The sequence below is a fragment of the Metopolophium dirhodum genome, unplaced genomic scaffold (assembly GCF_019925205.1).
Source record: "Metopolophium dirhodum isolate CAU unplaced genomic scaffold, ASM1992520v1 scaffold1, whole genome shotgun sequence".
In the NCBI taxonomy this organism is placed as follows: Eukaryota; Metazoa; Arthropoda; class Insecta; order Hemiptera; family Aphididae; genus Metopolophium; species Metopolophium dirhodum.
Genome location: NW_026869896.1, coordinates 60,285 through 182,675, shown reverse-complemented (window position 1 = coordinate 182,675; position 122,391 = coordinate 60,285). Strand labels below are relative to the sequence as shown.

At 31.6% G+C, this 122,391-nt stretch overlaps 9 protein-coding genes, 1 long non-coding RNA gene and 2 pseudogenes across 10 annotated transcripts; 7 read left to right on the top strand and 5 right to left on the bottom strand.

The window, feature by feature from the left end:
- The first annotated feature begins 9,951 nt into the window (after positions 1-9,951).
- Positions 9,952-11,020, top strand: LOC132953225 (uncharacterized). Its single transcript, XM_061025747.1, has 2 exons — positions 9,952-10,192; positions 10,260-11,020. The coding sequence occupies exons 1-2, from the start codon at positions 9,952-9,954 to the stop codon at positions 11,018-11,020; spliced, it is 1,002 nt and encodes a 333-aa protein (XP_060881730.1).
- A 10,077-nt stretch (positions 11,021-21,097) lies between these two features.
- On the top strand, positions 21,098-23,209 carry LOC132953224 (uncharacterized; annotated as a pseudogene).
- A 9,505-nt stretch (positions 23,210-32,714) lies between these two features.
- LOC132953280 (putative nuclease HARBI1) lies at positions 32,715-39,641 on the top strand. Its single transcript, XM_061025800.1, has 5 exons — positions 32,715-33,283; positions 37,497-37,783; positions 37,861-38,170; positions 38,303-38,584; positions 39,446-39,641. The coding sequence occupies exons 1-4, from the start codon at positions 33,078-33,080 to the stop codon at positions 38,565-38,567; spliced, it is 1,068 nt and encodes a 355-aa protein (XP_060881783.1). The 5' UTR covers positions 32,715-33,077; the 3' UTR covers positions 38,568-38,584; positions 39,446-39,641.
- Positions 39,642-39,845: 204 nt separating this feature from the next.
- On the bottom strand, positions 39,846-41,036 carry LOC132953223 (uncharacterized). Its single transcript, XM_061025746.1, has one exon. It carries the CDS (start codon positions 41,034-41,036, stop codon positions 39,846-39,848), a length of 1,191 nt encoding a protein of 396 aa, XP_060881729.1.
- An 8,397-nt stretch (positions 41,037-49,433) lies between these two features.
- Positions 49,434-50,041, bottom strand: LOC132953180 (uncharacterized). Its single transcript, XM_061025709.1, has 2 exons — positions 49,969-50,041; positions 49,434-49,912 (listed from the first exon to the last, which is right to left on the bottom strand). Exons 1-2 carry the CDS (start codon positions 50,039-50,041, stop codon positions 49,434-49,436), a joined length of 552 nt encoding a protein of 183 aa, XP_060881692.1.
- Positions 50,042-59,890: 9,849 nt separating this feature from the next.
- On the bottom strand, positions 59,891-60,902 carry LOC132953189 (uncharacterized). The gene is made up of 5 exons (XM_061025716.1): positions 60,784-60,902; positions 60,587-60,664; positions 60,292-60,450; positions 60,056-60,192; positions 59,891-59,974 (listed from the first exon to the last, which is right to left on the bottom strand). The coding sequence occupies exons 1-4, from the start codon at positions 60,878-60,880 to the stop codon at positions 60,182-60,184; spliced, it is 345 nt and encodes a 114-aa protein (XP_060881699.1). The 5' UTR covers positions 60,881-60,902; the 3' UTR covers positions 59,891-59,974; positions 60,056-60,181.
- A 16,267-nt stretch (positions 60,903-77,169) lies between these two features.
- On the top strand, positions 77,170-79,276 carry LOC132953222 (52 kDa repressor of the inhibitor of the protein kinase-like). Its single transcript, XM_061025745.1, has 8 exons — positions 77,170-77,277; positions 77,509-77,586; positions 77,666-77,911; positions 77,961-78,176; positions 78,261-78,419; positions 78,496-78,709; positions 78,774-79,099; positions 79,163-79,276. The coding sequence occupies exons 1-8, from the start codon at positions 77,170-77,172 to the stop codon at positions 79,274-79,276; spliced, it is 1,461 nt and encodes a 486-aa protein (XP_060881728.1).
- A 4,033-nt stretch (positions 79,277-83,309) lies between these two features.
- Positions 83,310-85,052, top strand: LOC132953221 (uncharacterized). The gene has a single exon (XM_061025744.1). It carries the CDS (start codon positions 83,310-83,312, stop codon positions 85,050-85,052), a length of 1,743 nt encoding a protein of 580 aa, XP_060881727.1.
- Positions 85,053-85,170: 118 nt separating this feature from the next.
- On the top strand, positions 85,171-86,277 carry LOC132953220 (ATP-dependent DNA helicase pif1-like). The gene has a single exon (XM_061025743.1). The coding sequence runs from the start codon at positions 85,171-85,173 to the stop codon at positions 86,275-86,277; it is 1,107 nt and encodes a 368-aa protein (XP_060881726.1).
- Positions 86,278-105,515: 19,238 nt separating this feature from the next.
- LOC132953290 (uncharacterized) lies at positions 105,516-105,862 on the bottom strand (annotated as a pseudogene).
- Positions 105,863-117,295: 11,433 nt separating this feature from the next.
- Positions 117,296-118,066, top strand: LOC132953277 (uncharacterized). The gene is made up of 3 exons (XR_009665563.1): positions 117,296-117,452; positions 117,536-117,649; positions 117,711-118,066. It is a non-coding gene; the product is annotated as an uncharacterized LOC132953277 (long non-coding RNA).
- A 779-nt stretch (positions 118,067-118,845) lies between these two features.
- LOC132953219 (uncharacterized) lies at positions 118,846-121,258 on the bottom strand. Its single transcript, XM_061025742.1, has 6 exons — positions 120,965-121,258; positions 120,620-120,820; positions 120,345-120,541; positions 120,036-120,175; positions 119,007-119,614; positions 118,846-118,854 (listed from the first exon to the last, which is right to left on the bottom strand). The coding sequence occupies exons 1-6, from the start codon at positions 121,256-121,258 to the stop codon at positions 118,846-118,848; spliced, it is 1,449 nt and encodes a 482-aa protein (XP_060881725.1).
- Between the last annotated feature and the right edge of the window lie 1,133 nt (positions 121,259-122,391).

The following is a 122,391-nucleotide window of genomic DNA, read 5'->3' as shown; positions in this document are numbered from 1 at the left end:
AAACGGATTGTCTAAGATTAAAGAGAGACGTTCCACTGTGATGAACGACATTTTCACAGAACAGATGAACTACAACTGTAAAAATTGGGCAAATGTATATTTGTTGTTGAATGAAAAACAGCATGCCGCTGAAAAATAACGCTCCTCAATGTATACACATAGCCGCTCACCGCTCGCCGAGCGTCGTCACCGCTGACGCTGCCGCTCGACGCTCGACGCTCGCCGCTCCCCAATGTACACGCAGCCTAAGCCGTTTCGCCGTCCCGGCATTATTGTCTATTCTTGATTTCATATAATACTCATAATTAAACCTACCTATATAAGTTGTTTCAAATAGTATATAGTCATATAATCATACAATTTAATTTCCAGACTTTAATTAAATACATACATTTTTATATTCTTTATTAATATTGTATTATTTAAAATCTGTATCATCATTTGTATGCTACAACAAAGTTGACTCACCTAAAATCTGTAATGAATGAAGTGGGTACTACATAGTATACATTTAGTTTAGTTATTATTAGATAATAAAAACATTAGCTGTGTATATTTGTTATATTTTATTAATTTGATTTTAGGCTAATGATTGAACCTATCAAACGATGCTTAATAAATGTAGCTAATTATTTATCAAATAGTTTAATTGATCACTTAATACTCATAACTAAACCTACCTACATAAGTAATATCAAATAGTATAGCCATATCTTTATACAATTTAACTGCCACAATTTAATTATTAAATACATGTAGATCTATTAGTTTATAATAATTATTGTATTATATAGTATCTGCAGCAGCTTTGTACCATACATACAATTTATAATTAGCAAATTATATTACCTCAAACAATCAACTGCCCTAAAAACTGTAATATATTTAGTACTACCTACATAGTATACATGTAGGTAAATTATATTACTATTGTCTAATTCAAGTATAAAAGAACCGTCCCATATATTCCATAAGTTCTATTTTGTTATTATATTAATATTATTTAGAATCTGTTGCAGTATATTTTGTATGCTAAACTAAATTTATGATTACCAAATCTGACTCACCTAAAAACTGTAATATATTATGTACCCACTACATAGTATAGGTATATAATATTTAATATTTAACCACATAATCGAGCCCAATAAATATTACTCAATAAATTTAGACAATAAAAGCAATAGCTGTAGCTGTGTAAATCAATTTGTTATTTACCTTTAAATTAACTGTTTATTAATTTGATTTTATGCTATTTACTATGTAGTAGGTACATAATATATTGCAGTTTTTAGGTGAGTCAGAACTGGTAATCATTAATTTAAAGTTAAATTGTATAATGATATGGCTATACTATTTGATATTACTTATGTAGGTAGGTATTGTGTATTTAATCATGAGCAAAAAATCAAATTAATAAATAGATAATTAAAAGGTAAATAATAAATTACAGTTTTTAGGTGAGTCAAATTTGGTAAACAAAAATTTAGTGTGGCATACAAAATATACCTACCCGTAGTATAGTCATATCGACCAATCGATTAATAATAATATATGTATTTTAATACACTCTGCGTTGAAGTATTCGAACGTTTCCGTCACAATATCCATCGTCGACTCGAGCTAGGAAATTATTATATAATTCAACTAACCCAACCACCGTATCAACTCTTAACACTTAGGCGTTTATTTATTAAGTATGCATGTACCTACAGTACCTTCTGTGGCTATATCGTGTATCAAATATATAAATACCGATATGAGTAGCTCACGGCGTCACCGAGACCGAGTAGGCAAAAATCTGTAAAATATAAAATCGAACGCTTCGACGCATATATATATGCCTGTATATAATAATAACGACGCCGTCCTATCTCGCTGATCACGAACGAAGTACAGCCGCAGGCGGTCAATAAATTTAGCGGGGAACGCGATTAAGTCATCAAGGGGGAGGTCCGACGTCTTCGAAAGGGGTAAAACTCGAATTTTGAAAAAAGAAGGTAAAATTTTCGTTCAATACGAATAATATGATAAGGTAAAAGTGATAGCGAAAGGAAAATGACAAAAAAAAAAAACACGGAAAAAAATATTCCGAATTAACACGACCGCCGCAAATTACCTTTAATCCCGGCGGCCGGCATCGAAACCACGACCTCGGGTTATCCGCACTAACGCCTTGCCTACCTACCTACCTACTGAGTTAAAAACTGATGTCGAATCTATGACTCTTCAGCCGTTTCGCCGTCCCGGCGAATTACGAACGCGGTTTCGACGTCCTTCAAAGGGCGTCGTAAAGGAGGACGCGATCGCGTCGGGAAGCGGACGACGTGCTCCGCCGTCTTCGGACGTCGAAACAGCGAGATTCGCGAAAAAAATCGAATCTTCCGACGCACTTATTTATGCTAGTATATAGTAATACCCCAGATAGCAAAAATATATTTTATTGAAATTTATAAAATATTATTTTTATAATGAAATGATTTTATAAACGTTTTTTTCCCCATATTTTTGATTTTAATTATATTAAAAAAATATCTATAAAATGTCAGTTGGCCACTGGATTATCATTAATATGTTATTTTAAAAATAATATTATGAATAAAATAATATTTTTATACTATCATTATATTATTTTTCTTTTATTATCATTGTTTAGACGACGACGTCGTCACACACTGTAATCACGGTTTGATAGGGCTTCCGAGTTCCGATAGTCGCCGTAACACATACTCTCTCTCGCAAGTCGCAACTTTGCTGTACCGCGTAGTGTGTGTGCCGTGAACAATGGACGCGACCAAGTCCGCGATCGAATACCGAATGTACCGAATACCGACCTAATAGTAGATCCATTTTTGACCGTGGCACCGATACCAGATTTTTGTGTAGTGCGTCAAAATCATTTGAAAATATAAGGTAGCAGATATTTTATAGAACAATAAATTGTACATAGAAATTAAAACTATGTAAACTAATTTTATTTTATTTTTATTGCTTGCTTACTGGTTCAAATTATTTTTGTTTTATTAGAAATTGTTTATGAATCTTGATCTATTTTCACATACTTTATTATTTATATAAACACATGGAAAAATTTATTTTTATATAGGTACTAAACTAAATTGTATACAATAGAGAATAGTGCACAGTACACAACTGTCACAAAATTAACTGCAGTTTGAAATCATTGATAAATATTAGAGTAACGATCGGTTGTTTTTAGAAGTAGTATTCATTTTATATTTTTGGAAATAAAGCTATATGGGATTATGATTTTTAATTATTTTTATTGTTGTATATACAACAATTGAACAATTTTATATATCCTTTAATTATTTTCCTTCATAAACACACACACACCACTTCCATGCACGTCCCCGCATGCGTTTAAATATAAATATATTCCAACTATTAATATATTATTAATTACAAAATTTATCATTGTGACAATAATTTCTTAGTTCTCAAAAAATAGGCATGTTTTTGCACTAATAAAATATAATAATCATTAAATGGATACAACCGGACACCGGCCCATCGGGCCGCTATTAAAAGTAGACAGGGGCAAATGCCCACCTTGCTTCCACCCTGCCCTCAAATGACGCCACTGAATTAATTACTTAACTGTAAATTGCATACTATACATACCTAATGCTAAGTTGTCAGTTGTTGAGTAATATTAACGCATTACTGTCAAAATGAATTAAAATCATTTTTTTTTTTAATCTCATTTATAGGATAGCAGTAGAGTTCATGACTTAATGTATTAACATTATAAATATCTAATTCTTAAGATTTGATCGGCTTATCAAATAAAATGTCTTTGTTTTGAAATTTTTTACAAATTAAAAATATTGCATCATCTTTATCTTTAACTATATTGAAGACTTTTATTGTGTCACCATTACATGTTAAAATACAACTATCAGCCTCTGTATTTAATTTGATACTAAATGTTTTCATTTTAAAGGTAGCATACTGGAATCCTTCTATATTTTGAATCAATGGTCCATGTTTATGAAATCCAGAAAAAGTAAACATGGGTATTTCTTTTTGAGAATTTAATTTCAATAAACTTATTTCATTACTTCTTTTAACAACTTGTATAAGTGGCTTGTCTGGCTTCCGTATCATGTTCTTTAGAGTACTCATGTAGTTCTCGAATGGAAATGTAGAACAATTGTCCAATGGACCGAATTTAATATAGTCATCACAGATATGGGTTAATCCATGAACGTTATTCATACAGTGACCAAGATCAAACTCCTTGAACACCAGTTGGGGCTTATGTATAAACGGAAAACTAAACAGTAATGCGTTCTCAAGTCTGGCATTCCCTTTAAAAACAGACATGCCTCGTCGAACGAGAAAATTCTCTCGAATATGAAATTATCCATATTTACAAAAAAATGGGCTTGACTTGACGCAGACCGATCCGATCGGTCTATAGACCGATTCCCTAGTGGCCTCCTGGATCGGTCACGGTCGCCATTAAATCCCCTGACAAGTCCTCCTCATAAGTCGCCTGTTGCCGGACCGTCCTGGTGGTCGCCTTCTGGGCCGAGGTCACCATTGGTGAAAACGGTTGTTTTAGACGACGCCGCCCGCCGTCTTTCACCTCCAATAACTACGGCCTCCCCACTCAGGCTGGACAATGAATGGGTGGACATCGACGACAGCGACGACTTCCAAAAGTCAAAGCGTAGGACTGCGACGGAAAAACAACAAATGGCTGAGGACACTCCCGTGAGTCTATTACTCATATAATTATTATATCTTATCCTCGCTTATAATTTGCTTTTGTCCATTAGATGGTTAAATATTGCCCGCTGTGCAAACATTACACTTCGGGGAACAAAATAACCCGGCACATTGAGAATAAGCACAGAGGGTTGGTCAGGAGGCCCACTGCGAGCCACCTGAAGGCTATTGGCAAGTTGATTACCAGCGAGTCCCGGAAATCATATACCCTGGTTCCAATGTCCGTGGTCCAGAAAAAAACTGGGCGCTTATTGGGACGACCGATGCTTCCGGGGCATTGCACACGAGTAAATACCGATTAAATTCAAATATTCAAATTCCATTGTTAATTTGGCGTATTCGTTTCAGACTTACGGTCATGGGAAGGTTAAAAGTTTATGGTGGTTCTTGAAACCTGCCGGTAGTTGAAGACTTGCCAAACCCTTTTTCCGCGCATCTGTTGGAAGCTCCTGTAACGGTTACGGGCTTCGAACCGCTCGTAACGCCCGAATCTAGAACCGCACCCGTGGTCGAAATACCAGTGGTAAAAAGACCGGTGGAAAATACAGAGACGCAACAACGAGAAGTGCCGCCGCATACGATTGTGGCGGAAAGTTCGTCCAGGTATACTAGTACTTCCCTACTAGCCTAACTAGCCTATTAACCTAACCTAACCCTATTAGTATATTAAGTACGTCTAGGTATATTCGTGTGGGTATTATCTTGGGAGGCGTTCTTATTCATTACTCGGTCTACAATTAATCGTGTTTTACATTTATTTTCGTCATTAGGAGCGTCAGAAAGTCAACCCAGCACCTTGGGCTAAACGAACAATTGCCCAAAACCCACTCGCTGATTAAAATGTTTGCTGCTACGCTGAAATCAGTTCACGGTGATGAATCATCAGCAGCTAGTAACTACATAGCGAATGTGTCGCGGGTGCTGCATTTCGTACACATCCACTTGGTGGAAACTAACAACCCTCCCAAACATTGGGTGGACCTGGTTTCCACCGATGTGGATGTGTACGAAAGGTACATGACACTGTAAGTACCAGTGGTGCCAGTGGTATGGTTAAGTATTAAGTATAATCAAACAATGTTTATATTGTTGTTTAGACGAGAAAGTACTGGCCAAACGAAATCAACGACCACCAATTATATGAAGAACCTCAGGACGCTATTCGAATACATACTGAAGGCATACATATACTCGGATCCAACATTCCCCAAGGGGTATGATCTTTGTCCTTGTGTTCATACAGTGACCAAGATCAAACTCCTTGAACACCAGTTGGGGCTTATGTATAAACGGAAAACTAAACAGCTGCCTGGCGAGCTTTTTTCAAGGAAGACAAAAGAGGCCGAGGTGCTCTCACAACACACTGAAGTTGAGGCCAGCGTTAAGAAAATAGAATCCAATCTGCCGGAAAGCCTCACCGAACTAGAGGCCTTGTTCAGAAATGACGGAACAGTTTGCGTCCGAAGCGAGAAGAACGGGACCGCGGAGGAGAAAAAGGTTTGTGTGTATATATTTGCGCATAACGCTTGCATGATCGAAACTTATTAATTTATATTTTTTAGTTATCTAGTCTATGGCGCAAGATCACGTCAGCTTTCATGATCTCTATACTTTTGGACCTCCAAACAGAGGAGTGGCGTCGTGGTGAACATGACGCTGGGTGAGTGGGAGTCCGAAGACACCACTTGACCAGCGCCGTTATCACAATTAGCGACCACAAAACTGGGGATAAAGAGCCGGCCTCGTTGATCATTGACGAGGAGATGGAGTTATTGATGAAGAGGTAATCATTTGATTAAGACTTTCCTTGACCTATGCAAATTTCCTACCAACATTTTCTGTTCTCAGGTACTACCATTTGCGAATTCGGACAGGGTACAAGCGAATTAACTTCTTTGTAACCAACCGGGGCGAAAAAGTTACAAAGCTGTACGACGACTTAAATAAGATTTACGGGTCCAACCTATCGGCCAGAATATTCCGAATTATGACGGAAACCAGCGGCCGTAGCCATGATGCTGCAACGTCTTCGATGGTTGCGAAGGCGTTGCAGCATTCTGAGAACACGGTACTGAAGTTTTATAGGTTGCCCGACACCGAAGAGGCAATGAGAAGACAGCGAAGTCTAGACGCCGTTACCCATACGGCACTGGTGAAATCGTTTGTCGACAAACAGTAAGTTACTTTATCTCCTTACGCAATCACATAAGACTAAACTGCTCTGACTGTTATCATTTGTTTTCAGTTTCGAAGACTTCTACCCGCTGGTACCTTATTCGAAGTTTCCTTCACCCAATGAAGCGATCGAGAAAATAACAACGCATGAGATAGTAGAAACATACCCCGAAGCCGTCATCGACGTGCATTATGTTCTCGGGCTGCGGGACAGATTTGACTGCCATTTACAGGACCAGCGGGCACAAATCCTCTATAACGAGGTAATTGCTGCTGGTTACACGAAAACCAACATCAGTGACCACGCCATAACGGACGTTGCAAAAAACAAAAAAATACACCACTTCCTGACGAACCCAAAATACCACAAAAAAATTATTAAGAAAGTGATTGCCAAGTTTATGTAATTGTTAGAGCATTTTTTTTTATTTAAATATTTTTAAATACTTGTATAACCATTATGTGTACAATTATACCATATATGTATATATTGTATTACTTTAAAACATCAGAAATGTTGTTTGTAAAAATAACGAAAAGAGTGAATTTGTTTGCATAATTATGAATTATCGTCGTTAAATAAAATTATTTTATTTTATGAAAGAACTGTTTTTCTTTATAAAAATAATTTAAAAAATACTACCCAACGTCCGACCCATCTCCCCGAGAACAGATTTTTGAAGTTGCCTGCATAGTTTTCGGACGATTTTCGTAAGGTAATGACCAGCTGTGTTCAAGCCCGAAGACGGGTAAGGTAAAAACGTGGCAAGGTAGGCACAACCAGACGCGCCACTATGTTTACAAAATCTCGAGTTTCACAAAAGCGACTAGGGTATGCACGCGTAGTGGTTAGGTTAGGTTACCCGGCGGCGACCGCGTAAAAAAAATTTGTGCGATGACGAAAATGTAATTTGGCACCGGATATACACAAAATAACGATTTTTTTTTCAATTTTATTTATTTTTATCGCGGATTCCGTTACCAGTCGACGAGTGGAATTCGAAATCACGCGTGTCGTGTATTCGCTTTTTAAACTTTGTTTGACACATTCCCCACGGGCAGGCGGATGAAAAGTCAAGCCCGAAGACGGGGAGTGGATAAAATCATTTTTTCCCCATCAAGCCTGCAATTCCCTAAAAAAAAGACCGATCCAATAGGTCTGTTGTAAGAGTCATTCTGCAGTTCTCTTGAAAAAGATCTAGTCTAATGGACCACCAGAAAAAATTAGAACAAGTATTCAATAGGCTGCACGTACACAAACTTAAATTACAACCTAATAAATGTTCTTTCTTACGGAAAGAAGTATTGTATTTAGGGCACGTAATAAACGAAACCGGAGTTTCCCCGGACCCGAACAAATTGAAATGCATTCGGGAATATCCTAAACCGAAAAATGCATAGGATATTAAGTCATTTTTAGGACTATTAAATTACTATAGGCGTTTCGTCGATAATTTTGCAAGAATAGCAAAGCCATTAACTTATTTACTTAAAAAAGACGTACCATTCGTTTGGACCGATAATTGCGAACATAGTTCTATAAATTCTAACGCTTATATTTTTGAGTTGTGACGACGTTGCTGTATGTGGTAGGATTTGTATTGACAGAGGTTCAAGTCACAGGTTTCAACAATTAGTTATAATAGTTTATTTAATAAGATAAAGTAATTTGTTACAATAAATGTTATAAAAATTTGTGGACAGCACGTTAAGTTACTGCCCGAGAACTAGTTGAATCTACATAAGATTACTGGGAATGCACTTAGTCTGGCGGCGGTGTAGAGTGCGCGGACTCTACGACCAGGTAAGTACTACATGTAGAGGTATAGGACTAATTCTAATTCTGCTATGGATGGAGACTCCTATATATACCAAGTCTCCCTTAACGATTAGGTACACGGTATCGACTTAGGAGGTGGATCGGAAGAGCACCGGTGAAGGAGTAACGAGTACCGACGCAGGTGTGAATGTTGTTGCCAAATCCTTGAGTTGGATAGGTACCGGATTATTTGTGATTCTCAGAATCTGGAGACTTGCAACAACAACCAGGCGTGGTACGAGGTTTAATTTATAGTGAAGTGACAAATAGTTGAATAATAAAAATAATAGTAAACTGTCGTCGGTTTACTACACCACCTTCAGTTTGAAATCCGTCAGTAGTTGAGTGACGTGAACCAAATTGTCCGCACTCAACTTCTCTATCTCCATAGCTGCCCGAATTTGCAACAGTGGAATGTTCGTGAACGCTGTTGACGTCGTCTTTGCCTTCTTCATCGGTGTAACAGGTTTCTCCGCCTTCCTCCTCTTGCATGTAGAATCCATTGATGCTACCGAACATTCCGTCTTGTCTCCGTCCAACATACTTACAGTCTGCCTGGGTAGGTCTGTATATTGTGTTGAAGTTAGACTGACCGTGCATTGTACACAACGCTCTTTTATATGCGTTTGTACTGTTCATGCCGGATGCGATAAACTATTATCAAGCACGTTACTTATAAAGAAATAAGATAAAATGCATAATATCCTCCTCTCTGTGCCATTACTTTTGCCGCGTATGTACAGCGGCCGCCCCTATGGGGGCCATCAGGCCGATGCTTAGTACGTTAATGCGGCAAAAGTAATGGCACAGAGAGGAGGGGACCCGCGTATGTCGTCATCGTTGTCGTCGTGGTCGAAATTATAGAATAATTTGAGCAAGCACCCAGTTCTTTTTCTCGCGGGATGACGTCATAAACGGGCGGCCATGTAAAGTGATATAAAAATAATAAACATGTGATACAAAGCATCAGTCTGTGGTTCGCAATGGCATCGGCTGGTCTAACTATGTGTACCGGTCTGTTGGGTCAGGCACCCGTGGTTGGAAGCAAAAATGCAGAAACCTATGAAAAAATTCATAATCAAGAGGCAGCGTGTGATAATGGTGGTATCACGTGGTTTGGAAGTTCGTATACAGGACCGAGTAATAAGTTGTACGATGTGAACAATAAGTTTATCGGGTGTTCGTTACCGAAAACTGAAATGGACAAGGTCACGTTCCAACACGATGTCGATTATAACAATATGACCAACCCGACAAAAGATCAAGTATGGGAAGCAGATAAAAAATCAATGTTGGCAGCAATGAATACTACCGATAAATACTATGGTAACATTGCCACAATTGTTGGCCTTGGGCTCAAAAACATAGCAGAACGTACACACGAAGCGATTACCGGCAGTAACAGCGCAATATACCCACAGTGCGGTAGTGAACAACCTGGTGAGTCTGCGTTATATTTCAAATATACATGTTTAATATAATTTAACACTGTGACGTTTATTCGTAGATCAACAGAACAAGGACAAAGACGCAAAAGGAGCAGAGTCCAAGGGTAATGCAGAACCACCTGATACCACAACAAAATCAACAAATAACACTGACTCGAGCCGACAATTGCGTACTGATCACCAGCACGTCGATAACGTCGATAATAATTTTTCAACTAGCGGTAATAATATGGAGACACCTACATCGTCGTCCAAGAGGACTACTGATTCCCCAGCGGAATATTCTTTTAATAAGAAATCCAATATGGTTTTACCTGATACTGCTAACGCCACTGCTTTTGACAGTGATACGGGAAATCCCAGTGCTGAAAATGCTGTATTACCTAGACCCACACACATTACAACAGGTTATACTATGGTATTCAAAAAATGTCATTCATTTATATCATACGGATTGGCTTGGAAAATGTTGGACTTATCTTCTACAGTAAAAGGATTGCACGTGGTAACAACGTCGTTGAATCACATACCGGTTGAATATCCATTTTTGTATTTATCGCCCAGCGAATACAAGCTAGTGAGTACTACACCGGGTTCGTTGTGTAAACACGTAAAAGTGAATGTCGTCATGCGTAATCCGCGAACGGTCTTCGAGACAAATGCAACTACGTCTAGTTTGGCTACACTGAATCAAAATAAATTTGCCGTGGTCGCACATAATTTAACTAACATTACTCGGGGTGTGAACTACAAATACGGTTTTGGAACAACCGATGCGATGAATCCGACTTCGTGTTCCGATGACAATAGTAAATATTAAGAGGAAACCATACAAGCAATGTACGGGTGTAAGTACGACGGAAAACCGATTTTTACCGGTGAATTCGACGGTATACCGAATTCTTTTTTTCACTTACCGTTTCACAACAATCATTATTACACAATGGTCGCGGACAAAGGACACAGCACAAAACTCGGTTGGCCATTGTTAAACGAACTCCAAAATTGATGCTAGTTTCACAACCGGGAAAACTATTGCCGAGTATTCGTACAGCCCTAAATTGGGATTGTTGGGAAAACCTATAGAAGGAGTTTTTAACGGAATTTCCGGAAAATCATGCGTTTTTTTTGTACAAGTGAAGTGCGACTAATTGTACATTTCTGGTAGTGTAACCGGGAGCAAATTTTTAGTGCTTTACAAGTTAAAATAACAGTTATAAGAGTATTGGGTACAGTAGAAACCCAGAACGCAATTGTGTGCGTGTATACCGATTAACTAACAAATACGCGTTCGATTTTTGTCTTACCGACAAGACAACGTTTGTGCTGCGTGAGTACAATTTTGCTAACCGTGCGTCTACACATATACGCCAAGATGAACGACACCAAAAGACTCACACAGAAAATAAAAATAAAAAAACTACAAAAAGCAATAAGAAAGACAAAAGGAAACATAAGAAAAATTGAAAACGGGGAGAATCCCAAAAACAGACACCAACAACGTAGACAGAATAAGGAAAATTCCTTAAACATTGATAAAAAAATCCAGGAAGGTTTCGAAAATCTTATAAATTTTATCAAGTCCCTTGAATAATTTTTCTGAATATTACTTTAAACAAAAACACACGATTTAATATAACTGTACAAATTTAACTTCCTCAAGATTTTGTAACATGTAATACCTTTTACCTACCACTCAACAAGCCACCGTCGGAGACCAACAGACCGCTCCGGCCGCCAACGTTCTTTCATTCGATTTCTACGGATTCATCATCAACCATCATTCTCCATTAAGTTCCGGACCTGCAAATTGCAACACTGTCCACGACGAAAAGGACACCGCCATGGGCCACCGAATGCCGAAAGACCAATCCACGGTACACACTACCATAAAGTGGTAGTCAACTTCTCAAGCCGGCTGTCGCCCACGTTATCGTTATATAATATATTGTATATATATATATGCATTATATAATGATTTTAAATCAATGAACAAATTTAATTTAACTACCTTAAATATTTAATATTTCTACCTTTAATATTTCTCCCGAATTTTATAATATGTAATACCCTTTTAGGAACAAATATATAATTTAGCACCAGATTAGTAAAATCAATAGCAAGACATTTGAAGACACAATTGTAGAGAAGAATTTTTTTAACAATCGTAAGAAGCCCAATTTTCGATATTTTTATTAATTAGTTGAATAACTAATCGATAAAAAGTTAAAAACCTTGTTAATTTACCATGTGATATTGGACGATAGAAATACGATATCAAAAATCGGATTTCTTACGATTGTTAAAATAGTTCTCCTCTATAATATTTATAAAAGGTATTTTTACTGTAAACCGATTCAATAAACCGTATTACTTGAAGAACAAAAGTATAGTTTTTATTAGTAGGTATGAAATTCGGATACGAATACAAAATATAAAACTGAACAAAATTAAATAATATTTGTCATGAAATATAATATAATAATCATTTTCTTATCTGGGTTATTTATAAACTATGTACGGGCGCACGGCTGCGATAGAAAACCCGTTTTAACCTATTGTTCCAATCGTCCAATATCGCATGGTAAATTAAAATTAACACGTTTTTTTAAACTTTTTATCAATTAATTATTTTACTAATTAATAAGAATATCGAAAATCGGGCTTCTTACGTTTCTAGAAAAAATTCTCCTCTACAATTTTTGTAATAGGTATTTATACTGTAAAACGCTTCAATAAGCCGTATTCCTGGAATTACGAAACAATGTTTTTATGCTATATTTTGTCTACTAGTGCGCCCTCTTAAGGGAGGGCTTTCAAAAATGTGAAACCATGTGAAATTATTATTGAAAAGTTATAGCTAGGGCCCGAATTTCAATGCAAAAAGCCTCTTTTTTTGGGTAATCTTAGACAATGCTTTTCAAGTACATCATTTGTTTCATATAACAGAGACTTTTAGCATTTTCTTTGTTTTAATTCATAATAATATGTACAATATACGAGTATATTAAAAAAATTGTTTAGATTTACATAATACGATACGATACCACCCAAAAGTTAAAAATTTTAAATTTTAATAATTTTTTTTTTAATAAAAAAAATTATAAATTACCGAAAATAATAAATTATTAATATTAATAATTTTTTAGTATTTATTAGACTGATAAATCAATAAATTATAGAAAAAATTGTATTCGTATTTTTGAAGGACATTTTCACAGTAAATTGCTTTTTTTAATGGTATTTTTGGCAGTTTTTTAGAGGATTTTTGATGACTTTTAGTGCATATAAAGCCGGGACCTAGTCATAACACACCCTTGATTCTTGAACAATACACGTATGAAATTCATTATTTTCAAATTACCTTTTATTATATTAAAAAGACAACTTCCTCTTGATTTTTTGGCATTAGATTTTCTTTTAGAAGGAAATCCTTTTTTATTCGCCATAATAATTTATTACAGTAATAATAATAACACTTATAGAATAAATTAATAAACACGTTTAAATTAAACAAACTGTACACAGTGCACTCTGTGTAGAACAGCAACAATTGCAAACTAATCAAATTATTGTTGTCTAATATTGTATCATATTATAATATAATATTTTATTTTTCGTCCCGCATTCATAATAATATTATCATAGTAATAATTATTAATATTTAGCTTATAAATAAACATCGATATGCGTGTCAACAACCAATATAGACGCATGCCGTAAATAGTTCAGTTGCTTGTGCTGGAGTGGTGGTAAAAACACAAACGCTGCCACTATTACAACGGAAGCAGCACAGGTCGATTACGGAATTATATTTTTCACCATCAACCAAACTAATATATTACTTCGGCATTTCTCTATTTTCTCGAGTTGATAAAGTCATAAAGCGGTGAAATAAAAAACAAATAAAAAACAAATTGTTAATGACAAAATTATCTAGCGCCCTATGGTGCCATTTTGGAATATATACATTTAAATACGTTTTGTAAATGGTTAAAATATCAATTTTTTTTAGTTTTTTATTCATTATAACTAATAAAAAAATTAAAATATAAAATATCGGCACTGTAGGGTGCTAGATAATATTGTTGTTATTCAATAGGTTTTTGTTTCGTATTTTTAATATATATGTGAGCTGAGAAAATTAAGAAATGCTAAAGTATGTTTTTTATCATAAAATAGTTGCGTTGACCATCCTCTTAACTGTATTGCCTTCAAAATGAACATTTATCACGAAAATCATGATTATTCCAACATGAGGCAAGTTTTGAACATCTCAACTCTTACCTCTCGTCGTGCAAAAGCAGACTTAGACTTTCTAAATTTAATTCTAAGTGGTTCTTTGGACGTCCCTGATCTCCTTGCAGCCATACCATTCAGAGTTCCTTCTCATTCTTCCAGAAACCAATCACAATTTTATGTTCCAACCCACAAGACCTCGTATGGGCACAACCACACTCTACACCGCATGCTCAGAGCTGCGAGCAACCAATAATCCTTAGGCCACTAATTATACTTCTACCTTTATAATTATACTATTTATCCATATTATAACATGTATACTCTGAAATATTTATACTTTTATCTAAATTATTTATGTACCTAATTAATTATTTATATATTCTACCTTACTGTACTTATACCTACTTGTAATAATATGTAAAATTGCCGTTTCGGCGTTTAATAAACAATAATAATAATTATTATTTTTTTTAATGTATCAAGTAGGTCACTTCATTATTAACGATAAAAGTACAATATTACATTATTAATAATAAGTACAAAATAAAATGTTTATTTATATCGAGAGACGAGAGTCTCTGAGTGTTACTGCTGGGTGACTTCTCTCTTCACGTTTCCATGTCTTCTGTATAAATATTTTTTCGCACATATGCTTATTGTAAATACCATTACAGATCCAATAAATGTTAAAAAAAAAATGTATATTGATAGTCAAAATAATTAGGTACCTAGGAATATAACGTTATGTTATTGTACCAAAAACTGGAATATTACTATTTTAGTATAAACATTATAGGTACAAATGGTTAGTTTCTATTATGTCTTATGAGTTATGACTTAATAAATATAAAAGTTACCATAATTTTATTTAACACAACTTAAATTTCATCATAATTATTTAGTTGACAATATAAAAACTGCGGTGTTATTAGGTAATTATTAATCAGATTAAATGACATAAGGTAAAATAAAATACCTAGGTTAAATTACAAGACATAAATATCACCCCCGTTTATTTTGCAGAGTGCTAATTTACAAATCGATGTGTCAAACCACATTTTTGTATTTCGCCGATTTGGACGAGAAAAACAAGCAACAAGAAAACGGAAAACCTCAATTCGTATGAGAATTTAGCCGCAAATATCATTCAATTGTTTATTATTACATTTAAGATAATATTCTTAAGCTAATTAGCATTATCGCAACTAGGTGAAAAAAAAAATATATCCCTTATTGATCTAGATATAAGCCTCCTATTATATGTTATTTTTAATAAATAGTTTTTTTAGCCCCCCCAGAATTTTAACTCTAGTTGCGTCTATGCTAATTAGATAAAATACAAATTTTGAAGATCGAAAATTTTTTTAACAAAATCATAATTTTACCCCGGTGAAGAGTACGCTTATAATGTTTATATACTAATGAGTAATGACCTCATTCATTTTAGAAACACTGATACGATATCATTTTAAAAAAAAAACACATAAAAATACGTTTTATAATATTAACAATTTACTGTAATATTATTGCTACTATGAGCATATAAATATTAAAATATATAATTTTGTTTAAACATATTTTGTAATTTGTATTTAAATACAATTTTAAAAGTATTTTATCCATCCCTAAGTACTGCATTTATAAGATAAATATTTTTAAAACTGTTGCCAGTTAGGATTCATTGTTTTCTCTTCTTTAGATCATACGAATGAATTTTAACAAATTTGGACTTAAACTTACCAAAATGGCATAATGTAAACAATTAGTAATTTACAAGTATTAAACAGTGAATTACGTTTCATCGAGCAATAAATTAATTTTCATATTGCCAATTATAATAGAGCTCCTTGCCTTAAATTCAACAATATACTTATATTAAAATTATATAAACTTGTGTTCGGGGAGGTGTGCAAAATTGTACAGAATAAAGTAGGTAGGTACCTACATAATACTGAATCATTGAAAATTGTATTTGTTCAACATTTGGCAAAGGCTGTGCCGGAGTAACGTTACCACAGCCCGGATATGAGGAAATCGCGTTTTCTCGTGTTTGACGAGGTGTACAAAATTGTGTTTTGGTTGTACAAAATAAAGTACATTAAGGCCATACTGAATAAATTTTAAATACATTTTTAAACATGGCGTGCTGGGGTAGCGGACCTTATACGGGTACCTAATTTGTGGTAGGCACCTATACGATTTTATAAAACATAGAATAATTACAATCCACAAAAAAAATAATTAATAAATGTATAAATTTGTAAATTTTTGCTTTTGTTGGCTTTACGTTAATACGTTTGATATTTACGAAATATAATTTTATTTCATTTTTATTAATTATTTTAATAGGTAACAAAAATTATTATTATTTTCATACGATGTTGATCATTCATTGATTTATAACTTTTAAGTTATAAACCATCACTAGCTTCAGAATTTAAATAATTTATACAAATTGAGAAGCTGCAATATGGTGATTTCATTGATTATACTTATAAAGGAAAGCGTATTTACACTTAAACGTAAATGGGTATACGAGTAATGGCCAACAATAACCGATGTTTGATTACGAGATATATTTATTATGATACATATTTGTTTAGGTGGTGTGAATGGATTTAAATAAAATACACAACAATATCTATCATATAATTTTCATAATTATGTTAATTTTAAAACCGTTAACACTTAAAGTCGCAATCGTTTAAATGTCCTAGTAACCATCTTAGGCCGGGGCTATACATGGCGTATTCCGCCGCGTTTAAAATGCAGCGGAATACGCCGGTATAGCCCCGGCCTTACTTCACGACGTAGAGTTCCGTGAAGCCTAAATATACAATTTACGGGTATCCAGGTAATTACTAATAATTATATCAAATTAACATTATAGTATATTATATAATATATATAGAGTATAGACCTAAGTGTAGACCTAGTCTAGACGTCTGTTATTATTTAAAACCAATAGAGATATTTTCGTCAAAATGTGGGGGGTCTTGCCATTCTCAACAAATTATATCCCGCTAATCGTTATTGACTTTTGAAACTTCCTCGTTCTACGACGGATGCACCTTCAATTTTTCGATCCTGAACGTTGTTAATATTTTATTGTACTGTGGTTACTTTGGATATTTTCTAAACAAATTTGACTTGTGTTTTAATTCATTAAAAAAAAAAATGTATTTCCAAGGATTCACATACAGGAATAATAGCGTCAAGAACGGAATCACGTAAGTAATCTGTTATTTAATTTAATAATATTAATAAATACCTAACTATATAGGTACTTGTGCCGGATTTAAACAACATAATATGCTGCTGTAAACACTAAAAAAATATCCTTTTTTTATATGAGTTTTTTTAGATTCTGAGCGGAGCGATGAATATATTGATTTTACACATCAGTGTATTTTGTTTTTTTTGATGTCTTTCATCAACTTTTAGGACAGTAAAAATGATTATATTTTCTTCACAAGCATCTTTTCTGATAAGTGAATCTAGCTGGTATTTTAAGGGGTCAAAAGTAAACATTTCCCAGTAGTTTTCAATAGCGCCGGGAAAAACAAAAAAAAAAAAATAAAGGAAAAATGGGAATTTCTTCACAAAATCGGTCTTAGTTTTTGGTGTAACTCTGGAACAAATAACCGTAGATACATGACATTTTTACTGAATGTTTAAATAATTAGCATTTTATATACACCATAACATTTTTAAAATATTTTTACTAGTTTTGAGTTGTTTACGTCCATTTTCAATTTATAATTATTTTAGTTTTTTTTTCTATAAACGTCAGTAATATTTTATTCGTTAAAATTTAATAAAGATTCCTCATAAGTATTTCATATGCCAAATAAAAAATATTGAAAATACAGCCACACATTTTTTTTATGCTTAGTGCTTTAAGGTCTTGCTCGACAAGAATAAATAAATATACAATATCGTAATTCGTAAAAATTATAAATTCAAAAGGCAATAAAGAAATATTGTTACTTAACACTAAACTTAATTGTTTTGTTATAAGTAGAATATTTTGTTAGTTAACCTAACCTTTTATCAAAATGTCTTATCTTAGCTATGAGAAGAAAAACTGTTTATGAATTTCTAACTGAAAAATAGTTTACAAAATTTGAAAAAATTATCATGGCTTTAAATAGCTCTAACAGCGTCAATATAGTTTGAAAATTTTACCATGTATGGAAAATACTAGAGATGTAAGCTCGGTAAATTTTTACCTCGTAAATTTACCAATTATTTTTTACTGGTAAATATTTTTTTACCGAAAAAAGTAGCATGTGACACCTTAAATTAAACGTCTTCATGGTGCCAATATTCATCAGGCATAACATATTAATATAAAAGAATAGTTTATATTATAAAATGTAAAACGTCCACAACCACTGATAGTGTAGTAGGTATACCTACTACATAACATTAAACATACGAATACACCATAAGAATATCTGATACGATCAATTATTATCGAAATTTATATAAATTTTCTCGCGTTCGCTTACCTAGTCAACTTTTTTTTTAATCTGTACCTATAAAATATAAAAATTACTTTTTATTTTTTGTTATTAAATTAATAATTATAATTTTAACAAATATATATAGAGAAATAACTAACACAAAGATTGTGAACTGTAATAAATAAAACTAAAAGACTAGAGTTGACTTTATTTTGTTTTTTGTTGTTGATGCTATAGGTACCTAACCAAAATATTTAAATTCCAACAAAAGCACTGACGGAATAATTATATTACACCCATGTAAAATAAAATATTTACTGGAATTGATTAAAAATGTAGAAACAATTATAAATTGTCTATTAAATTAAAATTTATTTTATCTTTAAAATATTAGTAGGTAATGTTAAACTTTTGAAGGCTTTGGGGCACCGGTTAAACTTCTCTGATTATTTTTAAATGTTCTATACGACTATACATAATTTTTAGTATTTTTTACACATATTAAAACTAGAACCCCAGTCACAAAATTTAAAAAATTTAAAAATAACGACCACTCTGGTCAAATTAACACCCCCTACTATCCAGTAAATAAAAAAAATAAATGTTACCATAATTTATTATAAGTTCATGAAAATGCGTCAGCCAGGAGTTTCTGGGAGTGTTCCTATAATAACATACCAAAATTATCAAAATTTACCAAATTTACGTAAATTTTTCTAGGTAAATTACCAAAAAAAAAAATTACGTAAATTTTACATCACTAGAAAATACTGATATAAATCTTTCTACGGTTATTTGTTTTGGAAATACTACAAAATATCAAAAATCGATCAATAATTTACCGCTGAATATCAAATACTGAAAAATTATAAGTACAAAACCTCTGTCAAAAAGTAATGTCCAGTTTAAATACATTTTTTTTTGTTTGATACAGGTAGGAAAACTTATGTAAAATCTTCTATTAAAATGTTTAATCTTAGGTATGAAAAGAAAAACTTTTATGAATTTTTAACTAAATAATAATTTAAACATTTAAAAAATTTCTCATGGCTATTAATGGCTGAAAAAGATTCAAATTTTTTAAAAATATTATTATGCATGGAAAATAGTCATTTTAACATTTGGTAAAAATTTCAAGTATCTAGGATTATTGGTTTTTGATTAACAACAAAAAATCAAATATTTCTTGATGAAAAATTACTTGGAATTTTCCACTTTGACCTCCCAAAGTACCAACTAGGTTCACCTTTTTATCAGAAAAGATGCTGACCTCAAAAATCGAAGCATGCATACTATCAAAAATTTTGCTGAAAGACAGAAAAAAAAACTCACATCATTGTAAATTCAATACATTATTTCACTCCGCTCAGAATCTAAGAAATAAGTGTAGGCAGTTAGAATTTTGACAAATAACGAAAATTAGCAAATAATTCAGAAACAATTTCTTTTAATATCTATAAGCACACATAATGAACTTAACACAATTAAATATAATATATATTTATTATTTGAAAATATTTAACACCATTTTTTAAAAAAGTTTACTAAGATTACAAATAGATATAAGTACAGTAAAGTTAGCTTATTTTTTTCAGATATTATAAATGCAGTAAAGCTAGTACTTATTTTTGTCCGGGATCAATCAAGAAGTTGAGAAACGGAACTGTAGTGATAATAAAATCACATGAGGGCCATGTTAGTGAGGAAAATAACTCTCAGCAACTTATTCATAGTTTTTGTGAAATTTTAAAATCAAGGGCCTCTACTGAGAATATCTCGTTAAAGAATTTATATGATGAGGAATCTAGAAGGTAAGGAGTTTTATAACCTAAAGAATATCTTTTAGAGCCCTATCAAAAATTGATAACTGAATTCAATATTTTATTAGACATGTGGTAGCAGCAGGGTTGTACCCATGGTCAACAGCCGAATCTCTTATGCGACACGCCCGAAGAAGATCATTGCCTAGATTGCCTAACTCACTGTTAGATTTGGCAACTCTATTTGACAATGGCCAGCTAAATCGGTTTTCTTGTTGCGACTCTCCTTTTTTTAGAGGAAGTGTTACAGATGTGGATGGAAGAAGTAGCATCATTTTTGGATGTATGAATTTAATTGTTAATGTTCTGCAAAATGGTGTGACAGAGTTACATGCGGATGCCACATTCAAGGTTGTACCTAGAAACATGGGATACCAATTACTAACCATACATTGTATGATCGAAAACCATGTAAGATATTAATAATATTTTATATTATTTTATTTAATATTCAAATTCAAATTTAAATTACTTGTGGAAATAGGCACCAGTTTAAATAGTTGTAACATACAATAAGATTTATTTATTTTTAAATTCTCATTTAAATATTTGCAGTCCATACCTATTGTCTATATTCTTATGGAAAGTAAGTCGCGGAATTCATACAACTGTGTTATGCGTTTTGTAAAAGATAATCTTTTACCAAACTTAACGGTTGAAGTCATTATAACTGACTATGAGGTGGCTCTGAGGGATGTTTTGATTTCATCATTTCCAGAAGCTCGTTATGCTGGTTGCTGGTTTCATCATAACCAAGTAAAAATAAATAATCAAACAAATACAATTAATGATATTATACAGCATTCTTATTAATGGTTTTGTATAATTTTGTAGGCTGTATGGAGAAAAATGAACAGTTTAGGATACTTACATCATCTAAATAGTAACGATAATGCCCGTAAGGTATAGAAACTCCTTATGTCCCTTCCATTATTGCCAGCTAGAGATATGGAGAATGGATTTTTCTTAATTAGAGCATTTGCACGAAATCATGATGTCCACTTGGAGAGATTACTAAGTTATTATGAAAGGTATTTTACTAATTAACATAAAACCTAGAACATTTTAAATAACTGTTAAAAAATACTGTTGGTTATTGATAGTATTAAAATAAAAATTATATTGTATTTTAGCTATCAGGTATTAGAAATTTAAATATTAAACATGTACCCCAATAACATAATTGATATTTCTTTTAAGATATTGGTTAAGAAATATTGGTCCACAAGTTGTGTCGGTTCATGGACTGCCTCGTCAGACAAATAATAACATTGAGAGCTTCCATAACACGTTAAGATTAAAGTTCTCTGTTGCGCATCCAAGCTTATGGGTATTTCTAGGTAAGAAATGTATGCGTAAGTACAATATAGCAAAATTACATCAAGTTGTGTTAGAACTTAGAGGTATAAATAGATAGTAGACTCAAGGTTTTGGAACTATGGATCAAATTAATACATTAAAATTAAAATTAAAATTACTACATTAACATGAATATATTTTTATGAGAGGTTGTATTTATTTATAATTATAAACTCAAATTTAATCTTCTTAAATGAAAAAAAAAAAATGTTTTCACAGTTACTTAAGTAAACTCACTGTAAAACCTAATATAATGAGTCTCAAATTATAATCATAAAGATACTTACCTAATTAGTTAATAATTAATACCAAAAAGGTAATGCCCATTTTATTTTGTTATTTTTAAATAGGCACTTTAACTACTTTGAGTACCAGTTACCATTTGGTTAATCAACAAATTTTGAACCACTTGCGTCCCACTAGGCATGTGAGGACCAAGTTTTTGGCTAACTCTCACAGGATAAAATATGCTACAGAGCAATACCAATTAGGACAAATATCAATATGGCAATTTCTTCTGCGTTGTTCGTATACCAGCGCAGCATATGAATTAAGGCTGCGAACCTGGGCTTTGAGAATGAACGATGCTGATGTTGATGGTGAATCAGACCACAATGTTCCAGCAGATGCAGTTCCAGTACCAAATCACATTCCCAATGTTATTAATCCACAGCCAGTTGAAAATAATAACTTGCAATTGGATCTGAATCAAACGTTTAATGATGCACCAGGTTCACCGCAAATTATGAACCCTCCAGATTCGCCAAATGTACCTCAGCTGCCTGACAACAGAAACTTGTGTATGACATGCTTGGTAGTGTCTCTAGCTGAAAGTGAACAGCAATATATAGTATTACCATGTGGTCACGCATGGGTGTGTGATGTGTGTGTAAGGCAGTTGGAACAACAAAACTCTGTATGCCCAATGTGTAGAGCAGAAAATGTAATTTTTCAACGGGTGTTTTTTTCTTAAATATTTTATTTTAATCCTTTTTAAAAATTAAATAAATAAATTATAATTTATAATCTAAACTGAAGTTTGAGTTTAAGAAGGTTATCTCCAGAAAATAATATAATAATAGTTTGTCCGTTATTTAATTTTTTTTTTAGATTTCCTAATTTATCTAAGAATTAGGTAACGGTTTAGTATTTCACTATAACAATAAAGTGTTGTTACTGTTTCATTAAAAACCACTTTATTTAATTTCTAAATATTTTTTAAAATTTATTTCACATGTTTTTTCCCAACTTCAATTATATAAAATATATTTGTACAGTCAATAGTCATAGGTACGCTTTACTTGTAGAATAGTTTCACACCGGATAGAATTAGAGAGTTACAGTTAATATAATTGTTTAAATTTAATAAATGTATTAAATTACACCAAGTAGGTATCTATTTAATTAAATTTTTTATTTATTTTAAACAAACAAACCATGTTTGGTAATCAAAGGTGAGATATTTATCAATAGAGTAATATAGACAGCTGGCTGGACAGTGGTGTACTGAGGTGATATGATATTTTAATCTTTCAGTCGAGTGAATATTTAAACATAAATTCAATAAGCCAGAGAAATTTTGTTTTCCAAAAATTATTTTGGCATATTGAAAATATAAATTAATTTTAACCGTTTTTTATTTTATTGTATCTATTAATAAGAAAAATTTCAATCACCTAAAGTTGAGTTCAATTATAGTTAAAATATGAACTTCAAAAAATTCAAAATTTGTTTGTTTGCTTTTTTCAAATGTTTTATTTTTAATAACTATTTATTGTATTTTATAATTTGTAATCTAGTTTTATAAAATAGTAAGTTTTTGTATACCAGGTGTCAAAAATAGATGAAGTGAATTGTTGTGAATGAGACATAGGTATCTATATTTATACCAACAAAATTAACAAGATTCTCTTAAATCTATAAAATATGCAAACAAAAAATGGTTTCACAATCGCAATCACAACCAATCAATTTGGAATTAAAGAAAAAAAGATGCAAATGCTTATATTCCTAGCCTTACTTATGAATAAATATATTAATTATACCTTAAAATGTAAACAGTGGGTGATGACTGGTAAGTAAATGAAAGTAATTTTATAACACCTAAAATAATTTGTTTCAAGTATCATTGGCCCATTTTGCCAGAACGGGCTGCGCACGCCTATGTGTAACAGTAAACAATTACAAAACCCCGGGTGGTCAATCCATACTTGACTGCAACTTTGTAAGATAAATATTTGTTGTTGTGATGTATCTGTTAGGTTTTTTGAGATAAGTAATACATTATAACCATTTTAATATTAAACAGAACTTACATGATTCGAGACATTTGAGTTAGGAAGGTTTGAATGGCATATGTATGGCATATAATAGCATATTAGGTTTCACTTGGTTTTTGAAATGGTTTTAATACTGTAGATATATTTTACCTAGAAATAATTACACTGTAGTTTAAAATAAAATCTACATAATACACAAGCAGGTTAGTAGAAAAAAACTATGTATGACTTACGAATATCACATCAAAGGTGAACTGTTTAAATTTGTAATTTGTATACTACACAATGGCAGGTACCTAGTGACACTGGCTAGTGAACATATTAATTAATTATATAAAACCTACTTAAAGAGTAAAAAAAGTAAAATATTTAATAAATTCAACAAACAAATTTTAAATCATCAAAATATTAACGTATAATATTATTTACGCAAGAATCGAACGTAACCTCAATATTGTTTGCATTTGAAGTGGTAACCATATAAAACCCAAACCGTGGTTATAGCGATTAATGATCCGTTATCATAATTTGATTTATAATCTATTATTGATAAAGTGATTTTTGTTTGATATTTTTGTTTTTTTATGGTTTTTTGAAGCTATTTGTTTACGCCGATAATACGCCGATAAATCGTTATTCGTTACGCCGATCATTTAAATGAAATTTCCAAAAAATTCTCTACCGATGAACTTTAGATTTCACCATTTCTCGTTCTCTTATGTGGGATTAATCTCATCCACAAACAGACGACCACAACCTTATATTATAATATACATATGTAATTTACTAATTTACTATACCTACCTATTGTCCAGCATTTCTAGTAGATTTCAAGACATGTCGTATTATAGTATTATAACAAAATACATTTAATTATAATTAAAAGCATTAATTATAAGCATTTTCGAGACCTATGTAGGTATCATTAATTTTGAAAATTGAAATTATATAGTTCATCAATTATTTAAACAATTGTTCATGTTTAGGTAACACTCTTCAATAGATTTATTATTGATGTGATTATATGAATAGGTAACTACTTCTAGGAAAACTACCGGCATAGAATGTTCTTTGACGCTGATTATCAAATTTGAACAAACGTATTTAAATATGTAGATACCTAATAGTTTTTAAAGTTCAATAAATAATTTATAAGTTGTAGATGACGTTCACATAAGATAATATTATACTTTTAAGTTACCAAACGTTTCGGTTTAGGCCTGGCCCTTCTATAACGTACTCCTGGAGTCGGAGGGGGGTGGGGGGTCCTCTATATCGATAGGTACCGATATTGAGGTTATCGGACTTTTGGTTCGGGAGTTATGATTTTTTGTGTGTTTTTTGTACTTCAAAAATTACGTAATTACGTGGATTTTGAATTTTGGGTTTTTGTTTGATCACTACTAAATACGAGATTCTATTCTTTTGGCGTACGAGAATTCAAAAAGGTGTCTATGGTCGAAGTACGTAGACCATTATTTCACCCATAATCGTAGTAGCAAAAAGTTAAAAAACATGTGGCTATGTGATTTTCCGTATAACCATCCGATTTATTATGGTATATACGTCTGTTTAAACTTTTGAGTAATAATTATTTTGAACTTTTTTTCACATTTAAGAGGTGTGTAGCTCATGTAAATCGATAGGTATATAAAATAATAAATAAAATATTAAAACCTATATAATAATAGGTCACTTTAATATTTATGTTTGAGCTAACAATAAAAAATTGGAACAGCTGGACGTAAATTTTGAAATACTAACTCCTTTAATATTGGTCTTATCGGCTTGAAATATTCGAGGTTCAATGCAGTGACACATCTAGATCAAATTTCTGTTCTCAAAAAAGTCGCGTCTCGATTTTAAGTTTGAGAAATCGACAAAACAAAATTGCCCAATTTTATTTTTGAAAAATTCAAGTTTTGAACTCAACATTTACGCCCTTAATATTTAAGTTTAAAACTTTTTAAAACTGGAAACTGGTGTAGGGACGATACTGCTTCGACCTTCAAAGGTTTAAAGACGATACGACCAAAATTTAAGTTTTTAAGTTTTTCGGATATATTACAATTTCGATAAAACTTATCACAATATGTCTTTTTCTTTACACATTAATTAGATTGTAAATAAATACTTCAAAACGATAGGTTTATTAACAGAAATACAATAATTTTAAAAATATTAAACCAAAATATTAAAATATTTTTAAAACAATTAAAAAAACACAATTTTCTTTCCAATAAAAATTAATAACCAAAAACTATATGGCATACAGTTAATCTTGATAGATTTCTAAGGAAAAAAGCTTTTTACTAAAATTCGATCTATTTCCGATCAAAATGTGGGCTGAAAGGGTTAAATATATAAAAAAATTTTCTTGGTAAAATCTTTAGTTTCGGTCAGTGGTCTGGTCACTAAGTTTTACCACTCAAATTACTAATGTAGAAAACGTTCAATATAAATTTCTTAAAATGATATGCTTTAAATTAAATTTGCCAATCTGTAGACCTTTAGGGTTTAATATTAATAAAAATAACATTACTTTTTAATTTTCTAAATCATATTATAAAAACAATGTAATAGGTGGTGTACGCTAGTTTATTCATTTTACAATTTTTCTCATAATAATTATATGTGAAGTATAATTTTTTACTAATTACAATTAACTTATAATAACAAATTTATTAAAAGAACATAGTATTTTTATTTGAAGCTAGAATTGGAGCTCTTGATTAGATTATCAGCTATAATTTCTTATCACGGGGTCCAAATTCTTATCTGGGTACCCAACTGACCCCATCCCGTTGTGAGGACACAAAGTTTGCCGAAAACAAAAACAAGGTGACTAGCTTTTTCAATTTCCGTAATGTGACGGTCCGTCATATTACTGTCCACGTATTTACTTTCCGTCATATTACGGTCCGTGATATTAAGGTTTTCCGTCATATTACGGTCCGTAAATTTTTTAATTCCGGTATTTGACGGTCCGTAATCTGACGGTTAGCACTATTTTTATTTCCGTAATCTGACGGTCCGTAACTTGACACAAGAATTCCGCAAATTGATGGTCCGTTTGATTATTTTCCGTGTATTTACGGCTTCCCGTAGTCGAGCATAGGTATATTGGTGTAAAACGTAATATTTTTTTTGAATTTATTGAGGGCGTATTATTGAAGTTTTATTAAATTAAAGGGTATTATTGAATTATTATAGAAGTTTTATTGAATTAAAGGGTATTATTGAATTATTATTGAAGTTTTATTGAATCAAAGGGTATTATTGAATTATTATTGAAGTTTTATTGAATCAAAGGGTATTATTGAATTATTATTGAAGTTTTATTGAATTAAAGGGTATTATTGAATTATTATTGAATTAAAGGGTATTATTGAGTTATTATTATATTAAAGGGCAATTATTGAATTATTATTATTATGAGAAACGTATTAAATAAGTGGTGAAGTGATTTATGGACAAAGAAGGTACATCTCCCTTGAACGTAGCTAATTCATTGTATAACACTAGTGTAGAAGACGAGTTAAACGAAACGAATAGACAAATTGAATTATTAAGCCCGATTAGAAGCCCAGCCCAGTTGAAAACCCAGTTAGAAGCCCAGTTAAAAGATAACCCAAGTAGAAACCCAAGCCCAGCACTTAAACCCACTACGCGTAGCACAGTTACAGAGAGTTTTGAATTTCAATCATTAGATTATACAACTAAAAAGCGCGCAAAGAAAATGGTGGTTATAAGATTAGAAGACGCTTTTAAATTAATACCACTATGTACAGGAATAGACGATATTTATCAATTTATAAATGCATGCGACATGGCAGTAAGCTTAGTAGAGGAGGCAAATGCACCAACGTTAGTCAAATATATTACTACAAGGTTAACAGGTAGAGCATTAGAAATGATTAAATATAAAAACGTGTCGAAGTGGACATATATAAAAAGTTATTTAACAGACGCATTCGAGGTCACCGCTACGGCTTCAACCTTACAAATACAATTAAATTCTATCAGGATGCACAATAACGAAGACGTAAATGATTATTGCCATAGAGTAGAAAAATTATATTACCAGCTATGTACCACCAGTACACTAGGTAAAATAGATACAGAAGCAAAAATTATACATGAAACACTTAAGGAACTAACGCTAGCAAACTTTATTAAAGGATTAGTAGAACCGATTAGGACAATAGTAAAATCACGTAATCCGAAAACCCTTGAAATGGCTAAACAGTTATCGAAAGCTGAAGAGGTCGAATATAATACGGAGAGGGATAATTATAGGCGTAGAAATGAAAATTCAAACAACAGAGGTAGTTTTTCACGTAACAATAGTAATAACTATCAGAGAACGACTAATACGAATTACAATAGCAGAAACAACGGAAATTTTCGATCAAATAAGTTTACGAAACCAAATAATTTTACGCGAACAAATAATTACCAACGAACAGATAACTTTTCGCAACCAAATAATACTAACAGGCCAGTAATAAAATGCTATAATTGTAATGGAAATCATTATGCATCGCAGTGTAGAAACAATCCAAGAACTAACTATGCAAATAACAGTAGCAACAACCGTCCACCTAATAGAAACAATTTAACGCAACCACCAACGAACTATAATATACAAGTAGCAACATGTACATATTGCAATCAAACCGGGCATAATATTAATGCATGTTACAAAAAACGAAACGATGATAGTAGACACGACAATAACTCGGGAGACGCCAACGTATCGAACGAAGGGCGCGGTACTCGTTCGATAAACCAGATTATCGCAGAACAACCAATGCACGATGCTACCACATCGTTACAACTATAGAAAATAACCATATAACATTTAACTCGTCCGCTGCTAAAACAAAAAAATTACATTTAATGATAGATACAGGTAGGTCAGGTAAACATACTAAAAATAAATTGCTTGCGCGAAGATATAGAAATAGACGAAACTCAAAGAATAAATTTACGTGGGATAAACGAGGACCTCATTCAAATCATAGGGAAATTAATAATACCGATAGAATTAAACGAAAAAAATATCAGTACAGAATTTCATATGGTAGGAACACGATTTCCAATTCCCAAGGACGGTATTCTAGGAAACGAGTTTCTCTCAGCTAATAATGTAATAGTAGATGTAGCGAAAAACAAGTTGATTATCCAAACGACCTCTCATTCACCAACAATGATTAATGAAATCGTAGAGGAAACCAGTTCTATCAAATTAAAACCACGAACCGAAACTATTATAGGAATTTTGATAGCCGACCCATTAGTTGAAAACAAGAATATTCTAATACACAAACAACAGTTAGTAAAGGATGTGTTTTGTAGTAATACAGTGTCCTTCGTTAGCAACGGTAGGGCAATAGTTAGCATGTTGAACATATCAGAAGAAATAAAGACTCTAACCAAAACTGATTTAAACAAAATACTTTACGATACTGAGTACGAAATATATTCAGTTGAAACAAAAAACAATCACAACGAACGTATAGCAAGACTAAAACAAATGATAATAACTGAACACATGGACGAAACTGAAAAACAATCTATTTATGAGATATGTGAACGATACAATGACATATTTCATATGGAAGGGGATATTTTAACTTTTACAACCGCGGGTACACACTCTATTAAATTCAAACAGGACCAACCACCCATATATCGTAGACCTTATAGATTACCTCACGCACAACAAGACGAAATAAACTCGCAAATTAAAAAGATGGAAAAAAATGGAATTATTGAGAATTCTAGTAGTCCCTGGAATTCCCCTTTGCTGTTAGTACAAAAGAAAATGGATAATTCAGGCAAACAAAAATTCAGAGTAGTGGTAGATTTAGGGCACTTAATGAGGTGACCATAAATGAATTTCACACTTTGCCAAATATTACAGAAATACTAGATCAGCTAGGAAACAGCCAGTTATTCAGTAGTCTCGACCTTTCTTCGGGGTTTTATCAAGTGATGATGGACAAAGGCTTACGGGAGTTAACAGCCTTTTCGACTAACCAAGGTCACTGGCATTTTAAACGAATGATTCAGGGAATGAAGACGAGTCCCGGAACTTTCCAAAGAATTATGAATTCAGCCTTAGCAGGTTTAATAGGAATTAAATGCTTAGTATATTTAGACGACATAATCGTATACGGGAAAAATTTGTATGATCATAACGAAAAGCTAATAGACGTTTTCGAGCGATTAAAAACTAACAATTTGAAATTACAACCAGACAAGTGTAATTTCTTAAAAAGAGAATGTATATACTTAGGTCATGTCATTACGAAAGACGGGATAAAACCAGATGAGCGTAAATTAAAAGCAGTAGTAGAATTCCCAGAACCGACAACAGTAAAAAACATAAAGTCGTTTTTAGGATTAAGCGGTTATTACAGGAAGTTCATAAATTCGTATAGCGCAATAGCAAAACCATTAACTAATCTTTTAAAAAAGGACACTAAATTCGTATGGAGTAACGAGTGTCAAAAATCATTCGATACCTTGAAAACAGCGTTATGCTCCGAACCAGTTCTTAAATATCCTGATTTTACAAAGACCTTCTTATTAACTACGGACGCGAGCAACAAGGCGCTCGGAGCCATATTATCTCAAGGTGAAATAGGTAAAGATTTGCCAATTTGTTATGCATCACGCACATTAAATAAAAGTGAAAGCAATTATTCAACAACCTAATTAGAACGTCTTGCAATAATTTTTGGAGTTAAGCAATTTAGACCATACCTATATGGTAGGAAGTTTATAATACTTAGTGATCATCGTCCACTAACATGGCTCTTTAATTTAAAAAATCCACTATCAAAACTAGCTCGATGGAGAATACAGTTAGAAGAATACGAATATGAAATACGCTACGAAGCCGGAGTACTTAATTCTAATGTAGACGCACTTACGCGAATGTATTCAATTCAGGAAATAAAAAATGAAACATATGAACAATTTCTCGAAAAAATAGAAACACAACTCGTTACGAATAATAACGTGAAAGAAACTATAGGTACACTAATAGAATCACCAAAAGAATATAATAGGTATAGTGTCAGAAATTAGGACAGGAACAAATTACCAATTAAAAAAACAATTTGGAAACGGTGCATTGTTACCGCTCAGTAAAGTAATAGGGGACACGCCTTATTACAAACAGGAAAATAGATTCATAATATTCCTAGTAACAAAAAATAGAGATCGTCAGAAAACAAATTACGAAAACATGTATATATCATTAGTAAATTTGAAACTACTTTGTGAAGAAAACGAATTAAAAAAACTAGCTATGTCCAAATTAGGCGAACATGACGATTTAGAATGGGAAAAAATAAGGTCAATGATACGATACATATTTCGTAAAACAGGTATAGAAATCATTATATGTGCAGGTATAGAATATACTGAGGAAGAAAAAGCGATTATTTTAAAACAGTTTCATAATTCAAAACTCGGGGGTCATTTAGGCGTTAACAAAACTATTAAACGTATTCAAAAACAGTTTATATGGAGAAATATGAAGGGGGACGTTAAGAAATATATAAAGAATTGTACATCATGTCAGGTGAATAAGGTATCAAATCGGCATATCAAACAACCAAGGGCTATTACGTCTACAAGTTCAAAACCATTTGAAAAGATATTTATGGATATAGTAGGGCCTTTGCCGACAACATTATCTAATAATACTTATATATTAACTATGGAAGATGATCTAACGCGTTACACTTTGGGAGTTCCAATTCCTGACCAAAAAGCGAACACGGTCGCGGAAGCCTTTGTTATACACTTCGTTTGTGTACATGGTATACCGGGAACGATATTAACTGATCAGGGCACCAATTTCCTTAGTAAAACGTTTGCTGAAGTTTGCAAGTTGTTAAAGATAGAAAAAGTTAACACTAGTCCTTTTAGGCCACAGGGCAATCCTGTTGAACGTGCTCATAGGACCTTAGCTGAGTACTTACGACATTATGTAGACAAGAATTTAAATAATTGGGATCATTTATTACCTTTTGCATTTTTTGTATATAATTCGACAGTACATTCATTAACTAACTTCATCTACTAACTTCCAGCCATACGTACTAGTTTATGGACGCACATTGGAGGTACCGATTAAATTAAAAACCGAGCCAGAACCACGATACAATTACGACGATTACTTATTTGATTTAAAAGAAAACATGCAAGTGTCACATAAGATAGCTAGAGAACAATTAGTTTAAAACAAAATAAAAAGTAAGGAAAGATACGATAGGAACGAAAATCCACAAGAAATACATGTTAAGGATTTAGTACCCTTATAGCCGGTTTCACCACCTAGAGTTAGAGTACGAGTTAGCAATAACTCGGAGTTAGCGCAAAAGAGTAATTTCACGACCCGGAGTTAAACGGTAACTTCAAGTTAATGAAAATCTTTACTCTCAGATTTTAACCCCCGGTTATTCTGGGTAATAACGTCTTAACTCCTAGTTACGACCACGGTATCAGCCGCGTTGGCGTGGAAGGGATTGTTATATGATAATAATAATGTAATCATGTAGATAACATATCGAAGTTTATATTTTGGCGCTGTTTTTTTCTTCGGATTTTTTTACTTCAACGTTTTCATAGTTCCTACCTCGGTTTCTAATAGTGCATTTTTAAAACAAGAGTTTAACTAAAATATAATGTATCGTCGAATACTATACGATGACAGTGACGATGATGAAGATATTATTGCTATGCAACGTCGACCTCGGGTATTTTATGAAAGAGTCAACTACTGTGAATTGTATGATGATCATTTTTTCATAAATCGATTTCGTATTTCAAAAGCTACGTTTAGTACTGTCTTGAGATTGATAGAAAATGAAATATCACCTCCTTCTCAAAGGTAAGTAGCTTTTAATACAATTTGAAAATAGTTGCTGCATGAAAAACAGTGATACTGTTGGAGACGACAACATCTATTGTAACGTTACACTCAGTGGCGCAACTAGACCTTATGGTGCCCTAGTAACAAAAATTACTTGGTGCCCTACAATATATTATTTTCTTTACATATTTATATTTTATAGTATAGATAAAAAATATATATATACATATAAATTATACAAATTATAACATGGGTAGGTAGGTTCTTTAATTCATAAAAAAAAAATTAATACATGTACATGTTAACAAAACTTAACTTTTCTAACTTTTAAGTTTGCAAAATGTTCTATTATTTTGTTTATATTTAACTGTTTAGTCTTATTTTTTTCAATGTTCAAAATGGCAATGTTTGATAGTCTATCTTGATTCATTGAATTTCTTAAGTAATTTTTAATAAGTTTCAGTTTAGAAAACGATCTTTCCGCTGATGCAACTGTTACAGGTAATGTAAGATAAATTAAGGTTGCACTTAAAATATCACTATATGTTGAACTATGGTCATTTTTTAAAATATATAATGTCAATTGTTCGATACTTTCAACTTCAAAAATATTTATTAATTTTCTTATTGACAGTAACTGCCGTATTAAATCTGAGCTTATATCATCTTTGTATAATTGTGTAAAATCATACGAAGCTTTTATTAAGTCATCTTCAGATAAATTAACTAATGTACTTGGCTGTAAAAAATCAAAGTTTTCAGTTATTTCCTTTAATCCGTTAAATCTTTTAGAAAGCTGAAAAATAACTGTCAATCACTGGTAAGAAAACTCGAACTTTAAAATTATCTTCTGTAACATTCAATCTTCTATCACCGTCAACTTCTTCAAAATGTTTAATAGCGAATTTAGAACGAACTTCATGGTAATCTTTTGAAATTCCCCATTTATCACACATGTTATGACTTGTTAATATTAAATCATCATTCTGATTTCTTAAATTTTGAATAGTAAAATTAGCCTCTTGTAAGTTTTGACAAGCATTATGTAAATTAGTATTTTTACGTTGAAGAGACTGTGATACTCCATATAATGGTCTTAATATTTTTTCCCATAAGCATAACAACAAAACAAATTCAATTTTTTCTAATTTTTTTTTAGAGCATTTGCAATATTTCTTTCTTCTTTTTTCTGACTAGTTAAGGAAATATTACTTAAGGATTTCAAAACATCAATAAATCTCATTTTTAAGGCATAAATAGATACGTGTCGCGATTCCCAGCGAGTGGGGCATACTTTTTTTAGAACTCTGCTTTATTTTATTTGCATCTACTTCACCAAAAGCTAAAGTTGCCCACCTTGGTGCACTTGAACTAAAAAAATTGAATACAGCCTGAACAGTTTCAAAAAACATTAACACTTTTTGATTACTCTTTGCAGCATCTGATATTATTAAGTTAAGATTATGCGCACAACAGTGTACATAAGATGCAGTTGGAACTTTATCTTTAATTCGTTTTTGTAAGCCAGAGTAAAATCCTTTCATTACAGCTGCTCCGTCATAACCTTGTCCTCTACACATATTGATATCTAGCCCTAACTCCAGTAAAACATTTGTAATTAATTGTTCATAATCTATGGCTCCATGTTGTTGAATACAAAAGAAACCCAAAAATGATTCTTCAATTGTTAAGTTTCTTGTTTCATAATCAAGTTTTACATAACGAATCACTATACTAACTTGATCAATTTTGGTGATATCCAAAGTAGAATCCATAATAATTGAAAACTAATGAGATTTTTTTATATCTTCACATAGTAAATTTCTTGTGCTCGAAGCCAGATTTAATTCGTTTTGTATTTTCCAACTGAGGTATTTGATTTTCTTTTTCTCATCATTTAAAAGATCACTCATAATAGGATCAAATTCTGCCAAAAGATAAACCATTTGTAGAAAGTTTCCTAGAAAATAAAAATTTATTATTTACTAAAATAATTACTTATACGTTACATATAATTATGACAGTACAAACACATACATATAATATATATTATAAACAATTTGAAATGTATGCAAACAGGTAATCGATAAAAGTTCTTGGTGCTTTTTATTATTTAAAATAAAATACCTAACATAAAAGCTTACCTGGACTTGATAATTTTCCTTGGATATCTTTATGTTCATGTCCTCTAAGAGCTGTATTTCCAGCAGTTAATGATAAAATAATTTTTATGATTCTCTTTAATACATTCTGCCAGTAGACTATTTCAGTAGCATATTGATGTTCTATACTTTTGTCTATGGTTTTATTTGTTTCCCAATTGGAGCGAATTTTCCTGGAAATTAGGAAAACACAATTAATAATATGTGATTTTTAAAATTCAATTTTTTTTTTTTATTGTATGATTGATAACTTTGTTTTATATTGTAGCTACACTTTTGTAACATGAATAATAATAATTTTTGTTAACTCATAAGTTGACATTTCATAACATAAAATTAAATCCATTTAATGACCTTAGTTGTTTATGTTGTATCATGAAAAAAAAAATAGTCTTTTACTACTAAATTAGTTTATATATTATTTTAGTAGGTACCTAATACCTATCTATTTTATAACATATACCTAATTTTTTTTCAAATAATTGTTGAGAGATATAAAACATTACTAAACATACCTACTAAGTACTAATAATATATTATACAATTTTATAGCATTAATATTATATTAAGTACCTGTATCGGCTACATCTTCTGAAATATCTCTTACATCTGAGATGACTGGATCCAATATTTCATTTATGATTATGTCACTATTTTCTTTATTCAGAGCACAGCTATTAACTATAATCATTAAATAAAAAATAATAAATAGTAAATGTATTTAATATAGACTACAGAGTAAATGAAACTGTTTTATCAATTAATTGTTGACAGTTAAAAACATTACCTACTAAATATAATAATAATATATGTATATCATACAATTTCATGGTATTAAATATTAATTAATATTAAGTACCTGTATTGGCTGCATCTACTGAAATATCTCTTACATCTGAGATGACTGGATCCAATATTTCATTTATGATTATGTCACTATTTTCTTTATTCAGAGCACAGCTATTAACTAAAATTATTATAAAAATAATGGTAAATGTATTTAATATAGAGTACCACAAAATTATGGTCTAAAGTTTTAAAATATAATTATTGTTTTTATACCTACCAATTTCAGATTTTGGTTTTTTTTTTATAAATTGATCTATAGATCCTCTTATTTTATTTACATACTCATCGTTAATTTGTTTTAATTTACGTTTTGCATAACCACTTAACTGCTTTCTATTTGATTGATTTGATGACATTTTTTTTTAATGGAATGTAGTACAATCAATTGAATTAAAATAGTTAAATATTAATAAAAACTTAAACTGTTCAACACTAGTCACAGGGTTTAAATTAAATTCAATTGGTATTGGCAACTGCTTACTGCACTGACTTAAAAACATCAAATATAGGTTTGTATAGTATACATAAAGTACCAACTGTTCCAAGTAAATTACGAATGATCCGTCGTTTCCGTCGTCCATCATCCGTGATAACTGATAATATTACAAAAATTACTATTTTTGTTCTAATTTTAGATATTATACTAATTTTCCGTCTATTAGCGTCTTCGTAGTTCGTAACAGTGTCGTACTAACTACAATTACGTCATCAAACAACTCTTATCAATCTCAATTAGTCATCAACCGTTACCCACTGCTTAACCGATTTATACGACTATAATACCATTAACCATTTATAACTAATTGAATGTTCCACGGAAAGAAAAATCTATTTTCGTAATTTTTACAAGAAATACCTTCATTCATCTTTATTACCACAATAATATCTTTATTCAAATCTTGATAATTTATGTTATAGTAAAATAAATACCAAAAACACAGACATCAGATGGTGCCCCCTAAAATGTCAGCTGCCCTGGTGCCCTGGTGTAAGTACCACCCAACACCCCCGCTTGTTGCGCCACTGGTTACACTTAATTGTGGATGTGCACAGGAGTCTCAAGATGTGTAACTTTTTTTTGCTGTGATGACAGGATGGTCCTAACTTGATATTGATGTTGTCGTCGAATAACCAACAGTATGTAAATCCTTCAACTGTATGTACAAGTTGTATTGCTGTGGTTTTTTCTTCTACCTACGGTATTACTATTTTTGTTTCAGAAACAGAGCAATATTAGCTCCTTGTAAGCTGTACATGATGCTGAGGTATTTTGCTACAGGTTCTTTTTTGTTAGCGATTTCTGACTTTGTTGGAGTTAGTGAATCATCAGCATGTCGTTACATTCACCAAACATGTAGAGCCGTAGCAAAGCAAAAACAAAAATTCATGTCGTTTCCAATGAACGATGTTGATACAAAAAGAGTAGTCACTGGATTTTACAGCCGACGCAGATTTCCCAGAGTAATAGGAGCTATAGACTGTACCCATATAAAAATTCAGTCACCAGGTATAAATAAAATATAATACTACTGCCACCAACAATATTCCTTTTTATGCAACTATGAGTCAATGTAACTTTTATAGGTGGAGATAATGGGGAAATCTTCAGAAATAGAAAAGGTTTTTTTTCCATCAATGTCCAATGCATTTGCAATCCATGGCTCAAAATTACAAACATGGTTGCTCGATGGCCAGGGTCATGCCATGATCAAACCATTTTCGACAATTCTTTAATAAAACATAAATTCGAAACAGGACTCATAAAAGGATATCTCTTAGGTGACGGTGGGTATGAAGTAAAGCCCTACCTTATGACTCCTCTGCTGTCCCCTAGGACACAAAGCGAGCAGTTGTACAACGAAAGTCACATCAGGACTAGAAATGTTATTGAAAGGTAAATATTGCTTAGTTGAAGATGGTAGGATAGATTTAAATGTATTTTGTGATTATCATTTGTATCTGATGTATCTAACCAATGTTTTTTATCATGAGTAAGAAATTGATGTTATTTATTACAATATTATAGATGTTTTGGAGTTCTAAAACGAAGATTCCCAGTGCTCAGCAAAAGAATTACAGTTAATTTGAGTAACACCCAAGCAATAATAGTGGCATGTGCTGTTATGCATAATATCTGTATTGATATGCATGATGGTGTTCCAAATGATTTGTGTGAAGACAACTATGATGGAAATGTCAGAGAAGAAAACTTTTTCGATTTGCCAGGAAACACAAGAGGTAGGAAAGAAAGAGATCGGGTGATCAGGGACCACTTTGCCAATTTACAGTGAGATTGAACATTTATATGGTAAGTAAATAAAAATTAAAGTTAAGATTTAGGAACTTCATTATTATGATTTATAATGATTTGAAAATAACAGTAACAAAAACAAATAATAATAATAATAACTTTTACCTTTTGAGAAGTAATAACATAATTAATACAATTTTTATGGTGTGTATATATACATAATTTATGTAGTAACAAAAAACAAAAAAAAAATAATAACTTTTAACTTTTAAATATATACATAATTTATGTAGTAAGAAAAAACAAAAAAAAAAATAATAACTTACCTTTTAAATATATACATAATTTATGTAATAACAAAAAACAAAAAAAAAATAATAACTTTTACCTTTTAAATATATACATAATATATGTAACCACACATTTTCTAAATTCTAGCTAAAAAAAATAACTTAATGTTTTGTACTATTTATTTTGGTTTTTAGAAATTGTATTTCTAATTTCAGTTTTTCTTCTTTTAATATAGCATTCCTTTTTCTAACATCGTTTATTCCTATTTCCTGTTCCAACGCTTTTATTTGTAAATCTACTAATTTGTCCTTTTTCTGCAAGAGGTTTGTTGCCTCGGCAGATTAGCTTTTGTAAAGTTTTTCTAAAATATAATAAGTATATATTATACAAATGCTGAATAGAATAAATTCAAACATGCAAAACTCACTATTTTTTCTGAGGGGAGTACTTTTTACATGTTTTATGTGTTGAGGAGTTACCACGTCCCATTGGCTGACACTTGCACCTGAGAAAATGATATCAAATTAAAAAGATTCTTTGTACCTAATATATTTATTTGTATTATTGTAAAAATATAAAATTTTAAAGAAAGGCTATTATTAGCATAGATATATTATTTTGTTGTAGGCAAGTTTACATTAACATACCAAAGTCAGTACAGCTTCTTTCTGCCTCAGAAGTTTCATAGTTAATGGGGACATCTATATCTATGTTTTCTTTCCTGAATGGTTCTGGAAAAACAAAAGCATAATATTCATGACAACATTAATAGTTAACTTGTTATTTAAATTAAAATTGTAATTAAAAATAAGACTATGATAATAATAGATATTTAAATATTTAAATTATGTTTAATCTAATTATTGTACCTATTTAAAAATTAAATATTTTTGATTGAAAATCAAATAAACTATTTATGTATTATTTGTATCAATAAAATATTGTTTTAAATATAATGTTTGTTTTGTTATGTTAATTAAATATACAATTTTATATTATTATCATGAATGAGGTTGGTAGGTTATAATCAAAATATAATATGAGAACATTTTTCCGGAATAACTGTATCAGTTTCAAATTCAATACGTAGGTCTACGGTTGACGACTTCACATTGTCGTTTTGACACGATAAATCAACAACGATGATTGGTGAATAGTTTTGAAAAATATGTTTTGACAATAAAGGTTCACTATACTCTTTCTCATAATATGATTTTTGAAAGTCTGCATAGGCCTTATACAGTATACTAGTAATATTATTTTTAAAATCAGCACGAAAGTCTTCATATGGATACACTTCAGAATTTAAGTGAACCTTAAGATTTTTTAGTTGACAGTGATCAAAGCGTCCAGCGTCTATTTCAATATTTTTTTTTCGATCTGTTTGTAATCCGAATAACACAAACCTCGGTTTTTCTAACAAGTTGCTGGACATTACCGTCCACGAATGTGAGGTATTTCTAGGGAGAATAGGATATTCGCAGACATCCCAGGTTCTGAACGCACATGATAGTGTTTTACATGAATCTACCACTTTTATCAACCTTAATTTTTCTTTATCACTAACTCTGATAATAGGCATTTTCCACACCACCCTAGTAAGTTCAATTGTAATTTTTCTATTTTTTGAGACTGCTTCGGTTGCGCCCGCGCCAACAACGTGTATCGCATCCAGGTCGGTAGATGCGCGATTTAAAATCAGCTGTTGATTACAATTAAGTAATATTTTTTTATAGTCTTCACAAAATCCGAATAAATGTTTTAGAGGGATACACCCGGTAAATACATTGTTGCTCATAAAGTTTTTATTATCTTCACCATCCATCGCCGAGTCCCAAGCAGCGTTCTCCAACGTATTCAAATCGTTTGGAGTATACGAACAATATGCTTTCAAGCAAGATGCAACTCCAGGTGTTTTTAATTTTTGAATTTCTATTCCGTTTATTTCATAGCGCATTTCAGAGAATAAAAATGCCAATCCATTATTTGAAAAACGTACATCTCCCACTGCATCGGGCGGTTTATTTACTCTCCCCTCTATATAAATATAGCTTTCACATGGTAGAGTGTATGCATCCATATTTAAAACACTTATCCTAATTTCATCGTTATTTGATAAAGACATGTTTGAGTATGGAGTGAACGAATGATAATGCTTTTGTGTTATTTTACACTCATCGACATAGTCGACCCCAACGTCTAAATACGAGTCGTCCATAATTATTTTTTATACTTGCAATGAACGTAGAAAATATAAATTATTTTTCGTGAGCTTGATCTCGCCTTTTTTCGGTCTAGATGTTGACTTCTTCACGACAGTCGGTATTGTACATCTTTTTATATTAAACTTTAATGCCATTTCCACTCGTTATTTGTAATCGAATCGTAATTGGTTCACCGCGCCGATTTATTAGACAATCGTTCTGATCTTTTAACACGATGTATACTCTAGATCAGTGGTTGTCAACCTTTTTGGGTCCACGGCTCCTTTTGACTTTGAAATAAAATATACGGCTCCCATACGAACATTTAAAATAAACAAATTTACATTACTTATAATAATTTTAATCTAACTTTAGTTAATGATAAACATGTAATTAGGTATTAATAATAGGAAACATTTTTTTGAGATTTATTTTTTACATACAATTAAAAAATTAATACATTAATAATAATTTTAATTTTTAATGGGACGGCTGTGCTTGTTTTTGTTGCATTAAATCATCAAATCGTGGGGTAAATTTTGATAGTGCGATTCTCATTTCCTTTTCGGTATTTAGTTTTCCTCTGTATTTACTTTTGATAACTGCTAAGGCCGAAAAACCCGTTTCACATAAGTATGAAGAAGCAAATGGAATTAAAGTCCTGATAGCCTTATTGGCTACGATCGGATATTGCTTCTTCATAGCTATCCAAAATTCTGGTAAAGATAATGATACAAATTTGGATTTTGATACTGAATCTGAGTACAAGTCTATCAGTTGTTCTTGTTCAGTAATTGTTAATTCTGACGGTAGATCAGTAGTAAAAGGATCTTTAATCCAATTTCGTTGTTGATCGTCCTCGGGAAAATAATTTTGGAAGTGAACAATAAGTTGTGATAAGTGTTCCATGAATACTAATTTGATAGATTCTATCAAGTTTAAATTATTTTCATGAAGGAACATATACAATGTGGGAAAACAGTCATTTAAAGCACCTTCATCCATTTTATTCTTCCACAAGACTAATTTTCTTTTAAAAGAAGTAATTTTTTCAGTTAACTGCAAAATGTGGGTCTCATTACCTTGTAAAGATACATTTAATACATTGAGTTTTTCAAAAATATCACATAAGTATGATAATTTTATTAAAAAGACTTCATTTTCAAATTTTTCAAAATATTTTTTTTGTTCAAGAAGAAAACAATGTAGTTCTTTTCGAAGTTCAAATACTCTTTTCAACACGTTTCCTCGTGAAAGCCAACGGGAGTTGCAATAATACAAAAGTGAGGTATGCTCAGCTCCCATGTCTTCACACATTTTTTTAAAACACCGGGACTTTATAGGTCGAGTTTTGATGAAATTAACTATTTCAATAACAGACAGCAAGACTTCATTAAGACTTGGACTAATAATTTTTGAAGCGAGAGCTTCTCTGTGAATAATACAGTGCGTCCATACAGCGTTAGGGGCTTTTTTTTTTTAACGAGTGCTTGTAAACCATTATAACAACCTGCCATAGAGCGAGCTCCATCGGTGCAAACACCAAAACATCTGTCCCAAACAATGTTGTTTTCAATTATGAAAGAATCTAATATATTAAATAAATCTGCTGCTTTTGTTTCACCAACAATAGTTTTACAAAAAAGTAAATCTTCATGAAACACGTCATTTACTACGAACCTTACATAACAAATAAGATGGGCATCATTATGGCTGTCAGTTGCTTCATCCAGTTGAATGGCGAAGTCATTTCCTATTAGTTTTTCAATTAATTGATCATTGATGTCTTCAGCCATATCTTGTATTCTACGACTAATAGTATTATCTGATAATGGCACATTTTGAAGTTGTTTAGCAGCAGCATCCCCAATCATAATAGACACCATATCCATAGCGGCTGGTAAAATTAGATTTTTTGCGATAGTATGAGGTTTTTTACTCTTTGCTATTCGCCAAGCTACTTTATAGGAAGAAAGTAGTGCTTTAGAAGGAATTGTAGCTTGTTTTGTAAAAATATGTTTTTGTTGAGCCATAGCTTTTAATTTTGATACGAAATAATCACGTGGTTTGTTCACCAAATTTCCATGAACTGTCTCCAAATGGCGTTTCATTTTATTTGGAAGCATACTTTCTACAGCCATTACTTTCAAACAAACGACACACTGGGGATGTTCTATGTTTGCAACAACAGTGCTAGTAAATCCGAAATTCAAATAACTATCATCATATTTTCTGATTTTTTGTTTCTTTTCAATATTTAAAATTACTTCTGGATTATCACGTTTTCTACTAGAATTCAAAAACTTATCCATAGTTATAACTACTATTATTACAGAAAAAATACACAACAAATAACACAGAACAAAAAAAGATCGTAATAAATATCGGTCGATATACGTAGCCGTAGCGCATATAACACACTGAATACAAAACAGACAGGCGACAGCGGTGTGCGTTTTACAACTGATAGATTATATTAGAGGCAAATCATTAAGTACCTACCTAATTGTAAATAGTAATCGAAATATGCTATTACTCGATATCGCAAACACGGTTATCGACGGTTATCTCACACATGCAACATGTAATATGTATTGGTGCGCCGAAATTTTATTTTTAGTTTCTATTGCGAACGCGGCTCCCTTGATAATAACCGGCGACGCCCCTGGGAGCCGCGACGCACAGGTTGAAAACCCCTGCTCTAGATATTGAAGTCGTATTGAGAGCATAAAAACTAGATGTCTAGGTACTTCGATGATTTTATAACCTGGTGGGACAGTTGGATAAAGTTCATGTATGATCTGGCTCAGTGCTCCATCACAAAATGAACCAGTAATCAAGTTGCACTCTACTTTTATACTATTGATTTTCATTATCTTAACTGTACTTTCAGATTCATGATTAATACCAGAAGTGTATAAATAATTTCTAAAACCCAATAACTTCGCTATACTATTCTCAACTGATAAGTCTACGTCATGACTACACGAGACTATACACTTTAATGTGGTATTGTGATGCGGTCCTGTGGGGAGCCGCGAGGATGGGATGGTGAGATGTCTGCTGGCCAAGTAACCAAACAGAGGTAATCAAAAAAAAACAAGAGAACGACACAAACGAATTATTTTGTTCGAGGAACCGGTGTGTTTAATGAGATGTGTGAACACGAAAAAAAAACAATAAAAAAAAACAAATAGTAAGCACACTATGTGTATCAGATTTCCACAGTCGATGGTTGATGCAACTCCTCGGGCCGCAGGTTGACCGTGTCGTATCGGTCGTCGGAAAACTAGTGACATTACAATCCGGTTCCCTCAACGGCCGGCCGACGGTTCACGGCGCGGGTGTCGCGGGCGTCGTCCATCGTCGATTGGCGGTTTGTTTGAGAAGCGTTGCGCGGCTTTCCGCGTAAACGGCTATTTGAATTCAAACAGCTATTACGCGGGACCGCGTCAATTGTTTGCTTTTAATTCAAACCAGTCGATATAATCGGGCATATTTTTTTTTATAACAGTCTCTAAATTTTCAAACTCATACGAGCCTGTGGGTATAATAACTTCCTCTCTTTGTCCAATCATATTACGGAAACTTATAGTATTGCAACCGGGTTCAATGTTCGGTATCGAATTATTTGTCTGTAGACTCAAAAGACATATTTGTGCCGTGCTTTCTACTTCTAGCGGTGGAAAAATGTCGCATGACAATTCACTCGAGTTCCCGTTTAACGTTATCGTATACATGATAAAAATTTTAAACACAAGTGTCCACAGTTTGTAGTATTATATTTCTGCTCTCTGCTGTAATTGAAATTTATGTCACATCCGTGAAAATATCGTTGTACTTCTAATGGAGGTGGTAAATTTCCAAAACTGTCATAATATTCAACTTGATTTCCGATTTTTCTATACGCTACCCAGTGAGTACCTGTACCGTTTTCAGTATCCAAGTTAACAATCGCTGATTCTACTCGTTTACGACGTACGGGTAACCTATCTCGAGTAAACACACCGATGAAATGAGTTATAAGTTCGAAATCGTACAGCGCTCTTCTGGGTAACGTAGTTATTAGTTTTTTATTATTTTTTTTAGTTTTTCTAGTTTTTTTCGTTTTCAAATCCCCTCCACTTTTATATGGTGCAAGATATAGACTTGATCCGATTTTATACGAGTTACCTTTATACGGCGCGATGTATAATCCGCCGCCCAAATGAGATTGCGTATTTCTTTTAAATTCATTCGCAACCTTGACAACGTTGGCAACACCGCCACTCAGTGCTCCTAGTGCTGATAAACCGGCGAAAATCGGGATTAACGGCAACACTCCACCCTTTTTTGGTATTGATATAACCCTTGGAACTTTAGTCTTTTTATTTTTGAATGTTTTTCGTGCGACGGTTATACACTTTTTACTTAATTTCATCAGGTTTTTTTCACCGATATTTTTCTTTATTACGTTTTTAGCTGCTTTGATGGCTGCTTTAAACCCACATCCAGCCCCGATTTTACGTTTCACTTTCATGGCGGTAGTCACGCCCCAAGCTACAGCTTTTTCTTTTAAACTCGAATCTTTAGACTTAAACCTATCCCAGGCTCGTTGCTCTAATATATAATCGGCCTCGTTGCGATCTGCGATAGAGTTACTAAGACCGTATGCAATATCGTGTTCTCTACACGCAGTGTCTAAAGGATTTACCCCTTTATCTCCGCGAGCTAATCGTATTTCAAATTTGTGCCAGGTCCACAATATTGATAACCTATAAAGAAATATTATTTTTATTATAACTATTACCACGTTAGTATACGTGTATTTACTCTCACCAGGTACGTGAAGCTCTAATGGTAATTTATTTATAAGCGTGTTTATAAGACCGGCACCTTTATTCTTGGTCTTTCTTCGGGCGAGTGACATCGTGTACTGATTACGCTCTTAGTGTTACAGGGATATTTATTTAAAAAATGAAATTCATTAAACAAGATATACAACTCACAGTTGAAAACGTGGACCCACCTACTTCGTATAATAAACAAAGACATGGTGTACTTCTACCTAATACGATTAGAGCGCTTATCATGGGCCCTTCAGGCTGTGGGAAAACTAATTTAATATTCACATTATTAACACATATAAATGGTATACAATTTCACAACGTCTACATATATTCAAAAACATTGAATCAACCCAAGTATAAATTATTGAGTGATATTTTATCAGGTATTAATGGAATACAATTATTCACGTTCTACGAAAACGAGCAAGTTATCGAACCTGAAAAAGCTTTACCAAACTCTGTGTTTATTTTCAATGATATTATTACTGAAAACCAGAAGATTGCAAGGACTTACTTTTCCAGAGGCCGCCATAATTTAGTAGATGTTTTCTATTTGGCTCAGAGTTATTCAAAAGTACCTAAACAACTTTTACGTGATAACGCAAATTTTATTGTTTTATTTAAACAAGACGAGACAAACCTAAAGCATGTTTACAACGAACATCGCTCTGGTGATGTGTTATATCCCGAGTTAAAATTTTTTGTACTTCATGTTGGTGTAAAGGAGGATTTGAATTTATTGTCATAAACAAAGACAGTGAACGTGACAATGGTCGCTATCGTCACGGATTCGATACGTTCGTTGTTATATAAACTATTGTTTTTTTATAAGACACTTCATTCACAAATATGTCGTCTAAAGGTGAGGGACTCGGAGAATTGATTAAAGCTAAAGAAAATATTAAACGCAAGTATATTGCATTAAAACATGGAAAAGCTGATATTCAATCTTTTGTATCACAAACATTTCAGCCAATAATCGAACCTCTGAACAAATTACAGACTTCCAAAGTCGATAATGATATGGTTTCCAACGCATCCGACAACCGGTTTACAAATTTTCGTAAATTAGAAGACCAAGAAAAAGATAAAGTATATGGCCCAAAAAAAAATTCTCAAGGCATTATCAAATTAGGTACAGAAGTAATACAATTTAAAAACGGTGCAATAATTGTGAGAGAAAACTCTTATCCACTGACACAGGGGCTTGGCGAGTTATTGTGTTCCAGATATCCAATGCAATACACCGCTAATGACTTAAATACGTATAAAGAAATACTGATTCATACTTCAGCACATTTAACACAGGACGGAACAAAAATTAGGAAGGGTGATACAGAGTATGAGCAAATTATTAGCAAGCTATTCACCTCGGGTTCGGGTGTGAAATTACAAGCGCATAATTTAGTATATTGGAATGATCCAAACGAGTTGGTTGATAGGTTACGACTTCTTTTAGCCTCACAAGCTGCCGGTAATACAGGGCTTTCCAACGAAATACTTTCAATTTACGAAGAATTGTATGAAACGGGTTTAATAAAACGAATTCCAAATGTCTAAACGCGATATAGCAAACGAACTACACAAACCAGCAAGAAAAAATTACACAAGGCGAAGAGTTAATGTGTATGGTAAAAACGATCTATGGCAGGCAGACTTGGTGGAAATGATACCTTATTCTAAAAATAATAAAGGCTAAAAATATTTTCTAACTATCATAGATTGTTACACGAAATACTCTTTCGCTATACCTTTAAAGTCGAAAACGGCTAAAGAAGTTTCAAATGCAATGTCAAAAATACTACTCAAGCGCTCGCCAAAACTATTACAGGTCGATAACGGTAAAGAATTTTACAATGCGACATTCGATGCGTTGATGAAGAAACACAATATACATAAATATTCTACGTATAGTACAACGAAGGCCTGTATCGTTGAACGCCTTAACAGATCAATTAAAGAAAAAATGTATAGGGAGTTCACTGCACGAGGAACACATGAATGGGTTTCTATTTTACAATCTCTGATTAATGAATATAATAATTCAAAACACAGAACAATATCTACGACACCCAGGCAGGCTGATAACAATCCTTCTTCGGTAAAATTAAAGCAACGTCCGATTCTTAATGGAAAAATTAAATTTAACATTGGTGATAACGTCCGTATCAGTATATATAAAGGGGTATTTACAAAAGGTTATATGCCGAGCTGGTCCACAGAAATATTTAAAATACCCAAAATAAACAAGACATCCCCCACTACTTATCAATTACAAGATTATACAGGAAACCCGGTTTTAGGTTGTTTCTACTCTGAAGAAATTCAAAAGACCAATCTCCCAAACGATTATTTAGTCGAGAAAATTATCCGTAGGAAGGGAAAACAGATGTTCGTAAAATGGCTAGGGTTTGATAATACGCACAATAGTTGGATAAATACGAGTGACATTAGAAAATAGCATCAGTCGAGCTCTAGGTATGAACGTGTTCAGATGTTCACAGGCTGGTGAAACAAGAAAATTTGTAACAAATCTCGAACAAACCATCAAATCATATTGTATAAGACTAGATAAATTTGGAAATTTACTCGAGGAAAATCATAAGTCTATTCAAACACAAGAAGAACAAGTTGAAACACTTCAATTAACGTGTGATGATATACAAGAGCCCCTTATAAAAATCAAAGCATTGTTACAAAATATCAAAGAAAATACAGACAAGTTGAAACAAATTCCTGAAGTACTGTCGTCCAAATAATAATTATGTCTACTGCCATCATTGATTTCCATTGCATTCTCGGGAGGGATAATAAATACATGATAAAAGAAATGTCTATAGTAGATGTAGAAACATGGGCCACCCAACATTGGATTTTTAAAAATTCAAAATCAATACAGGATAACAAGAGTAGGAAAACTAACAAGTGGTTGGAGCGTAATTATCACAAACTATCTTTGGAATATGGGGATGTTGAGTATGAAGAACTAGGTAGAGTACTGAATTCGCTAAAGTTCAGTTTCGTATACGTTAAAGGCGATCAGAAAAAACAACTTCTTTTAGAGTATATTCCTCACATTGGGATCATCAATATTGACGACATGGGGTGCCCTCCACTAGACCAAATATGTGATGAAGAAACTTTACCATGCTGTATTTTTCATATGGATTTCAATCCTAAACAATGTTCATTTTATAAAGTATTTAGCCTAAGAAAATGGTTTGTAAATAATTTGTAAAAATAAATATCATATTTATTTATTTTTTTATATCAATGAGTTATTTCTTTATACTATCCTATCCTATCCTAACTAGAATCAATTCAATAATAATAATAATAAATATAATATCCACATAATATCTACAGAGATATTTTACAAAATAAAAAAAAGAATAGTATTTCCAGTGATATTTTACAATATAAAAACAATTCATTTATTATGAATAAAAAAAAACTATCTGTCTAGCTCGGCTTCCGGAAGTTGTATTAATTCGGCTTCTGCTTGCTCTAGTGTTCTGGTCTCCCTATACTATTCAGAAATATTTAAAGTACAATAAATTAAAATCTACAATTATTTCTAACTCACTCTATAGAGTAGTGACCGTGAGCCAAGGTATGTATTTGATCCTCAAGTATAACCCTCTTGTCATCGAAACTATTATAAGTTAATTTGGTTGATTTAATGGTCTGCAATCGATGTTTGAACGACCGGATAGAGACATTCTCCGTAATCACATCCAAAGTTGTATCACCAAACAGACAGCGATAATGATCGTTGAAATTCATATGGTTTCTGACTACATGCCCGCGGATTCCTTTCGCCCTGATCTTCTCCTTGCCATTGATCTTATATGAATAAGACTTTGCTCTGAGCCCACAAAAATGCGTCATAACCTCTGAATTTGTTTCATCGGAAAACAAACCAGGGATTTTCTGTCGCTCAGCAATGTAACATGGATGATCTTGTGGTAAGTCTGATGTATCCATTCGATCGAGTAAATTGGAATTATTCTCCAGTTCTTTGTAAAAATCATCGGTTTGAATATAGTATACCAGTGAATCTAAAATTACAATATAAATTAATATATGAAAATTAGTATAGTTTGAAAACATTTACCTGTATCAGTATACATGAGCTCAATTTTATCCTTATAATGAGCCTGCATAACGTTATAATGATAATCATACATGACGGTCTTAGAAATTTCCAACACTGCAAAACCTGGTGAAAATTAAAAAAATATTAAAATATGTTTGATAATAGTAAATTAGTTATATATATATATATATATTTACCTATATATATTGGCTTGTTAAACATGATAATTTTGTTTTCTAATGAGACAGTGTTGAGGGTTTCGTCATACGTAGTACAGTGTTTGAATGTAGTAAGATTTATAAGTTTTTGCAAACGTTTTTCACTACAAACAAGCTCCATTTTAAAACGTTTCCTTAAAGATTCCATGATTTTCCCAAAAACGGCATTGTTTAAGAGTTTGAAGAAATCCTTTTCAAAGTCGTTCCTCGCTTTTTTCCGCATCTCAGTGTTTAATTCTATGTATTTTTTAAGCCAGTCCGACTGATTAAACTGCACAACTCTGTGAACCTACAATAAAACAAAATATGCAATAAATAAAATAAATATGCTACTTTTTCCACAACGAGTCCGTTGGCTATAGCCTGTTGCAGGTTCCGATAGTGAATCACATAGTTTTTCTTTGATTCTAAAGTCGCCGTAAGTTTTTTAACTTTTGAACCAGGTTGAATACTATTTTTCGGTAGGAATGGCAGATCATTATGCTTGTCGTGAAGTTCTTTTGGATATGATATATCGACCTCATACATCCGCCCGATTGATGATCTATCGTTTAAATCATTTAACCCCTCTAGTTTCGGCTCAACCCACTTAAATCCTCCGTATGGCATGAATTGTGACATTGCGTAACCGTACAAGTTGTTACCTGCAATTTAAGTAATATAATAAATTTAATATTAAATTACATATAACATTATACTCACAATCCTGATAAACAAGCCATGATTTTGGTTGTGTTGGATCATAATCTGGTGTCTTTTCATTATTCGCCTTTGCATATCTCATGCTCACCTGGGTCAAGCCGCCACGAATTCCTATAATAAAAACAGATATTTTATCACATTATTTTTTATTTTTTTTAATAAATAACCTGACCTCGCCTTTCTCGAACATTAACAAAATATCATAATCCGAAATCAGTTCAAGTTGTTGACCCGTGTATTTCAGCATACAGTCAAAACTAAATCCCGGTCCTGTGTAGTAAAATGATGGGTCCAGATGGTAAGTTCTTATACAGAGATCTCGAAATTTTCAAACACATCAGTCAGCAGCAGCACGTCAATTTTTAAATAAAGATCAGAGTATTCCCCGAGTGTTTGACAGTTGAAATGATTCCAAACTGTATTTGCATGCTCAAAATCCTCATGTTTTATATGTGATTCGTCCAATGTACTGTAAAAATATTTGTTCGCCGGTAAACTGGTTTCTTCAAGCTTATCCCAATCATCTGTGTAGTCATACGGGTATACGCCCTTACGAGTAACTAGTGGTAAATCTTGTGTAGAAAAATGTTTTGCACTGTCTCTAAACTTTTCAAATCCTGGTGTAATTAAATTTTTTGAAAGTGTTGATAAACTGGAGGCCATAAATCTTAGTGTGTCGATAAATCTTAATGTGAAGAAGTTGCTGATGTATTTTGAAAACGTAATAAACTTTTCTTCGCTGTTTGGTATTACCGAGATAGAGTTTGTATCATACCCGAGACGAGTGACAATAAAATGTGCATCATAATTTGATAAATTATGAAAAAATACTGGTATGAAGTTAGGTGTTTGAAGTTTAAGATTACACGTTTGCATAATGATTGTCTAAATTTCCCTGATAAATGACAATGATCAGCCACTTTATGATTTTCATGAGAAAATTTGGTTTTGCATAAATTACAAGTATTACATGTTTCATGTGTTCTCCGCTGTTCAATAGTGAAAATTATAGGGGTGTTTGTTTTGAATAGTTTTTCAATTTTTTTACCTATATTCACAATACTATCTATAAATTGTCTCGCCACGTCTTTATTATTTTCATTTCCACGGTAAATTACAGGTGATGTCGGAATTCCGAATTTTTCAAGCAGTTCCACTGGTATTTCTTCATTTGCTTTAACCATAAACCCATAGCTCATGGGCTCGTGTTCTTAAAAAGCTGTTGTTTTTTCTCCAATTTTCTCATCACTTTTCTTTAGAATTGCTTCGAAATCCGCGTAAATTACTATAGGATGACGTTGCGTTTTATCCCATGCAGTAAACTCGAGTATTGATCCGGGTTCAGGTAACTGAGGTAGTATGGGCTTGTGTTCCCCACATATTAATTTATGTTGTTCAAGTCCTGCAACTCCGTTTAATTTATATTTGTATTGTTGTTTATCGAATGATGTAAAGCACTGTTTGCAGAAAATTAACTGCCCATTATGTTTTGTTTTTTGAGCGCTAATGAGTCTTGAAAAAATAGAGATGTAACTATAGTGAGTGTTATCGTCCTGGTCTGAAATTAGTAAAAGATCAAAGTGATCGGGTTTTTCTTCATGTACTACTTTTAGTGGAAATACTTTATATTCCGGAAATTTCGGTGGTTGAAATTGTTTATCAATACCGTTAACATTGACAGAGACGTTTTGATTATTTTTTTCAAAAATTTTAACCTGATGTAGTGGTGTTGGAAATGATAGATTTGTAAAATTATATTTTTCTTGGTGTTTAAAATAATTATCACCAACACGATGTTTATTATTTCCTGTGACATGTTTTGCTAGGATCGCCCATTTGAAGCATTGTGAGTCTAAGTTCTGCGGATTAATCACAGCTTTTTTATTTTCTATTGCGTCGGGTAGTTGTATGTATGATGATCCACCCATAGGTTTATATTTATATACACCTAACATTAAACCGTCTATACATTGTAATGTGAAACCACTACCCTTGCTTGTATACTCGTCTTGCTCTTTCATTAATTTAGCGAATGCCTCTTCAACAATTTCCTGTACTCCGGTATCGCAGAAAATCGCCTTAGCCGATGTTTTAAAAGCACGGTTTTCCGATGAATATTCCACATTCGGTATATTTTATGTCGCCTCAAGCTTTAAATTAAACTTGATCGGATTTTTACTCGTAATTGATTTTAGTAAATTGATTAGTTCGGATTTAATCGAATCAAGAAAGTAGATATAGTTTTGAATATTGTTGGTATTTTTCACGTAATACCAGGTAATTGTCTGATTTGATGATGTAGAGATTTGTGTAAATCCTGAAGACTTTACGAGATTTAAACGTAATTTTTTTAGCCTAACAGCCGACGTTGTATTTGCACTGGAGACACGTTTGCCATTAACGAGCGTGGTGTATGAATCTTTTATTTTAAAAAAAAAAACTAATTAGTTTATAGCACGCTTATAAAAAAAAAAAAAATGCTAACCTTGAAAATCATACAGTCCGAGATTCTCAACGGTGTCTAGAACTTCCAAGCATTCAGCGTCATTCACGTTACTCCAAAATTCGTCTATCGTGTTATCTCGTTCTGGTGATAAGCGATCATTTTGTCCGAAAAGATCGATATCGTCTAGAACCTCCCAGCATTCATTCGCGTTACTCGTAAATTCGTCCCTCGCGTTATCTCGAATGGGTGATAAGCGGACGTTTTGTTTATCTCGTACAGTTGATACGCAATCTTTACGAACGGATGATGTGCCAGGCTGTAAGTCTGGCACAAAAACGTGTGGCGCGATTTGTACTATACCTGATAAAACATTTGAAATATAATAATAATAAATATTTAAAGTGGATACAAAAATACATACCATGAGCATTTTTCAAATGTTTATTGAGACTGGCCTTATAACTGAACGTAATACCACACCTAATACACGAGATACGCTCGGCGTTGTGATTTTTTTCGTGTCTAGTTAGATTACGTTTCAAAGTGAATTCCGAAGGACATTGTCGACATTTAAACATTTCGAGATGTGTTTTTCGGTGAGCGATCAAATTTGACTTGTATACGAATTTCAAAAAACATTGTTCGCATTTAAACATTTTAAAATAAATGAACAAGAAAAATCAAAACGTTATATGATAATATTACGTGCGTAGTATTGACACAGAGCGATCGAGAGAGATATAGGTTAATATGGTACGACAAAATATCATCAACTACGGGGAGTAATGAATAGCGACTATTCATTCATTCAAAAAATCCCTACCTAAGACCTGCCGCCGCCGCCGCTGCCACCACCGATCCCAGTTATACAATGCAATCCAGGGTCGTCGGTTTGTTGTATATATCGGGTGTGTTAATATCCGTATGGTAAAGTGTTCAAGCCGCCTGTTTTAAAAATACTATAAAATCGAGTTTAAACGTATAATGAAAGATTGTATAGTTACCTTTTCTAGATGCGGTATACTAATTGCATGCAAGGAAATATATTTAGGAACTAGACATAAAAAAAAAAAACCATAATTAGGTTCAATTCGGATAGCCATTATTCCAGTTTTCGAAGCGACTTGACTCGAATGTAAACTCCCTTAAATTTAATAAACTGTTAAAACTTAAATTACCTAATTCTACATCTAAATTATATGCTAAATTATTATTATCACTATTAATATGTGCATGACTATTTACATTATTTACAGCTAAATCTAAATATTCTAAATTATTAATAATACTATCTAAGTTAGGTCTACATTTTAACTCTAAAATGTTGTACAGTAAAAGCCCCCAATAACTTTTTCCCACAGTCGTCTCTCTTAATTCTAAATGTTTTATATTGTAATCCCTACATCGTCTAATTTTTAATAATACACCCGCCCAATATTGTCTTATTATACCTTGTGGCCATATCACACTTCCGTATAACAGATTATTATTCCAGATCCGGTGACCACGGTCGCATTGTAATTCATATGTTTGTTGAAATATTTTACGGAAAAAATATTCAAAGTCACAAATAGAATATCTAACTAATTCATACTTAATAAAATCTAAATTCGAGCTTAAATCTAAATTAAATTTATCCCAAACAAAGTCACGCCACTCGGGTCTCCGTGACATGTGGTACATGGTATGGAATTTTTTTTTTTTTTCCTTGCATGCAAAACAATTTTCATTAAAATGTCGGTGATTGTTTAATGACACCTCACAGTGAGGTGTCATTAAACTTTCTAGAGAGGTACGGAAATACCTCTCAATTACTTCTAAAACTATAAAAAAAAAATAAAAAATAAAATTCTTAAAAATATTAATAATATAAATATTAAAAAATAATGATACTTAGATAGTGTTAAGTGTCGTGTAGGTTCTCGTATTGAACAGTCGACGAGAAGCTCTGGATACGACTAATTCGAGTTCGAAAGATATGTTTTTGATGAGAAAAAGTATTATCATACAAATGTAATAATAATAATACAATAAGAGATTCCTTATGTTAACACCTTCATTTATCAAACATAGATACGTACCTAGTAATAGTTCATGAACTGTTGAGATCACACATTTTTTTAAAATTATTACTATATATATTAATGCGGAGGAAGATCTTAAACCTCTAGCCAACAAACTAGTGGTGTGTAGTATCAATTGTATGGTATAGCACATTTTCCTATCAGGTGTGTAGGATGTGTTTGGATACATGTTTTTCAAATAAATCTCTAATTCATGTGCACCACTATTTTTGGCTATGTACATTGCACGTCCTAGGAAAATAGAAATATTGTATGCCTGTAGCAAAACTTTAGGTCGTATTACACACGTTATTAATCTCGAGTACTTCCCATATGATATGTTCCATTTGAAATAAATACGAAACATTTTCGGTACTTAGCTTAATACAAACGTATTCAAGTTGATATATATATATACCTGAATATTATAAATATGTAAATACGTAAGGGGAGAAAAAAAAAGCGTGGTAAATAGTTATAAATAAGCGTTTATTAGTATCTGTATAAACATCGTTTACTTATCTACAATTCACTTATCATGTTAAATATTCGAGACGTTAATAATTCTATTTCTGCTGCATCTAAGTCTACAGGCATAAAACCTTGCATTTTTTTTAACTCATTCGTTCCTACCCATATCTGCAGGCGACGCTCACAAGTTTCGCATTTTTTAAATTCTCTTATTATACCTAGCATGGTTGACGGTTGACCTGTATACTGTTGGAAAAGTTTTTTTTCAGAACTTAACATAATTTTATTTGGGTTCATAAAATTGAAGATTGTCTGGCAACGGTTATTAATCCTACTTAATCCTACTACAGAAATATTTCGTGGTATGTTCCAACCAGTCGTCAGTCTCTGTGACGTATTTTGTTTCTAAATATAATGTTAAAATCAATTCCGTTTCATTTTTATTTAGATTTGTGACATATAATATATAAGTTAACTCTTTAAATGTATAACAAAAATAATTTGCTCTAATTATCGGTAATACGCGTGTTGTGCGGGCTATTCCTAAAGCTATTGACAGGGGGTTAAATCTCAACTTTCTAATAATTTTACGAGTCGTCGCAATGAAATTATTATGACAATTGGTTCTCTCGCACCATAATAAATTTTCGTGTACATTGTTAGTTGAAATAAAATTATTAACCTGTCTCACCAATTTAATGTCAAAAATAAATGGGTCCTCATGATTATTAAGGTTAAAATAATCAATGTAAGTTTTCGTTAATTTTAAATAAAAACACATAATATCCTGTAATTGATATGCATCCATTGTCAGTGCTAATGATACTATGGGTGATATATATTCTTCTTCTTCATCTTCGGAGGAGGATGGATATACGATTTCGTTTGATATCATAGTCCTATAAAAAATAGGTATCAGAATAATTTATAAAAAAAAAAAAACTAGTGGTACTCACCGGAAAAATTCAGTTGGGCGAGTCATATTTCAAAATAATGATATCAGTGTGTTGAATATTATATGTTCAAGTCACTGTGATAACTGATAACGCGGTGGCGGGCTCGCGCGTGTTCGCGGCGGCCCTTTGTAAGGTATAGTGGTTGTGGTGGTGGTGGGGGGAAATTATACATCTCGTACGTATGTGAACGATTGTCGTAAACACCAGTTAAATGAGATAGAATATACCTCGTAATCATGAGCGAGTAAGTTGCGCAGCGGTGTGGTTGTCGTATGGGAAGCGACTGGTTCGAATTCGAATCCCGGTTCGGCAAAAAAATTTTTAAATTATTTTCCGCGGCTAATTAATAGTGAAGAGTGGCGGGGGGAATATCGTACAAGTGCGTGATTGATGGTTGGGGTTATATGATGAGCGGGGTAGCGGGGGGGGGGGGAATGTCATGTACGTATGTGATATGGGTTGAGCAGAAGAGGTGTATAGATGTATATGGGTTGAGCAACGAGTTTCGCGGGTTGAGCCATCAGGTATAGGGTTGAGCCAGTAGGCTGGGGTTCCAGAACTCTAATTTTTATCCTACTGTTATACTTATTTTAGTTATTAATATCAAAAAATAAGATAAAACCATTTGCCTTAATGTACAATATTTTATTCAAATTCATATATTAAATATTCTTTGTTGGAACATACAACATTATATTATAATAGTAGGTAAAATAATAATAATAAAAATTACAATTTTATATTTAAATTGCAATATAGTAATTGAATAGTTAATACAATAAAAAAAAATACTGTGGACAATATTGATAAACTAATAAGTTATTAAAATGATAAGTAATATTATTATGATAATCATAGTAATATAAATACATTTTAAAATAATTTTACATAATAATATATTCATAGTTGGGACTTACAACATTATATTATAATAGTAGGTAAAATAGTAATAATAAAAATTACAATTTTATATTTAAATTGCAATATAGTAATTGAATAGTTAATACAATAACAAAAAATACTGTGGATAATATTGATAAAAAACTATAATTTTATTTTCTTCTTTTGATTTAATCGTGTTTGCGCACCGTCACGGAGCTATTGAGGTAGTATCTCTAGCTGACCGTACGACACTTGCGGCGGGTAATTGTATGCGTTATAACCGGTGTGTGATTAGGAGTAGATAACTTAACACTTAAATTGAAGGTGTGCGTTGGTGGCACTAAAACATATTTATTATTGCCGACACATATAATACAGTCGTGTTATAAATCGGGGGATATGATCATATCTTACAGTTTCCTACTATTCGGGAATGGCGATGTACAAAATACTATCTATATAAACAATAACATAATATGTAATCTTATCTGCGACGATGGTGACAATATGATAGTGGCTTGAACCGACAACAGCTGACTCCTGGGCACGATGATGGACGACACTGGTACCAATGGACAACACCAAGCGGGACTGGGGCACCTACCGACGCACCGGCGATGGTGCAATTGGCACACCTGACTGGTGCGGCGCTCGCGGCGTAACGGCGTACAGCAGGGCTCCGTGGGAAACCACGTGGAAACGCAAATTCGGCCGATCGCGAACCACTATGAACCGGCGAACAGGGGCGCACCCACGCACTCAACACGCGACAAGCGAAATCGGTATAACGCACGGACAAAGAAAAAAACAACAAACGGGCACGCGTGGATTAATGACGGCGTGTATGCGAAAAGAAAAGCGCGGTCGGGGGACGGATCCGGACACTAGACCAACGACAAAAGATGGCGCGGGTAGAACGACAAACGACCGGCCAAGCACGGACGTGCGGGCAGAACTGGTTGACGGCGATATTCCCCGGCTAGAAGCGCGCCACCAGCGCTATCAAGGGTGGTGGAAGGGAACGGGGTTCAACTTCGCGAATGTTCGGCACCCGATGCGATGTACAGCGGGACAACAACGCTGTTGCCCAAACAAATCGGTTGGTGGCTTGTGCAATCCATTTAGACAATGCTGTGGATATTTTTTCATCTGAAGTCATTTCAAATTTTATATTTATTCTTATAGATTCTGTAAATTATTAAATGTAATGAATAATAATAATTATACTGTTTTAAGGCCACTGAAATAAGTAACTTGAATACTATGAATTAGTTATAGTTTATAATGTTATATATTTATTTTTAAATATATTTTAAAATGGCAGTAAATAATTATTAATAAATTATAAATGCTCCCTGATATAACTATTATAAATAGTTGCTTATTATTTCCCTAAATCTATGGTGGCTTATCTACTTTTAAGAATCTGAATAGAGCAATATAGTAGAGTATTGATTTTACAAAATGTTGGTTTTGTGTTTGTCTAACAGCACTTATTTTAGAAGAAATCATACTTAGGTTTTCTGCTAACAAATTAGATGTATAGTTTATACTTTGGGAAAGATGAGATATTTAAATAATAGGGTAAACATGGTTACCAAACAATTAAACCGCTAATGTTCAGAATCGCTTTTTCATATTTTATTCAAATTCAAACTTAATACATCTATCAATAATAATAATGCACTCAATTATGGTGAGGTAAACGCTTGACACCTATACTGAAAGCAGCAGCCGAGTGGTTATATATACTTACTGCAGGCTTGGTTTTATATACCTACATAATTACCATATTAATACTATTTAAAATCCTTACCAAACAACAAACGGCAACAGTTCAACCCTTGGAATTTATTTTTTCCTTTAAACCCAACATACGAATAATCTTTAATAAAATTGTCAAGAAACATACGTTGCATAATTCTTCTAACAGAATCATTTATTTTTGAGCTAGCTAATCTTGAAAAAATGATTGCCTATAAGTATAATTATTGAAAATAGTTCAAATTTAAACTGAATGTTGAGTACAATTAATTATTATTATTAATTGATTTTTCCTGATCTTTATATCAACTAATAATTTTTCAATTTTATCCATATCGTCAGAATTTTCTATGGGCCACATTATTTCAAATCCATCAGAAATATCATAGTCTAAAGTTTGCTTTGGGAGAGAAGAATCAATAACTTGAGCTGTCATATTTTTAATGGTTTCAACCGAGTAAGATAAGCTTTTCATTTCATATTTCAAATTTGTTAATGTGGTTTTAACAAAATTCTCAAAGTCTAAAACAAAACAAATAAATAGATATAATGTAACACATGATTTAATCTATGAAATAAATTATAGGTACACTATTATAATACCAGTATTTGACGACGTTATTACAGCTGAAGGAGTAGAAACAGAAGATGAATTTGAAGGCGTCTGTGTTCCAAATGATATTGAAGATTTACTTGTTGATGGAGTAAATTGCTCATTATTAGTCTCATTTAAAATGTATCTATAATACATTCAATTATTTAATTTTAAATAGTGCAGTTTTAAATCCTGAAAAAACTAAAAATACAATATAATATACAGTAATAAAATTATAAGATACCTGGAATATCATAGATTATATTTTCTGCTTCTGCGTCTGCATCTGTTAAATTGTTAACTTCACTCATTGTACCTAACAGCTGTGTTTCAGAGTCATTTTTGTATAAAATGGTAGATATATGTGCAGTTGATTCACTATTATCTGATGATTCATTATCGCCTATACAAATTAAAATTTTACAATAATTATTTCCAAGATTCGATTTTAATTCAAATTATTAAAATACAGTTGATTTAGTTTTAATATAATATAAACAGTAGTAGTTTAGTAACAGTAATAGTAATAGTACACTCACTGTCTGCTTTAGCAACATTTGGATTATAAGATTTGTCAATATCACTGTCATCATTGGTATCTTCACCATTTTCACTATCTATATAATTGTTTAAAATAGGTATTATAATAGATGCAATTACAATATATAAGTATAATAAGCTAAAGAAAATAAAAACATTGCTATAAAATCTTTTTAAAAATTAAATAGATATGTACCTGAAATATTATTTGCGAAAATAGGGGGTTTATTTGACCTAGGCAGTTTTTTTGGTTGTTTTGAAATGTTTATTGCTCTTTTCAAGGATATCTTCATGTTTTCTTTTTTCTTTTTTTTGTGTGATTCTGAAGATGACAAATCAGATGTAATTGAGCCATTTTTGCTTTTTTTTTGCTTCTGTTAAAGACTCTGAAAAGAAGATTATATTTTTTACTATATATAACTAGCTAATTTCTTAAATAAAATTAAAATTCTACACACCAATAGATTTGTCAGCTGCCAATCTTCTAGCATCAAAAAAATCGAAATCAAAAGTATTTGATGGTGTACGCATTTCAATCATTTTACTTTTGTTTTTTATATGTGATTTAGGCCAGGCGCACTGACCATTAGAAAACCAATGATTTGGCACAGCAGCCACAGTATTTGATTCGTTAAATATAATGATCGACCACATTTTCTACGAAAAAAAAAAAAATAATAACTATTAATTATAAAAAATAATAAATAATAAGTAAATGTATAGGTATACAGATTTATTATTATACCAATAGTTGAATTATGTTTATTTGATGCAAAATACTTGCCTTTATATTAAATACCTATTTATAATAAATTGCAGAAAAATGTTGCCAATTGTAGTTATGCATATAAGTTATATAGTTACCTATATGTAAGATGGTATATTGTATAGTATAATTTATATACCAAAAAGGGTCGGGTCACACTGCGGTATATTCGCCGTTGAGGCCGAACGGTTTTACCGCCGGCGTTTGAAAAACCGTTCAAGTGGCTGTGCCACACTAGGACGGCAAAACCGTTTGGCGTTTCCATTTTTTTCGTTTTATTCCCATTTGGAATTTGGTGATATAAACACGTAATTTGTTAATTTATTCATAAACTGAAGAATCTTATAACCTAGAAATATATAATAATTTCTTTGTATTTATGATAATTATAAATTCTAAAAATTTATTTGTTACATTCTTTTTTGAACCCATCTATAAATTGATTTCAATTAAATATAATGCAGAGTGCTAATAATATGTAAGTATCAAAAATATTATGAATATTACCTACCTATTGAGTGCATAATGTACTTGATAATACGTATTAAATATTTAAGAAATATATTTAATCAATATATATTTAATTAGAATGAATCTTAACCGTGCTGTTTACCACTACAATTTACTCAAAGTAATTGCCGTTGCTGAAGCTTGTGGAGAGCTAGATCCACCCAAGCAAAACCGAAAATACTGGGTGCATCCAATAAATTCAGACCGTGAATCATTTGACGATACATCTAATACATTGTCCATGGTATGATTTATATTCCCAGTAGTTCTAAAAAAACATAAAATCATACGTAGTAAATCTACCTAGATACTTAATAATTAATTATATAATTTTGATAATAATAATTTTGGAGGTGTTGCCCATTCTCTATCATGTTTTATATTGTTTATGTTACCCATATATTAGGTATATCCTATTATAATTACTTAATGTGTTAAAAAATTTAGAAATTGTATATAAATTACTTTATTCACAATAATATCATCAAATATACTTAGTAATATCAAAGGCTGACTGATCGTTTTCGCTCAGAATCGTTTTTCTTATACAAAATTATATTTTATCATTGAATTCAAATTTAACACCATCCATTACAGTAGCCCACTTGTAACCTACTGTACAGTAGAGCGACATCCACGTACCCACCTTTTTTATATTTAAAAGAAGAAAATTTCATACAAGGTTCTCATAGTTCATACTGTAACCAAAAAATCTCAAAAATATATAAACAGTTTTTTCTACGGATATTTAAGTTAAAATTATGTTCTATTATAGATTTTTGTCAATTGGCATAAATTTTGTTGCATTAAAATATGAATTTTCACTTGGTAGAAGCACTATTAGCAAAATTATTAAAGAAACGTGTGAAGTAATTTGGAATATTCTGCAGCAAGCTGAAATGCCAAAACCAAGTTCCGAACAGTGGCATGATGTAGCGGACAAATTTTTTACAAAAACCCAATTTCCCAACTGTGTGGTAGCTGTTGACGGAAAGCATATACGATGCGTCAATCCTAAAAACTCGGGATCAATTTATTTTAATTATAAGAAATTTTTTTCGATAGTTCTAATGGCAGTAGTGGACGCAGAATACTGCTTTATATCTATCGACGTAGGTGCATACGGACGAGAAGCTGATTCCACTGTTTTTAAAGAATGTCCCTTCGGAAAACTTTTATATTCGGAACAACTTGGCTTACAGGCACCGGTTTGTTTGCCAAATACCAGTGACAACCCTCAGCCATATGTTGTAATTGGAGATGAAGCCTTTGGTCTACATAAAAATTTATTAAGACCTTTTCCGGGACGTGGTATTGATCAAAGAAAAAGGATTTTTAACTATAGGTTGTCAAGAGCAAGGAGGTATGTAGAGTGTTCTTTTGGCATACTGGCAAATAAATGGCGAGTTTTACATACAGCAATAAATGTAGAACCGGATTTTGCCGATATTATTGTTAAAGCTTGTTGTATACTTCATAATTTTGTCAGAAGAAGAGACGGTGTCAATTTTGAAGATACGCTAAGCAATAGCTTAGATGATTTAGAAGTACACCAGAATGATACTGGAGGTCGTTCACAAGGCAAAGATGTTAGGGACTATTTTGCAAATTATTTTTTAGAGGCTGGATCTGTTCCATTCCAATATAGATTTGTATAAGAAATTGTATTTAATATTATAATTTTTTAAATACTTATTTGAGATTTATTAAAACTTTTAATTATTAATATTTTAATTTTATATTTATTCTTAAATAACCTGTGTAAACAATACAAATTATAAAAATACTATATTGTACTATGTTACCTATGAGTTATACAACTTACTTTTATCTTCCTGTTCTTTGATTGAAAATGTTTCCCAATTTTCAAACATATTCGTTGCTATATCCAACCAAGATTTTCTTTTAACATCTCTTTCCAAAAACCCTTTACTAGTGGTTTTCCAAATGCATTCGTGCTTTTCGATTTCTAATATTAGGCACTCCACGTCAATCATTATTATGTAGTATATAAAAAATGCACCAGGGTAAATAATTAAGAAAAGATTAACAAATTTTGTTCACGGAAATTGAATACACAATTTTCTTCAAACCGTTGGACGGGTACCGCAGTGTGACACACGTCATTTGAAATAGTGTTATATTAAAGCAAACGGCGTAACGGCACCGCCGTTCAACCGCTGCATGCAGCGGCACGCGGCGGCGGCGAACGGCGACGAACGGCAAAACCGCTGTGTATGGCGCGCTAAATTTAATCATGTATGTTTTCCACGAACGTAAAAACCGCGGCGGTAAAACCGTTCGGCCTCAACGGCGAATATACCGCAGTGTGGCCCGACCCAAACCTAGGTATACCGTATAATAATATTTTAAAGATTGGGTAGATTTGTGTAGTTTTAAATTTTAATTATAATAAATATATTTATATCTAGACATTTTAGAATACATCTTATAATTTAATGATTTTTATTGTACATTTTAATGTAAAATAGACATAGCAATATTTTTATTTCCATGAACCAGAATTAACATTTTTGATTTAATATCGGTTAGTTCCCAATACTGTAGAACATTTGATAAATCTTGAACAATTCAAATATCTAATTGAGAAGAATTAATTGGGTTATTGTAAAAATCAACTTTGTTTAAAAACTTATATCCAACAATTATTATTTTATTATTAGGCTTTGCTAATTGAACTATATTAACAACGTTTACAATTTCTTCCTTATTTGTAAGTATAAATCTATCTGCCAATCGTTTAATATGTATAGTGAAATTACTCCATTTATAAAATAAAAACTGACTGGAATACTTCAAATTGTTTAATATAGGTCCTTGTTGGTGTGTATTTCTTTTTGGTTTATTTGTTATTAGGGAAATCTCGGTATCAATAGAACAATTATTTTCGTTATACCTACGAACAATTTGTTGTAGTGGTTGATGATGTTTTCGTAAGGCAGATTTTAATATTTTCATGTGATTTTCAAAAGGAAAACAACTAGATGAGTCAAGAGGACCAAATTGCTTGTAATCATTTACTAAATGTAACCAACCGTGTATGTTGTATGAAACAAAATGGTCTCCATATATATATTGGAAACTTTTCACAAAATAATGTAACAATTTATTTGCATATTCTATTTTATTATTACTTTGATTTTTACTCAAAAGAATTATCATAGCAATATTCAATAACATAAAATTATCATAGCATTCTTCTGATAGTACATTTTTTAAAACCACAAGGCCAGTATATAATAGGAACTGTCTTAATTCAGTGGCCTTCCACCGAGAAACATCTTGAATTATTCTAGGCTTTCTAGAAAATTCACTAGGGATGTAGATTTCCAGACTTACTAATGATCTACTAATATCATTAATTTTTTTACCATTTAGGCGTACTCTAAGAGGACCTGAATGAATCCAAAGATGTATGAGTTTACGCATAACCCCTAATAAAACTAAATGCATGTAATCTAATGGGAAGCATTTAACAATATCAAAATTAGGAAGCTCAATTAAATTTGAAGTAATACCTTCTCTAACGTGATGTTGTTTTTGAACCATAGCTACATAACCATCGTGAGTTCTCGACTGACACCCTCTTTCTAAATACGGAAAACATGTTCTATTATTCAAATATTCACCACTTTGAAAACACCGGGTACATGAAGAAAAACCCGAATGTCATTTTATTTTTAAAAGAAATGAACGAGCCGGGGCATCACAGCAAAATGCTCTAATTGAAACTTTGTATAGTATATTTTCCAACTCTAACCCATTTAATGATAAAACTTTAGCTTCACGTATAAACTTTTCAAGATAATCATTACTGTCATGGGGTTTTTCATTACCATGATAAATTTCTACAGGGAATACATGATTAGAGTGTGGATATATGTATGCTAAAATAGGCCAAAACTGGCTAGAACTACTTTTAGATAAAGGTAAACCGTCTACTCCAACCATTACTTCTATCTCACTATTCAGTTTAAACTTCAATGAAGAATTCTTGATACCTTCCTTTAAACCAAAATGATAGTATATTCCAGGAGTTAAAATATCTATATTTGTGGTTTTTGATGACCCAGACTGTAGTAATGTTCTACAGTCTAAGGGCAATTTTTGTAATGGAAGATAATTTTCTTCTTTAAGAATTGATAATAATTTGTTGATAGTCACATGCGGAACATTACATTCTATAGCCCATTTTTTTAGTTTTAAATCTATAGGTATTTTAGAATAAGTAATATCATTTGGTGTATTTGTAATATTATCGAGGGGAAATAAATCATTAATAAAACTATTGTTATCATAATTAGATTGATTATAGTCATGGTCATTAGAACTATTAGATGCATTTGTTAAACTTGAGTTTTGTATTGTTGAGTCAATAATTTTATTAATTGGACGTTGTTCTAATAAACTTTCATTTTTTTCATTGTTAAGTAAAAAGTTGTCAGGTGTATTAATATTTAAATCTGAAGATTGTTGGTGCAGTTGATGACTGTTAGTTGTACATAATGATGGTTGATAGGCATTTATAGTGGAAATTTCATCTGCAATTTTTCTCCGTTTGGATCTATAACTTTTTATCATTCTAGAATGCCTAAAGTATGATGTGGACAAAAATTCTACATGAGAAATAAAAACATACAATTTAATTAGATTTTGCTATCGGGTAAGACGTTATTTTAAAAACAAGCAAAAACAATGGCAATAAAAGCGATAGGATTCTCCGTCACGGCCACGTGTATGAATAATTTATAATATAAGTACCTATAGGTACCTTATATAGGTACCTTATAAGTTATAATATCACGAGGTAGTATTAAGGCATAATAATATTTGGTAGGTACCTGTATAATCGTCAACTGAATTTATGTTATAGGTATATTGTTAAAAAAAGTTACTTCAGTTACTCAGCATATATCTACATCTAAGCACCAACAAAATAGAGATCGTAAAAAAAAATGTCAACAAAATTTTCTGAGTTCAGAGCCATCTACGTCTTCTAATAATTTGTCAGCTTTTAATACCGATTTGTGTCGTATGTTAATTCGCGCGGATATTCCTATTTTCAAACTAAAAAATCGAGAATTCACAGATTTTTTAGAAAAATATACCGGCTAACAAATTCCAGATGAAAGTACCATCCGAAAGAATTATGTTAGTATAATTTACGAGGAAACATTAAAATCAATTAGACAGTTTATTCAAGATGGACCAATATGGGTTTCAATTGATGAATCGACAGATGCAGAGGAAAGGTATATTGGTAATGTAATCATCAGCAAACTATGTTCTGAGCCTACTAAATCATTTCTTTTAAATTGTGTGCATTTAGAAAAATGCAATAATAAAACTATTGCTAAATTATTCAATGATTCTATGAACTTATTATGGCCAAATGGTGTAAAATATGAAAACGTATTTTTATTTTTGACCGATGCTGCACCTTATATGGTTAAAGCTAGTAGTATTTTAACAGCATTTTACCCTAAACTGGTACATTTTACATGTTTAGTACATGGCTTTCACCGTGTCTCAGAAACAATAAGATGCAATTATTCCGAGGTTGATCAATTAATAGCGACCATTAAAAAAATATTCTTAAAAGCGCCAAGTCGTGTTTCAAAATTTAAAGAAATGTATCCAGATCTTAATTTACCTCCTGAACCTATTATAACAAGATGGGGTACGTGACTTGAAGCCGTCCAATACTATTGCGATCATTTTGACAAAATAAAAAATGTTATTTTAAATTTCGATACTGAATCGGCTGCAGCTATTGAAAAAGCAAATTCACTGATGCAAAATATCAATTTAAAAAACAACTTGACATACATTTCTGCAAATTTTTGTTTTTTTGATTCAGACAATTAAACAATTGGAAACTAAAAACATGTCTTTGATAGAAAGTATTAGCATTGTAGAAAAATCAGCAGATAAATTAGAAAAAACTCAAGGGCACATGGGAGAAATCGTCAAAAATAAATTTGCCGATATCATTGGAAAAAATTCTGGATTTCAAACAATTAAAATTATCAGAGATATTTTAATTGGTAAAAATCAACAGGGCTCTCTGGACATTGAATTCACTCCTTCTGATATAGTGAATATGAATTACGCCCCGATCACATCTGTTGACGTAGAACGGTCGTTTAGTCAATATAAGAGTATTCTCCGACCAAACCGTCGCAATTTTTCATTTGCAAACCTTCAACAATATGTTGTTTCGCATTGTTATGTTCCAGAATAATACTAGTTTTATATACCTACATCGTTTGTATTACTTTCTTTTATAAAATATTTTTTTTGTAATTTTTAATATCTACTAATACGTTTTTTCGATATACTTTTTTAAATTTTTTTTACATATTTTAATATTTTTTTTACATATTTCGATAAAAATAATTACATATTTATGTACATATTTTGATTTTTTTATTACAATAAAATCCGTTCCCTAGTTATAACTTAATACTTATATCATTTATTATGAATTAATGACTATTCATGATCAAAGCTTATATTATTGGTGTTGTACTGTTCTATATGTGTGCCGTGTGGCGCGTATTGCGTTAACCGATTACCGACGACCTACGCGTTGTCCCGTATATACTCGTGGAGAAAAGGCGGTTATTCAGTTATATTGTTAGGACGTTAGGTTATAGTAACTGTTTACTTGGAGTGGCGCGTCGGAGTACGGACTACGGAGTACGAACTACGGAGGAGTACGGACGAGTGAGAGACGCGTGCAGTGTGTACTGCTATATTAGGATTCACTGATAAACAATCTTCATCGATACGTATTTTTATTCGATCACACATATACAGAATTGCCCGTCAACGTATTACCTATATTATTATAAATTATAATTTATATTTAGCATTGATATTATTAAAATAACTGATACGAGTATACGACACGCCTATAATACTGGCGTATGGGTTGCGGCTTGCGGTCTTTTTTGAGGAAGAGAGAAAGTTCAATATCTACGAGAGAGCTGATAAACTATAATAGGCCATTTTTGAGGTTAAGATAAAAAAATTGTTAATTTGTATATATTTGTAATAATAAAGAAACCTTTATTACATCAAAAATTGTATCACTTTACATATATTATGATCTAAGCTTTAATCACTTTATTCTCAGTTGATAAGACCGATGTCCTATCCATTCTCATAATATCATAGAACAATATCTGACATGACTTGAACACTTTTTATCACTGTATATAATATGACGTATTATACTAATATACTAAGGAGCGGCACCGGCCGGGTTTACCCAGACGACCAGACCAGCCTGGACGGGCCTTGGGCCGTGCCGGATTCTATGAAATGTAAATCTATTAGGACAAAAGTTATACTGGCCGGGCCAGACTGGACTTTCCTTAAATCATATGCGGGCCTGGTCCGGGCTTCTGTGAAATATTAGAAATTCTAGCAGGTCCCATGACAAAATATACCTTTTTGTACTAAATTATGAGTCATCGGACGAAAATATATGGGCTTAACCGTGCCGTACTTAATCTTTGCAATTTTTAGATGGACAGGACCAGACTATTAAAAATATAAATAATAAATATATATTTGAATATTTCCTTACCAAAAACTATTCGCTAACCGGGCAGACCTCTATAGTATGATATACATTATACATAATACGTGTATTAGTAGGTATTATACCTACTTGAATGCCTTGAAAATATTTGGTGGCTTGCTGCGTATTTTTGTCATACATAACTATGATAAATGGTGGTATGGTATATTGGTAGGTACACAATATGTGATATGAAATATACCTACTTCATAGTTTATAATGAAAATCTATATCATAGGAATATGTATATATTTTTTTTAAAATTTTTTTTAACAATATTATTATTGTGATACATTATTTATTGTAAATTGTTATTTGTAACATTTGATTAGTTACTGTAAACAATCCCGGATCAAGGGGAGGGCAAGGGGCCCAAAGTGATACATTTTTATTATTTTAAAGAGTTGTATAATATAACACAACCATGTTATAACTTATGGCCCCTGAATGTTTTAATCCGGACTGGATTGTAAATGACACTAAATGTACAATTCTTAAACCTATAATATAATAATATTATATTAAAAGATTGTGTGACATTTACAACTGTTCCAGCAAATCGATTTCTTGATCAATAACGACTTTATTAGTAGGTATTTAGAAGGAGAGTAATAAAATAACTATATTTATTTAATCCAAATAGTAGTTGCGCTTACCAGCTATAATATTAAAACTCTTATTAGTAAACTCTACAGGATTTCTAGTACAAACCTAAAATGTTACCTTTATTATGTTTAAAAAATATAGTTAGGTAGGTATATATTATAGAAATTTCTTTATATAAAATACTTGTTGCAATAATTATTTTTCATTATTTTAACAATAATATTATGTATTCAAAAATTATTTAAAATGTTTTGTTATATAATAAGATTAAGTACTGTTGTCTGTTATACAATATACAGTACACTGGATAAACATCTTACTATATAAGTACCTATAATAATTACACGAACGCACTTATAAAGCATAAATATATTATATTTTTACCAACTATATATATTTAAATTTGTATATCAAACCGAAACTAATGGGCATTATTTTAATCTACAAAATTCTTATAAAATAAACTACCTAATACCTAATAAATTAATAAATTATTTCTAGACATAATACTTAAGGACTTTGATTAGAATATTGAAGGGCTATAAAAAAATGACTTAATTAATCTATATCTGCAACACAGAAGTGATGAGGAGTGTAACAATTTCTATATTGTTAAAAAAAATTGTATCAGATTATGATACAATTATGTAACTGTGATTGACCATAATTTAAAAACATTTACAATAGTTTATTTAATTATTAAAATAAACAAAAATGTTTTCATTTAATAAACAAATAAAAATGAAAAAAATATCTTTTTTTTTTTTTTTTTTTAAAAACTATGACGTTTATTGAGAATTCACAATCTGTACATTATATACAATAAGTAAATATGATAAAAGTAATATAAAGACTTTGAGTGACATGAAGGAAGACTCGCAGTCGAGTCACCTTAGACAATGAGTTAAAGAGAAAAAAAAAAAAAAAAAAAAAAAATAATTTAATAATTTTTAGTTTTCTTAAATATATTTTAATGGTTAAGCAGGTCTCTGCACCAGCTGCGTTTGAGACGTCTTGTGGGGTTGTCTGGGAGAGTTTTTGAGGCCAGTTGGGAGATGAGGTGGTTGTGGTTCATGAGGAGTTTCCCATGAAATCTTTTGTAGAAGTAGGTGGCTGTTTCTTGGACAGTTTTGATTTGGAGGTCATCGTGTAGTAATTTATTCGTTACGTACCATGGAGCTTTAGCAATGATACGTAGGCAAATTGATTGGAATGCTTGGATTGTGTATGCATTTGATTTTTTGGTTGGGCCCCAAAGTATGATGCTGTAGGTCCATAAGGGTCGGAGGAGGCATTTGTAAATAAGGATTTTGTTTTGAATGTTGGTGTTAGATCTTAGTAAGGGTCTAAGTAGATGAAGTCTACTATTTAATTGTTTTCGTTTGTCCTTGAGATGAGGACCCCATGTGAGTTTTCTGTCGAATGTGAGACCGAGATATTTGACAGCCGTGCAATGAGGAATAGTGGAATTATTCATGATGATCGGAGGACAGTCTTGTGGTCTTAAGGAAAAGGTTATGTGCGATGACTTGGTTTCATTGATTTTAATACCCCATTTGTTGAACCAGGGTATAAGGATGTTTAGGTGAGTTTGGATTTGATGGCTGGCAAGGATAGGGTTGACACTTGAGGCAAGTATGGCTGTGTCATCGGCGTAAGTTCCAATGAGAGTGAACTGACTAACTGGGATATCAGCAGTGTAAAAAATGTAGAGAAATGGGGCGATATCGCTACCTTGCGGAACGCCAGCTTGAAGTTCATGGTGAGTTGATAGTCTAGTGTTGATTCTGACTCTGAACGATCTGTTTTCAAGGTATGACTTTAAGAGTAGATAGTAGGGGGCTGAGAATGTTTTTTTTAAGTTTGAACAATAGTCCGTGGTGCCAAACGGTTTCAAAAGCCTTCGCGACGTCTAGAAAAACTCCTGCACAGTATTTTTTTGATTCGAGTGCCGAGGAGACGAAATCGGTTACGCGGTGGAGTTGATGGTTGGTTGAGTGTCTAGGACGGAATCCAAACTGAATGTCTGGCAGAATATTTTCATTTTGTACTATAGGCATAAGCCTTTTTAGTATTATTTTTTCAAACATTTTACCAAATGCCGGCAGGAGACTGATTGGCCTGTATGAGGAAGGGCTGTTTGAAGGTTTTCCTGGCTTCAGTATTGTTATGATGATTGAATTCGTCCGGGTGGGAGGGAAATAAGAAAGGCGAAGTAGGGCATTGAATATATAAGTCAGCCAAATAATTGATTTGGGAGGGAGGTTTTTGATGATTTTGTTTGAGATTTGATCGTGTCCGGGTGACTTGTTGTTTTTCAGGTTTTTGATAATGTTGGAGACTTCAGCAGGGGTTGTGTGTTTGGCTGGTAGGGCCATTGGTAGTGGAGAGATGAGATATGTTTCTACTAAATCAATGTGATTTTGACTAGGAAGAGAAGAATGTGGCTTGAATGAGTCAGCAAGGTGAGAAGCTAATAGATCGGCTTTGTCTTGATCGTCAACTGCTAATGAGTTGTCATCTCGGAGTAGTGGTGGCAGTGTTTCCTTATGTCGTAGAAGAGATTTGGTTTTTTTCCAAAGAGTGCCATTGTTTGGAGATAGAGAAGCAAGGTGAGATTTGTAAAGTTCATTTTTGTGAGTCTTGAGGAGAGATTTAAGTTTATTAGATAGTGAATTGTATTTTCGCCTGTCCTCAGGGTAGTGGAAATGTTGCCAGCGATTGCGGGCTCTGCGTTTTTCAGTTATAAGTTGTCTGATTTCAGGTGTAATAAGATGGTCAGACTTCGGACCAAGTAACGGAACGGAAGCATTTTTTTTGCATTGAGTATGGTTTCTGTAAAAGTGCTTATAGCATTATCAATGTCTGCGTGGGATTTTAACTTATTGTTGAGATTAGTGTTGCATGACATAATGTTACGAAACCTTGGCCAGATTATTTTGGAAGAATTATTATTGTTGTGCGATGAAATTGAGGCATTTATTTGAATCAATACTGGAGTGTGGTCCGATGCTGGATCATTTAGGTTTGTTAGCTTTGACTGAAAATGATTAGGGAGACTAGAGATGAAGAAGTCGAGAAAATCAGGGTTGCGGTTTTGGTGAGAAGGCCAGTAGGTTGGTGCACGTGGTGCAAGTACTTTGGCGTTTTTGGTTATGATGAGATTCTGAAGAGAGCGGCCTCGAGTGTTGATTGTTGAGCAGCCCCAACAGTGGTGTTTGGCGTTGAAGTCGGCTCCGAGTAGGAATGAATGATTAATCTGTGTTAGATATAAAAGAAGTTCATTTTCAGGGAATTTTCGGCCAGGGGGGAGATAAGCAGATGCAATGGAAACTGGAATAGAGTTAATAAGCAAGGAAGTGTCAATTATTTGCATATCGATCGATGAACAAGGAAGAGATGGAGTGTGCACTATTTTATTAGAGATGATTAACGCTGCCCCACCATGAGCGGTGCCGTCTGGGTGGTCTGCTCTCAGAATGTTATATCCATATATTTTTAAGGTCGATTTATTTGTAAGATGTGTTTCTGTAATCATGGCTATGTCGACTTGATTTTCAATTAAAGATATTTGTAGTTCGTTTATATTGTTAAGTATACCGTTTGCATTCCATAGTAAAATGGTGATAGGTTTAATCAGATGATTAGCGTCCATCCTTGGTGAATTTATCTATGAGCGTCATGAGTAGAGAGATCATGGGGTTGATTAATGACTTTAGTTCATTAATGAAGGAAGTAAGTTGATTGGTTAGGTTATTTTCGGCAGGAATATCATTTTTGGACCAGTGGTTACTATGATTTCCAGGAGGTATGCTGATGGTGGGGGTTTTGGAAAGAGGTGGAAAGTTTTGAGAATTGGGGATCTCTTGGGTGGTATTTGTTTCAGAGGAGAATTGATGAACTTTTTTATTTCTTTGTGAAGGGTTTAGATGTAGTTTTCTGTATTTCATTAGGTCTTTGTGTATTTGGCAGCCTCTATAATTTGCCGGATGCGAGCCACTGCAGAGAGCGCATTTGGCTGGTTCAGAACGGTCTTTTTGACATTCAGTTGATTCGTGGTTGTTACCACACCGGACACATCTTGGGTTATGAAAACAATAACTGCGAGTGTGGCCGTAATACTGGCAACGTTGGCATTGAGGGATTTCTTTTTTTGTATGGGGAGTCTCGACTTTGACTTTGGAGTAACAGAGTAGTGTTAAGTTAAAGATGTCTTGATTTGATTCGGATTGTTCAAGGTCGACGAAAAATAGGGGCAACGGAGTTTTTGTGGATTTATGGAGTACGTTTGTTATGTTTTTGACTTGAAATCCAAGTTCTGATAGTTCCGTGGAGATAAGGTTTTTATCAGTAGAAGGGTGAAGGTTACGGATAACGATTCTGAACGGTTTGTTTTCTTTTGATTGATATGAGTGGAAGGAGACATCTTCCTCTTTAAGAAATTTGATTACTGATCTGTAGGAATCGGAGCTAAATGTTTGTATTTTGACACCTTTTGTGGTACTTTTGCAAACAAAACTGGAGGTGTCGGTCAATTCCTTAAGTTTGAGACATAAGGTATGGTAATTTAATTTCGCTTCGATGAAGATAGGGGGTGGAAGATTTATTTTGATAGTATTCGTATCATTATTGATATCAATGGGCTGTTTAGATGAGGTTTCCATATGTTGAGTTTCATTTTCATTTTCAGTTGCCGAGGTAGGCGAGAGCGGTGCGAAGCGGTTATTTGAGATGAAAATGTTAGAGTCTACTTTTTTGTATGAAGGAGATTTGGTAAGCGGTGATCTGATTCGTTTATTTGATTTTTTTTTTTGCCAGATATCATCGTCAGAAAAGTCGTCTGGAGACTTGTTGCTAGTTTGTGGTATTTTGGTTTTGACGAGTATTAATGGAGATAAAGGTGGTTTGTTGATTTGCTTTGTGGAAGCGGTGTTAGTTTTGGACGATGAACTCATTACGAATACTGATAAGGTGAGAGGTATCGGGAAGCCTTAGGCCGGTAATGACCTTGGGCCGGAGACAACCGCGAGCGGTCGGCGGTCGTTTAATTAGGTAATGCGGCTGTTGTGTGTGTCGGTAATTACTGACTAAGATAACGGGAGAATAAAATCATATGACCTGTATCAAGAAGACTGGTCTTTACGCTATCGAAGCTATAAAGGCGAACTAAACGTTAACATACGTGTTGCTCGGACGGGAGTCGAACACGAATCTTTAAAAAAAATTAAATCTAAAAATATAATTTTAACATGCTCTCTAAATAGTTGTTAACAATATCATAAATTCATAACATATCGTCGGCTTAATTCGCAATTATCGTAACTCCAAAATGACTACTTTTCAGGAAGAATAAAAAACATCTCATTAATTTAAAAACATTGTTAACAGATAACTGTATTTGTTAAAATTTATTATTTATTATTTTGTTGATCTTTTTGAATAATTTATATATTTATTAGAATAATTGAACTTGTGAAAGGAGTTACGACTTTTTCTAAAAAAAAACACACATTTTCAGGAGTTATGGTTTTTTCTCTTTTTATTATTTATTTGTAATAAAATAACTTAATTTTTCAGAAACAAAATATAAAATAATAATTAATAGAAATATAAAATGTTGTCAGCCTTGATTATAATATAAAGAATGAAATAACTGAATTTTTCAGTAACAAAATATAAAATAATAATTAATAGAAATATAAAACGTTATCAACCTTGATTATAACATAAAGAATGAAATAACTGAATTTTTCAGTAACAAAATATAAGTAATAATAAAAAGAAATAAAATACATTATCAGCTTTGATTATTAGTTATTACATTAGGAATAAAATAACTTTTTAAGTATAGTATTTTTAAGTAACAAAATGGTAAATATTGTACATCTATAACAAATATATTTTTAATTAATTTAAGTAATTTATTATTATAAAATTAAATCATTAAGAATAAGATTAAAAATACCATAATTAATATTTATTCTTTGGGCAAATTGTCATAAAAAGAGTGATAATCTTTTTCCATTGATGCTTTTAACTGTTGTAATTGTTCATATTTTTCTTTTTTTATATTGATTCTATGAGTGTGTAATGGTGGTAGTGTCTCAATACTTAATGGGGTTTGTGTAGAGCTATTCCTTGATAAAAGAAGATTGCTCCAGTCTTCTGAAAATCTTAGTTTATAACTTACATTTTTATTACCTTCATACTTTAAAGCCTTTATTTCAGTGACCACTGGATCACCTTTCTTGTTTCCAGGGCGAATTGATTTAAAAAACATTATTTTTGAAAATGATTTTAAAAAGTTAAAACTCAAATACTCAACATAATAGGGGTTTTTGATACATGCAGTTTTACAAGCTGTTTTGCAAACTCTTATGTTATCTAAATAATATTGTACTGATGAGTTTCTTTTTGCTGTTGGGAGTATCTTCATATTATTTTTCAAAAATTGTATTCTAGCTTCATCATTAATAATAGCCCAAAAAGATTTGAAAATAATGTTTCTTTGAGTTTCTGTAACTTCTTTACAATTAAGCAGGGGCGTGCTCACGGGGGGGGGGGGGGATGAGGGTGTCATATCCCCCCCCCATGAACTTTTTTTATGCATTTTCTTAAGTTTCTTGCTAGTTTAGCTTTTCTCGAAAAAAGAGGTAATGCATAATTGGTTTTAATTTTTAAGTTGTGTTAATAATTATTATCAAAGATATAAAATATATATTATAGTAGTCAGTAGATACACATCTGTGAGTAATATTACGTTATCAGATACCAATGGACTATTATAACATTAAAACATTTCAGTCCATTATGTTTCGATATCTATGTTATATTGTTATGAACGCGGCGGAACGCGCCCATCGATATATCAGTACGACAGTTAGTACAGATTATATCCATCACCACGGACCAAAATAGTTCGTTCCGGGATTCCGTCACAATCTATTGTTATCAATAACCGAGCCATAATAAACTAATAACTGCGGGCCGTAGACTGTTGTAAAGTAGCAGTCATGCGTTTTGAAATAAAAATTTTCATATTTTTATAATAATTATTATTTATTAATTATTACCATACTATTACAATTATGTCAAAACGTAAAATTATTGATTATTTTTCTAAAAATACAAATCAAGATGATTGTGAACCAACTTCTAGTAAAAATTCAACGAAAACACCAAGTACACTAAATAAAGTAAGTACCCAATACTTAAAATTGATTTACATTTTAAAGTTTAAAAAACTTGGATAAAATGTACCTACTGCATCTGTTCCAAAATCTTTTTACTAACACTATGCAATGTGGTGCAATAATATTTAGTTTTGCAGTTTTTAGTTATGCAAATATGCAATACTAAAACTTATATTTATACACATTACAAATGCCTAACTGCTTAAATATTTTTAATAATTTCATATTTTCTAGACTGAAAGTATGCATGCAAATGAAAATGATATAAGCTTATTCGTAAACCGTAGATTATCAGATGCTGATAAATTTACTGTAAGTTTAGACTTTATTTCTGATAAAAATAAAGTGTTCTTACTACCTACACCTAGTGTACATAATTTTTACTGTTTAGGCACTTAAAAATGTATGGTTACCATTGACAACATTTGAGTTTCCTTTAAACCAAAAAAATAAGAAAAGAGGTTTAAAATTCCAATATAAATGGTTGCTTCAATTTAATTGGCTTGTTTACTCAAAAATAAAAAATGGTGCTTATTGCAAGTTTTGTGTAGTATTTGCAAAATGTGGTGGAATAAGGAATCAGCCTTTAAATAAATTGGTATTAGAAGCATTTGATGCATGGAAAAAAGCTCTTGAGGTAATACAGTATTTACAGTTTTTATGAATAAATTGTTTATATTATTAAGTGTGATTTTGAACCTAAAATCAGAACACTTAAAAGACTTTGTGCCACACGCTGGGTGCAGCGTTATGACGCTGTGAACGATTTTGTCGAACTATTCCCTTGTGTGGTGGCTGCATTAGAAATAATTACAGAATGGAACGACAGTTCTGCCACTGATGCTGCCATATTATTAAAAGCTATTGATAGTGAATTTTTGATCTCACTTCAAATTACTAAAGTAATTTATTTATTTTAATTTTCTAAAAAATAAAGTTTTAAAGTTATTCTTATAATCTTTTTAACTAAACTTCATTTGTTACAGTTTTTATTTTCCTATGGATTGCCACTATGTAAGCAATTACAATCCAAAAAAATTGACTTAGTAGAAGCAGTTTGCCTTGCCGAGGATATAATTTCAGCACTTCAGAATATTAGGATTAATATTGAACAAGAATTTAATAATATATTCTTAATGGCAAAGGTAATCAAAGTCAATTAATAAATTTTATATTTAATTTTTATCAAACAATTTCTAAACACAATATAATGTAATTTAGGAAATGGCTAAAGTTATCAGCTTAAATCTATCGGTGAAAAGAATTACAAAAAGACAAACCAATCGTGCAAATTTTTTTACAGATTCTGATAATAATAAAATATCAGACATAAATGTTGAACATTATTATCGAACTACAATATTTATTCCATATTTGGATTTCTTTATTGCACAATTAGAAGAAAGATTTACTGCACACAAAACAATTTTTAAAGGTTTTTCTTTTTACCTAATATTTAGTACTAATTATAATTATTACTAATTTATAAATTTAAATAGGATTTGAGACTATTTTTTCAAAAAATCAGTTCTTAAATGCAAGTGAAATTGAATCCTTTAAAAATCTGGCAGAGTTTTATTCACCGCATGTAAATAAAGACAACAGTTTGGCTGAACTGAAAATATGGCGAACAAAGATATTGGACAATTCTGAAGTCATTAAAACTGGCCTAGATGCTCTTCAACTCTGCAGTTCCTCTATTTATACAAATTTGAATAAGTTACTAAAAATTTTATGTGTCCTACCCGTTTTAACATCCACCCCAGAAAGAACGTTTTCAACATTAAAGAGGGTGAAGACATTCACTAGAAACTCAATGCTTGAAGTACAATACTCTTTAACTTATTACTTTAACCGACATTCAATATTTACTTGCATTTTATTTTAGGACCGTTTGAATGGATTAACGTTGTTGGCAGTACATAAAGATATTAGCATTACTCCAGATGAAGTCTTGGATGAAATGTCTATGAAGCCAAGAAAACTTGAACTTATACTTTAGGTCTTTAGATCTATACTTTTTTATGTCCGATTATATAAAATAAAATATTTTATAAAATGTTAATTTTGAGTATGTTTAGCTCTATATCTAGTATTATATCATAATATAATATATATCAACCTACTTCTAAAATATCAATATATAAGAAGATTTTGTGTATATGACAATAAACAAAACAAGATACAGTTTATCCCCCCCCCCCCCATTAGAAAAACCTGAGCACGCCCCTGCAATTAAGTATACAATTTTTTTTTGTTCGAAGGACACAATTGCAAGGACTTTTCAATGATTTAGCAGATTTGTGTACATTATATTTCCACACACCATCAATGTTTTTTTTACCAAAATATTCTTTTCCTTCCAATCTTTTAGTTTTTTGAAAATTCTTGTTCCAATCTTGTGGTTTTCCACGTTTCTTTCTTTTTTTTAAAAATGACTCAGGCAGTTCAACAGTATCTGATTCTTGCACGTTAACATTATAAGTAGTGTTTAACAAATCTTCTTCATCTTCAGTGTTATTAGTATTTAAACTTGCTTCTATATCTGAACCATAAGGTGAGGTAAAAACAATAGTGTTGACTTTATATTATACATTTATTCTTAATATTATATTATAATATAGATTATATAGGTACCTATGTCATAATAAGATGCATTGACTGCATTGAATATAAATGGTTGCTCCTCTGAGTGGTTTCCTAATACAAGATTATTGTCTAGCACAACTTCATTATTATCATTAACTACCAGGTCAACTACAGTTTCAGTACCTAAAATACATTAGGTAGATATGTTACAAAAATAATAGTACTTACTTAATATTATACATTTATTCTTAATATTATATTATAATATAGATTATAGATAGGTACCTATGTCGTAATAAGGAGCATTGACTGCATTGAATATAAAATAGGTTGCTCCTCTGAATGGTTACCTAATACAAGATCATTGTTCAATACAACTTCAACATTATTATTAACAGCTGCAGAAGTGTCAGTATCTACAATAATATTATAGTTTTATTTTATATTTTATAAAAAAAATATGTTGTCCTCATAATAATAGTGGTTAAATTTTAAGTAGACAATAAAGTATTATTAAATTATTGATGCTTTACCAGTATTTGTATAGTTATTTGGAACTAAACTTAACAGTTTTTTTGTTCTTGATCTGGACGTCATTATACTTCAATATTATAATATAATATCAAAAACTAAAAATATTGTAATTTGTAACGTCTAATTTTGGATTAATAATATTTTATCACATGTTATGGAGATACGACAATTTCCCTTGGTTGGAGGCTACATGGAGTTAAGATAATTTCTTCGGAACTTTAACTGCTGATTCATGGAAGAGAAATTGTCTAATCAGAGTGAGAATGGTTTTAAACGATGCGTTAATTTTTTTCTAAAAACAATAAATCATAATCTCAAAATTGTCATTTTGGAGTTACGATAATTGCGAATTAAGCCGACGATATAATAATAATATATTCATCAAACGAAACACATCCCTCTTTACCTCCGCCACCTGTCTCCGTACCCTCTACTTCAGCCTTGTCCGTTCCATCCTCGAGTATGGATCGGTAGTTTGGTTTCCTTATCTGGCCTGTGATCAATTGCGTCTGGAACGAGTACAAAATCGTTTCCTGTCTTTTGCTGCCTTTTTATTAAATATTGAGCACACAGCTCATGATTATAACGTTATACGCTCCACTCTCAATATCCCAACTCTGACATCTCGCCGTAAACACGCAGATCTCATGTTCATCTCGTCTCTCCTCAATGGTACCATCGACTCCCCCGACCTACTAGCCACTGTTTCATTTCGCATTCCCTCCTACTCTACTAGACACCATTCTCTTTTCTCTATCCCTACCCATCTCACCTTGTATGGTCACAACCAGCCTCTCCACAGAATGTTACACCTATCAAACCAACTTTAGTCCTACCACTTTTCTTTTTACCTGTTATCTATTTATTATTGTCAATTTATTTTCTACTTATGTAATTTACCTACTTCGCTTATTTTTGTTAACCAAATGCTCTTCGGGGCGTATAATTATCAAATAAAATAAAATAAAATAAAAATATTCGATTGCCTTTGGTGGCGTTATATAACTATAGTACCTAATAAGTAATAATAAAATAAAATAAATTAAATACGCGCTGCAGATATACTATAATCGTATATACCTACTATAATCAGTCATATTATATAATCGTGGTTAAAAACAGTTTGTTTATAACAAATCGTCAACAAATGTGTATTACGAACATTTTGATATTTTGCTTACAAAGACGCTCATTAGGAGGTGCAAGTAGGCGACATGTTACCCCATTAGAAAAATTTTAATTCTAAATAATAAACTATTTTCACTGATTATATACATGACATTATATTACATATCATAATATAGCTGGTACATCGTTAATCTATGTTATGCATCTATTTTCTGTTATTTAATATAGGTACACAATTTTGTGTGTTGGTACTTAGTTATTTTTGTGATAATAAATATTATTGTCACCCCCCTAGATTTTGATTGATGGGCATTCTTGGATAATGATACAATACTACATAATAAGTTAAAAGTAAAATTTGCATGGTTAATAATACTATTTGTATAGGTACAACTAAAACTCTGTGTTTACAATAAATAGGTTATAAAAATACAGTTCATCATCAAGGCGTATTTAAACTGCCACCTTAAATATTTATTTTATATTATAATAGGTCCACTCTTATTATTGGTACTTATATAATTAATTAATAAATTAAAATAATTAATATTAAGACCATGCCTAATAATTAATAATTATAGGTAAATTTAAAAATATTGTCGCATACACAATATTAAATATATTGTCTTCCAGCAAAACAACCGAAGTCCATATTATTAATATATTAGAAATTATAATACAATTTTATTATGCTCTCAATAATTATAAATAATTATAGAAGTACATTGTCTCGATATTTGTACTTATTAATGTTTCTTCAAATATTTTTCTGTCTATTCAATAAATACATAATAATATTATACTATATAGTCACAATCTCTACCTGCAGAAATCCAGACATATTATTATTATGTTATCAAATATCAATATAATAATATAGAAATACGTTGTCTCAATATTTTTACTTAATGTTCTTTAAAATATTTTAGTATCCGTTAAATAAACAGATTTTTACAATACTTACAAGAACATATTTTATCAATCTATACTACTTTATAAAATTAAGTCGCTTTTTTTTGTCCGGGCTAATCTCCGAAACTACTTATTCAATCGTCGTGCAATTTTTTTTAAATTAAAGAGGACATCACAGAGAAGGTTTAAGGCAAAAAATTAGTCCGATTAAGTTAATAAATAATTAGTTATTATTAATTAAAATAAACGTGTAAATTGTATATACCTATATATATATTATTGTACATATGGTGCGGGCCACGGGTTTCCTGCTACCTGCAACCTGACCTTTTTGTTCGTCGAATTGTATTGTGTTTGATATCGGCGGGTGTTTATACACGTACACCAACAACATGTATATCCAATATTCGTATTAATATCTTAATAATATAAATGTATACTGTTAATAACCAAGGTAGGTATTGTGCGCTCGCGTCGTCTGGCGCCCCCCACTCACTACTATCCACCGCATTCAATATCAATCATACGCCGATGTTATTTTCAGTCGTTACGTCAAGACAGTTGCCTTCAGTGTGTTACGTAGACTGCATCGCTGTTTGCCAATGTTTTCATTCTATATATTAGTATAGTCTATACTGTATAGATTTCCGTATTTATTTTAAAATCGCCGTACGCTGATATTATTATCGTTGTATGGACTGTGTAATAGTTTTCTATCGTTTTCGGTAGAACACGTCTTTTATCGATTTTGATTGTTATTTTATTAACTGTTGATTGTTGGCTGGTTTAATCATTTAAAGCCGTAATTGATTGTACTATTTATAAAATTATTTACTATTTATTTAATTGATTGTACTACTTTCATTTTTAAAATGCCTCGACGAAAGTTAAACATTGGTCGATCTCAGAATGATGCCAAAAGAAAGCGTGTAGTACGTAGAGAACGACAAACAAATAATGATGATGTTGTTAATGACAGAGGTTCATGGTCGAGAAAAGATTATTCTGCTATGAACTATGTGTTAACGGTGGATTACAAAAATGACCCATCAGTTTTTATAGGAAATCCTACAATAGTTTGCCAGTTTTGTTCTGCTCTAAGATGGAAAGACGAATGCAAAACATTATGTTGCTCTAATGGCAAACTAAAATTAGATGATATAATTATACCACCAGAACCATTGAATTCCCTTCTTAATGGAAGTCACACAAAACATAAACAATTCACACGCGAAATTCGTTCTTACAACAATGCTTTCCAAATGACTTCATTCAGAAGCAAGCAGGTAGTTCATAAAGGGTTTATGCCTACCTTTAAAGTACAGGGTCAGGTTTACCACGTTGCCGGCAGTCTTTTTCCACATCATCCTGATGACCATAAATGTTTGCAGATTTATTTTATTTCCGATCCTGATACACAAGTATCAAAACGATGTAACAGAGAGATCCTCGACAGCATATTAATAAGATCCCTACAAGACATGTTAAACACTCATAATAGACATGTTAAGTCTTTTAAAACAGCCATTGAAAGCGTTCCTTCTAATGTTACAGACTATAAATTGGTAATTCACTCTAACAAAGTTCCAATCGGTGAACATCGCGGTCGTTACAATGCTCCGTCAACGAGCGAAGTAGCCGTTATAATTACAGGACAACAATTCGACAAAAGAGACATTGTACTGCGATGTCGTGATGACAATCTTCAAATAATTTCTGAATTGCACCGATCCTACGACAGTCTTCAATATCCATTAATGTTCCCCTACGGTGAAGATGGATACTCGATAGATATCCCTCAAGTCGATCCTGTTACTAGAGTTCCTACACAAAAAAAAGTTTCATGTATGAACTATTATTGCTATCGCATAATGGAACGCCAGAACAATTCAAATCATTTACTTAGATATGGCATGTTATTTAACCAATATATAGTTGATCAGTATGCCAAAATCGAATCTGAGCGTTTGGCGTTTATAAGACACAATCAAAAGACATTACGTGCTGAAAGTTATATTCATCTACAGGACGCATTGCGCTCAAATGAACAAAGCAATAACATTGGACAATTAGTTATATTGCCATCAAGTTTTACGGGGGGACCGAGGTATCTTCATGAAAAAACACAGGATGCAATGACTTACGTAAAAAATTATGGTAAACCAGATTTATTCATCACGATGACATGTAATCCACACTGGCCCGAGATCTTAAATAATATCCATACTAATTCAAAACCTCAAGATAGATACGACATAGTAAATCGAGTTTTTCATTTAAAGGTGCAAAAGCTGTTAACTCTCATTAATAAACATAATATATTTGGCCCTTCACGGTGTTATATGTATACGGTTGAGTGGCAAAAGCGTGGGTTACCACATATACACCTTCTTCTTTGGCTTACAAACAAAATCCAACCAGACCAAATTGACAGTGTAATTACAGCTGAAATACCAAATAAAGAAGAAGATCAAGAACTGTATGATATTGTTGTAAAGCACATGATTCATGGACCATGTGGGGCTTTTAACCATAACTCAGAACAAAGAAGTGGAAGTTTTATCGGGAAAATCAATAGTACATTTTGGTTTTCCCTTACCGATAAACATAAATAGAACAACAATTAATATTGAGTGTTTAAGAGAGAGAAGTTATGATCAACAGCAACTATTACTGTCCGTTCAAAATGAAAATCAATTAAACCGTGAACAAAGAATTGTATATGATTCAGTAATGTCGTCTGTTAACAATAATGAAGGCAAAATATTATTTTTAGATGCTCCTGGGGGCACGGGTAAAACTTTTTTGATAAATTTACTTCTTGCAAAAGTAAGATATGGTGGAAAAATTGCTCTTGCGGTAGCGTCATCTGGCATTGCAGCTACGCTATTAGTAGGGGGCCGAACAGCTCATTCTACATTTAAACTTCCTTTGAAATATGATAGTGACGATATTACGAGTGTCTGTAACGTTTCAAAGCAAAGTGGTACTGGTAAATTGATGCAGGACTGTTGTCTAATTATTTGGGACGAAACGTCAATGTCCCAAAAAACTTCAGTTGAAGCTTTAGATAGAACGATGCGAGACTTGCGTCATAATAATAGTCCTATCGGTGGCTGCACAGTGTTGTTCTCTGGAGACTTCCGTCAGATCTTGCCTGTGGTTACAAGAGGGACAAGAGCTGATGAAGTCAACGCGTCTTTGAAAAGATCCTACTTATGGCCTTATATAAAAATATTAGAACTTAAAACTAATATGAGAGTGCTATGTACAGATCAAGATAATATAAATTTTGTCAAAGATTTACTTTTAATAGGCAAAGGAGAATTTCAAGCAACGAATGATAAAATAAATATTAAAAGTTTCTGTAATTCAGTACCCACTATAACAAAATTGGTTCAAAACGTGTACCCGAACATTCAAAATATATCTTCTAAATCATTGAAATGGTTTCAAGAAAGGGCTATTTTGTCACCAACAAATGAGCAAGTCGACAAAATAAATGATTTGATTCTATCTAGGTTTGACGCTCAATCACAAATGTACTATTCAGTTGATGCAGTTTTAGAAAAAGAGGATGCAGTCCATTTCCCAACTGAATTTCTTAACTCTTTAACACCTCCTGGAGTCCCACCACATAAACTAATTTTAAAAATAGGGGCACCTATTATTTTAATGAGAAATTTGAGCCCACCCACATTTTGCAACGGTACAAGACTACAAATCAAAAAATTGAGAAGTTCATTACTCGAGTACATACTATTAACAGGCTGTGGTAATGGAAAAACTGTTTTAATACCAAGAATACCAATTACCTATACCCTCAGATTTACCTTTTAAGTTTAAACGTATTCAATTTCCCGTTAAATTAGCATTTTCAATGACTATAAATAAAGCACAGGGACAAACACTTAACGTTGCTGGAATTGACCTAAGCGTTCAATGTTTTTCTCACGGTCAACTATACGTCGCCCTGTCACGTGTGACATCCAAATTTAATTTGTATATTTTTGCCCCTGATCCAGAAAAAGTTGATAACGTTGTTTATAAAGAAATTTTTTAAGTCTTTGAATAATTATCAAAATACTGGCATAATTCATCTTTTGTTCCATCCATAGTTATACCTACAAAATGTACATACACAATTTACATACATCTGAGAAATCTTGCAATAGCGAAGTATTACCGGGTCAGCTAGTAATATATAAAAATATGTTGTCTCAATATTTTTACTTAGTGTTCCTTAAAATATTTTATTATCCATTAAATAGACACATTGTTACATTATTTACAAGAACATATGTTATCAATAATTTTAGATAAATGTTGACAACGTATATTTTATTGATGTTTCCTGCAATATTTTCTTCAGTATGTGAAAAACATATTATTATAATATGTTTCAAATATTATTTTTAAATATATTTTTATCCATATATTAAAAACATGTTGTCAAAAGGCGTTTAAACAAAATATTTCCAAGAACATAAGGAAAACATATGTATACAATATAAATATTTTCTAATTGCTATCTGGGAGCCTACGGCGGCAAAATTTATAACTATAAGGAGGCGGCATATAAGAAAAAATTAAATAACTTATTTTTCACGTTTATTATAGATTTTAACAAATTTCAAAGTACAATATACAAACATATTGTATATATATATATCTACATATCTATATATATCTACATATATTAACTCCAAAACAATATTCAATAAAAATAATATAGATAATTTTTCCCTGAATTGCGATAACGTCTCAAAGCATGTTGTGCCATTACAATTTAATCGATAATAATTCTATTAGCGTTTTTGCAATTGGTGACTGTTGTGTGTCATTCACTCTCACTGTACACTGTAGTGTAGTGTAGGTACATTCTTTATTGAGCTCAACAATATAATTTTTTTATAAATCAAGACTTCATTACACAATAGGTAAGTAATATAAATATAATATATTTTTAATTTACTGTTAATCATTATTGGTACCTATAGCGCGTAAATGATTCAATAGTATACGGTCGCCGTTATAGTGAAACTGCCACCCGACAGTTCAATCATAATATTATGTAAAATGGTTAGGTTATGGTTTGACGGATGGCCGGAGGGGGCCAGGGAGAATAAGCTGCGTATTATAGACGCTATTGAAACTGGGTTCACGACAATAAATAATATTGCCGTATCGCGCGTCGTTCTTAGCCTTCTTCATAATTGAATGTATTTTTATTTATTTAATAAATTAGAACTGGATAATTTATTCTAAATCAAGTGATTCTGTGTTTTGTTTTTGCTGCAAATTGTTTAATATTGGAGTAGTATCTCTTACAACCAATGGTAATGATTGGAAAAATATATAAAATATATTGAACACACTCAAGACGTCAAATTCTCATAAAAAGGCATATCAAAATTGGAAAGAATTAGAAACAAGGTGTAAACGTGGAAAAACTATCGATAATATCAATGAAGCTAATTTAAAAATTGAGACAGAACATTGGAAAAATGTACTTAGGCGAATTATAGAATTGATAAAAACACTTAGCAGTCAAAATTTGGCTTTTCGGGGGAAATCAGATTAACTTGATACTTCCAATAATGGAAACTTCTTAAAATGTATTGAATTTTTAAGCAAATTTGATCCAGTTATGAAAGAACACATAAGAAGAATATCATCTCAAGAAATTCATTGTCATTACTTAGGAAAAGATATCCAAAATGAAATAATTCAATTATTGGCGAATAAAATAAGATCTCGCATCATAACTGCATTAAAAAATGCAAAATATTATTCAATCATTTTAGACTGTACACCAGATATAAATCATACAGAACAAATGACTGTCATAGTTAGATTCGTCTCAACTACTGAAAACGAAACCACAAGTAAAATAGAACACGTTTCTATAAATGAACACTTTATCGGTTTTATAGAATTACACAATACTACTGGCTTAAATATGACTGAAGTTATTCTTCAAAAACTGAGAGAATTAGATATTTCATTAGATGACATGAGAGGCCAAGGATACGACAATGGGGCTAATATGCGTGGATATAAAAATGGTGTTCAAGCTAGAATTCGAAATCTAAGTTCAAGAGCTTTTTACGTGCCATGCAATGCACATTCTTTAAATTTGGTTTTGAACGATTCAGAAAATTGTTGTTTAGATGCAGTTTCATTTTTTGATATTATACAAGAAATGTATACATTTTTTTCAGCATCAACACAGAGATGGGATGTTTTTCGTAAATATGTTAAAAATCTTACTGTAAAACCATTAAGTGCAACTCGATGGTCTAGTAGAATAGATGCTATTCGACCAATTCGATTTCAAACTACTGAAATTTATGATGCACTGGAAGAAATATCAGAAGACACTTCACTTACGAGTGTAACTGGCGTTTGAAGTCGTTCTGAAGCTAAAGGTATAGCTGAAAAATTAATAAGCTTCAAATTTTTATGTAGTTTAGTAATTTGGTATGATTTACTATGCGAAATTAATGTCACTAGTAAATTATTACAATCTATATCATTAAATATTATCGAATCAATCAATCAGATAAACAATACCAAAATATTTTTACAAAAATATCGTAGTGATGAAAATTTTGAAAAAATACTTACACAAGCAAGTAACTTAGCAAATGAACTTGGTGTACAAGATAGTTTTTCGTTGAATCAATTTCGAACTCGACGTAGAAAAACTCATTTTGATTACGAATCTCGTGATACTCCTATAACAGATCCTAAACAGAATTTCAAAATAAATTTTGTTCATCAAATATTAGACAATATGCTCCAATCAATAAATGACCGATTTATTCAACTTGAAGACCATAGTAAATTATTTTCATTTCTTTATAATATTTCTAATGTCAATAATTTTGAACATTTAATGAAGTGCTGTAAAGATCTTCAGCTAGCACTTTCTTCAAATGACGGTTTAAATTCTGATATAAATTCTGTTGAACTTTGTGAAGAAATAAATACATTACAAAAACATTTGAAAAATGAAAATGATCCAAAAGCAATTTTACAATTTATATGTGAAAACAAATTAATAGAATTATTTCCTAATGTATACGTAGCTCTAAGAATTTTATTAACATTACCAGTAACTGCAGCTTCAGCTGAAAGAAGCTTTTCAAAATTAAAAATTGTAAAGAACTATTTGAGATCACAAATTTCACAGGATCGTTTAGTTGGATTGGCAACAATTTCAATTTAAAATCAAATTGCGAATGATCTTGACATTGACGATTTAGTTAAAGATTTTGCGTCATCAAAAGCAAGAAAAATACATTTTTAAAAATTATAACTAAATATTGTATTTTATAATAACTATTGTAATACTTTACAGACAATCTATGTAATATTAGTTTAGTAATTTCTTTTTATTATATAATAATTGACAAGTGTAAAAAGTTTTTTAATTTTTTGCTCCTACATATGACATTTATCTATTTAAGTTATAATAAAATAAGAGGCGGCAATTTTGATCTTTGCCTACATATAAAAAATTGCTTGCGCCGGCCCTGCACACATATATATTATGTATGATTAGCCATGTACGTATTTATTAGAATCTATTATCTTATTCTGAATTTATATTAAACTGGGAATTCACAAAACGACAAAACACAATTAATATTATGAAGAAACCCAGAAATTATGATAGCAAGACAATATTCATTATTATAATTTATTATCATTGATTTATGTATAATATTATTATAATACTTTTCCACTTTTTGACACATTTATAATGCACTGATTTTAAACGTACTGATTAATAACATACTTCTAAGGCTTAATAATACTATTAATTAATTAGTTATGGTTATGCACTTTCATATTTTCACCCACGACCCACGGCACCCACCTACCCTTGAAAAAATCGAGAAGCAATCGCTTCTCAAAGACCACGGTCGTTTCGTCACTGGTTACGCCAATGGACAGAGCTGTCGCGGTCTTTGATGATTAATAAAAAAAACCGTGATAACACTGACTTGACACTTTTTTAACTGAACAAAGCTTTTTGAAACAAAGTTTTGTCGAAGCGGATATTATATAACGTGTATTATATATATATATATATATGTTTACATTATTATAAAAACTAATAACAAATCCAATGAAACGTCTATATGACTGTACTCATATTATCAGGCAGCAGTTTCATCGTAAATATTGTACTGATCAACATTCTCACACACTTATATTATAATATATCATATCGCCTCACAACGCTCAACACAAACGGAAAAAGTTCAATTTTTTTTTTCAAATATTTCAACTTCTCAAAATAACAATGTAAGTATATATCATTAGTATAGATATTATTTTTGTAAAAATATTAATATAGGTAGGTAGGTGTACGTTACATATGGAACGATTCAAAAGAATATGTGCACATTATTATTTTATACGTATATGTATACAATATTCAATTAAAATATAAATTGTATTACTGAGCATTAGTTATGCTAACATAAAATAGTTATAAATCTAATTTAATATTTTTTTTAGATTTATTACCATATTTTGACACATTTAATTATCCTAAAGACCATTATTGCTTTAGTGATAAAATCAATAAAATCAATAAAAGCCAACCAGGATTCTTCAAGGACGAACTTAAATCAATAATTCTTAAAGAATTCGTTTCATCGAGACCGAAATTATATGCTTTTAAAACCATAGATGATACTGTAGAAAAAAAAGCAAAAGGTGTAAAAAAATATATAATAAAAACCATATGAAATTTATTGATGACATAGAGATATTAAATGCTTTTATTAACCATAGATCCGTGGGAAAAAACATGTTGTTCATTCGAAAACAATGAACAAGCTTGTTCTGAGTGCCAATGACGATAAAAGATATATAATGAATGATGGAATAAATACATTGGCGTATGGTCATTACAAACTGACAAAATAATTTAATGAAAAAATAAATGATTCATCAATCGGTATAAACAGTATTATTATTATTATTTTACATTAGGGTTTTTGAGATTATGTGTTACACAGTGGGTGTATGTAGAAATGTCCCGCTTGAACTGAAGAAATCTCCCTGTAAAAAAGGTGCTCAGAACATACATTAGGGTTTTTGAGATTATGTGTTACACGGTGGGTATATGTAGAAATGCCCACTTCAACTGAAGAAATCTCCCTGTAAAAAAGGTGCTCAGAACATACAAATATATACTACTACTATATACAGGCTTGAATATATGCGTTGGAGAGTTAGATTTTTTTCGCGTATCATGGTTTAAGAGTTATAGATTTGACTTCAGTTTTCAACTCAATAGGTAGGTAGGTAGTTTTAAGGTCCATTCCCACTGCTCCGGGACGTGTCCGGGCTGGGCCCGTGCCGGAATCCGTCCGGGTGCAAGAAAACAATTACATATTGAGTTTTAAATACGACCGTTCTCACTATCCGGGACGGGTCCGGGCCGGGCGTCCGTGCCAGATCCGGGCCCGAAAATTATCGTTGGTGAAGTATGATCCACCGTCGAATGACGTTAAACCGTAGGTATTGGTGTTAAATAAATAACACGTAGATTACGTATACTAAGATTACCAATTTATTAAATTAGACACTTGTTGTAATAATGTATATAATGCTTTTATAAGTTTATATTAATACTAAATATTTCAATTGAATACAAAAGAATTAATGTATATATAATTAATGTAATGAATCTATATAAATACTGACACTGAGAGAGGTTCTGATTAAAACTATATGAGGCTCTGTAATAAACTATAAGGCCCTCCGCACACGGTAAAACTGTTTTGCAACGAGAATCTCAAATCAGTTGCGCGAGCAACCGTTTGGCGATTTTGCTTGTCTAGCGTAATAGGAAACTGCACACTTGTCGACCAAAACCAAATCGGTTTGTAATCAGTTTCCAACTGGTCGCGTGCAACTGTGCTTGCAGGTCGAATTTCGGTTTCAGTTGCGTGATTGCATTGTAATAAATGATTATATTATAATTTATTACTTAAAATGTATTAAAATTATTATTTTATTATTATAATTATTATATAATACCTGAATATTATATTTTGATAAATTGATAATTCATTCACAATGAATGAGCAGTTGGCAAACATTAAATTTGTCGAGGAGGTAGAAAAACACGAACTTTTATATAATTATAATCTTTCTGGATACTCAAGAAAAGACCTGACAGAAAAAGCATGGCACGAGATAGCAGCCAAAGTAAACATGACAGGTATGTAAAAAGTGTAATTAATATATTATGTACCTATATACATTTAATATACACGGATTATATTAAAAACAAGTCTTTTAAAGAAGGGCCAAATAAACGAATGCAGTATTTAGAATAATATTTCAATATGAATTATTACGTTTCAGCTGTTCTAAAAATAATATTTCCCTATACGAATTGTATTTATCTTTATCCAAGCTATATTAATAATAAAGTGTCTAAAAATACCATAAAAAAAATAACATGATATACTAGCTGTTTATGTACTATTGTACTACATTGTACTTTGATTTTATTTATAAATTATAATTATAAGTATAATTACATAATAATAATATAATAATAATCATGTTGTCGTATCATATCGTATCGTATTTCTTATTTCTGGTACAGTGTATTTCCATTGCCATGGTAGAGATGCACGAGGAGAAAGAAAATAATTAGATATATAATTTCTAATAGTATTCGCTGAAGATCTTTCATTTATTGTTACCTGTCTTGGTAATATTGTGTCTATACCTACTGCGGCTATTTCATGATCTTCTTGCGTGTCTGTGGGCCTATAGACGATACCCTCTCGTTTACGTACATAATTGTGTAGAATGCAAACCGCTTTAATAATGTCATTCACTGATTCTACTTTTCGACATCGTATGGGACCATTTAGTACTTGAAACTTTTCTGCCGCCATGCCAAAGGCGCATTCAATAGTTTTCCGTCCACGGCTTAACCTATAGTTGAATATTCTTTTAACATTGTCTAATGTCCTTTTGGAATAAGGCCTCAATAAATACTGCGATAACGGGAATGCTTCATCAGCTGCAAAGTAGTATGGAAATGGACTATTTGTCTCATCATATGTTAACGGAGAAGGTGAAGGGATGTCGAAACCTCCGTGGGTAATCCAATACTTCATTGCACTAGCTTTAAAAATGCCTCCATCACTGTTTCTTCCCGCGTATCCCGATTCTATCATCGTGAATAATCCATCTGCATCGCAGCATGCCATTAAAACGACAGAATGGTATGATTTATAGTTATAATTTTGTGAACCTGTGTTGGGAAATTTCTCTATTCGTACATGCTTCCCGTCCAGAGCTCCAATGCAGTTTGGGAGATTCCAAATTGACTCAAAACGATCGGCTATCAATTTCCAATGCTCTCTAGTTGGTACCGGCATATATATTTCATATAACGTGTCCCAGATTATTTTAGTTGTTTCGTGCACAATAGTTCCAACTGTAGTTTCCCCTCTTGCAAAGTATAATGAAAGAGACACAAATGTACATCCTGTAGCCAAGTATCTGTTAAAATATAAGTAAATATTATTACATCATTTATTACCTATATGAAACTGTGCAAACTGTGTAGTCACTGTGAATACTCGTAATTTAGTTAGGCGACCGGAGCGACTACCTAACCAGTAACCACGGCCTACCACACCAAATCCTAAGGGACAGTGAGTCCCAGTGGTCGACAGTGGTCAAAAATCCTACTTGCACTACTCATTTACGAGATTCACTCGATAGCTACTAAACAGCACAACGAGTTCCTGGTTTTTTAGATTCTGAGTGAAACAATGAATGTATTGATTTTACAATGATGTGTGTTTTTTTTTTAATTTTTTAATTTTTTTTTATTTTTTTTTGTGTCTGTCATCACCTTTTAGGACAGTAAAAATGCTTCGATTTTCTTTAATAGTAACTTTTCTGATAGGAAAGTGAATCTAGTTGGTACTTTGGGGGGTCAAAAGTTAAAATTTCCCAATAGTTTTCACAAGCGCCCGGAAAAACAAAGTAAAAATTAAGGAAAAACGGGAATTTTTACACAAAATTGATTTTTCACAAAATTGAATTTGGTTTTTGGTGTAACTTTAAAACAAATGACCGTAGATACTTGAAATTTTCACTGGTTGTTTATATTTGCATTTTCTATACACTATAACATTTTCAAAATATTTTGATTTATTTTGAACTGTTTAGGGACATTATCAGTTTTCAATTTTTTTAGTTTTTTTTTTCAATAAATATCAATAAAGTTTTATCTGTTGGGCCAAAAAGTGTAAAAATTTAATACAAGGCTCCTGATATATTAATACAATATCAGTTGAAAAAAATTAAAAATACATAGGCACAATTTTTTTTTATTATCATTTAAAGATTGAATTTTGACAAATTTTATCAAATTTAAAATTGAATAATTATTTTGTAGTTAAAAATGTATAAACTGTTCAACTTTTATATCTAAGGACTGAAAATTTAAAACAAGATTTCACGTAAGTAGTTGATTCTGTTACCAAAAAATCTAAAAAATACAGAAGCACAGTTTATTTTTATAGTATTTTTAAGTTCAAATTTGGACGAAATTACATAATAAAAAACCTAGAATAATTAGGTATTTTAGTTATTTTGTCGTGAGTGTATAATATTATTCGTGGGTACTTGAAACTTCTAAAGTACACTATTATAATATATCTATGATAGTATCAGGGTTTGTAGTTGATCTATAACGCGTTATAAGTACCTAAAATGGATATTTTGATATTATTAATTTGGAATTTATTATAGGTCAATTTTTTTTTTAATACTATAGATAAGTATATATTATGTCTTATAACTAGACTGACATACCGTCTCCACTCAGAATCGTTTTTCTTATACAATGATATTATATCATTGAATTCAAATTTAATACCATCCATTATACAGTGACCCACTTGTAACCTACAGTACAGCAGAGCGACATCCACTTGCCCACCTTTTTTTATATTTATTATTTATTATTTTTATTACTATGATTTTAGCGTCCGAGTGTAAAGAAAAATGGCGTAATCTTCGTACTGTTTTTACACGGAAAATGAAAACTCCGGCAAGTGGGTCTGGTAGAAATAAAAAAGCATACTATTTAGCAGATGCCATGCAGTTTTCTATCCCATTTATAAAAATGTTGGTTCCGCCGTCCACTGGTAATCTTCCGGAGAAACCGCAAGACGAAACGACTGATGAAACGATAGAAAATACAGAAATATGTGATGGTCTGACAAACTCATCGTACTCAGATCAGTCTTCAGAACTACAACCGCCACCACTTCCAACATCACCAACGTTAGAAGCACCATTCCTATCACCTTCCGCATCACCAGCATCACCAGTATTATCGCAACAAATTAACCATCCTGAAGAACAGTTCTCGTCTAGAAATAAGAAAAACCTGAAGTTCAAAAATAAATCGGCAGTGGAAGCAGATAATTGTGTGGCTGAATACTTTAAAGCTAAAAAGGCGAGATTGGAAGCAAATTTAGTTGCTAATTCTTACAACAGTGAAAACAAAGAAGCTCTCAAGATGTTTTTATTAAGTTTGATGCCTGAAGTTGAACATTTTAGTAAGGATCAGATTAAATTATTTAAACGAAAAATTTTCAGCGTTATAGATGAAATATCATCCCAATCATCGTCAGCATACTCGTCGCCATCTACTACTTCATTTCCGTCAACATACACTTCGCAATCTACCACGTCGTATACATCTGGGAGTACACCATCAAATGCACTTGAGTATTACAGCAACTTTTCTGGGACAGTCGAAAACTACGATAAGGAGTGCGAGTCCAGTTTCACACCATTATAGTTATTTTAATAATCATTATTAATTTCTTAATTTAGTTATTTGTTGATATTATATTATTATTACGATTAAAATATAAAAAATTCAGAACCTTATAATTCAATAAAGACTAATAACACTTACCTCAGAGTTATCAATATTCTTTCTTCGGCAGACACACATTCTCTCATATTTGTGTTCATTTTATGTATATTAGGAGTAACCAACTTTAACAATTCCCGGTATGAATCTTTTGACATTCTGTAGAACGCTATAAACTTGGTATCAGTTTGATTAAGTTGTTCTGCTGCTATAAACAGCCTGCATTTCATATTTTTCTCTATATATGGATGGGTCCAATATTTCCTTCGTACTAATTTTCGTTGTCTACGGTACTGATAGTAGTCAATTATATCATCTTCATCAGAACTACTCGACATATTGCAAAAGTTTAATGTTTAACTATAAAAAAACTTTGAAAAACTTTAAAAAAACGCACGTTCTTTCCCAACATCAATTTGCATACAACTGCATACACTGGTCGAAATTCGATCGAACTCGTGTGCGGAGTAATACATAAATTGATTGCAAACCAATTGCACAACAATCGCTCACGCAACTGATTTGAGATTCTCGTTGCAAAACAGTTTTACCGTGTGCGGAGGGCCTAAAAGATGCTCTGACCAGTAACGCCGCCGCAACGGTCCGTCCAGGCCTCTAAGAATGTGCTGACCCAGCCCTTTCGGTCACGTAGACCATCGTGAGAACCGAATCGGTCACACACTCGTCTTACCCCGAGTCAACACATTTATCCCTATATAACTATTACATACATACATATATATATACATACATACATACATGCATACATACATACATACATGCATACATACATACGCGTGCATGCATATACAACATTGGAGACGATTCTCTTTCTGGGTTCCCGGACGTGTTCAGCCCGGCACTGACATGTCCGGACCAGTGTGAACGACGAAATGGGCCGGAGACGTGTGGTCTCCGGGCATTCATTCATATTTTGCCACGGTTGAAAAAGTCATCAGTAGTCAGTACCATAGTACCAATAGTTAGTATATTTTTTAAAAATAATATGGATTCTGAAAAATTAATTGAATTGGTAAGAGAACATCAAGGCTTATATGATTTGAGCCATCCGAAATATAGCGATGCAAATTGGAAAGATCTAAGATGGAAAGAGATTGGCCAAGTGTTCTTAATCAATCTGGTAAGTTGAGTGTATATAATTTACTATAATGTCCTTAAATATTACACGAAATATTGTAAATTATGTTTTAATAATATAAAAATACAAAATACCTAGGTATATGATTGTGATAAAATTATATGGATAACTACTATAAAAATTACTATAATGTAGTCTATTGATGAGTTAAGAAGTATACTAGTAGAGCATTATTTACTAAACTAGTTCTGGTATTTTAAGTAAGCTATTTAGTAGTTAAAAATATTAAGTATTTAATAGAATTAGAAATATAATAATATATTCAAACAAATAATAAAAAACAAATTTAAATATTTAATTATAATGATAATTTTTATTGACAGATTGTAGGTATCCCAAAATATATTTGCTTAATGCTTATAGATTATACTAAATACAAAATTAATTTTAAATTAACATAATAGTTAAGTGAAAGTGTAAAACATATATGACATCATCTTGCCATGAAACTGATCCAGCAGTAGAATTAAAAAATTCTTTGAAAAGTTCTCTCACCTGAAAGGCTGGTTGACTTGCATTTCCATCCTGTATTGGAATATTTTGTAATGTCAAATCTACTACTGGATTGATATTTTCTTCTCTATTGTATGTTATCCTTCCTTCATTTATTTTAATGAAATTATGCAAAACACAAGTTGCTAAATTTATATTGTCAGCATTTTCAGGTTTTGCTTGGATTTCCGGTTGAATATTCTAAATTTTGTGTCAAAATACCAAACGTATTTTCAACAACTCTCCTTCCTCTGCAATGACGATAATTATATACTCTTTTTGAACTATCGTCGAGCTGTTTTCCAGGGTAGGGTCTCATAAGATATGTTTTTAAAGGGAATGCCTCGTCTCCTAAAATCACAAATGGTGCCAAATTTTCAGTTCCAGGAAGTTCAGTCAGTGGCGCACACAGGATTTTTTTTTCGGAGGGGGTTGTTCTATTAATAATTCACTATAGAGGCATTGTATAGACCTATGCTAAAAAATTATAAAACGTATCAAAATAGTATGAACTATATTTGTACATCCAATATATTTTATAGTCTATATACTAATTATAACATTTCAATTTATTATTAACAGTTTAAAGGTCAATGAATACAAAATTAAAATAGTCAAATTGTTATAATAGAACAATGTATGCAAAAAATTATAATTTTATAAATTTAATGCCAATCTCTCGTTTGATGTTTTTCCCATCTCATTGATTATCTTCTCGTGGGTTATTGTTATATCCCTGTGAATATTTAACATTGATAAACCGTTAAGTCTGATTTGTCCAGTTGTATTCCGTAAATAAGTTTTTATACGTCGTAATGTAGAAAATGAACGTTCTCCTGATGCTGTTGTAACTGGTAATGTGATGAAAATTTGAAGCAACTTTGAAATAATTGTATACATTTCTGAATTACATTGGAAGAATAAATCTGTTACAGTTATTTTAGATTGTTCAGAATGTTCAGAAAGTTTACTTTGATATTCAAAGCTATTATGCCATAATTTTAATTCGGCACAGCCTGAATATTCATTTAATATATTATCATTTTTCTCATCATTTAAGATATCTTTGTAATTTTCTAGCAGTAACTTAAATTTGTCTTCAATGTTTTTTGTAACTTTAAGATTAGACTTTGGTATTAATAAAATCAAAGCTTTTTAAAATGGACTGATGTTCTAAAAACTTATTATGTAATTGCTCTATAAAATTATCTAAAAATGGGATGAATACCCCTACTCGGTAAAAACTTTCCGGAGTGTCAACGTCTACATTAGTTCTGTGTGTTTGCCGACCAGATACTCTGGGAACACAAACAGCAATTTCCAATGTATTGCAAATTTTTTCAACTGACTTAAATATTTCATTGAATTCTTTATCAGCATTTAAACGAATATCTTTTAAAGTAGTTTGTGTAGTTTCAGCAAAAAAAAGGGCATTTTCTAGATCCAAATTTTCTGTTTGTAAAAATTTGCTCAGTGACATTGATATTGAAAACAGTTTAACAAGAATCATCATTGATATTTGGAATTTAAATTGGTGAATTGATGCAAGGAGTTGATTTGCCGCGGATGAAGTATCTGTATCTTTCCTCAAAGAAATGTCTTCCAGAGCAGAAATAATTGCAGGTTGTAATTCATAGTACAGTATGACGGCGTCATGACGTTCAACCCATCTTGTAGGGCAACACTTTTTCTATTTTCTTCTATTTCTTTCCTTAGAGCATTATTTACTTGAATTTCAATAGACTGAGTTTTGTTATTTTTAACAGCTAAAAAAGAATCATATTTATACTGACTTGTTTTATGATATTCTGTTTTTGCGTGCATCTCAAATACCCCTTTTGAGCCAAGTGCCTTTTTCCAATTATCAAATTTCTCTGATATTAATTTCCCTGGAGTTTGATGCATACCTTTACCAACACCTTGCTTAAGACTAAAAAATATACATACTTTGCAGTATGCACCATTTTGTATTTGAGAAAAGCATAACCAATTGTATTTTAGAAGCCAAGTATATTGAAATTTTAAGTGTCTGTTTCCTGTTGTAGGGAATTTATATCCAGGTGTAGGAGCCCATAGATTATTCAGTGCAAGCAATTTTTCGCTGTCAGAAACCTTTATAAAACAATTAAAAAGCACAATAAAGCAATGTCTCACGTTTTAAAATTAAAAAAACTTACTGAATTTTCAATATAAAATGAGATATCTTTATTGCATTTAAAATCGTTCTTGTCATTTATTGATTTATCATCAATAACATTAATCAGCAGATCATTATCAAGCTCAGTAGTATATATTTGTATGTCCACAACCTACCGTGTAACACAAAAACAGAGATTTTCTATCAAATTTTGTCTTCGTGTAGTAAATTTTTTAGCAAACCTTAAAACTAAAATAATTATTTCAAGTAAAGAACACAAATTATTAAATAATAGTTTATATTGTTAAAAATTAATTCTTAATTATATTTACACAAGTTTTCTTACTTCTCTAGTAAAAGGTACATATTCCACAATACGATTATGAATTAATAAACAGTAAGCAGTTACACCTGCAAGCGATTCTGAAGCTTCAATTTCCAATTGAACATCCACTGCCGAGGCAGTAGCTGAATCGTCCTGTTTCGAAGTATCGATGACTATAATTGGAGCGTTTGTCAGAAAAGTAGAAGGACTCAATATCGGGTTACGAATACTTTTTTCATAGTACGATTCTTGAAACGATGTATACATATTATATAATAAAGTGAAATTATTTTTAGTAAAATCTAAATTCAAATTATTGTATGGATAAGCTATCGAGTTTAGAAATACTTTAACGTTTGTTAAATTACAATGGTCAAATATACTACAATCTTTCGATAACATATTTTTGCGTACTTTTTGAAATCCAATTATGATAAATCGTGGGTTTTTCTAATTTTGAAGCAGTTTTCAAATTCCATACAACTTTTTTAGCGGTTCCGAGTTCAGGATATTCAAAAGTTTCAAAAGATCTAAAAGGAATAAACAAACTTTTTTCTTTTTCTATAAGTTTCAATTATTTTAACCTTTCTTCATCGTCAACAGTTATATGTGGAACCATCCAGGCTATTTTATTTAAAACGACTTTACCTTCAGAAGCAGTTACACCAGTTTTTAAACTTAAAGCATTTAAATCGCTATGACTTCGAGTTAATATTAATTCCAATCTAGAATTCACTAATATTCTTTTATAATCTTCAAACAAACCTTACCAATATTTCAATGGAATGCAAGCACTAAATTCACCTTTATCATTTTCCGATTGCGTTGCATTTTTAAAATTCCATCCAAAATTTTCATAACAATTGTAGTTGTCTGGGTGTACCAGATAAGTAACCTTTCAACGAGCTAGTGATTCCAAGAACACGTGTACTATCTACTTCTATCCCATTGATTTCCAATCGTATTTGCTCGAAGAGGTAAGAGTAACCGTTATTAGATAGTTTCACTTTGGTGGCATCAGTAATTATTCCTTCCAAAAAAATAAAGCTTTCATGTAGATATGGATAAACATCTGTTTGCTGGATTGATATACGTATTTCGTCATTATTATTAAATGATGATGTATACGGTGTGTATGAATGATATTCAATTTTTGTAATCTTAGAATCCGTTTCGTACTGTGAAGTTATATCCAAAATATCACTTTCAGGCATTTTGCTTTAATTGATAGCCCAGAGCTTGCAAAATTTTTTTTATTCTTCACTGTCAATTTTTTTATTTAATTTTATGTTACTGGTAGCACTTTAGTCTTATGGCTAGTTGTACTGATCCGATGTAGTGGGCTTATATTGAATTTTAATCCCATCTCAAGACCCGCAACGTTTAATGTGTAACATAATTGTCAATGTCTCACCAAAATTATCAATCAGATTATGATCTTGATCAACTAACTGAACGGTTATCGTATCAATATTTGTTTTATTCAATTTGTAATATATTAAATTTGATGGTGACTGTACTACTTTCGATCCTGTCGTTTCACTAAGGAAAAACTCATAAATCGAATGACTTTGAAGATGGTTGTTGAATGATCCTTGAGCTATATTGCACATTACTTTTATAGAATTAATTGTGTTTAAATTCACAGCTTTTTCTGATCTATGAGTTTCATATTCTGGCTTATATTCTCGTTTTTCAAAACCCAATACAGGTGCTATGCTATGTAAAATTTCAAAGTGTAGTATTCCATTACATTTTATATATGATCTAAAATCGTTAGGATCAACCCAAATGTCAAATGTTAAATTAGTTTTGAATTTTTCATTATAAATATTTATTTGTTCCATAACTCGATGCTTAATATCCTTAATTTCATAACATCCCTCTTCCAGTTTAATATAACACCACATACGATCATTATTATTATTATAGTCAACTACTTGTATAGCAAATTTATTATTATCTTTGTTAATATTCGGGAATAAATTAAATGTCTGTAAACATAACAAAGCTATTTCTGAGTCTTCGTAAAGGTTTATAGACGAAAAATAATTTACAGATAATATGTTTGTGTTCCCGGTTAAACTTAAAGTAACTGACTCGTACATCCTGATATCTGAGATACAAATTTAATAATGAGACTCGTAACGTTTAATATGCAGAACAACTGACAATGTCTCATTAAAGTTGTCGATGGAAATATTGAAATGGAAATATTGAATGTGAAATGGGATGTGATCTGGTCAACCATTTCGGCCTGATCGATCGGTGGTTGTAAGAACCGGGCCTGCTTATCCAGTCCATGGCGTGCTCTTGCAGAGATGTTGGGTCTCTGTGGAAGTAGGGGCGATAGAGCTCATGTTGTTGGTTTGTTGACCAGAAATGACTTCGGAATAGTATTAAAAAATCTTGATTATTTGTTGGGGGGGGGGGGGGAAGTAGAGTGGTGTACCAGAGACGGGCACCTTCAATAAATTTGGACTTGATATAGTTAATTTTTACATTGTCTGGGATTGGGGGTTGAGTTATAAAATATTGTTCAGCTTGTTCAATAAACTCCTCAGGGTGGACTGGGACTAACTTGTCATCATGGGGGGAGAGCTTTGTAGAGTCTAAGCTAATGCCAGAGCTGTTGGACAGGGTAGTACTATTTAGGGTGGACGCGGTATGACTAGGGAATGAAGTATTATAATTAGGGGTGGAAGAACTAGAAATATTTGAGATACTAAATGAAACTTGGGGCATTGATTGAGAACAGGTGGGGGCGATTGGGGGGGGGGGGGAAACTAGAGGGACTGAATTTTGAAACTTGTTTTCCAGAGCAGCTAGCCTGACACTGTTACGTACTGCCCCTTCAGGGATTCTCTATGTAGATGATTTGGAAATAATGGTAGCCAAATTAGATTTATAATACAATGTTTTATTAGAACAAATATAAAATGTATAGTATCGTCGTGGTAATAGTAGTAGTAGTAGTAGTCGTCGTCCTGTATATGGCTAGTGGCGTGAAGTCGCTTCTGCGTTGCTGGTCCAGGTACATCTGTCTTTACTGTGTTTCCAGCCCTCCTATATATGATGTCGGTTCCTTTGATGGATCCCTGCGCATGAACGGGGCGGTGTATGTAGCTGGTTCAATAAGTTGTTATTCTCGCAACCGCCGCTCGTGACTTGTTGTTGGCCGCTCCCCTTGATTAGTTTGCCAAAATAGGATATAGTTTCTTACTATGAGGTTACGTCTAGGAGACCATAACAACTCAAGGAGAACTGCCTCTCCGAGTATAATAATACTTATATACGAATACATGAATTGAGTGCGTAAAGCTATTCCTTTACACCTCCCTGCCAAAAAAAAGATTATTAGCCTGTAAGGTTAAGAATCTTTAACAATACTATTTAAGTTCAATAGTCAACAGTAGTTGATTTTACAATTTGGTATACATTTACATTTACAATTTGTTATAATTTTTACATTTCATTACAATCTTGTTTATAACAAGTTACAATAATTGATAGATATATATATGTTTTACATTTACAATTTTGTTATAATAGGTTACAATTTGTTATACATATTATATGACATTTTACATTTATAATGTAATTTACAATATTATTTAATTACATTGTGTTCTTTTTTTTTGTTTACAATAAGATAAAATTTGAATACATAATAATATAAATTTTGATTACCTGAAATTATAATATTAGAAGTGTTAAAATGTTTAGTTTATTATATAATATAAGTTTATATTTCACCTTTTGAATACAATATTTGTTAGTTATAATAAATCTTCCACCAATTGATAAGTTATGTGAATAATATAATAAATTGTTACACATATATGTCAACATAATTTCATTTACTTAGGATATTCGAGTATATAGCTTGGATCTCTTGTTTTCTCTATTAATTTAAGTAATTCCTTACATTCTCCGTTACAATGGTCATTCATAAAGAGTTCAATATTTCTGGTTATCCTATTTAATTTTTTGAAATCATAACGTTCGTTTAATCTTTTGTTTGCTTTTAATATGTGCCAGTTAAAGCATACCGGTTTCATCTTATTTTCCTTAAGTTTATAAATATGTACTTCGGTGCTTAATATTTTTTTTAATTCTTCGATAAATCTAAAATAATATAACTGTGTTAAGTCTACGTAATTACCTTCACCATGACATTATCCTAAAAATCTCTATATATATTTTATTTTTTTCCTATATTTTCTACCTAGTCTATACAAATATATCGGCCTTATTTTCGTGACTACATAGTCAAAAACGCATTTGGTTAAAATTACATCAGCAATTGGATCGTGACAATGCGTGATATGATGATTCGTATTGCACTCCAATCCATGTGCTTCTAATAAGTTTAACATCCTGCCGTTTTTATTAAGTTTTCCTATGTACCCTGAATATAAGGTTTCTCTTGTTTCTATGTTAGTTATTTTTAAATTAAATTCATTATTATTCCTATCACTGTACGCCGTTATATTTAAAAACGCTAAAATACCCCTTAACCTTAATCTTTTTACAATTGTTAGATCTGTCGTTCCGTTCCAAAAAACTATTATTGGCTCCCTGCTATCGATGTGCAAATATTTCTGTAGGTATACCGTTGACAAAGTCGACTCCCCCTGATGGTTTATACTTTTGTATAATTGGTCCAACAATGGTGTGGTCAAGTTTGGTTTACTCCGGAATACCCTTTTGATTGTTTGCACAACTTTTCCCAAGTCACGGCGCCGGAACCTCCTTAACTTATCGTCTTGTGTAAGTACAAGAGGATTCCCCTCCAGTTTCATCGGTTTATATTTTTCTAAACTGTTGGAGATGGCGCCGGATACCAATAATATTTCGGTCCTATTGATCATAGTGAATTCGAAATCCATTATGAAAAAACGGATTTGAGAGCTAGAATATATATAAAATATTAAATTTATGTATTTATTACTATAGTTACATATTACTACTATATTTAATTTTCTTGTGTTGTTGTTATTATGTTTTACTCTTCGAATATATGGTCCGTGGATAATATACGTCGTGGAATTAGTTGCTCTAAAAGTATTCCGACTTCTACACAGATTGAACTCTCCGCCCTAGGGTTAACAATTACTGCGTGTATAAATGCAGTTACCGGTTAGCTTGATTTAAAATACGTTGTGTAAACGGCATAGTCATTCTCCTATTAGCTTCTATGACATGTCGTTTGAAACATCCTACACAAATCATATCCCCCCGGACGAACTGATTGTGCTGCCCGTTTAATAATTCGTTTTTCAGCTCTCTGAAAAATTCTATTGCTTGTAGTGTCAATGGTAGTTCTGCCGACAATGGTATGTTTTCGTTCATGTTTGTCTCTGTTAAAATCTTTATATATTAAACTTTTACGTGTATTTATATTTCGTTCTTCTTATACTCTGAAATAGTTAAAATGTCATTATTTATTACGATAGTTACGTTAATATTACTACTATTCTAATTTCTGTTAATATTACTTATGAAATATTATTTTTACGTATTATTTTTTTCTATTTGTACGTATTTATAATTTATATTATTATTTATTTAATATTATTATTATTTATTTATTTTTATTTGATTTATTCTTATTTATTTATTTATTTATTATTATTTTTTTTATTTATTTTTTTTTTTACAAGGATTTATTTATAAAAAGAAATCGGTGGTAATGATACGTCTATTAATTAATTGATTTAATACTGCACCTATAGTTAAACAAATTGATCTATTCGGACGTGTAAGGTTACAAAATGGATGAATATAAGTGGTCAAAGGAATCATCACTAAATTTAATTCTTCTTCTGATAATGGTACGGGCATTCTATTGTTTGCTTCTAGTACATGGTGTTCAAAACAGCTTACGTATACTATGTTTCTTCGTACTAATTGAATATGTGCACTAGTTAATAATACTTCCTTTAATTCTTTAATAAAATCAATTGCATGTAATGTAAATGAATAATCTAAAGGTATTTGTGCATTTCCGCCCATGTTTATAATTTTAATTTAATGGTTAACGTATATTTTATTTTGACGTTCTCTTGTTTATTTTCTGAAACATAATTATATTATTTGATTGCATTACTATTATAATTATTATTAATATTAATTAATTAGGTTATTATTTATTATTATATATATTTTTTTTTATTTATATATATTTTCTATATATTAATCTCTTTTTTTTTTTTTATTATCTTGGTGACGGTGGTGGAGTGAATGGTGTCTCTGCAAACCCCCTTATGTAGTCACTTCTGTTTGATGGTCTATATTTAACTATCCTTCCGGGTATATCTATTACTTGTTCATCACTAATATATTTGCATTTAATTAATATATATATTGCTATTATGAGTACGAGAGATAGTGCTGCTAATACTATTGTTACATATAGTAAGTTACTGTGTATAAACTGGTGTTTTTGGCTTTGTTCTCTTAAAACTTCTTGGTCTATCATTTGTTGTACTTCATCCAAGGACTTGAATACGCCGTGTAGATCCGTTAATTGTATATTTGGATTGTCTCCTCATTCTTTATTTACTTCGAATCTATGTATGTATTCAGGTATCTTCTCTAAAATGCTTTTTATGTTAGTTGTAGGTATGAAATCCTTATAATTCGTGTTGGTAATCTCTTCTGTGGCGGTTAGTACTGCATCTTGTGTAAATACTTGACAATTATTGTTGACGATAGTTATTTCTCCAATTTTATTTGTATCTAGCGTAAATGGCTCGACTAAATCTGTACAACTCACGGTCAGTGCTTCACTTCCCACATGTAACCAGGTGTTTTTGTTTCGTAATTTATGGTATATGTTTCTTTGTAGATTAAACTTTTCGATTGCACAGTTCCGTTGATTAGAAGTAGTATCAGGACCTTTGAATAATTGTAATTCACATGGTTGGCGTTCACTGTTTTCTTGAATTGGTTGTGGTGTTCTACATATTCTATATATTGTAGTCTCTGTACAGTCGTCCAACTGTTTTTCTATATATGTAGTAAATCGTTTTCTATCTTTAGTTATTGCAATATTGTTATAAGTGACTGTTGGAAGATACCACCCTTCAGTATTATTTTGAACATGGATTATTGGTATAGGTATTAAATGGTATAATGTAAGTTCAATGATAATAACTAACGATATTTTTGTAATGAATACTAAATTATCGTTTTCATAGTAAATACTAATTTTAGTAATTTTTTGAAATTCATTTAATTCTGAAGCTTTTGTTCCCATAGGAATGCTATATTGTTTCTTAATTGTTAGTTCTATTGATTTTAAAGTTGATGCTAATTCTTGCGGTGTCATAAGACTTGGGTGTATTATTCCTTCTCTAGCGGCTGTTACTCTTTGTCCTAACGTCTGAGTTTCGTAGGCGTATTGATTTGTGATTATTGTGTATAAATTATGTACTTCTCCTGCCATTAATAAGTCTAAAACATCGTCAGTTCTAGTTTGTATTTGTAACATTCTTACGTATAATTGTTGTTCCTTAGTAGAAATGTTTCTATATAATTGTTCGGTTTGCTCTAACGTATTTCCTATATTTTTTACTATTGTTTTTACTACTGTTGTTTGAGCCTTCATTATGTGTAGTATATTAGCCCCCGATTCTTCTGTTTGCTTTATAGCTTCCCGTGTTTTCTTAGTGCATTTATCATCGCATACGCCAAATAACGTGTACATAGCGTTACCTATTATGTTTACTAACCCCCTTCTTTTCCGTTGCTTATTATCGAATTGATCCATACCACTTCCTAATGACAAATACATACGTTCTTTTTGTTTACTTCTTTCGCTATATAAATCCGTTATTACTATCTGGTATTTCCCGCATAAATCGATATGTTTTTGATCGGTACATATTTTTGTGATATTTTTCATTTTTTCCCCCAATAAATCATATTTTGTATTGTACTCCTTTAACGAAAAATATGTTACAATCCTATATAATCCTAGTAGGTCCTAAGTTTTCGTAATATAATCCCTTGCCATTTCCATAAGGCGTATATTTAAAGTGTTCTGATGTATTTATTTCGTCAGATTTGACTAGACAACTAATCATCATCACCAATCTAAAAGTATAAAATTATATTTATATTAAACTAACTACCTTATTTTATTATCTTATATGTATATATTTTTTCTTAAAACCACCTATCATAATCTAGTATATCCCATGGATCGTATAAAAGTTTCATATAATTTGTTAGTCGTTTACATAATGTATCTACTGACGTCACTGAATTTGGTGATAAATCATACATGATATTAGTAATAATTTCTATTATTTAAGTTATTTCGAGAATTGTGAAAGGTTCTTCGACGTTATTATTTGCAGTATTGATATGACCTATAAAACACCTCGGTGTGTTCTCCGGCCCTATAGTATATGTTTCGTGTAATTCTTGTTGGAGTGCGATTTCAAGTTCCAAAATGAACTCCCTTTGTCTGTCCCTAAAATTAAAATGTATCTATAATTTTTATTTTTTTTTTTTTGCTTAAAGAATTTAAAAGAAATGTTTAGTCCTACATTGCTTGTATTACGCTTCCTATTTAGTTTTATTCTTAAAATCAAATTAATAATTTACACGTTAATTAAATATAAATAACTATATATATATATATTTTAATCGGATTGTGCATCATTATAATATTTTTTAACATTGTTTCTATGAACAGTGATGCTACGCCGCCCACGCTGTATAACTACATTTTCATTTCCCACTATTGCTATGACTTCGTATGGCCTTAACCATAATGGATCGAGTTTTGTACTATGGTTCTTTTCTTTTAGGAGTACTAAATCCTTAACATGTATATCTTGTGGATTTTCGTTCCTATCGTATCTTTCCTTACTTTTTATTTTGTTTTTAACTAATTGTTCTCTAGCTATCTTATGTGACACTTGCATGTTTTCCTTTAAATCAAATAAGTAATCGTCGTAATTGTATCGTGGTTCTGGTTCGGTTTTTAATTTAATCGGTACCTCCAATGTGCGTCCATAAACTAGTGCGTATGGCTGGAAGTTAGTAGATGAATGTACTGTCGAATTATATACAAAAAATGCAAAAGGTAATAAATGATCCCAATTATTTAAATTCTTGTCTACATAATGTCGTAAGTACTCAGCTAAGGTACTATGAGCACGTTCAACAGGATTGCTCTGTGGCCTAAAAGGACTAGTGTTAACGTTTTCTATCTTTAATAACTTGCAAACTTCAGCAAACGTTTTACTAAGGAAATTGGTGCCCTGATCAGTTAATATCGTTCCCGGTATACCATGTACACAAACGAAGTGTATAACAAAGGCTTCCGCGACCGTGTTCGCTTTTTGGTCAGGAATTGGAACTCCCAAAGTGTAACGCGTTAGATCATCTTCCATAGTTAAAATATAAATATTATTAGATAATGTTGTCGGCAAAGGCCCTACTATATCCATAAATATCTTTTCAAATGGTTTTGAACTTGTAGACGTAATATCCATTGGTTGTTTGATATGCCGATTTGATACCTTATTCACCTGACACGATGTACAATTCTTTATATATTTCTTAACGTCCCCCTTCATATTTCTCCATATAAACTGTTTTTGAATACGTTTAATAGTTTTGTTAACGCCTAAATGACCCCCGAGTTTTGAATCATGAAACTGTTTTAAAATAATCGCTTTTTCTTCCTCAGTATATTCTATACCTGCACATATAATGATTTCTATACCTGTTTTACGAAATATGTATCGTATCATTGACCTTATTTTTTCCCATTCTAAATCGTCATGTTCGCCTAATTTAGTCATAGCTAGCTATTAAAATTTTTTTAATTCGTTTTCTTCACAAAGTAGTTTCAAATTTACTAATGATATATACATGTTCTCGTAAGTTGTTTTCTGCCGATCTCTATTTTTTGTTACTAGGAATATTATGAATCTATTTGCCTGTTTGTAATAAGGCGTGTCCCCTATTACTTTACTGAGCGGTAACATCGCACCGTTTCCAAATTGTTTTTTTAATTGGTAATTTGTTCCTGTCCTAAAGTTATACTGCCTTGCAATTTCTGACACTATACCTATTATATTCTTTTGGTGATTCTATTAGTGTACCTATAGTTTCTTTCACGTTATTATTCGTAACGAGTTGTGTTTCTATTTTTTCGAGAAATTGTTCATATGTTTCATTTTTTATTTCCTGAATTGAATACATTCGCGTAAGTGCGTCTACATTAGAATTAAGTACTCCGGCTTCGTAGCGTATTTCATATTCGTATTCTTCTAACTGTATTCTCCATCGAGCTAGTTTTGATAGTGGATTTTTTAATTTAAAGAGCCATGTTAGTGGACGATGATCACTAAGTATTATAAACTTCCTACCATATAGGTATGGTCTAAATTGCTTAACTCCAAAAATTATTGCAAGACGTTCTAATTAGGTTGTTGAATAATTGCTTTCACTTTTATTTAATGTGCGTGATGCATAACAAATTGGCAAATCTTTACCTATTTCACCTTGAGATAATATGGCTCCGAGCGCCTTGTTGCTCGCGTCCGTAGTTAATAAGAAGGTCTTTGTAAAATCAGGATATTTAAGAATTGGTTCGGAGCATAACGCTGTTTTCAAGGTATCGAATGATTTTTGACACTCGTTACTCCATACGAATTTAGTGTCCTTTTTTAAAAGATTAGTTAATGGTTTTGCTATTGCGCTATACGAATTTATGAACTTCCTGTAATAACCGCTTAATCCTAAAAACGACTTTATGTTTTTTACTGTTGTCGGTTCTGGGAATTCTACTACTGCTTTTAATTTACGCTCATCTGGTTTTATCCCGTCTTTCGTAATGACATGACCTAAGAATATACATTCTCTTTTTAAGAAATTACACTTGTCTGGTTGTAATTTCAAATTGTTAGTTTTTAATCGCTCGAAAACGTCTATTAGCTTTTCCTTATGATCATACAAATTTTTCCCGTATACGATTATGTCGTCTAAATATACTAAGCATTTAATTCCTATTAAACCTGCTAAGGCTGAATTCATAATTCTTTGGAAAGTTCCGGGACTCGTCTTCATTCCCTGAATCATTCGTTTAAAATGCCAGTGACCTTGGTTAGTCGAAAAGGCTGTTAACTCCCGTAAGCCTTTGTCCATCATCACTTGATAAAACCCCGAAGAAAGGTCGAGACTACTGAATAACTGGCTGTTTCCTAGCTGATCTAGTATTTCTGTAATATTTGGCAAAGGGTGAAATTCATTTATGGTCACCTCATTAAGTGCCCTAAAATCTACCACTACTCTGAATTTTTGTTTGCCTGAATTATCCATTTTCTTTTGTACTAACAGCAAAGGGGAATTCCAGGGACTACTAGAATTCTCAATAATTCCATTTTTTTCCATCTTTTTAATTTGCAAGTTTATTTCGTCTTGTTGTGCGTGAGGTAATCTATAAGGTCTACGATATATGGGTGGTTGGTCCTGTTTGAATTTAATAGAGTGTGTACCCGCGGTTGTAAAAGTTAAAATATCCCCTTCCATATGAAATATGTCATTGTATCGTTCACATATCTCATAAATAGATTGTTTTTCAGTTTCGTCCATGTGTTCAGTTATTATCATTTGTTTTAGTCTTGCTATACGTTCGTTGTGATTGTTTTTTGTTTCAACTGAATATATTTCGTACTCAGTATCGTAAAGTATTTTGTTTAAATCAGTTTTGGTTAGAGTCTTTATTTCTTCTGATATGTTCAACATGCTAACTATTGCCCTACCGTTGCTAACGAAGGACACTGTATTACTACAAAACACATCCTTTACTAACTGTTGTTTGTGTATTAGAATATTCTTGTTTTCAACTAATGGGTCGGCTATCAAAATTCCTATAATAGTTTCGGTTCGTGGTTTTAATTTGATAGAACTGGTTTCCTCTACGATTTCATTAATCATTGTTGGTGAATGAGAGGTCGTTTGGATAATCAACTTGTTTTTCGCTACATCTACTATTACATTATTAGCTGAGAGAAACTCGTTTCCTAGAATACCGTCCTTGGGAATTGGAAATCGTGTTCCTACTATATGAAATTCTGTACTGATATTTTTTTCGTTTAATTCTATCGGTATTATTAATTTCCCTATGATTTGAATGAGGTCCTCGTTTATCCCACGTAAATTTATTCTTTGAGTTTCGTCTATTTCTATATCTTCGCGCAAGCAATTTATTTTTAGTATGTTTACCTGACCTACCTGTATCTATCATTAAATGTAATTTTTTTGTTTTAGCAGCGGACGAGTTAAATGTTATATGGTTATTTTCTATAGTTGTAACGATGTGGTAGCATCGTGCATTGGTTGTTCTGCGATAATCTGGCTTATCGAACGAGTACCGCGCCCTCCGTTCGATACGTTGGCGTTTCCCGAGTTATTGTCGTGTCTACTTTCATCGTTTCGTTTTTTGTAACATGCATTAATATTATGCCCGGTTCGATTGCAATATGTACATGTTGCTACTTGTATATTATAGTTCGTTGGTGGTTGCGTTAAATTGTTTCTATTAGGTGGACGGTTGTTGCTACTGTTATTTGCATAGTTAGTTCTTGGATTGTTTCTACACTGCGATGCATAATGATTTCCATTACAATTATAGCATTTTATTACTGGCCTGTTAGTATTATTTGGTTGCGAAAAGTTATCTGTTCGTTGGTAATTATTTGTTCGCGTAAAATTATTTGGTTTCGTAAAGTTATTTGATCGAAAATTTCCGTTGTTTCTGCTATTGTAATTCGTATTAGTCGTTCTCTGATAGTTATTACTATTGTTACGTGAAAAACTACCTCTGTTGTTTGAATTTTCATTTCTACGCCTATAATTATCCCTCTCCGTATTATATTCGACCTCTTCAGCTTTCGATAACTGTTTAGCCATTTCAAGGGTTTTTGGATTACGTGATTTTACTATTGTCCTAATCGGTTCTACTAATCCTTTAATAAAGTTTGCTAGCGTTTGTTCCTTAAGTGTTTCATGTATAATTTTTGCTTCTGTATCTATTTTACCTAGTGTACTGGTGGTACATAGCTGGTAATATAATTTTTCTACTCTATGGCAATAATCATTTACGTCTTCGTTATTGTGCATCCTGATAGAATTTAATTGTATTTGTAAGGTTGAAGCCGTAGCGGTGACCTCGAATGCGTCTGTTAAATAACTTTTTATATATGTCCACTTCGACACGTTTTTATATTTAATCATTTCTAATGCTCTACCTGTTAACCTTGTAGTAATATATTTGACTAACGTTGGTGCATTTGCCTCCTCTACTAAGCTTACTGCCATGTCGCATGCATTTATAAATTGATAAATATCGTCTATTCCTGTACATAGTGGTATTAATTTAAAAGCGTCTTCTAATCTTATAACCACCATTTTCTTTGCGCGCTTTTTAGTTGTATAATCTAATGATTGAAATTCAAAACTCTCTGTAACTGTGCTACGCGTAGTGGGTTTAAGTGCTGGGCTTGGGTTTCTACTTGGGTTATCTTTTAACTGGGCTTCTAACTGGGTTTTCAACTGGGCTGGGCTTCTAATCGGGCTTAATAATTCAATTTGTCTATTCGTTTCGTTTAACTCGTCTTCTACACTAGTGTTATACAATGAATTAGCTACGTTCAAGGGAGATGTACCTTCTTTGTCCATAAATCACTTCACCACTTATTTAATACGTTTCTCATAATAATAATAATTCAATAATTGCCCTTTAATATAATAATAACTCAATAATACCCTTTAATTCAATAATAATTCAATAATACCCTTTAATTCAATAAAACTTCAATAATAATTCAATAATACCCTTTGATTCAATAAAACTTCAATAATAATTCAATAATACCCTTTGATTCAATAAAACTTCAATAATAATTCAATAATACCCTTTAATTCAATAAAACTTCAATAATAATTCAATAATACCCTTTAATTTAATAAAACTTCAATAATACGCCTTCAATAAATTCAAAAAAAATATTACGTTTTACACCAATATACCTATGCTCGACTACGGGAAGCCGTAAATACACGGAAAATAATCAAACGGACCATCAATTTGCGGAATTCTTGTGTCAAGTTACGGACCGTCAGATTACGGAAATAAAAATAGTGCTAACCGTCAGATTACGGACCGTCAAATACCGGAATTAAAAAATTTACGGACTGTAATATGACGGAAAACCTTAATATCACGGACCGTAATATGACGGAAAGTAAATACGTGGACAGTAATATGACGGACCGTCACATTACGGAAATTGAAAAAGCTAGTCACCTTGTTTTTGTTTTCGGCAAACTTTGTGTCCTCACAACGGGATGGGGTCAGTTGGGTACCCAGATAAGAATTTGGACCCCGTGATAAGAAATTATAGCTGATAATCTAATCAAGAGCTCCAATTCTAGCTTCAAATACAAATACTATGTTCTTTTAATAAATTTGTTATTATAAGTTAATTGTAATTAGTAAAAATTATACTTCACATATAATTATTATGAGAAAAATTGTAAAATGAATATACTAGCGTACACCACCTATTACATTGTTTTTATAATATGATTTAGAAAATTAAAAAGTAATGTTATTTTTATTAATATTAAACCCTAAAGGTCTACAGATTGGCAAATTTAATTTAAAGCATATCATTTTAAGAAATTTATATTGAACGTTTTCTACATTAGTAATTTGAGTGGTAAAACTTAGTGACCAGACCACTGACCGAAACTAAAGATTTTACCAAGAAAATTTTTTTATATATTTAACCCTTTCAGCCCACATTTTGATCGGAAATAGATCGAATTTTAGTAAAAAGCTTTTTTCCTTAGAAATCTATCAAGATTAACTGTATGCCATATAGTTTTTGGTTATTAATTTTTATTGGAAAGAAAATTGTGTTTTTTTAATTGTTTTAAAAATATTTTAATATTTTGGTTTAATATTTTTAAAATTATTGTATTTCTGTTAATAAACCTATCGTTTTGAAGTATTTATTTACAATCTAATTAATGTGTAAAGAAAAAGACATATTGTGATAAGTTTTATCGAAATTGTAATATATCCGAAAAACTTAAAAACTTAAATTTTGGTCGTATCGTCTTTAAACCTTTGAAGGTCGAAGCAGTATCGTCCCTACACCAGTTTCCAGTTTTAAAAAGTTTTAAACTTAAATATTAAGGGCGTAAATGTTGAGTTCAAAACTTGAATTTTTCAAAAATAAAATTGGGCAATTTTGTTTTGTCGATTTCTCAAACTTAAAATCGAGACGCGACTTTTTTGAGAACAGAAATTTGATCTAGATGTGTCACTGCATTGAACCTCGAATATTTCAAGCCGATAAGACCAATATTAAAGGAGTTAGTATTTCAAAATTTACGTCCAGCTGTTCCAATTTTTTATTGTTAGCTCAAACATAAATATTAAAGTGACCTATTATTATATAGGTTTTAATATTTTATTTATTATTTTATATACCTATCGATTTACATGAGCTACACACCTCTTAAATGTGAAAAAAAGTTCAAAATAATTATTACTCAAAAGTTTAAACAGACGTATATACCATAATAAATCGGATGGTTATACGGAAAATCACATAGCCACATGTTTTTTAACTTTTTGCTACTACGATTATGGGTGAAATAATGGTCTACGTACTTCGACCATAGACACCTTTTTGAATTCTCGTACGCCAAAAGAATAGAATCTCGTATTTAGTAGTGATCAAACAAAAACCCAAAATTCAAAATCCACGTAATTACGTAATTTTTGAAGTACAAAAAACACACAAAAAATCATAACTCCCGAACCAAAAGTCCGATAACCTCAATATCGGTACCTATCGATATAGAGGACCCCCCACCCCCCTCCGACTCCAGGAGTACGTTATAGAAGGGCCAGGCCTAAACCGAAACGTTTGGTAACTTAAAAGTATAATATTATCTTATGTGAACGTCATCTACAACTTATAAATTATTTATTGAACTTTAAAAACTATTAGGTATCTACATATTTAAATACGTTTGTTCAAATTTGATAATCAGCGTCAAAGAACATTCTATGCCGGTAGTTTTCCTAGAAGTAGTTACCTATTCATATAATCACATCAATAATAAATCTATTGAAGAGTGTTACCTAAACATGAACAATTGTTTAAATAATTGATGAACTATATAATTTCAATTTTCAAAATTAATGATACCTACATAGGTCTCGAAAATGCTTATAATTAATGCTTTTAATTATAATTAAATGTATTTTGTTATAATACTATAATACGACATGTCTTGAAATCTACTAGAAATGCTGGACAATAGGTAGGTATAGTAAATTAGTAAATTACATATGTATATTATAATATAAGGTTGTGGTCGTCTGTTTTTGGATGAGATTAATCCCACATAAGAGAACGAGAAATGGTGAAATCTAAAGTTCATCGGTAGAGAATTTTTTGGAAATTTCATTTAAATGATCGGCGTAACGAATAACGATTTATCGGCGTATTATCGGCGTAAACAAATAGCTTCAAAAAACCATAAAAAAACAAAAATATCAAACAAAAATCACTTTATCAATAATAGATTATAAATCAAATTATGATAACGGATCATTAATCGCTAAAACCACGGTTTGGGTTTTATATGGTTACCACTTCAAATGCAAACAATATTGAGGTTATGTTCGATTCTTGCGTAAATAATATTATACGTTAATATTTTGATGATTTAAAATTTGTTTGTTGAATTTATTAAATATTTTACTTTTTTTACTCTTTAAGTAGGTTTTATATAATTAATTAATATGTTCACTAGCCAGTGTCACTAGGTACCTGCCATTGTGTAGTATACAAATTACAAATTTAAACAGTTCACCTTTGATGTGATATTCGTAAGTCATACATAGTTTTTTTCTACTAACCTGCTTGTGTATTATGTAGATTTTATTTTAAACTACAGTGTAATTATTTCTAGGTAAAATATATCTACAGTATTAAAACCATTTCAAAAACCAAGTGAAACCTAATATGCTATTATATGCCATACATATGCCATTCAAACCTTCCTAACTCAAATGTCTCGAATCATGTAAGTTCTGTTTAATATTAAAATGGTTATAATGTATTACTTATCTCAAAAAACCTAACAGATACATCACAACAACAAATATTTATCTTACAAAGTTGCAGTCAAGTATGGATTGACCACCCGGGGTTTTGTAATTGTTTACTGTTACACATAGGCGTGCGCAGCCCGTTCTGGCAAAATGGGCCAATGATACTTGAAACAAATTATTTTAGGTGTTATAAAATTACTTTCATTTACTTACCAGTCATCACCCACTGTTTACATTTTAAGGTATAATTAATATATTTATTCATAAGTAAGGCTAGGAATATAAGCATTTGCATCTTTTTTTCTTTAATTCCAAATTGATTGGTTGTGATTGCGATTGTGAAACCATTTTTTGTTTGCATATTTTATAGATTTAAGAGAATCTTGTTAATTTTGTTGGTATAAATATAGATACCTATGTCTCATTCACAACAATTCACTTCATCTATTTTTGACACCTGGTATACAAAAACTTACTATTTTATAAAACTAGATTACAAATTATAAAATACAATAAATAGTTATTAAAAATAAAACATTTGAAAAAAGCAAACAAACAAATTTTGAATTTTTTGAAGTTCATATTTTTACTATAATTGAACTCAACTTTAGGTGATTGAAATTTTTCTTATTAATAGATACAGTAAAATAAAAAACGGTTAAAATTAATTTATATTTTCAATATGCCAAAATAATTTTTGGAAAACAAAATTTCTCTGGCTTATTGAATTTATGTTTAAATATTCACTCGACTGAAAGATTAAAATATCATATCACCTCAGTACACCACTGTCCAGCCAGCTGTCTATATTACTCTATTGATAAATATCTCACCTTTGATTACCAAACATGGTTTGTTTGTTTAAAATAAATAAAAAATTTAATTAAATAGATACCTACTTGGTGTAATTTAATACATTTATTAAATTTAAACAATTATATTAACTGTAACTCTCTAATTCTATCCGGTGTGAAACTATTCTACAAGTAAAGCGTACCTATGACTATTGACTGTACAAATATATTTTATATAATTGAAGTTGGGAAAAAACATGTGAAATAAATTTTAAAAAATATTTAGAAATTAAATAAAGTGGTTTTTAATGAAACAGTAACAACACTTTATTGTTATAGTGAAATACTAAACCGTTACCTAATTCTTAGATAAATTAGGAAATCTAAAAAAAAAATTAAATAACGGACAAACTATTATTATATTATTTTCTGGAGATAACCTTCTTAAACTCAAACTTCAGTTTAGATTATAAATTATAATTTATTTATTTAATTTTTAAAAAGGATTAAAATAAAATATTTAAGAAAAAAACACCCGTTGAAAAATTACATTTTCTGCTCTACACATTGGGCATACAGAGTTTTGTTGTTCCAACTGCCTTACACACACATCACACACCCATGCGTGACCACATGGTAATACTATATATTGCTGTTCACTTTCAGCTAGAGACACTACCAAGCATGTCATACACAAGTTTCTGTTGTCAGGCAGCTGAGGTACATTTGGCGAATCTGGAGGGTTCATAGTTTGCGGTGAACCTGGTGCATCATTAAACGTTTGATTCAGATCCAATTGCAAGTTATTATTTTCAACTGGCTGTGGATTAATAACATTGGGAATGTGATTTGGTACTGGAACTGCATCTGCTGGAACATTGTGGTCTGATTCACCATCAACATCAGCATCGTTCATTCTCAAAGCCCAGGTTCGCAGCCTTAATTCATATGCTGCGCTGGTATACGAACAACGCAGAAGAAATTGCCATATTGATATTTGTCCTAATTGGTATTGCTCTGTAGCATATTTTATCCTGTGAGAGTTAGCCAAAAACTTGGTCCTCACATGCCTAGTGGGACGCAAGTGGTTCAAAATTTGTTGATTAACCAAATGGTAACTGGTACTCAAAGTAGTTAAAGTGCCTATTTAAAAATAACAAAATAAAATGGGCATTACCTTTTTGGTATTAATTATTAACTAATTAGGTAAGTATCTTTATGATTATAATTTGAGACTCATTATATTAGGTTTTACAGTGAGTTTACTTAAGTAACTGTGAAAACATTTTTTTTTTTTCATTTAAGAAGATTAAATTTGAGTTTATAATTATAAATAAATACAACCTCTCATAAAAATATATTCATGTTAATGTAGTAATTTTAATTTTAATTTTAATGTAGTAATTTTAATTTTAATTTTAATGTAGTAATTTTAATTTTAATTTTAATGTATTAATTTGATCCATAGTTCCAAAACCTTGAGTCTACTATCTATTTATACCTCTAAGTTCTAACACAACTTGATGTAATTTTGCTATATTGTACTTACGCATACATTTCTTACCTAGAAATACCCATAAGCTTGGATGCGCAACAGAGAACTTTAATCTTAACGTGTTATGGAAGCTCTCAATGTTATTATTTGTCCGACGAGGCAGTCCATGAACCGACACAACTTGTGGACCAATATTTCTTAACCAATATCTTAAAAGAAATATCAATTATGTTATTGGGGTACATGTTTAATATTTAAATTTCTAATACCTGATAGCTAAAATACAATATAATTTTTATTTTAATACTATCAATAACCAACAGTATTTTTTAACAGTTATTTAAAATGTTCTAGGTTTTATGTTAATTAGTAAAATACCTTTCATAATAACTTAGTAATCTCTCCAAGTGGACATCATGATTTCGTGCAAATGCTCTAATTAAGAAAAATCCATTCTCCATATCTCTAGCTGGCAATAATGGAAGGGACATAAGGAGTTTCAATACCTTACGGGCATTATCGTTACTATTTAGATGATGTAAGTATCCTAAACTGTTCATTTTTCTCCATACAGCCTACAAAATTATACAAAACCATTAATAAGAATGCTGTATAATATCATTAATTGTATTTGTTTGATTATTTATTTTTACTTGGTTATGATGAAACCAGCAACCAGCATAACGAGCTTCTGGAAATGATGAAATCAAAACATCCCTCAGAGCCACCTCATAGTCAGTTATAATGACTTCAACCGTTAAGTTTGGTAAAAGATTATCTTTTACAAAACGCATAACACAGTTGTATGAATTCCGCGACTTACTTTCCATAAGAATATAGACAATAGGTATGGACTGCAAATATTTAAATGAGAATTTAAAAATAAATAAATCTTATTGTATGTTACAACTATTTAAACTGGTGCCTATTTCCACAAGTAATTTAAATTTGAATTTGAATATTAAATAAAATAATATAAAATATTATTAATATCTTACATGGTTTTCGATCATACAATGTATGGTTAGTAATTGGTATCCCATGTTTCTAGGTACAACCTTGAATGTGGCATCCGCATGTAACTCTGTCACACCATTTTGCAGAACATTAACAATTAAATTCATACATCCAAAAATGATGCTACTTCTTCCATCCACATCTGTAACACATCCTCTAAAAAAAGGAGAGTCGCAACAAGAAAACCGATTTAGCTGGCCATTGTCAAATAGAGTTGCCAAATCTAACAGTGAGTTAGGCAATCTAGGCAATGATCTTCTTCGGGCGTGTCGCATAAGAGATTCGGCTGTTGACCATGGGTACAACCCTGCTGCTACCACATGTCTAATAAAATATTGAATTCAGTTATAAATTTTTGATAGGGCTCTAAAAGATATTCTTTAGGTTATAAAACTCCTTACCTTCTAGATTCCTCATCATATAAATTCCTTAACGAGATATTCTCAGTAGAGGCCCTTGATTTTAAAATTTCACAAAAACTATGAATAAGTTGCTGAGAGTTATTTTCCTCACTAACATGGCCCTCATGTGATTTTATTATCACTACAGTTCCGTTTCTCAACTTCTTGATTGATCCCGGACAAAAATAAGTACTAGCTTTACTGCATTTATAATATCTGAAAAAAATAAGCTAACTTTACTGTACTTATATCTATTTGTAATCTTAGTAAACTTTTTTAAAAAATGGTGTTAAATATTTTCAAATAATAAATATATATTATATTTAATTGTGTTAAGTTCATTATGTGTGCTTATAGATATTAAAAGAAATTGTTTCTGAATTATTTGCTAATTTTCGTTATTTGTCAAAATTCTAACTGCCTACACTTATTTCTTAGATTCTGAGCGGAGTGAAATAATGTATTGAATTTACAATGATGTGAGTTTTTTTTTCTGTCTTTCAGCAAAATTTTTGATAGTATGCATGCTTCGATTTTTGAGGTCAGCATCTTTTCTGATAAAAAGGTGAACCTAGTTGGTACTTTGGGAGGTCAAAGTGGAAAATTCCAAGTAATTTTTCATCAAGAAATATTTGATTTTTTGTTGTTAATCAAAAACCAATAATCCTAGATACTTGAAATTTTTACCAAATGTTAAAATGACTATTTTCCATGCATAATAATATTTTTAAAAAATTTGAATCTTTTTCAGCCATTAATAGCCATGAGAAATTTTTTAAATGTTTAAATTATTATTTAGTTAAAAATTCATAAAAGTTTTTCTTTTCATACCTAAGATTAAACATTTTAATAGAAGATTTTACATAAGTTTTCCTACCTGTATCAAACAAAAAAAAATGTATTTAAACTGGACATTACTTTTTGACAGAGGTTTTGTACTTATAATTTTTCAGTATTTGATATTCAGTGGTAAATTATTGATCGATTTTTGATATTTTGTAGTATTT

Excerpts from the sequence above, each read along its gene's own strand:
- LOC132953180 (XM_061025709.1), bottom strand. The coding sequence starts at position 50,041 with ATGTATGATTATCATTATAACGTTATGCAGGCTCATTATAAGGATAAA. Across the intron at positions 49,913-49,968 it reads GCTCATGTATACTGATACAG|ATTCACTGGTATACTATATT; the intron begins GTAAATGTTTTC and ends TTGTAATTTTAG.
- LOC132953219 (XM_061025742.1), bottom strand. The coding sequence starts at position 121,258 with ATGCGACACGCCCGAAGAAGATCATTGCCTAGATTGCCTAACTCACTG. Across the intron at positions 120,821-120,964 it reads ATTGTATGATCGAAAACCAT|TCCATACCTATTGTCTATAT; the intron begins GTAAGATATTAA and ends AAATATTTGCAG. Across the intron at positions 120,176-120,344 it reads TTACTAAGTTATTATGAAAG|ATATTGGTTAAGAAATATTG; the intron begins GTATTTTACTAA and ends ATTTCTTTTAAG.
- LOC132953222 (XM_061025745.1), top strand. The coding sequence starts at position 77,170 with ATGTCAAAACGTAAAATTATTGATTATTTTTCTAAAAATACAAATCAA. Across the intron at positions 77,912-77,960 it reads CATGGAAAAAAGCTCTTGAG|TGTGATTTTGAACCTAAAAT; the intron begins GTAATACAGTAT and ends TATATTATTAAG. Across the intron at positions 79,100-79,162 it reads CTAGAAACTCAATGCTTGAA|GACCGTTTGAATGGATTAAC; the intron begins GTACAATACTCT and ends ATTTTATTTTAG.
- LOC132953221 (XM_061025744.1), top strand. The coding sequence starts at position 83,310 with ATGCCTCGACGAAAGTTAAACATTGGTCGATCTCAGAATGATGCCAAA.
- LOC132953225 (XM_061025747.1), top strand. The coding sequence starts at position 9,952 with ATGGACAAGGTCACGTTCCAACACGATGTCGATTATAACAATATGACC. Across the intron at positions 10,193-10,259 it reads GTGCGGTAGTGAACAACCTG|ATCAACAGAACAAGGACAAA; the intron begins GTGAGTCTGCGT and ends GTTTATTCGTAG.
- LOC132953280 (XM_061025800.1), top strand. The coding sequence starts at position 33,078 with ATGTATCGTCGAATACTATACGATGACAGTGACGATGATGAAGATATT. Across the intron at positions 37,784-37,860 it reads TATAAAAATTCAGTCACCAG|GTGGAGATAATGGGGAAATC; the intron begins GTATAAATAAAA and ends TAACTTTTATAG. Across the intron at positions 38,171-38,302 it reads ACTAGAAATGTTATTGAAAG|ATGTTTTGGAGTTCTAAAAC; the intron begins GTAAATATTGCT and ends ACAATATTATAG.
- LOC132953223 (XM_061025746.1), bottom strand. The coding sequence starts at position 41,036 with ATGGACGACTCGTATTTAGACGTTGGGGTCGACTATGTCGATGAGTGT.
- LOC132953189 (XM_061025716.1), bottom strand. The coding sequence starts at position 60,880 with ATGAAGATATCCTTGAAAAGAGCAATAAACATTTCAAAACAACCAAAA. Across the intron at positions 60,665-60,783 it reads TTTCGCAAATAATATTTCAG|ATAGTGAAAATGGTGAAGAT; the intron begins GTACATATCTAT and ends ACAATTATATAG. Across the intron at positions 60,451-60,586 it reads AAATGTTGCTAAAGCAGACA|GCGATAATGAATCATCAGAT; the intron begins GTGAGTGTACTA and ends TAATTTGTATAG.
- LOC132953220 (XM_061025743.1), top strand. The coding sequence starts at position 85,171 with ATGTCGTCTGTTAACAATAATGAAGGCAAAATATTATTTTTAGATGCT.